The 107,272-nt window shown below is 47.3% G+C and overlaps 1 pseudogene; it reads right to left on the bottom strand.

Annotated features, from left to right (window-relative positions):
• Nucleotides 1-7,354: 7,354 nt before the first annotated feature.
• On the bottom strand, nucleotides 7,355-101,711 carry LOC103345120 (DET1 homolog pseudogene; annotated as a pseudogene).
• Nucleotides 101,712-107,272: the final 5,561 nt, after the last annotated feature.

Here is a 107,272-nt window from a genome sequence, read left to right as displayed (position 1 = left end):
CATCCCATGGGCACAAAAACCTGCAGATGCTCAAGTCTTGTTAAATGGGGCGGTATTTGCATATCACCTATGCACCTTCTCCTGTATACTTTAAGTGATCTCGGGATTACTTACATTACGCAGTACTATGTTGGTAGCTGTTGTACTGTATCATTCAGAGAGTACTAATGAGGCCTGAACATGCGCAGTGCAGACGCAGTTTCTTTTCCTCAGTGTTTTCTGTAGGAGTCTGTTTTTCATTACTGTAATGAAGTACCTGAGACTGGGCAACTTCATAGAGTTTCACTTTGCTCACAGCGGTGGAGGTCATTGTGGCCACTTGGGGAGTGAACCAGTGGATGTAAGATCTCTGTCTCTGTCTCTGTAACTCTATCTTTTGAATAAATCTTGTCTTTTTTTAAAGAGGAATTACTGTAAAGATAAGTTAATCTTTATGAACATTGGTTTTATATAAACTTGGAGATTTTATAGCCTATTTTGCTTAAGAAAAGACGAGTTACCGGTGTGTGGAGATAACATGTAAGCATGATTACTTTCGGGTTGTTGGTGGCACGTGTGTGAACTGCCAACTGAAGATACTCTTGGGAAGTCATCCTGTAGGTGTGTCCAGGATTGGTTCCATGAGATTCTCCAGGGCAGTGCTTAGAGAGGGAGCAGAGAGCTGCAGAACCAGAGTGAGCGCGCCCTAGGATACAGGGGAGCGGCAGACCTGTTCTGCCAAAATGGTTTAATAATGTGATCATTGCTGAGTTCTCCTAATGAGCTAAATGTTGGCCAAGTCATGTCTGTGCAGGATTCTCTGACCCAGTTTATTGTTGGCCCAAGGCCACATGCTAACCGGTCACTAACTTGGGCCTTTATATTAAAAACAAAATGAAACAAAGAGATGTACCCTGGGCTTGCAGTGTGACCTGGATTTCAGCCCGATTCTGTGACCTAATCTCTTTGTGCTCTAGGTTTTTTTGTCTTCGGAAGGCAGTCCCCTATGAGAATCACTTCACAGGCAGCAAGATTTGCACAAAGGCTCTGTAAGTGCTAAGGTGCCTTTAAATGCTGGGGAGTGGTACTGTGCCATCAGCTTCCGATCCCTCTTCCAAATAAATACAAGACAAGTCAGATGGAAAATACCAGGGATTTCCCAAGGACTGACTCTGTGGCAAGCCTAGCTATGTTGTGTAATACATATGTATCGTATAATTGATTGTTGCTGGGTAAGCGCTTTGGAAAGAGGCTATCTAGTCTGAATTTCTTTCCTGTGTGTGTGTTTTCTTTTCCCCAGAAGTGGTGTAGTGGTTGAGCTGTGTGTGCTGAGAATGGACAGGAGTATCAAGCAAAAGTAACTATAGAGCCAAGGTAGAGGTTGATCTAAGCAAGGACAAAAGTTCAAGAAGAACCATTTAAAAAAGAACATAAATTTTTTGTTTGTTTGTTTTTGTTTTTAAAGCTGAAATTTGGCTCGGGCCCTGGGATTTAATGAAAGTTGAAATCAGGTGCCTGAGTCTGCCCCATAGCATGAGGGTCTTCTGAGAGCTGTCTTTGCACAGAGCCTCGTTACCCCCTCCTATGTTGATATTGTTTGTTTTCCCTACCTCTGTTACAGCAGGCAGCTGGATACTTGCATGTTGTCTGCCCAGGTCTCTTCCTCCTCTGTTTTCTGGGAATTGCCCTGCATTGTTTTTACTTTTACACACTCAGGCCTGTCAGCTGGACCTATGATCGGGCCTCTGGACAAGGGGAGATGGATTCTCTGGTGGTGTGTGGCTGAGGGGCTCCATCTGCAGTGAGGGGAGAAGAAAGGAGGTGTGCCCAGGTTCTTCCATGCTACCCTCGGGTGCCCGGGGGTCCCTGTGTATCTGCAGAAAAGGAAAAGGGAGAAGTGAGCTTGGATTTTTGCTTCCACTACGTCAAGTGGTTTGGGGGCGTACAACGCAAGGCACCCTAATGTAGTAGTACAAAGAAGTCCTGAGGTTTTAAGAGTTTGTATGAAGACGTGTTAGAAGGCAGAATTGTAGCATGTAGGTTGGGGGGTGAGTTCCTGAAAATGTGGACCTGTAGAGAGGGCTGTTGTGTCCTTTTCTGTGTGCAGACAGCGAGGTTGGGGTACATCCTGTGAGTGACAGCCTTGCTCCCACCCAGAGGGAAAAGCCTTTGCTAAGGACACCAGGTTGGGGTGGGGTAAGCCACCACAGGGTGCCTGTCCATTGCAGCTGCTTGTCCCTGAGTTGATGTTCTGAGGGTCTGGAACACACAGAGGCATCTAAGACTCAGGCCCAAGTCTGTCTGTCTGTCTCTCTCTCTTTTTGTCATGGGCCGCATAGCGAATGCTTCTAGTTTTTCTGGTCAGATGGTTTCAGTCTCAGCCACTGTTCCATGAAGCAACTAGAGACAGCATGCAGACAAATGAGCATAGCAGTGTTCCACCACACCATGATGCAAAACTGCTGAGATTTCAATTTTTTTTTTTTTTTTTAATTTGAAAGAGTTACACAGAGAAGGAGAGGCAGGTACAGAGAGAGAGGTCTTCCATCCACTGCTTTACTCCCCAGTTGGCCGCAACAGCTGGAGCTGCACCCATCCGAAGCCAGGAACCAGGTGCTTTCTCTGGGTCTCCCATGTGGGTGCAGGGGCCCAAGAACCTGGGCCATCCTCTACTGCTTTCCCAGGCCACAGCAAAGAGCCGGATCGGAAGCAGAGCAGCCGGGTCTTGAACTGGCGCTCATCTGAGATGCCAGCACTGCAAACGGCGGCTTTACTTGCTGTGCCATAGTGCTGGCCCCGAGATTCCAACTTTACTCAAGGTTTGCGTGTCCTGAGATACTCTTTTGATTTTTTAAAAAAATCACTTAAAAATGTTAAAGTCTTGGCTTCTAGGCTGTATATGGTGGGTGGACTTGGCCATGGGCTGTAGTTCACAGACCCCTGGAGCATCCTGTGAAGCTAAGGGGCTGTCTGTTTTTGAAATAGCTGAGGTGGGGGCTGGTGCTGTGGCGTAGCGAGTAAAACCACCACTTGCAGTGCCGGCATCCCATGTGGGCATCAGTTTAAGTCCTAGCTGCTCCACCTCCGATCCAGCTCTCTGCTGTGGCCTGGGAAAGCAGTGGAAGATGGCCCCCCTACACCCATGTGGGAGACCCGGAAGAAGCTCTTGGCTTCAGATTGGCCCAGCTCTGGCGGTTGATGCTATTTGGGGAGTGAAACAGCAGATGGATGACCTCTCTCTCTCTCTCTCTCTCTCTCTCTCCTTCCACCTCTGCCTTTCAAACAAATAAATACATCTTTAAAAAAAGAAATATCTGAGGTGGGTGAGACAAGCCTTCATTGAGTGAGAGTCCTGGCTAGCTCAATCTTTTTATTAACCTCACAGCACCCCTTAAGACAGTGGGCTAGTGTCTAGCCCTTGAGGTTAAAGGAAAGATTTTAAGTTAATGGAGCTGGGTTTTCTGCTGGGAGCTAATAATTTGCAGGCCAGTCTTGAGGTATGTGTGAACCCTGACAGAAGCGCTCTGCTCACTGTAGCTTTGAGGGAGGCACCATCATGCTGCTGTCCACATTTAAATAGAGAAACCAAGTCCCCTGGTAGTGGCGTGAAGCCCTGATTAGAATTACAGAGTTTAATTTTCCCATCTGTAGTTTAGCCACTGATATTTTCACATTCTCTCCTTTTAATTTGAAAGATCTAAGTGTGCTGTTTTTTTTTTTTTTAAACTGCTTTTTTGAAGTATGGTTGACACACAGTGAGCCACACATATTTAAGGTGTACAATTTGAGAAGTTTTGTTAGTGGGGTGTGTACATGAAGCCGTTACTGCAGTCAGGATAACCAGTGGTACTTAGCAGCCCCAGGATACCCTCTCGTCCCTCTGCATTCCTGTTCTTTGCTGTTTAAGCAGTCACTGATGTGCTTCCTCCTCTGTAGTTCTCATTTTATTGAATTACATAGAAGCATGGAACCTTTAAATATGGACTTCTTGTGTCTGACTTCTTTGAGCATAATTTTAAAATTTACCTGTGTGTTTGTATATAACAGCAAGCCATCCCTTTATTTAGTCGTATGGCTATACCACAGTTTGCTTTTTCCTCTCTTGACATATCTTTGAATTGTTTCCAGTTTCTGGTTATTTCACGGAAAGCTCTGTTCACATTTGTTTATGGCACTTTCATGGACATGTGCTTTATTTCTCTTGTGTTTGGATCCCAGTGGTGTCACTTGAAAGCTAACTGGGAGAGGCAGTGTTGCACCTAGTGGCGAGGTGCCTTAGCATAGGACACCTGCAGCCACACCAAGTTTCAGTCCTGGCTCTACTTTTTGAGTCCAGCTTCCTGCTAATGCATACGATGAGAGGCTCCTGGTGATGGCCCAGTTGTTCGGGTCCCTGCACTCACGGGGGAGATCTGGGCTCCTGGCTTCAGCCTGGACCAGCCCTGGCTATTGTGGGCATTTTGAGGGGGAGAACCAATGGGTAGAAGATTTCTGTCTGTCTCTGTGTCTGCCTTTCAGATAAATAAAAATAATTTTTGACAAAGGTAACTGGGATCTAGTTACTTTACCTTTAGCTTTTTTCTTTATTTTTATTTCTTTTTTTTTTAAGATTTTATTTATTTATTTGAGAAGTAGAGTTACAAATGGCTGCAATGGCCGGAGCTGAGCCGATCCGAAGCCAAGAGCCAGGAGCTTCTTCCAGGTCTCCCATGCAGGTGCAGGGGCCAAGGACTTGGGCCATCTTCCACTGCTTTTCCAGGCCATAGCAGAGAGCTGGATTGGAAGAGGAGCAGCTGGGACTACAACTGGCGCCCATATGGGATGGCGGCACTGCAGGCCAGGGCTTTAACTGCTGCACCACAGCACCAACCCCAGTTTCTTTATTAGAAAGAGAGGAACTGTTTCTGCCTCGCAAGTTCATGATGGGGAATTAGGAAATGTATATAAATATTTGCACATAAATACTTGGTAAACAATAATGACTGCTGTTTCCTACCATCTTTTAAAGGGCATTCATTTTAGTACGAATTTTTAAACCCATACATAGTCTTCATAACGGGCATTTTCCACAAACTTTTTGAAGACCTATGTTTACATGGATTTCAAAAATTTATACAAACATTTTTAAATTCGATTTTTCAAAACTTTTTGAACTACCTTGTGCACGTAAATAATTATGATACCAGAAAAGTGGTAACTTTTCCCATAAAACCGAAGCCGTGAATGGTTTCTCTTGGCCGTTCCCTCTCCTTTCTGCCTGAGAGTGAACGTGATAGTTGGAGAAGGCAGAGGGGTAACATGCCCAGGGCCGTGGGGTTAGCACTACTGTTGCTGGCAGTCTTTGCAGTTTGTGCCTGTAGTCATATGCCAAAGAGCTGTGAGGTCCTGGAAGCACAGTGTATCCACGGAAGTGCGTTTCTTCAGGAAGCCTTGGGAGAATAGTCCTTTTGTTTTGCATGGACCTTGTGCTTTGTCAGAGCTCTAAGACATATGTGAAGTTGTTAGTGCTGCCAAGTGGGTGACGGATTGCTTAATCAGTTTTTCCAGGTCTTCATTGCCAGAAGGGAGATGGACACGTGGGTCTTTGAACTTTCTTTTAACAATTAGCTTTGTGTGTGCTTGCTAACATTAGTGGAAATGGATTTTAGGAGTTACCTAGCATCTTGTGTGCACTTTGTAGTAAAAGGAAGTGGCTAGTGGAAATTCCTCAAATTTTGGACAAAACCCATTTGTCAGAATCTCAAAGGGCAGTGCTTTGGGGAAGAACACATAAAACATGCTGCTTTTTACCTACCCAAGACAGGGATTCCCTTCTTCCAGGCTGGTGTATTTGACTCATTTTTTTAAAGTTTAAGTTAAATTGAAAGCAGGCTTTATTGTTCCTCTTTAACTCTTAAGGATGAGCATATTTGTCTGCTTTTCCCATCAGTGTTAATATTTGGTGTTAATGAGTCTCTTTTTAAAATTCTCTTAAAGGTATAGAACCTGCCCTAAGTGTAAGTGTTGGTTTGGTTTTATGGCAAGGAGCGCACCTCAAAAAGTTCCTGGAAATACGAAATTAAAAAAAGTTTATTTTGGTGCCAAAATGTTCGTGACCATGTTTTTTCATAATACACAATTTCCATGAACTTTTTGAAGACCGCCTCACATTTTGTCTAAAACGGAAAAACCTTAGGAAGAGATATGCAGACTTTTAGTGTAAGTGATACCTGGAGTATGTTTAAAGCATTTTTTTTTTTTTTTTTGACAGGCAGAGTGGACAGTGAGAGAGAGAGACAGAGAGAAAGGTCTTCCTTTGCCGTTGGTTCACCCTCCAATGGCCACCGCGGCCGGCGCACCGCGGTGATCCGAAGGCAGGAGCCAGGTGCTTCTCCTGGACTCCCGTGGGGTTCAGGGCCCAAGCACTTGGGCCATCCTCCACTGCACTCCCGGGCCACAGCAGAGAGCTGGCCTGGAAGAGGGGCAACCGGGACAGAATCCGGCGCCCTGAGTGGGACTAGAACCCGGTGTGCCGGTGCTGCAAGGTGGGGGATTAGCCTGTTGAGCTGCGGCGCCAGCTGTTTAAAGCATTTTTTTTGCTGTTTTCTGCTTAACATTATATCATGAGCATTTTAAGCCTTTTAATGTTTTCTCCGAAGCAAATGAGTCACTTTAAGAAAACCTGACAGTGTTAGTTGCCGGTGATAAAACAGGCTGTCAAGTGTAGAGTGAAAATTTGGATGTTGGAGAACTTGGATTTGTAACCCTGTGCTTGACAACTTCCCGGTAATTAGAAGCTTCCTGCGAGATTGGGGGTATTATTAATGAATGTAATTCTGAGAGGATATATTTTGAAGAAATATGTCAGCATTTGTGACACCCGCATAATTACATGAAACAAGATTTTCCAAAGAGTAAGATGGATTATTGGGTTAGAATGTACAAAGACTTTGAGATTTCAGATTTTATTTTTCAGTAAACTTTTGCTTTTGTATTTTTGTTTTATTGTAATTGTATATTTTTCTGGAGTACAGAATGTTAGGATTTATGAATGCAATGTGGAATCAATCATTCTAGCATATCACCTCAGATACCATTTTTTGCAGTGATAACATTTAACGTTGACTTTTGCAGCAATTCTGAAATGTGTTTAGCATGCTATGCAAAAGATCTCAGCAATTAAAAACCCTTACTCTGAGGTTTTATCCTTTGACCATTGTCTCTCCACTCCCCCTACCCCTTAGGCATTCTCTGTGCTACTTTTGAGTTTGATTGATGTAGATTCCACATATAGGTGAGAACCTGTGATATTTGTCTGTATCTGAATTACTTTTCTTTTCTTTTCTTTCTTTCTTTCTTTTTTTTTTTTTTTTTTTTTTTTTGACAGGCAGAGTTAGACAGTGAGAGAGACAGACAGAAAGAAAGGTCTTCCTTCCATTGGTTCACTCCCCAAATGGCCACTACCGCTGGCACTGCACCGATCCAAAGCCAGGAGCCAGGTGCTTCTCCTGGTCTCCCATGCGGGTGCAGGAGCCCAAACACTCGGGCCATCCTCCACTGCACTCCTGGGCCACAGCAGAGAGCTGGCCTGTAAGAGGGGCAACCGGGACAGAACCAGCGCCTCAACCAGGACTAGAACCCGGTGTGCTGGCACCGCAAGGCAGAGGATTAGCCTAGTGAGCCGCGGCGCCGGCCTGAATTACTTTTCTTAGCATAATGTTCTCCAATCAATCCATGCTGTCACAAAGGATAGATTTTCCTTTTTTAAAAAAAGTTAGTGTTCCTTTTTTCTTTTTTTTTTAATTTAAGTAAGAAAATACCAAGACTTTATTGTTCTTGGTGTAAAGATAGCCCTGCTCATTGGAAGGTGTAACCCCTTCTTCACAGCAAGATGAGAATCAAGTGAGCTTAATTAACGCTGGGCATCCCCATAGGAGAAAGGCAAGTGGGCACAGCTCTGCCGGCCTGGAACCCAGGACGCCTGCGGCCTGGCGCCTTCTCTGGAGCCCCCTGAGTTCTGGAAGGGGTGAGGCCTTGGCACACAGCCACATGCAGCAGCGTCACATGTGGAAGTTGGTGACGCACTCGGCATTAGTCCTCTACGCAGAAATGGCAAAAGGCTCAAAGGGGTGAGCGGTGAAGGCAACGATGTGGCTGACGGGGCCGCCGAGCAGGCCCGCCCAGATCTCAGACTTGAGCATGCCAGAGTCACGGGCATAGAACCTGATCTCCGTGACACCCACTTGTCTTAGCTGAACAGAGACAGGTCCAGATAGGGGCTGCCACTGTAGGACTGAGCACTGATGGGCAGCCGGCCCATCCACTGGCGCACAGGCGCCGTGTGCCCCCCATACTTGGCATTGATGATGGTGTCTGAACTGTTGCTGGGTCTGCCTTGAAGTTGTTGCTGGAAGCTGAACACAGAAACTGGACCTCGCTGTGCAGGGTGGTGTTGCAGGAGAGGTTGCACAAGTTAGCAAAGAGCTCCAGAAGCTCATGCAACGTGTTCTCAATCCCAGCGATGACCTCCGTCGTCACCATGTTGTCCACAATGAAGAGGGATGCCTGGGAGGGGTCTGTGACCTGCAGCGTCTCCACGTCCTCGCTCGTGGGCTTGAAGAAGAGGTGGTCTGCATCCAGGAGCTGCTGCGTCCACAGGCGCAGCTGCTGCAACTGGTCAGAATACTGGGAGAAGTGCCTCTTGGCCATGGCTCTGCCGTCCTGCTCTGCCCGGTGCCACAGGTACACCAGCAGGCGGTGTTTCAGGGAGTTGATGACAGGGTCCCTGAAGGGATAGGCCATGCCGGTCTGGCTGTCATGCTGCACCTCGGGGAAGACGGCCAACACGGTGAGCAGGTCGTCCTCATAGCAGAAGCGGCCGATGGTGCGCACATCCATGAAGGTGCCCTCGGGGGTCACCGGGAAGACATGGATGATCTGCAGCACCGACAGGATGGCCAAGATGTTCTTATACAGGTACAGCCCCTGGTTGTGGGACAGGACCACCTTGTCACACTTGAGCATGCGCGTGTCACACAGACGGCCGATGTGCAGGTCCTCCAGCGGGGACTGTGGGTTGGGGGCCACTGCCTTGCTGTTGCAGTATACCTTGTAGAGGGGGGGGGTGGGGCTCGTCAGGCAGGTAGGCAGCCAGGCTCACGATGACACAGCAGCAGTTGTTGGTGAACAGGCTGCAGTTGGTGGTGACACTGGTGATGTGTAGCAAGACAAAAAGCATTCAAAGAGCTGGCCCCAGACACCAGCCTCCTCTTGGTCGCTGCCATCGGACAGGATCCTCCCCCAACCCCCCGCACCCCTGCAGCAGGTCCTGTGCTGCCTGGCAGCCCTGGTTCTCGTGGATCTCCAGAGCTCTCTGGTCTGAGGAGAAGGCGATGAAATAGTGTCCGTCAGGTGAATACTTGGGCAGGAAACACGGCGGCTTTTCCACGTTGACCGTGAGGTTGGGGAAGACGTTCGGTAGAACACGCGCACCTGGTGCCAGTGATATCCCTGCCATGAGGAATACTGGCATTGCAGTGGCAGACTGACCTGCTGTGCCTCAGTGCCAGCCCCTGAATTTTTATCTTCTGAAAATTGACTTTTCATAGTGTTTAATAAACAATCTTAAAAATTAGTTTAAATGAATAAATGACTTTTTAAAATAGTGATTTTGGTGATGGTAAATGACAGTGGATATAGTACACATAGAAAAAGCTCTCTAAGGATGTTCAATAGTTTAAGATTGCAAAGGGTCTTGAAACCAAAAAGTTTGAAAACTGCTAGGTTAGAACTTCCGTGTTGAAAGTTTTTTTTTTAAATTTTTTATCATTTATTCCTATTTCTACTCTACAATTTGCAATGAATTCAGCTCTAAAGGAAAGAGTACTTGGTTAATCAGTGGAATTACTCATCTTTTTTCATCTTTGCAGAGTCATTTTGTAGTTAGAGCTTATTTATGCGTTTTGGTTGAGACTTGGCTTTTCTAGAAATATTTACCTGAGTAAAATGGTGCTTGCAGTAGTGCCTAGTACAGTGTTAGACATACAAAGTAGCTTCACTTTCATTATGATGGAAGCCAGCCTGTTCTAGGGGTTGGAATCACCCTAAAGGGAGAAATGATAGCCCTGAGTTTACCCCGTCTCCCTGCCTCCACCATTGTAAGATGATTATGGAGATAAAGAAACAGCGATTTCACAGCTGTCTTTGCCAGTGACTTTTGACACTTATGAAGAGCAAAATGCTTTCCAATTAATTTTGTTTTCTTTGTTAAATGATAATGGGGCCGGCGCCGCGGCTCACTAGGCTAATCCTCCGCCTAGCGGCGCCGGCACACCGGGTTCTAGTCCCGGTCGGGGCGCCGGATTCTGTCCCGGTTGCCCCTCTTCCAGGCCAGCCCTCTGCTGTGGCCAGGGAGTGCAGTGGAGGATGGCCCAAGTGCTTGGGCCCTGCACCCCATGGGAGACCAGGAGAAGCACCTGGCTCCTGGCTCCTGCCATCGGATCAGCGCGGTGCGCCGGCCGCGGCGGCCATTAGAGGGTGAACCAACGGCAAAGGAAGACCTTTCTCTCTGTCTCTCTCTCTCTCTCTGTCCACTCTGCCTGTCAAAAAAAAAAAAAAAAAAATGATAATGGGTCTTTAAATGTGGTAGGAGTGGAGGTGGAGTCTGTCACTGACTTCCTGTGTTTTCAAAGGCCACCTTCTATGGGATTAGAAGTCAGGGATCTCAGAATAATATTTAGAGTTTGGCTAAATGAGAAAGTGTTTGTGATTCTTTTTTTTTATTTAAGTGTTGTAATTGGAGTTCACCTGGAGCAATGGGGGCGTCTTAGAAATGGCAGAATAAAAAGTAAATGTCGTTATCTGTACTGGAGATGTTTTGGATTGATTTGGAGGTGGAGGAGTATCTTCTAAGAGATAATCGATTTGCTGTCAGTTATTACAGGGTATTTAACAATGGGGTCATGTGGTTTTTTTTTTTTTTGTCTTCTTGCTATTGTAAATCATAAAAATGTGGGTGGTTTTAAAATAAAACATGTTTCAACCTCTTTACACATGATCTATGTACAAGTTAAGTAGATCACTTTAAGGTCTTTTGGTATAAGAATCTTAATGGAAAGCAGAAAGCATAATTATGTGGTTAAACAGAGTAGTACAGGTCTCGTTCTTCTTGTACAGCCTCTTAATTTACTGCCAAATTACTTTAAAAGTTTTACTTAGCATAATTAAGTAGAGTAAGTGATAAAGATGTATTACTTTGTGTATTTTAGATGTGTTCTCTCCTTGAGTCACAGCATTTAATAGGAACCTTTGAATTTAATTACCTCCTCTAACCTGGGTCCAGTGTGAAGACGCCCAATTAGTGCCAACACAAACTGAGTTTTTTCCACTCAGAGCTTGTAAGCAGTTCCTTTTATTTGTCCTAGTATGTTTGCTTTCAAATACTTTTTAATTTTTAAAAATTGTTTATTTGAACGACAGAGTTAGAGAGAGGGGGGAGAACTTCCATCCACTGGTTCACTCCCCAGATGGCTACATCAGCCAGGGCCGAGCCACCCAGAAGCTCCTTCCAGGTCTCCCACGTAGGTTCAAGGGCCCAAGTACTTGGGCCGTCTTCCACTGCTTTCACAAGCACGTTAGCAGGGAGCTGGATCAGAAGTGGAGCAGCTGGGACTTGAACCTGTGCCCATATGGTATGCTGGCACTGCAGATGGTGGCTTATTGCACGCCACGGCTCTGGACCCTCAAATACTTGTGTAAATAATTTTTTATTACAAAGAGGGAGAGAGAGAGATTGATTGATTGATTCCATCTACTGGTTCACTCCCCCAATTTTTTTTTTTTTTTTTTTTTTTTGGACAGGCAGAGTGGACAGTGAGAGAGAGAGACAGAGAGAAAGGTCTTCCTTTTCCATTGCTTCACTTCCTAATAATGGTGGTCGCTGTGGCCTGTGCGCTGCCGCTGGTGCACTGCGCTGATCCAAAGCCAGGAGCCAGGTGCTTCCTCCTGGTCTCCCATGTGGGTGCAGGGCCCAAGCACTTGGGCCATTCTCCACTGCATTCCCGGGCCACAGCAGAGAGCTGGACTGGAAGAGGAGCAACCAGGACTGAACCGGCGCCCCGACTGGGACTAGAACCCAATGTGCTGGCGCCGCAGGCGGAGGATTAGCCTATTGAGCCGTGGCGCCAGCCAACACTCCCCAAATTTCTGCAAGTGAATGCTGGAGCTAGATGGCTGGGGACTCAGTACAGGTTTTCCACAGGAATGACAGTAACCCAATTAGCTGACCATCGCTGTTGGCCTCTAGGGTCTGTGTTAGCAGGAAGCTGGAATCGGGAGCCAGAGCCAGGTGTGGGACAAGGGTGTCCCAGTCAGTGTCTTAAGTGCTGGGCCAAATGCCTGTCCGAGCCAGGTGTGGGACAAGGGTGTCCCAGTCAGTGTCTTAACTGCTGGGCCAGATGCCTGTCGGAGCCAGGTGTGGGACAAGGGTGTCCCAGTCAGTGTCTTAACTGCTGGGCCAAATGCCTGTCGGAGCCAGGTGTGGGACAAGGGTGTGCCATCAGTGTCTTAACTGCTGGGCCAAATGCCTGTCCGAGCCAGGTGTGGGACAAGGGTGTGCCATCAGTGTCTTAACTGCTGGGCCAGATGCCTGTCCAAGCCAGGTGTGGGACAAGGGTGTGCCATCAGTGTCTCGAACTACTAGGCCAACCGCCTGTCCAGCTTTCAGATTGCTTGCCACCCACAGAAAGAACATTTTACATTATGAATCAGTATACACATAAACATATGTTGTACCAATTTTTATTACATATAATATTTACCTTTTCCATAAGCAAATATATAAATCTTTTTTTATTTAAGTATTGATTTTAGGACTCCTTGCAGTGTTATTTTGTGTCTTCTCTTTCAGCTTCATTCATACCTGATCATTGCTTCAGTTTCAGCCGATGCCTTGGTCTCCTGCTTTGTGGAGACACTGAATTGTGACTTTCTCAGCTGGCCAACAGTGCAGTTCTCTGCTCTGTGCAGTGCATCCATCTGTCCTCCTTACCACACCTGTGATCTAGGTAGAATCCTTCCTGCTCCCTTGGGGGGTTGTCATCGTCAAACTTTCCCTCGTTAGTGACTTCTCAGAAGCCTTCAGATGTATTTAAAATTCTTTCCTCTTGTACGCTCATCTCTCCAAATACTGCTTTCTCCCTGGCTCCTCTTGCCAGACTTTATGAAGAGTCTTTACCGCCTGTCTGGGCCTCCATTTTTCTTTCACTTCTTAGCATCCCTCTCAACACCGTCATCAAGATCCTTATTAAATCAACTTCTCAACTCTCTCACGTGGACTCTGACCCTCTTCAGGTTCAGTTGAACGGAGGCTCCCTCTTCCTGACCTTGGCTTCCACTGCCTGAGGTCCTTCTGCCACCTTCTGTTTCTTCCTCCTCTGTCTGCCTCCTGAGTTCCTCAGGGTTCCAGCTTTGACCCCCCCCCCCCCCCCGCCCCGGTACATTGTACTTTCTGGAGATTTGCTCAGTTTCCCATCCTCAGAGCTCACGCTGAAATCTGTCACCAGCATAAAGGGGATCCTACACATCATACTAGGCCAGGATGACCAGAACCTTAACATTGAACACGCTCAGTCCCACAAATACCAGCTGTTGTGTGTTTCAGTATCACAAGCTTCTACTAATGTCTGCTGACAAGATAGAGGGGAAGAGGCAACATGAGATGACTGTGTGACAGCCACGTAGTGCAGCCAGATAGAGGAGGAGGGGTGATGGAATGTGATAACTGATTGGTAGCAGACCAGGCCTCCTGCCAGGTTGCCTCCTCGTAGAAAGATAGGAATTGAAATTAATCACCTTTGAGAACTCAAGGAAGGTTGTGACCTGGCTTTTGGATGCTTTCTGTATTTTGCTTACTAGCATTTTCTGCAAGTTAATTAAAAAAAAAAAAAAAAGCCTGGTGTGATATAGAAGTAAAGCGAAAACCGGCACTAACTCAGGTTTGAAGGTCACAGTTAATCTTTTCTGAGATGTGAGGCTGCACCAAGTGTCTGCAGTGACCATACAGCTCTTAACCTATATGCCTGTTACTGGACACCTCGCAGTCACCTCACAGTCAACATATCTAGATACTAACTGATCATATTCCTCTTCAAACCTGTAGTTCAGTAAATGATACAACTGACTTTCTCATATGTGGGTAGAACAAACTTGCTGGACTGTGCCATGCTGGGCATTTCCCTAGATTTTTGCACATGTAAAATCTTTGATTTCCAAAGTCATTTCACCCTACTGGGACTCAGTACAATATATTGTAGTAGTTGGATGACTTTCCTGTGTAAACTTGAACTCCACGTGCTGATCTCAGTTGATATGGCCCTTCAAGGGCAGGTGTTGTCTTATGTTCTAACATATTCACAACATATGGCATAGCATCTGACATAATATGTACTCATTTAATACTGCTAAATGAAACCAGCAGTGCTGGGATGAGGAGCGCCTCCAGGTCAGGTAGTGGTGGTGCCACCTACCTGTCCTTTAGCATGAAAGCTGGGGAGAACCAGAAGTCACTCTGCCAAAGTGGCAGAGTTGCTCAGCTTCACCACACGCTGGTTTCTTGTGAATTAGAACCTTCTGTTTGGTTCAGTTTGTTTGGGGTGTGGTGAATTCCCAGAACAGTGAATAAACCCAATTTAAAATATAAATTCATTCAAGACAAATGTGATTTTGGCTCATCTGTGCCATTGTTCAATGAATACTTTAGAGTGTACTGGTGGATATAAAATGTTGATGTTGCAGAATCAGATCATGGAAGTACTTTGGAACTTTAGAATTTGCTGAGTTTTGAAATATTGCCAGCTGTAAATTGCTGCCTTCACAGTCTCCCCCTTGGACAGCAGCTGCACCCCCATTTTACCTGGGTCCAGGAAGGCAGATGCAGTGTCCTGTAGCCTGGGGTCTGGATGATTAGCCTGACGTTGGCACCAAGAACATACTGGAATGGAATCCCCTTGGGACCAACACAGTGTCTTGCTCCTGTTTTTTCTCGCTTGCAGATGACAAACCCCAACTCAAAGCAGAGTTTCGCTCAAAATGGGGAACTGATGTCCTGTTTCAGTTAGGAATGTGCTCAGCAACAGCAGGTATGCAACAGAGTCTCAGCTGGTAGAGGAAGGAAGGGTTAAGGTCTGATCTTGAAGGAAGCCTTTCAGTGTAGGTCGGTGAGAAAGGGGTCGGCGGTGGAGTTCACTCAGGAACCTCGGTGTCTTTCCTGGTCTGCTTTTGTTCTTGGTTGGCAGAAGCTCAGGTGCCTCTCACAGCAGTGTCACCAATCGTGGTGGGACCCAAAGCTGTTCCCTCAGCTGCCTGACTGAACATAGACCACTTGAAGGGAGGTGTTCTGGGGTCTAGGTCAGAGTCTCCTGCTGGAACATAGACCACTTGAAGGGAGGTGTTCTGGGGTCTATCAGAGTCTCTTCTGCCGGAACATAGACCACTTGAAGGGAGGTGTTCTGGGGTCTATCAGAGTCTCCTGCTGGAACATAGACCACTTGAAGGGAGGTGTTCTGGGGTCTAGGTCAGAGTCTCTCCTGTGGGGTCAGTTGCTGAGGATTCTTTTGCTGGCCTTGGTTGGGACCATGACGTTATTATGCAATCTTACTGTTCCTCAACTTTCCAATTGTGTTTTTGTCCTTTTTCAAAAAAAAAAATATCTATTTATTTGAGAGGCAGAATGAACAGAAGGGGGAGAGAGAGAGAGAGAGAGAGAGAGCGAGCGAGCGAGAGCTATCTTTTACCTACTAGTTCACTCCTCAAATGCTGCAACAGCTGGGGCTGGGTTAGGCCAAAGCCAGGAGCCAAGAATTCCAATCCAGGTCTCCCACATAGGTGTCAGGGACTCAGCCAGTTGAGCCATCAGCTGTGTCCCCGGTACATTAGCAGGAAGCTGGATCAGAAGCAGAGGAGCCAGGACTTGAACTTGCACTCCTATATGGGCTGTGGGTTTCCCACACTGTGGCCTAATGGTGTTAACAGTGCCCACTCCCTCTGGTTGTCTCTCTGTCAGTACTACTCTTATTATACAGCTTTTGGAATACTTCATTGTGAACTGTTATTGGGACCTGCAGCGTGGTTGTCATCCTGAAATTTCTTCTTATTCCTGATTTACTCCACTTTTTCTTGAACTCTGTATCTCCCTTTTCCTTACACATATTTTTAATTTTGCTGGAATGTATGTGTATATAATCTTAAATATTAATCATTTGAGAATCAGAGAGAGTTCATATTTACTGATTCCTTCTCCAAATGCCTGCAACAGCAGGGACTGGGCCAGGGCTGAAGCTGGCAGCCAGGAACTCAGTCCCTGTCTTCCATGTGAGTGGCCATTAGCTCTGAGTCGCAGGGTGTTTAGTAGCAGGAGGGTAGTGTCAAGAGTCTAAACCTGGCATGGAACCCAGGCACTGTGACGTGGGAGGAGCCCATGCTTATCTGCTTTCATACTTAATTGGTAATTTGGCTAGTTATGCAATTCTGAGTTCAAAATCATCTTTCTTCAGCATTTGAGGGATTGCTTTCTAGCAGTTAATGTTATGGAGTATTGGGTCTCTCTTTGAAACTGAGTGCTTCTTTCTCTGATCTCGTGACATTTCATGAGAATCCTCCTTACTCCTTTTTCTGCTCAGCTCCAGTGGGCTCTCCGAGTCTAAACACTGTGTTCTTCCACTCTGGGAAATGTTCTCAGTTCTTTCATTACTTCCTTTGCACAGCATTGTCATGTCTCACTTTTCTTTTTAAATCAGTCCTGATTTTTAAGAAGCTTGGTTTTTTGTTTTTTAAGTTTTATTTCTTTACCTGAAAAGCAGAGTTACAGAGACAGGGAGAGACAGTGAACCACAGTCTGTCTACTGGTTCACTCCCGAAATGGCCATGATTAGGGCTAGGCCTGGTGGAAGCCAGGAGCTTCTTTTAGGGCCGACGTGTGAGGCAGCAGCCCATACACTTGGGCCATCTTCCGCTGCTTTCTCATGCACTTTTGCAGGGAGCTGGATTGGAAGTGGAACAGCCAGGACAGGAGCCCTTGGTCATATGGGATGCCAATGTCACAGGCAGTGGTGGCTTAACCCATTGTGCAGCACTGGCCCTGGTTTGTTTCCTTCTTCTTCTTCTTCTTTTTTTTTTTTTTTTTTGGAAAGGCAGAGTGGACAGTGAGAGAGAGAGAGAGAGAGACAGAGAGAAAGGTCTTCCTTTGCCGTTGGTTCACCCTCCAATGGCCGCCGCGACCAGTGCGCTGTGGCCGGCACACCGCGCTGATCCGATGGCAGGAGCCAGGTACTTATCCTGGTCTCCCATAGGGTGGGGCCATCCTCCACTGCACTCCCTGGCCACAGCAGAGAGCTGGCCTGGAAGAGGGGCAACCGGGACAGAATCCGGCGCCCCGACCGGGACTAGAACCTGTTGTGCCGGCGCCGCAAGGCGGAGGATTAGCCTAGTGAGCCGCAGCGCCGGCCATGCCACTCAGTTTTTATCACCCTTTTATTTCAACCTTTCTATTGAATTTTTAACTTCAAAACTCGGATTTTAATTTCAGCACTCTTTCATAATAGTGTTTCTGTTTCATGTTATGTATTATGGTTTCCTGATGTCTTTGAAAACACTCAGATTTTTTTTTCCCTCTAAAACTCTTGTTTCAGCTTTTTTTTCTGTAAGATTTATTTATGCATCTGAAAGGGAGGGAGGGAGAGACAGAGATCTTCCATCCACTAGTTCACTGAAGCCATGAGCTTTATCCAGGTTTCCCACACGAGTGGCCAGGGGCCCAAGCATTAGCAGGGAGCTGGATTGGAAGTGGAGCAACTGAGTCTCGAACACAGTTCCAGAGGGTTTATGACGTGCACATTTTAAGGAAAGTCGTTTTGGTGGCTGCGTATAGTGTACATGAGGTTTGGAGAGAGGTAGGAGGAGGGAGAGATGGGGTTGGATGTCACCAAGACTGCAGCCAGGGAGACCGTGGGTGAGGTCTGCACGGAGATCATGGAACGAAGGACTGGGACACTTACCAGGGTTAAGTCCAGACAGAAGGAAACAGGATCTAGCCCCTGGTTAGGTGATGGTGGCAGGATTTCAGGGGTAACCAGAGGAAGAGATCTGGTGAGAACAGAGCAGACCTCTCTGTTGATTTGTGTAGTGTGCAAAAGGTGGAGTTTGATTTGTGTTAACTTGGTAACTTTACAAAGGTTCTTAGTGCTTTGAATGTCCCTTGGGTCCGTGAACCTGAGTAGTTTGCTGGCCTTGCTCCTGTTCCTTATCCTGTACTCGTCCCCTCAGGGTCTTAGTCCCACCGTGCTGTGATTTCTGCAGCAGCCATTGAGTGTGCCTTCTGCCTGTTTCCCATGGAGGAGAGACAGACTGGACACAGTGTTTCCAACTTGAGCTAATATTTAAAAAAATTGAGACTTCTCCTGTACCTTGGATTTCTGGCTTCTCTTGGGAAGTCGAGCATCAAACAGGGCAGGCGTCGTCCTGGTGGTAGTGTCTCTTCCCAAGGAACTGCTGTCCCGTAGAAAGTCATTCTTTGTCACATGGCCACATCGCTGCTGCTCAGGCTGGATCTCCTGGGCAGCGTAGTCCTGCCCTCTGGACCCAGGTAGTTATCTGTCGGGTAACCTGTGGGGATTTCTCCTGGGCTGCAGCGATCACCCTATAAACGATTCCAGACTCTCAGGGATGCTGTCTTAACATTCCTTCTGGTATGCTTTATGGTGTGTTCCTTTTCCAAGCATAGACCGGAGGGATAAAATTAATAAAGTCTAATTCTACCAGCTGAAATCTAATGCAGGCAGTACCAATTTTTTGTTTAAAAATACAAATGCAGGCAGGGCTGATTAAAGGTTGGAAGAAGACAGCTTTTGGCTTGGCCAGGCAAACGTAAGCATCCCTGGTGGCACAGTTGGCACATCTGCCGCTCACACAGGTGGAGGTGAGCTGGGAGTCTCTTTCCCAGGTCCATAAGCTGAGATTGGACGACCTTATGGTCCTCCAGAGAGTAGTGTCGTGCTAACATGCAGGAAAGTGCAGCCAAATAAAGCAGCTTTGCTGTGTTTTTGAAGCATTCCTGTTAGAAGCCCCTCTGGAGGAAGTCTCTGCTTCTTAAGGCAGGAAGGAAAACAGATGAATTCTTTGTGCAGCATAAGCAGCACTGAGAACCTTGTCACTTGAGACAGTTTGTTAAAATGATGTGCCATAAATTGACTTGTTCAGGGGGCTCTGTTTTTCTAAGACCATTCTACGTAGTTCCCACTGTGGGTGTAGGTCGGCCCTGGACTGACCCGAAGATTTCCAATCATCAGAACGTAGGAAGTAGAGGGGATCATATTACACACGCTTGGAGCCCAGCCCATTAGAAAAGCCACATGTGTTTTCTGGCGTTGGCCGTCTTTGTCTTCGGATTTGAGTCACTGAATATTTGATCTGAATTCCCCACACTGCTTCCATAAACAGTTCCATGCACTTCTCAGGAAGCATGTGACATAACTTTGTGATTGATGTTACAGTTTCAACAGCAAGAACACAGGATCACAGAAAGGTCTGGTAACCCAAGAATCTTATATATATTACACAGGCACATGTCTCACTGTGAAAGAACAGACGTAGGGTGCAGCGTGCTGAGGTAGTAGGATGCATTAGGGTGACTAGTCAAGAACCAGTTTTTTTATATATATAGGTTCTTTTTTTTTTTTTTTTTTTTTTTTTTTTTTTTTTTTTTTTTGACAGAGTGGACAGTGAGAGAGACAGAGAGAAAGGTCTTCCTTTTTGCCCTTGGTTCACCCTCCAATGGCTGCTGCGGCCGGCGCACCACGCTGATCCGATGGCAGGAGCCAGGTGCTTCTCCTGGTCTCCCATGGGGTGCAGGGCCCAAGCACTTGGACCGTCCTCTACTGCACTCCCTGGCCACAGCAGAGAGCTGGCCTGGAAGAGGGGCAACCGGGACAGAATCAGGCGCCCCGACCGGAACTAGAACCCAGTGTGCCGGCGCCGCAGGGTGGAGGATTAGCCTAGTGAGCCGCGGCGCTGGCCTGTATATAGGTTCTTTATTTTTGTATTTTTATTTGTAGGGCGAAGGGAAGATACCTTCCATCCTCTGGTTCATTCCCCAAATGCCCACAGCCGCTGGGGCTGGGCCAGGCCAACGCCTGGAGCCTGGCACTCAACTTGAATGTTTCTGCCTGGTGTATGTATTAGCAGGAAGCTGGAATGGAAGCAGAGCTGGACTCAGTTCCAGACTTTAAAATGTTATGTGGACATCCAGTAGGCCTCTAATCCCTGTGTCAGAAGCCTTCCCTAGGAACCAAGAATTCTAGTCTCAGCGGTGTCTCTGTCTGCTGTGTGTCCTTTGAGCTACATTCCCCACCCACTGCCCCCCCACCCCATCTACTTGAAAGGTGAAGTGACAGAAAGAGAGAGAGAGAGATCTTCCATCTGCTGGTTCACTGCCCAGATGCCTGCAATAGCCAGACCTGGACCAGGCCAAAGCCGGGAGCCCAGAACACCATCCTGGGCTCCTGCTTGAGTGGGAGGGGCCCAAGCACTTGAGCTGTATTCACCTGCTGCTGATCCCGCAAGAAGCTGGGTCAGAAGCAGAGCAGTGGGGGCTGAGCGGCACTGCAGCAGGAGATGCGGGCGTCCAGAGCAGGGGCCTAACCCACTGCACTGATGTTTCCTGCCTGTACTTTCCTTTTAACAAGAGGAAGCTGGATTAGGCACCTGACATCGCTGGTGCTGCTTACTGTTACCATCTTTTAAGAACTACTAAAAACCCTGGGAAAGATGCTTTTCCATCCACGATCCTACTCAGGAACAGTGATTGTCGCCGTCTTCCCTGAGATGCAGGCAGAATGCCCTGTGCATCGAGGACGGTGGTGAGTCTTCTGAGCGTCTTTAGCTCCAGTCTCTGAGACCCAGGGGAAGCAGGCCTGACCTTATAGGGAGGCAGTCTTTGCTGTACGGATTTGCATATGCCAAAGGGGTTTTCTGCTTTCTAGATGCTTCTTTGTATCTGGTGGTAGTTCCTGAAATTGTGCATTATATATTTCACCTTGTTGCAGGGAGTTGGGAGTGCTTTTTTTTTTGTTTTAATAGGTTATTTATTTGAAAGGCAGAGTTAGAGAGCCATGGGCAGACGGAGAGCAGTCTTCCATCTGCTGGTTCACTCCTCAATTAGCCGCAATGGCTGGAGTCAGGAGCTTCTTCCAGGTATCCCACGTGGGTGCAGGGGCCCAAGAACCTGGGCCATCTTCTAGTGCTTTCCCAGGCCACAGCAGAGAGCTGGATCAGAAGTGGAGCAGCTGGGACTCAAACTGGCTTCCATATGGGATGCTGGCACTGCAGGCGGCAGCTTTACCCACTATGCCACAGCCCTGGACCTCGGGGGTGTTTTTTGACGACTGTGCATTGAGTCTGAAGAGGCTAGTAACATATAAAATCTTAGAATCATGGAGGATTAGCTTAGGTGCTAATGCCAAAGGTTTAATGGTGTGGGTGCCACCTGACTCAGAGTAAGAGGGCCTGAAGGGCCTGAAGGGTGTGTCCATCTGAGGGCCTGAAGGGTGTGTCCATCTGGTCGATTTGCCCAGCCCTGTCCTGGTCAGGCAGGCTGGATGTGAGACAGAGCATGTTGGTCTGCACAACCTTCTGTCTGCCCTTGAGGCTCAGCAGTGGCAGGGGGATTGTGCATGCCCTGAACACACAGATGTACAGAGATAGCTAGATGTACTCGAGCATACTTGTGGGATGAGCCAGGAGGAAGGGAGAGGAGATACAAAGAAGAAATAATTGATGGAACCACCGCCGGGTGGGGACTGGAAGAATGGGATTGGAACTAGGTAAGGGTGGGTGGGTATGTGTGTGTGTGTGTGTGGCAAGCATGAAAGGAAATCCTGTCTCCACAGAAGGCATTGGAGGAAGAGGAAGAGTAGTACATAGCTTGGACGGTGGGAAGATGGGACCATCGGAATTGTTTTCTTTATGACAACGTCAGTAGACTGGGGAAGTTGTACTGGCCTCTCTGCTGATCTCCTGAGCTTTCTTTTGTATTTGGTTCTCAGTGTGTCTTTGTATTATCGTGATGGGCATCTTTGGAGGAAAATGATTGTAGTAAACAAGGCCTCAGCTCTGTTCCACATCAACTCCCTGCACTCTTGTGAACTGCAGGGCCTGGTGTCCAACAGGCATTTAAATAATAGAGCTAGCGAAAGAGGTGGCTTGCAGAATGTGCACTAAGAAGTACAGAGCATTCTTCTGTTCTTGGAGTAAAGAATATTCATGTCAGAACCCACTGTCACTGTGGGGTACAGCAGTGGAAATGGCTTTGTTTCCAGCAATCTTCTTGGTAAACATTGGATTTGGCCTGTGTCCCTTTTAGTGTTTAGAAGATCAGCCGGGGTTCCAGTTGTAGGGAGATCCAGGAAGCAGCGGATGGCTTCTTATCCTCTCAGTGTATCTACTTTACTTCAGTATAAAACTTAGTTTTATATTGTCATACTTACCTAGGTATGAGGAAGTGATAGTGTCTGTCAAAATGAGTATCACACTCGCTGTGATGTCGGCTATGTGATGTCAGCACCAGTGTGTTTTTCTTGGTCCTGTACTTTGAGTCCTTGGGCACAGCCCCCCTACCTTTCTCTTACCCTCTGTCTTTATCCTTAGTCTTCTCTTGAGGTTTCAGTCCTCTTGAGTGTGGGGTGTGCCCCAGAAAGTCTTTAGCTGTCTCATTCACCCTCATGGTTTGGCTTTTGGCTCTGTGACTTCCTGGTGTCTTTGGGATGTGTCTTCCTAGGTGGCCACACCCTGTCCCTGCTGCCACCTGTCTGGGTGTTCCTGACATCTCTCATTCTGGTGATATGACACTGTTCGCCCATACATCTCTCCATGAAGGTTTGGACTTGGATTGCGGTATGCAGTTTCAATCCACCTTGTACTGCGTTTCCAGAGCCGCCCTCCTTAAGACAGTGCCTTGTTTTTATTACTTTGATTTTTCACTAACACTTCTGAGTTTCTACCAGCAGAGAATCGTCATGGCTGTCTAGAAAAGAAAGTCCGAATTTCTTAGCTGTGAAAGCCTTCTACTTTCCTGCTTCCTCCTCATCCCCGTTCCCTTGCTCTCTGTTAGTAATGCGGATGTATCATAAGCCGTTTCTAACTCCCATCTTTGTGTGATGAGGAGTGGGGCCATACTCCCATCTCCCTCTCCAGCTAGAGTGGCCTTTCTCCACAAAGCCTTTACAAACCTTTCTCGGTTCTTCCTGCTGTTGGTGAAGGCTCCTTCCAGGTTTCCTGTAGGATTTTTTCCTAATCAAATGATCCTGGATGAGCCTCAACTTCCCAGGAGCTGGAGTCCACTGCACGGCAGGCATTGGCCTTAAGACTTTCTACCTCCGGTCTCACCACAGACTGACAAAGAAGGAAAGAATGGGTTCTATAATAGACTGAACCCGGAGGAGAAAGCCTCGAAATGTCACAGGGAATCTTGCCAAGTTGCCTGATCTCCCTGGGCTGCAACTTTTACGTATTTAAATGAGAAGGCGTCTGGCCCTGACCTCTGAAACCATTGGCAGGTTTTAGACCTAGCGTTACATGAATGGCTTGGTAATGGGATTGGAAATGCTGTGTGAATGGCTGCCTTCCTCTGTCCTGTTGGGATCATTATGAAGGAGACTAAGTTTTCCTTAACCGCAGTCTCAGAAAGTGATGAGCCAGCTTTTAAAAAAACAACCTGACAAAAAAAAAGTGTCTCCCTTTAGATTCATTCACTTGGCTTTCAGCCTCTGTCTGTATCCAAAATAGGATTAGTTGCCTCTTTGCCTTCTTCCAAATTCCTGCTTGAACTGGCAAATAGCAGGCATTTACCAAAGCAGTCCCTCTGCCTTCCTGTTCTCCTACAGGTTAAATCCACCCCTTCCTTGTCCTTGCCCCCACCCACAAATCTGGAAGACATCACAGTGTGACATCACTGCCCCTCCACTTGCTGGATGAGGTTCCCCCTTTCTCTTGCTCTTCTAAATCAAGATGAGACTTGGCTTCTCGCAAGAAATTGCTGCTGGAAGAATGAATTTTTAAAGTGTCTCAGTGGGCAGGGATTTCATCGGACAAAATCTCTGAGAAGCAGGCATGTGGAAACTTTCTTAAAACTCTCTGGAAACCTAAAACATCTAGAATCTGAGTTGTTTTGGAGAGGTTTGAAATTCTGTTTGATAAGATTCTCTGATAATAAGCCATCTTTTTTTTTTTTTTTTTTTTTTTTAAGTGACTCTGTATGTTTGTCTTTTTTATCAAGGCTTCCTTCTCTTTAGCTACCCGCCTTCCCCTTGGGAACTGTTTCTGGCTAGGACACTATCTCTAAGCTGTTCTGATGAGATCTTCTAGAACTTCTGAAGTAGCTCTGTTCCCCTTGGCCTTAGTGTCCTTGGAAGGCCAGATTTCCCAGTTCTGAGCTCATTAGATGTGATTACTTGCTGCCTCTCGCCCCCAGTGACTTTGTTCCTTTCACAGTGACTGTTCTCTGATTGAATGGGTTTTAAATGGTCTCAGTACGCGTTCCTTATGGCTTGGATTTCTTTGCATTTTCTACCGTATGTGGGGAGGAAATGCACAGAGGAGGAAATAAAAGTACGAGACCTTCTCAGACATTTGTTTCTGCAGCTGAGAAGCTGAACCTCCCCTAGGAAGCTGCAGACACCAGCTTCAAAATAAATCACCAGCAGTTTCGTTTCGTACAATGGCGGCAAGCCACCTGTTACCCTGGTGTTCCACTTCTTGTTGGCCTCATGTCCTTGGTTGGGGCAGTGGCCAACTTCTGCTCTCCTCACCCTTCTCTCTGGCTGGTCGGACTCCTGATGGTTTGTGGAGATTAATTTAAAATGTTCAGTTAGCTTTAAAAGACAAATGACTTGGAAAACACCACCGCGAGGACCTAATAGATTTACTTGGTTTGCTTCTTAAGGTTGGATTGAACCTCCATGGGAAAAACAAGTATTACTTTTTTAAAAAGTTTTATTTATTTGAGGCTGGCGCCGTGGCTCACTAGGCTAATCCTCCGCCTTGTGGCGCCGGCACACCGGGTTCTAGTCCCGGTCGGGGTGCCGGATTCTGTCCCGGTTGCCCCTCTTCCAGTCCAGCTCTCTGCTGTGGCCAGGGAGTGCAGTGGAGGATGGCCCAAGTGCTTGGGCCCTGCACCCCATGGGAGACCAGGATAAGTACCTGGCTCCTGCCATCGGATCAGCGCCGTGCGCCGGCCGTGGCGGCCATTGGAGGGTGAACCAACGGCAAAGGAAGACCTTTCTCTCTGTCTCTCTCTCTCACTGTCCACTCAACCTGCCAAAAAATTTTTAAAAAAAGTTTTATTTATTTGAAAGATGAAGTGACAGAGAGGCAGAGACAGAGATCGATCGTCCTCTGCTGGTTCACTTACCTAATGCCTCCAACAGTCAGCACTGGGCCAGGCAGAAGCCCAAAGTCCGTAACTCTAATGGGGTCTCCACGTGGAAGGCAAGGACCCGAGTACTTTGGCAATCATCTGCTGTGTTTCCAAGGCTCGTTAGCAGGAAACTGGATCCAAAGTGGAGGAGCCAGGACTCTAGCCAGCACTCCTGTGTAGAATACTGCATCCCACGTGGGGGTCTGATCTGTGCCGCTAATGCCCACCCCAGGTGTTACTTCCATGTGCCTCGCAGAAGCAAGAGCTGCCCCGATGAAGCAGTGTGATCGCTCTGCAAAAATGTTAGCCCACATTGACCTAATCAGTATTGATATTTTCGTGCTTATAGGTAGCTGCTGCTTGAACAGTAAATTGAGCAACTCAGACTTGATTTGATAAATCTGTTGTTGTAATGGATTTCCATTTCATATGTGTTTTGGGGGTATTGCACTTATGAGAATCTTAAGAATAAATAGATCTGGTGTCTGGGGTGCAGTAGGAAAGCGAAGCATTGTTTTCCAAATTACTTTAGGGAGGCATCTTGTTCTACTATTTGCCTCTCTACGACCAGCCTCCAAGAGTAGAAATCAGTGAACTTGATACCCACCCAAAATTGTGGGCCTGCTGCCTGACAGATTAAAAAAAAAAAAAACAAAAAAAAAACAACTCACTAGAAGGTGTTGGCACACGAAGTAATGTATTTGCAGCCAGAAAGGAGACCACAGGGAATAATTTCTGAAGGCACGCCTCCAGGGACAGGGGAAGCGGTTGTCTTATTTTAGGGGAAATGAGTCTGTAAGAAGGAAAGCTCTTCGTCAGATGAAGCGATGGGACAAGTCCCACACAGGCACAGTGCAGAACGTGTTTCAGCACAGTGTGTGTGTTGTCGGAGCAGAGATCCTGTATCGGCCCTTCTGCACCAGCATTGCTCTTGTCGTGGGTTTGGACCGGTGATGCGGGGTGGCTGCTGATTGCATCTCTCTGGAATGTGACTAGCAAACCTGAAAGAAAGCTTTGGTGCACATCGGGCACTTCAGGATTTGAGATAGAAACGAGTCACAGTAAAGCCTTTTGAGCAATTTGGGGCATCAGTCAATGACACTCAGTGAAATCCTTTCTCTAGTGGGAGAGTAGATACGGGTTTGCAGCAATTTTATTTCCTTCCTTTTGGAGTCTGACATTTATTTCATCTTCCAGATGAATTAAGCTCTCAATCACAAGAGATACTCCTTGTTGCCAAATGTTGTATTTAGAAATGTTATTTAAAGCTTTTTTTTCCCTTAAAGCTGAGACTTCTAAACCTTCATAATGTATAGGCTACATTTCAGAGCATGTGTTAAACATATCCTCACTCCAATTCCAGAGCTTGTGTCGAGTACCATTTAATTTGAACTTGGTTCAGGAGGCAAAAGGAGTCCCTGACTTATTTTTTAAACAGGAAGAAGGGTTAAAACGGTAGGCCTGGCCAACACTTTTGAGCTGCTTTCCAGAAACGAAAGTTTGGCTCTCATGAGCTGCTATAGCTGCTGACGTTTTGTTACCATGCGAGCTAATGATTATTTCTTTTAATAAAGTAGTTTTTTCTCTACCTTCCAATTGTATGTGCCTATGATTGCTTACCAGAAACTGGTGTAGCTGCCATAAATTCTAGATCATGCCAGTGCCTGGTACTATCCCATTACAAAGGAAACGATAGAAAAGAGAGTTTTTAGACTGAGGCTTCTGGGATATGTTGATAGCAAAAGATGCATGTAGTAGTCATGATTGTTAATTTCAGAATTCATTAGATGACTACACTGGATGTTTTGGTTTAAACTTTTTTTTTTCAAGATTTATTTATTTATTTGAAAGGCAGAGTTACAGAGAGAGACAGAGATGGAGAGACAGAGATCTTTCATTGGCTGGTTCACTCCCCAATTGGTCACAATGGCCAGGGCTGGGGCAGACGGAAGCCAGGAACTAGGAGCTTCTTCCAGGCCTCGCACATAGGTGCAGGGACCCAAGCACTTGGACCATCTTCTGCTACTTTCCCAGGCACATTAGCAGGAAACTGGATTGGAAGTGGAGCAGCCAGGACTAGAACCGTTGCCCATATGGGATACCGGCACTGCAGGTGGTGGCTTTACCTGCTACACCGCAGTGCCAGCACCTGGTTTAAACTTTTTAAAAGAAGTACTTCAATAGAAACAGAAGACAGCCCTTCATGGCATCTTGTAGGGAACCGGGTTTGTCTGCTGACCTTAATTTCCAGGGAGAGTGGGCACTCTAGCCGCCACTCGTGCCTGTAACTTGTTCAGTTACCCTGGTTTGCCTGGCCCCTGTTACTTTTGGCAAAAATGGGACTGTTTTCTGTTTTCCACAACACAGTTTTCTGTGCCTTTTGGTGAGATCAAAGAGAGTTACATGATTCCCCGCGATGCAGTTCTGAGTCCCGTCGTCTGGGTCCACGTCTGTGATCCTGTTCTACCACGTTTGCTGTGCTCTTAAGCACAGTGCCTGTGAGCACCCTCTGCCAAGCCCCCTGATAAACGCAGGCTCCCCAGTGTCCTGGCCGCATCTGCATCTTCTGGTGCTGTCCAGAATGGCGATATTTCTCTGGGCATCGGCTTCATTGAAGATCACTCACTATGTAGGAAACTCAGATATGTGAGGGCTTGAAGATTTCTTAATAATTCACGTCTTTAGGTTTTAAAGAAATGTTTTTAAGATTTAATTTCTGTTGCATAAATTTGTTTAATTTGTCCTGCAGTCTGTTGATATTTCAGATTCACGTTGGACGGAATCTCGGTGCTGGTGGTGGCTTATGTATTGGCTGTCTCTGCTAGGGCGGTGTCATCTTGACTGGGAGAACCATGCCATTGACATGCTTATCCGTAGCTTGAATAGGACAGGCATCTGCTGTAGTGGTTGGGTTGTCATTTGGGATGCCTGCACCCATATTGAATTGCCTGGCTCAGGTACTGGCTACTCCTGATCCAGCTTCCTTCTGATTCACCTCTGGGTGGCAGCAGGTGGTGATTCAAGTACATTGGTCCCTTCTGCTGATGAGGGAGACCTGGACTGGGTTCCAGGCTCCTGTCGTTGATCTAGTCGAGCACCAACTGTTGCAACCATTTGGCTGGTGAAGCTCTCTCTCCATCTCTTTCTGTTTCTCTGCCTTTAGAATAAAAAAAAAAAGAAAATAAATTTAAAAATAAGTCTTGAATAAAATAGAATGGATGCATTGCAACATCATACTGAAAACATCTTCTTGAAGTTTAATCTTTCAGCCTAGCTGTCACTGTCCTGACAGGAAATCAAATGCTGTTGTAGAAGAATTTGTTACTATCTCACTGAAGTCTAGAATATTGTGAATTAATCCCAGCATACATTGCAGATGGATGCCCGCATCCTATAGTGCCAAAAATGGCTGTTTTGGAGGGTTTGGTTAATATCAGTAAGGAGTTACAGGCAGTGAGAAAACGTTGAAGTGTGGTTTGTGGGAGGTAGAGTTTTCATTTTATATCATGTTACTTGGTTTGGTCTCTCTCCTTTCTGTTTGCGTAGCTTTTTGTGTGTTCATAGCCATCTGCTGCTCCTGACTGAAAGAGTGTGAGAAGTCCAGGTTGAAGCGCAGGGGAGCAGGTGGACTGGCCGGTAGATGGGCTTTGAAGCCACTCTCTGGCCAATCTGGACAGTTTGGAGGTCGTTTCTCAGTTTTTCCGGAGAGGACTTCTCCAACCTCCTGATTTAGAGGTGCCTGATTGACTTCCAGCATGTGATGGGCAGCGAAATTTTGGAGGAGGAAAGGGGCAAAAGAGTTTTCGTCTTTTTTGGTTACTCTAGTGAAATACCTGAGACAGGCTAACTTCACAAGAAAAAAGATTTACTGGGCTCACAGTCGTGAAAGTTCACGGACTCAGCTCTGTTGAGGACTGCATGATGGATGGCATAACAGCATGTGGGAGGAAGAGATCCTGTCACCAAACAGGAAGCCAGAGAGACTGAGATCCGCAGTGCATTCCCAGGGTACACCTCCAGTTGACCTACAGTCCTCCCATGGGGTCCCATTTCTTAAAGGTCCCACCTCCCAACATCACCCCACTGAAGCCCACGTCTCTAAAACTCAGACTATGAGGGACACATGTAAACCGCACCGTAACTACAGCAGAATCTCATGGTTCAGTGTGCATACCTTCATTTAATAGACCCTCTTCTCGCCCTTGGCTTTCAGTCCAAGCCTGTAGTGCTTGCAGTCGGTGGTCGCGATTAGCTCCTGTAAGTCCAGGAGTGACTTTACCTGTGGCTAGATCCTGAGGCTAGGTATTATATTCTCTCCCCCACCTGTTAACTGGGTTACGTTCTCAACCCTAAATCAGTCACTGTGCTGGGGTAAAGGGCGTAGACTATCCTCTCGAAAGAGTAGCCCTCTAGTAGCTGCCCAGCAGGGAGAGGAGCTGTTTCCAAAAGGAAGAGGGGAAGCACTAACAACGGCTTTCCACACTCTGTTTCATACATGAGAAGCACAGTCTTTGTGAAAATTTAATTTCCAGAAAGGAGCAGGAATTTAGACTTTTAGAAGTAGGCAGAGTGGTGGACATTTGGCCAGCATGTTGGAGGGCCTGGGTTCAAATTCCTCCTCTGGCTCCTGACTCCAGCTTCCTGGTATTGCATACCCTAGGAGGCAGCAGGTGATGGCTCAAGTGACTGGTCCTGCCACCGCCACCCACATGGGGGAGACTTGAATTTGAGTCCCTGGCTCCCAGTTTTGACGTGGCCCATCCCCAACCATTGAGTGAGTGAAGCAGGAGGGAGCTGCCCCTCTTTCTGTTTATCTTTCTCTTTCTGCCTCTCAAATAAACAAAAATGAAAAAATTAAAGAAGGCAAAAAGGAGCCAGTGGTAGATATAAAGGATGTCATAAATGACAACATCAAATTTATATCTTGAAGCTTAACCTTAGCTCTGTGGGAAATAAGCCACTGAAATGGATCTGAAAGTAGGGAGCCAGGTAATGATCAGAAACTAGTAGAATGACGGAACGTGGCACAGAACCAGGAATCCATCTTCTGTCGTGTTTGGATTCCACCCAAGGAGGAGTTGCCAGTTCGTTGTGGGAAACCAGACAGATGAGTGTTTATGCTACAGCTGATTAAAATAAGCACCAGTCTCCATCCATACAAACCATTTTCCACTGTAGCGTTTGCTGCAAGTGTGCTGTGTTTCGCAGTACGGGACCTTGGGTCCTCATTCCCAGGCAGCCTTTGTGCCAAGGTCTTTGCTGGTTATGGCTGAGCCCACTTCTGCATTCTGGGGTTATCACCCCAGAAATCATGGCTTTGAATAGGTTCCGGGATCGAGCCTGTTCAGGGTGCATGGGGGGAAGGCTTGCTCCACTACCAGATTCAGGAGGGGCCTGCATGCAAGGGGGTTGAGAACTGTGCTGCATGAAGGTCACCCCTGGAGCTTCCTCTTGGAGCTCCTCTTCTGGAATTCCCATCTCCTGTTCCCCATTTATGCCTGAAATGGCTCTGCCATGTGGTGGGCTCTTCTCACAACAGATTTATTCCTGGGACAGTCACACTTGAAACGCGGAACCTGTTCTTACAAAGATATCTTGTTATCAGTATCATAGCAAATGAGAATAATGCAGTGTTGTTATTTAGACCAATGGTTTTTAAATTTCCCTGTTTAGGGGCTGGTGCTGTGGCATAGTGGGTAAAGCCACCACCTACAGTGCCGGCATCCCATATGGGCGCCAGTTCGAGTCTCAGCTGCTCCACCTCTGATCCAGCTCTCTGCTGTTGCTTGGGAAAGCAGTAGAGGATGGCCCAAGTCCTTGGGCCCCTGCACCTGCATGGGAGACCCAGAAGAGGCTCCTGGCTTCGGATTGGCACAGCTCCGGCCATTGCAGCCAACTGGGGAGTGAACCAGTAGATGAAAGACCTCTCTCTCTGCCTCTCCTCTGTAACTCTGACTTTCAAATAAATCTTTTTTATTATTATTTGACAGGTAGAGTTACAGACAGTGAGAGAGAGAGACAGAGAAAAAGGTCTTCCTTCTGTTGGTTCACTCCCCAAATGGCCGCTACGGCTGGTGCTGCGCTGATCTGAAGCCAGGAGCCAGATGCTTCTTCCTGGTCTCCCATGCGGGTACAGGGCCCAAGCCCTTGGGCCATCCTCCACTGCACTCCTGTGCCACAGCAGAGAGCTGGACTGGAAGAGGAGCAACTGGGACTAGAACCCAGCGCCCATATGGGAATGCCAGCACCGCAGGTGGAGGATTAACGAAGTGAGCTACGGCGCCAGCCCTAAATAAATAAATCTTAAAAAAAAAAAATTCCCTGTTTAAAAAATAAAAAATGCGTGCTTTTACAGCTTATGTCTGATTTATGTGTATTGACATATACTTCTACTTATTGTATATCCTATAAAACAGAAATAAGCTAGGCATTAACAAGATGGAAATTGAACAGATAGATGGATAGTCTTTTTTTTTTTTTTTTTTTTTTTGACAGGCAGAGTGGACAGTGAGAGAGAGAGAGACACAGAGAGAAAGGTCTTCCTTTGCTGTTGGTTCACCCTCCAATGGCCGCTGCGGCCGGCGCGCTATAGCCGGCGCACCGCGCTGATCCGATGGCAGGAGCCAGGTACTTCTCCTGGTCTCCCATGGGGTGCAGGGCCCAAGCACTTGGGCCATCCTCCACTGCACTCCCTGGCCACAGCAGAGAGCTGGCCTGGAAGAGGGGCAACCGGGACAGAATCTGGTGCCCCGACCAGGACTAGAACCCGGAGTGCCGGCGCCGCAAGGTGTAGGATTAGCCTAGTGAGCCACGGCGCCGGCCTGGATAGTCTTTTTACACCATGATTAATGATCACAACTTCATGTTTGAAAACTTTGGTTTAGGCTGCATGGATTAGATAGACTGTATAAAGTGCAGTGGATTTGTGCCCCTCCCCCATTCTGTTTCATAGGTTCCAGACAGCGCAATTGGAAATACAACCTGTGAATACATTTAGCCCATCATCTTTCCCCGGCTGTGTTGTGTCCCCCGATATGCTTAGGTGAGCCGTGCTGAGTATGGGATCACAGTCTTCCCGTTGGTTGGTCGCTCACCTCTCTGTCTTGTGAACCCTGAAGCCACAGCCTTTGTTTTTAAAATTAAAACAAAAAGGAAGAAAACCATGAAGTTGGGGGACATCTTTAAGCAAAGTTTGGTATATCTGAAAATATTAGATATTGTTTGTATAACAACTTAAATTAAGAATATAGAGTAAAATGCAGCACTAAGTTTATCATGTATTATCTCTGACTGCTCACTAGGAAAGAAGAAAAAAGACTGGCATGAAGTACACAAAATGCTAATAGTTGTGTGATGGTGATTTTTTTATTAAAGATTTATTTATTTATTTATTTGAAAAGGCAGAGCTACAGAGAGGAGGAAAGACAGAGAAAAGAGAGAGACCTTCCATCCGCTGGTTCACTCTCCAAATGACTGCAATGCCTGGGACCTGGCCAGCCAAAGCCAGGAGCCAGGAGCTTCTTTTGGGTCTCCCATGTGGGTTCAAGGGCCTAACGATTTTTTTTTTTTGACAGGCAGAGTGGACAGTGAGAGAGAGAGAAAGGTCTTCCTTTTTGCCGTTGGTTCACCCTCCAATGGCCGCCACGGTTGGCGCGCTGCGGCTGGCGCACCGCGCTGATCCGATGGCAGGAGCCAGGTACTTCTCCTGGTCTCCCATGGGGTGCAGGGCCCAAGCACTTGGGCCATCCTCCACTGCACTCCCGGGCCATAGCAGAGAGCTGGCCTGGAAGAGGGGCAACCGGGACAGAATCCGGCGCCCCGACTGGGACTAGAACCCGGTGTGCTGGCGCCGCAAGGCGGAGGATTAGCCTAGTGAGCCACGGCGCTGGCCGGGCCTAAAGATTTGAGCCATCTTCCACTGCTTTCCCAGGTGCATTAGCAGGGAATTGGATTAGAAGTGGAGCAGCTGGGTGTTGAACTGGTACCCATATGGAATTCTGGCGTTGCAGGTGGCACTTTACCTGCTATGCCACAGTGCTGGCTCCGTGAGAGTGAATTTTTTTTTTAAGATTTATTTATTTGAAAGGCAGAGTGATAGAGAAAGTGGGAAGAAAAAGAGAGGTATGTTCTGCCTGCCTGTTCACTCGCCCAAGAGGTCCCAACTTCTTGGGCTGCCCAGTCCAGAGTCAGGAGCCCGGAATTCCACCCAGGTCTCCACATGGGAGCAGGCCCAGACTTGGGCCGTCTTCTGCTGCTTGCACAGGCTCATTAGGGAGCTGGAGAGGAAGTAGAACTTGGTGGGAGCCTGGACTCTGGTGTGGAATGCTGGGCCACAACACTGGTGCCCTGGATAGTGATTTTGTTGGTGGCTTTTGTTTCTTTGTTTCCCAGTCTTCAGTGACATAATTGCTTTGTTTACAGAACAAAAAATAAGGGACCCACATTGTGGGGTAGTAGGCTAAACTCTGCCTGTGGTGCCTGCATCCCATATGGGCTCCGGTTCAATTCCTGGCTGCTCCACTTCAAATCCAGCTCCCCCCCAATGGCCTGGGAATCATTGTAACACGTCCCAAGTGCTTGGGCCCCTGCACCCATGTAGGAGACCTGGAAGAAGCTCCTAACTCCTGGCTTCGGATTGGCCTACCTACTGCCTTTGCGGCCATTTGAGGAGTTAACCAGCAGATGGAAGACCTCTCTCTCTGTCTTTCTCTCTCTGTAACTCTCTCAAATAATTACAAATAAATAAATAAAAAGTGCCGGAAGCTCTTCAGTTACAAGAATGTTCATGTCAGTAGGCAGCGAGGGCGTTGGAACATAGGTTGGTGTTCCAGACTGCACGGGCATCCCTCCCCCATGAAGCTTTGTAACTCCTGCATCGTCAGCTCTCTGAGTTGCAGTGTGCATTGCTGTGACTGCTGGTCCTTCCACGCGGGAAGCAAAACATAGCTGCATTCTTGATGTCTGACTGATAAAAGACAAACAGAAATATCTGAGCTCACTGTTGGGTTTTTTCTTCCCCACGGTTGTTGAAGCAGGGAGAACCACAAAGCGCTTTTCCTGACTTTGCCTCCGTGTCCCTACTTCAGTCTTTTCCTTCTCGGTCCCCCAGACCACACTCATTCATGGAAATTGTTTCCCTGTTGCTGCTGAAAAAACAATTCAGTTCTGATTTGAGATGACCCTGATTGTTTTTCAGTGCTCCTGCCTTAGAAGAAATTAAATCTCCAACAATATTTTGCATCGAGCCAACATATGTCAGAACTGTGGTCTGTCTTGGATTTGTGAAAGCCTTGACTGTTTCTGTTTCTGTCAGAAATGAAAGGAAACCTCGCTTCGGTCTTCAGACACAATCTCTGGCAGCTCTTGGGTGTGCCTGTGCTTTCGCTGGAATACAACGCATCCTTTTGTCTTCCCTGTGTTAGACCTTCAGCCTGTATTTCCCCTTGGCTCCTTGGCCGGCTGCTATAGTTAACATAAGTGACCCTTCTTGGCAGAAATAAGATTAGGTAATTTTATGATCTCCTAATCCCAGAGGCACCAGTTTGGCTGGTTTGCCATTTTCATTTTTAAGTTTTTCATAGAAAAAAGATTTTAAGAACTGTTGGCCAATGTAATTCTAGTTCATTCTAGTAAATGTATAGGACAACTTCTATTTAATTTTTTTCTATTTTTGTTTTGACAGGCAGAAAAAAAAGACAGAAAAATTTTTCATCTGCTGATTCACTCCCCAAATGCCCCAACTGCTAGGGCTAGGCCATGACTGGGCCAGGCCAGGTTCACTCCAGAAGTGCAGATCTCCATCTGTGTGTTCTTCATGGGTGACAGGGGCCTGCTGCCTTCTGTGGTGCACATTAGCAGGCAACTGGATTGGAAACAGAGCCAGAACTCAAACCCAGGCACTCTAATATGGGTTATGGTTACTTTAACTGCTGTGCCAAATGCCTACCCCATATTATAATGTCTTTGACCTGTGAGATTCAATGTCTTTCCCTTTTTTTAAAAAAAAAAATTTATTTATTTGAAAGGTAGAGTTACAGAGAGGCAGAGAGAGAGGTCTTCCATCTGCTGGTTTACTCTCTAAATGGCCACAATGGCCAGAGCTGGGCTGATTCAAAGACAGGAACTAGGAGCTTCTTCTGGGTCTTCCACGCGGGTGCAGGGGCTGAAAGATTTGGGCCATCTTCTGCTGCTTTCCCAGGCCACAGCAGAGGGCTGGATTGGAAGTAGAACAGCCGGGACTAGAAGTGATGCCTATATGGGATTCTGGCACTGCAGGCAGAAGCTTTACCCGCTACATCACTGCGCTGGCCCCAAAACTCAGTTTCTACAATGGGACAGGCATTGTGGTGCAGCCCGTCGAGCCTCAGCTTGGGATTCCCATCCTGTGTCAAAGTGTATAGTGCAGGTCAAGTTCTGGGTACTCTGCTTCCGATCCAGCTAACCGATCATGGGCCTGGAAGGCAGCAGATGGTGGCCCAGGTACTTGAGTTCCTGCCACCCACATGGCAAACCTGGATGGAGTTCCAGGCTCCTGGCTTCAGCCTGGCCCAACCCCAGCTCTTGCAGCTACCTGGGGAGTGAACCAGCAGATGGAAGATTTGTCTGTCACTCTGCCTTTCAAATAAGTAAGTGAATCTTTAAAATAAAAAGAAATTTCTGTGATATTAGCTTTGAGTGTAATAGCTGAAATAGTGTTCACTACCATGAAGAAATAGAACACTCCCATTTGCCTCTGTGACCTCAGTCTCAGGTAATATACTTTTCTGAATTAAATGTTTGACTTAAATGTAAATCTTGCAGTTACTGGTAAGAAGCAAGATACTTCATGAATTGTATACTCTCAAGATAAAGTCCCTAGAGGCATATATGTTTCCAAGTTTTCTTTGAAGGGGCAAGTTCAGGCAGTTAGTGGGTACTTAATGAATACCGCAAGGGCTTTCAGTGTATATGGGGCTGCCTTAACCGCTTTTTCTAATACTTTTTTTTTTTAATTTGTCAGTGTAAATATAACTGACATTCAAGAGTCTAATTTCCTTTTTTTATCTCACTGTGCACATTATGACTTGTTAGTTTTTGAACTTCATTGTAAATTCAGAAGAAAGGACTGGGATCCAGGCTCCCAACAGGGCCACCCACACTGCCCTGCGTTGAAATGGGGAGTCTTGAGGAGGGGCCTTGGTTCTCCTCTTTGAATACTCATCTGGCTTAAACTCTGCCCTCAGCTTGATGTTCAGTTTCATATTTTTTTAAGATTTATTTATTTATTTGAAAGTGTTATACAGAGGAGAGGCAGAGAGAGAGAGAGAGAGAGAGGAGGGAGGGAGAGAGGGGTCTTCATCTGCTGGTTCACTATCCAATTGGCCACAGCGGCTGGAGCTGCGCTGATCTGAAACCAGGAGCCAGGAGCTGGGAGCCCCCAGCATTTCTAGAGGCTATTGAAATTTGCATTTAGCTTATCAGTGTTCTCCTTGGTTTATGTAGCCAATTCAGCAATGTTGTTTCAAACCCATGACCACCTGAACTCACCTCTGAGTTGCTGTCACATTCCCTCGGGGAGCAGGAGTGCGTCTGTGAGGCCAGGAAAGGGGATGTTGCAGCCAGAATCCACACCTTGGGGACATCCCAGAGTCTGTGCTGAACATGAGAAAATCCAGCCTCCATAGGATAGGAGACCAAGAAAATGGTAGCAGGAATATCACGAATACTGCTCGATGTGTTGGCTAACAAGGAGGCTGGTATTTGGTGTTTTTATTCAGAGAAAAATTCCTCTTTATTTCTCATGTGCACTGCAGTCATACCTGTTAAAGAGCACAGAATGTGAAGTGAAAAGAAGGATGAGGAAAGAATTTCTGTGTTGTTTCCTGAATTGACTTTTAAAATATTTATTTGAGAGGTAGAGTTACAGACATAGCGGGGGAGAGACAGAGGGAAAGGTTTTCCATCCACTGGTTTACTCCCCGAATGGCCACCATGGCCAGAGCTGGGCCAATCTGAAGCCAGGATCCAGGAGCCTCTTCCAGGTCTCCCACAAGGGTGCAAGGGCAAGCACTTGGGCCATCTTCTACTGCTTTCCCAGGCCACAGCAGAGAGCTGGATTTGGAAGAAGAGCAGCCGGGACATGAACTGGCGCCCATATGGATGCCGGAGCTGCAGGCAGAGGCTTAGCCTACTGTGCCACAGCACCAGCCCCTGAATTGATTAAAACAAACAAAAAACCAGCCCACTGGCGTGGAACAGCGTATATGGTACTGTTCACCGTGGGCAGGTTCCTAAACCATTCCAGAGATGATCTGGGCGCTGCAGGAGAAGTGGAACTTAGGAGCGCTCTGGCAGTGGCCTGCACTTGAAGTCACTCCACTGAAGTTCAGCTCTGTGACGAGCAGCAGGCTCGAGAATCCGACTCCCCGGATCGAGCTGTGGTCATACCTCCTTCCTGAGGCGCTGGTGTCTCTTTCGGGTGTGTTAGGGCAGAATTGTTAGAGCCCAAGAGAGCGGCCTCCTGTGAGTAACCTGCAGCTGCTTGTAGCAGCGTCGTTGTACTTGCAGTCCGCACACGCAGGATCCTGAGGTGGAGTGTGCTGCAGGAGGCTGGGTGGGGCACTGAGTTTCCTTGAGGAAACAGGCAGGAAGAGCAGTCCCATTTTAGCTCTGGTTGTGTTCTATATATAACGACTGCCCTCAGCCTGGCTTTCTGTTTTTCTGTCTTTTGAAGGAAAATTGGAGATGATGGATAGAGGTAGATGCACTTTGTTGAGGGGTTCCGGGGAGCATGGCCTGGCCTCCTGAGGCGTGATCCTTGCTAGGTGTGTCTCTGTGCTCTGAGTCCCATTTCACGAAGGAGGGGGCTGGTAAGCTGAACTGCATTTTAGTGTTGAAGGCTCCCAGGCCCTTCCTGCACGTCACTAAAGCTGTAGTTACCTGATGTGTGAGAGTGCAGACTCAGAGCGCTGCAAGCCAACGTGGAGAATTCACCTGGTGTGCTGAATGTTGCCGGTGACTGGGTCACAGTAGCAGTTCCATCTACAGGTAATTTTTGGCGTTGTGGCAGTATGTTGTGTAGTAGAGTTTTTGATTCATGTAGATGTCTTCTGTCATCAAGATACAGCGATTAGACAGCTGCTTTTTTGTGAGCCACCAGAGTATTCCTGAAAGTAAGTACGCACCACTGAATTCAGTCAGTACACACTGAGTCTGATAATTCTTTGAAGTGCTATTCAGAATGGATGTTGAAGTGTGAATTCTGTGCATGACCGGTGGTTCAGAACAGTTCCCTCCATACCGCTGGCAGAGAGTGGCAGACTTGTCCTCTGGGGTGTGTGCCCTGCGCTGCTCTGTTCTTTTTGCCCCAGTGTCTGCCCATCCCTTGAGTTCTTGTCTTCTTGAGAGTAGAGGACAGGCAGAGGAGCTGCACTGGGTTAGCAGTCGGTTCTTCTAGGCCCTCTGTTAGACTGATGAAATTCTGCAGTTAGGATTGACTGTTATTTGTAATATATCTTAGGTGACTTGGAATGGAATTGTTAGGAAAGCATTGATTTAATGATAAATGCATCAGCCTTTCTTTCCCAAGGTCGCAGACCCACAGTTGACACCTAGCTGGAATGGGGGTGGGGAGAGGGAGAGAAGGCAGAGAAGAAGAAGGTGTGTAATTGCTGGTTAGCATCGCCCACAAACTGTATGTCACAGACAAATGGCTGTTTTATTCCTGTTCTCAGTCTCTGAGTTGTTGCCTGGAGTGATGCAGGAGTTAACATTCTCAGAGTTTCAGACCATCTGGTAAGCTATGGAGACTTCATTGCATTCACACTGTGTGCGGAACACGTAGCGTGATTGCTTTAGTCACTGTTAAAATCACAACCTGCAGGACTGCATCCTACCCTGAGACATTTAGAGGCATTTGGGTTATAAATACAGTTATCTAGAATATTTTTAGGAAAACAGCAAATCCTCTCAGGAACTTTTCTCCCACTGAGTATGAGTGTTTTTAACTTCTGCAGCTCATGGTGCTACACACATTTATCAACATAACTTGACATGTAAATAAATACCCCCTCTGCTTCCAGAACTGTTTCGAAGCAGCGTTTGCTCTGTTCTGATAGCCTCAGGTAAAGTGAATGGGCCTATGCCACCCGTTGGCTGTACTGCATAATTGTATTTCACCAGTATCAGCGCTAGTCTGAGCGAGTACCTGCTGTGCGCTGGGTGCTCTGTTGGGTGTGCTACGTGTATCACCTTTGACCCCGCAAGAAGCCTCTGGGGAGCGCATAGATGGATCATGTTGCTAAGGAAGCCGAGCTTCGAAACTCCTCACTTGCAGAGTTTCTTCCAGAGTTCTAGAAGAGCCCAGCTTTGGGTTCCCCAAGTTTACGTCTACAGATGGCTACTTGTTTTGTAAGCTTCAGGCTCCTCAAATCCTGGTGCTGGTCCTGGGTAGAAACAGTCAGTGATCTGCTTTGTAATAGTTGACAAGACAGACGGTAAGGAACCTGCCCCCAGGTCACGTAGTAGGTGGTAGAGGCTGGCTTTTAGCCTGGCCTGCTGGCTCCAAGCCCCCTTCAAGCTTGGGGCATGTGATTACCAGTGGGTTTTTCTGGAGATCTGCATGAAGGGTCTGCCTCATGCAAATGTTCTGTTACTTATACTTAATTTGCAATTCTGTGTTTTTCTTAGTGTTCAGATAGGGCCTTTCTTGCTTTAATAAATTTTCACAGTACCTTTCATTATAGTTATGGTTTTTTGAAGTGCTGGTACACTGAATATATGTATATATAATTAAGCATTAATCTGAATTGCAATGCTAATGTTAAACCTACCTGGTAAGCTGACAGTCTCTGATCTCACCCATTGGGAGCCTCTCGGGCATGTGAATCCAGAATGGAGAGGCAAAGGGGAATGTGGGAGACACCTGGGTGCCGGTGGGTGCGGCGGGCATGTAGACATTCGGACTGCTGGTCAGTGCTGGTATCTGTTCGTCTCATTCTGGAACAGTGATCCCAAAAGTCAGCTCACTGAGCACCTGCGCCACCCGTTGAGGCCGTGCATTCTAGCACCGAGAGATGAGGTGCAGTCATGCACTGTTAAATGGATTAAGCAGGCACTGTTAATGCAAATATGAAAAAAAATTCTGGGCATTTTGTTTCCCTTCTTCAGTGTGCATGGATGTGCGTTTCATGCTTGTTGGTTCTTTTTCTTGAGTTTGGAAAATCCAGTGTTGAAAATAGTAAGTTTTCATTGTGCTTGTATGTTAGTTCCCTTTAAGCTGGAAACTAGCTAATACTGTAAAACCTTTGTGATTAAAGTAGAAATAAGTTATCTAGGTAATTGTATTTCATGATTTATGAATCCACTCTACAGTAAGTATAAAACCAGAGGGTTTAAATTCAAAATTATACATCTTTAGAAATTAACTTAGTGGCAGTTAATAAAATAATGAAAATTATATATTAGTGTGGATAAATAAAATTAAGGTATCCTAACAGAGTTTATAGTGAACATTGACCATGTGAAGTAGCTATGAAATAAATTTGAAACTTTGTAATTGTCAGCAGCACTGATATTCTTTATTGTTTCATGTTCAGTACAGCTTTTCCAGATTTCATACATATTGGCAAATTAATAGTAGTGATTATCTTAGAAATATTACTCGTAGCTTTCATAGCTGTCAAGAAAGATAGCCATCTTTTTTTTTTTTTCTGGGAAGAAGATGCAGTTTACAGATGGGAAGGGGGGGAGGATTAATGAGAAAGCTCCTTAGTATGTTTGGCTGTAGGAGCAAAGGAACATGTGAGACAGTCACAGCTAATGGGAGCAGCCTCATCCCTGTCCTGTGGTCCCAGGAATATTCTCATTTGTGAATGGTGAACAGGTTCCCTTCCTCTTGACTAAATTTGTTAATACCTAATTTACAAGACTGATACAATAGGATCCTTCTTTTTGAAGGCTTTTCGGGCTGAGACAATTTAGATAGAAGCGTGTTTAGTGACTGTGTGTGAGAATGCAATGCAAACTGAGCTCTTAAATTGAATTAAAAATTGAAAGTGTGACATCAGGGAATTTTTAAATTCTCATGGGGAAAAGGAGAAACACAAAGGAATTGAGAAGCATTGAAGTAAAGGAAATGTTGGAATGCTTTGTACTCACTTAAAAAAATTTTTTTAAAGGTTTTCTCTCTGCAGTTCTCAACAGTGATTGAAGATCTTGTTCTTGATTTTTTATTTCTCTCTGAGGAAATATTTCTGGACTTAGATAAGAGTTTTGGAGAATATGATTTATTCTTCAGAGTGAATTTGACTACAGTGTATAAATCCTGCAATCCTGGAGATTCCTCAGCTGAGAAAGTGTTACACTCATTTCCTTAGAGTAAGAAAATTCCTTTGGGTATGGGGAGTACAAAAGAGCATGTTAGTAAGAATTGAAATTATCAGTTCTGTGATTTTCTGTGATAATAGTATAGCTCAAACAAAGTCAGTGGGACTGTGGTTTGTCTTTCTGTTGTAGAGAAGTCAGCACGTGGCGATGCAGTCACAAACCCACATTCCTGTAGCTGGGGTGGAAACACAGGTGTTCCTTCTGGTTGCATCAGGAATTCCTGTTTGTGTCTGCAAACTAGTACACAGACTTGCAGCCCCCAACGGAGAGAAGAGTCAATCTTTCTGAATTAGCTTGTATTATCATACCCTGTCTTTGGATGGACTAGATCTTTAATTCTTGTTGAATCATAAGCAAAATTTTAGGGGCCAGCGCTGTGGTGCAGCGGGTTAAAGCCACGGCCTGAAGCGCCGGCATCCCATATGGGTGCCGGTTTGAGTCCCGGATGCTCTTCTTCCTATCCAGCTCTCTGCTGTGGCCTGGGAAAGCAGTAGAAGATGGCCCAAGTCCTTGAGCCTATGCACCTGCATGGGAGACCCAGAAGAAGCTTCTGGATCCTGGCTTTGGATCGACGCAGCTCCAGCCGCTGTGGCCATCTGGGGTGTGAACCAGTGGATGGAAGACCTCTCTCTGTCTCTACCTCTCTCTGTACCTCTGACTTTGAAATAAATAAAATAAATACTTTAAAAATATAAGCATAACTTTATTGAAAAGTCAGCATGAAATACTCTGTCAAAGTAGTGTAGCGTCAGCTCACTATGCTGGAAGAAATAGTAAGGGGGCAGTGTTGCAGATGAGACTTGAGGGCCCACTTCCTAACATTTGTGGTACCACATTAATTAGTTTCTGAAAATATAGTGATGTTCTGTGCTGTCTGTGTGCAAGATGTTAGTTCTCCCAAACCGCTACCTGAAGTTACACTGCCGGAGAGTTGTGCTCTGAGGACACTGATGTGCGAGCTCTCTTGGGCTGGTGCTGTGGCATAGTGGGTAAAGCAGCCACCTGCAGTGCCAGTATCCCATATAGGTGTTGGTTCGTGTCCCAACTGCTCCTCTTCCAGTCCAGCTCTCTGCTATGGCCTTGGGAAGCAGTAGAAGATGGCCCAAGTGCTTGGGCCCCTGCACCCGTGTGGGAGACCTGCTAGAGGCTCCTGGCTTCAGATCAGCCCAAGACCAGCCATTGTGGCCATTTGGGAAGTGAACCAGTGGATGAAAGACCTCTCTCTCCTTGCTTCTGCCTCTGCCTTTCAAATAAATGGAGAAATATTTTTTTAAAAAAAGTCTTAAAGTTGAATTTTTAATGAAGGTACTTTAAATTGTGAAAATGTTTAAATTTTGAAATCCCATAACAGTTTTAAAAAGTCCTATTGCTGCCCTAATTTAGTAAGAAAAAGGATTAGACAGTTCAACTGTGTACAGTGGCCACTTTTTAGAATCCACTCTAACAGCTTCTTGATGAAGGACAGAGACTTACTGAGGGGGTGTGAAGACAGCCTGTTCTCACCATGACTGCACTTTAGCTGGGGAGCAGAGTTCCAGTGGAGCAGAAACGACATTAGAGAACTGAAAAGTCGTTCCTCAGGTTCCTGCTTGCATCGTCCTGCAGGGTCAGGTCCAATCCTGGGCCCAGGGCGTTGGAAAAGATGTAGTTGGCCACAGGCCTCACAAGGACCATTTGTGCTGACCTGAGAATCTGTCTTCACTGTCAGTGTCTCCGTTGGCTGTTAGTCATCATTACCTGTTTATTCCAAGGTATTTAACCTGACACTCCCTGTGAGAGTAAACAGTACTTTTCAGGTTCTGAACGTTTGAAGTAGGCACGTCGTTCAGATGGAGTACAGTGGCCAGGACACTGCCATCTTTGGGTGCTTCTGCCACCTGGCGGGCTGCCCCTTCTTGGCCTCCTCACGTGGTTCTTGTCCTCCCCTCAAGCCAGAGAGTGTCCTGGACCTCTGTCTCCCACCTCGTCTCATCCCACATGGTGCCTGGGAAGCCAGTCTTTATTGCCAGCCTGACCTCTTCTAATTCCAGTCCCAAGGTTACTTACCTCTTTGCCATCTTCTCGAATATTCACAGCAGGGTGTCCTTTGGCTTGGTTTCGTCTGATTTTGTGACCTGAGTCTAACTATAAGAATGTTTTTGACTAGAGTACAGCACGGTGACGTGGTGTGCCTCTTGTCTGTCATGTCAGTAGGTACACTTTGTCTCAGGATTGGTGATGCTAGTTTGGATCAATTGGTTAACATCAAACCTACCAAATTCCCCTATTCTTTTTTTTTTTTTATTTGAAAGGCAGAGTTACAGAGAGGCAGAGAGAAAGAGAGAGGTTGTCATCATTTTGATCCTTAAATTGTGCTACGTTTGGCTAAGATGAATTCTGTTTGCCAGTTTTGGTGGACAAAGGAGGTATCAGGCATTTGAGGAGGTAAAGAAGTCTCCTAATAACTGTGTAACACTGAGGGCAAGGGTTCGTGTTACAGAAATAGAGAGGCCTCAGGTGTCCCAGGGTTACAGCCTTGTCCATCTGGCTTAGCTGTGCTGAGGCAGAGCTGATACTGGGCCCATCTGTCCTCAGTTCATTCCTATCCTGAATAGTAAAATTTGACATAGTCCAGGAAGGCTTGTGTTTGTCACTTCAGCAGTGAATCGCAAATCAGTTGATCACCAGGAGAGTTTTGTTTTGTTTTACCGTATTTTATTTTGGTCTTTTTAAAGATTTACTTATTTATTTTAAAGTCAGAGTTACACAGAGAGAGAAGGAGAGGCAGAGAGAGAGAGAGAGAGAGAGAGAGAGAGAGAGAGGTCTTCCATCTGATGGTTCACTCCCCAGTTGGCTGGAATGGCTGGAGCTGCTCCGATCCAAAGCCAGGAGCTTCTTCCAGGTCTCCCACAAGGGTGCAGGGGCCCAAGGGCTTGGGCCATCCTCTACTGCTTTCCCAGGCCATAGCAGAGAGCTGAATGGGAAGTGGAGGAGCCGGGACTAGAACCGGCACTCATATGGGGTGCCGGCACTTCAGGCTAGGGCATTAACCCCCTGTGCCACAGCGCTGGCCCCTAATCGGATGATGTTTTTAAATTTCATTTTCTAATCATAACACTTGAAAGTTTCTCCTTTGTTATCATTTACTCTACAGTTTGGAAGCAGGTTTGTCCATTCAGCAAGTACCTGAGTGGACAGTTTCTCTGGTCAGTTGTGTTTAATTGAGTGCAGGCTTGCTGGGCCTAGAGGTGTAACCTGTGGTTTCATTGTGTGTGGCCTTGTATCAGGTTTGTTGTACTCATTTCTGCTTTTGGTTAAACTAGGCCAGCCTTAAACTAGAAGAATGTGTTGTCCAAGAATGAAAGATCAGACTAGTAATTGAACGGTTCCCTGTTTTTTGACAGGTGACATTAAAAAAAAAAAGATGAGGAGGAGTGGAAAACAATGATCTGATAGGGACAAAAGATTGCCTGGCTCCTGATTTCCGGCAGGAAGCGAATGTGTTTCATGTCCGCCTCCTGCTTTTCAGCCGTTAGAGTTACCCAGAGGCAGTATAGCATTTGGGTCCTGCGTGTGAAGAATGTGTGCGCTGTCACAGTCTTGTTTCTGTCAGACTTGCTTAAGTTCTGCCATCTACAGAAGCATGTAACTTAACCTTTGCTTAAAGAAAAAAAATGGAGGAAAGCTATTCTATGAACCACATTTGCTTAAAACAACAAAGATTAGTTACACCTATAGAAAAGGAGTCAGATTTGGGGAGTGTATTCTCCAGCTGAAAGGGACTCTACAGGTAACTTGATTTGCTGTAAACTCTGGTTCACTTCAAAGATGAAACATAGGAAAAATGGATGCTGGGCTGTTCAGAGTATAGGCACACATCATGCCCAATATGTATCCTTTGGTGCAGTTTCATATTGTGTTTTCCCAAGTGTGTTGGTGTCTCTTATTGTACCTAATACAGGATTATCTGTCATCATTGAGCATTCTGAAGTTCTCTGGGCATTGGATATAGTATGAAATTTATTCACTGAAGATGACATTGGGCTGCTGTTAATAATAGTTTACTCTAGAGATCAGAAAGTAGGCAGAGGCAACCTCAAGAAGCTAAAATGTAGCTAGAGAAATAGTTCTTTGGGGGCCAGCACTGTGGCATAGTGGATAAAGCCACTGCCTGCAGTGCTGGCATGCCATATGGGCGCTGGTTCAAGTCCTGGTTACCCCACTTTGATCCAGTTCTCTGCTGATGTGCCTTGGAAAGCAGCAGAAGATGGTCCAAGTTCTTGGGCCCCCTCCACCCATGTGGGAGACCTGGAAGAAGCTCCTGGCTCCTAGCTTTGGTCCGGGACAGCCCTGGCCATTGTGGCTATTTGGGAAGTGAACCAGAGGACATAAGATCACTCTCGCTCTCGCTCTGTCTCACTCTCTGCCTCTGCCTCTCTGTAACTCTGCCTCTGCCTCTCAAATAAATATTAAAGAAAAAGTTTTTCCTTAATTATTTAGTATTTTGTTATGCTCTGATGTTAAAGCCAGTATACTTTTAGAAATAGGTGTTTCATATGCCTTTGGTTGAAAAGGAAAAAAGAAACTTGTAGTTGCTGCTACTGTTAAATACCTCTGACATGGGGCAGGTGTCGTGGCACAGCCAGTTAAGCAGCCGCTGTGACACCTACATCCATCTCAGAGTGCTGGTTCAAGTCCTGGCTGCCTCACTTTTGATCCAGGTCCCAGCACATACATCCTGGGTATCCACCCATGTGGGAGATGCAGATGGGGTTCTGTGCTACTGACATCAGTCTCGCTTGACCCTGACTGTTTCAAGCATTTGGGGAGTGAATCAGTGAGTAGAGGGTGGATATCTATCTCTGTCTATTTCTCTCTCTCTGACTGTCACTCTGCCTTTTAAGTAGATGAAAATAAACACATACTAAAAATATCTTCTAGGTAACTGCATTGTTTATCCTTAACAAATAACAGAAATGTGAATTCTTAATTTTCTTAACAGTACACAGGCAGATATATTTATCCCCATTTTCAGATGTAAAAAAAAATTGAGATAATTACAGAAATCAAGTTGAAGTCACTCAGTAGAGGGAAAAACTTTGAATTCAAGTGGATATATTACAAAGAAAAATATTATGAAGTTAGAGTTTAAAAGATTTAAGTTACCCATAATTTCACATCCTAGAATCAAACACTTTTTAATATTTAGGGGATATTGGGGCTCAGTGGGTTAAAGCCGTCATCCATATGGGTGCCAGTTTGAGTCCTGGTTGCTCCATTTCCTATTCAGCTCCCTACTAGTGCGCCTGGGAAGGCAGTGGAGGATGGCCAAAGTCCTTGGGCCCTTGCACTCACATGGGAGACCTGGAAGAAGCTCCTGGCTTCGGCCTGACTCAGCCCAGTCATTGTGGCCATTTAGGGAGTGAACCAGTGAATGGAAGACCTCTCCCTCTCTGACTCTACCTGTCTCTGTAATTTTGCCTTTCAAATAAATAAAATAAATCTTAAAAAAAATATTTAGGGGAGATTGTTTGTAAATGGTTTAAGAAAGTGTTCAGTTAGCTTGATTAAATGTGAAAAGCATATAGAAATTATTTGGATACTATCTTTTCTAAAAAGATTTATTTATTTATTTGAAAGAGTTACACAGAGAGAGGAGAGGCAGAGAGAGAGAGAGAGTCTTCCATCTGATGATTCACTCTCCAATTGGCCACAATAGCCGGAGCTGCGCCAATCTGAAGCCAGGAGCCAGGAGCTTCTTCAGGTCTCCCATGAGGGTGCAGGGGCCCAAGAAGTTGAGCCATCTGCTACTGCTTTCTCAGGCCAGAGCAGAGAGTTGGATCAGAAGTGGAGCAGCCAGCGCTGCAGGCCAGGGCATTAACCCTCTCTGCAACAGCTCTGGCCCCTATCTTTTCTTTTACACCGTGAGTTTAATAATTATTGTATATCCTCACACTAAATTGTTAGTTACTTGCATGTGTTGCGGCATTTGGACACATAATTTAAAAAATGTTTTTTAAGATTTATTTGTTTGAAAAGCAGAATGACAGGGAGAGACAGAAAGGGGAGGGATCTTTCTCCCGTTCACTCCCCAGATGGGCACAACAGCCAGGTCTGGGCCAGGTGGAAGCCAGGAACCAGGAACTCCATCCTTGTCTCCCACAGGGGTGGCAGGGACCCAAGTACTAGGGCCATCTCCTGATGATACAGGAAGCTGTATCAGAAGCCGTGTAGCTGGGATTTGAACCAGTAACCCAATATGGGATACCAGCATTGCAAGTGGCAGCTTAGCCCAGTGTACCACAACACCAGCCCCCACATGCACAATTTGATTTCAAAGTGAAAACTGTCATTGGATTGCCTGGTTTTGTTCTACTCTTGGGTAGCAGAGCAGTCCCTCACCTCTTACCCCTCTGCAGGTCATGTTAGTTGACTTACTGTTGTCTACACGCTACAATGTGAGCACGTCTCATTTTTCTCTGTCATGGGTCTCGCCTCTCCAGTTACTTTAGTCCCTTCTTAGAAAATCAGGAGCTTTGCTATTTGTCTTATCCTGCCCTTCTATTCCACCTCATTAAGTATTTCAATAAGTGCCCCACCTCTTTTTTTTTTTTTTTTTTTTTTTTTTTTTTTAGTTCCGGCTGTCTGCCAGCCCTTTCCCTTTAATCTTTTTTTCCCCATCTCTGATGTTAGACGTTCAGTGGGATCATCTGATACCCTTCATTGCTTTGACATTCCATGATTTCTCCCTGCTTGCTAGATGCCAGTGAGCTTGTGTCTCTGACCATCCGTTATGCGTCAGTGGACCGGGTGCAGAGGTACCCGGCACAGGCTCTCCTGGTTGTGATTCTCATCCTCTGTGTGTTAGAGGGGAAAGCCCTTTGGAGTTCAGGGTGGGTGGATGAGGGTGCACATGTTCAGGAGGAGTCCGTAGAGAGTTTGCCAGACGGCACCGATGTTCAGTGAGTGATGGAGGCGCCTGGTGAGGAGCAAGGCGAGAGAGGCCGAAGAGCCGCAGGCGCTGTGAGCTGAGGAGGAATCCGGGCACTGAGCTGTGGAGGTGGAACAGTTCTGAGTGAGTGGCGGCTGCCTGGCTACATCGGGACTGAGATCTTTCTGGTGGTGGCAGTCAGAGCATCCTGATGGCAGAGTCTTGGAAGGAAGTTCATTGATGTCATGAGTTCACTGGACTGCAGGGAAAACGGGGTTGATCGTGAGACCTACACTGAGGTCAGAAGTCAGGAGAGGATCTGTTTTGTTGCTGACGTCTTTGGCTCTGCATGTGAATTTGGAAGTGTCCCTTGGAGGCTGCCGCCCAAAGAGGCAGGGCATGCAGACAGCGTCACACAGACTCGTCAGGTGATGTCTGGCCCTTCCGGACAGGACCTCGTTCCTCGGCCTTTTCCTGCAATTTCCACAAACTAAACTTAAACCGAGTAGCGGCGCAGCACGCCCCTACCTCCCCTGTCCCATCTGAGGCCCTCAGAGCATGGTCTTGTTTGATTTTTAGCATGTCTGTCTGCTGCAGTTGATTATATGACACAAACTTTTCCTAATAAGTTGCTTCTATATTCCCTGGTTGACTTGTGAGGGAAGTGTAAACCTGGGCTGATCCCGCTGCGGCTCTGAAAGACTGGAAGTTAGTAGCAACCACATGTGCCCTTGTTTGTACTTGAAGAGAATCCTCTTGCTGACCTTTCAGTTGCGATTTTTCCTCCATTTACTCCCATTTGAAGAGCTGTTGTTTGGATTAATGGTGATACTTTTGAAATTTACACAGAAAAGAAAAAAAACCATAATGATTACTGAGTATGAAAGTCTTAAAATGCTCCTGATCTTCCCACAGTGATGTTAAAAAATTCAATGAGGGCAGGTGCTGCAGTGCCACCAGCTCACTACTTGGGAGGCCCCGTCACCTCTCCTGAGTGCTGGTTCAAGTTGTGGCTGTTCCACTTCCGACCCAGCTTCCTGTTACTGCATCCTGGGAACGCAGCAGATGATGGCTCAAGTACTTGGCTCCTGCCATCTGGGAGAGAGACCCAGCTGGCGTTCTGGACTCTTGGCTTTTATCTGGCCCAGCTCTGACTGGTACCAACATTTGGGGGGTGTACCAACATGTGGAACAGCTCTTTCTCTCTCTCTGTTGCTCTGCCTTTCAAATAGATGAAAATAAATTAACTTTTTTAAAAAGATTTATTTATTTGAAAGAATTACAGAGAGAGGTAGAGGCAGAGAGAGAGTCTTCTATCTGCTGGTTCATTTCCCTAATGGCTGCGACAGCTGAAACTGGGCCAACCTGAAGCCAGTGGCCTGGAGCTTCTTCCAGGTCTCCCATGTGGGTGCAGGGGCCCAAGGATTTGAAGCATCTTCCACTGCTCTCCCAGGTGCATTAACAGGGAGCTGGATCAGAAGTGGAGCTCCTGGGATTCCAACTAGCGCTCATATGGGATGCTGGTGCTGCAGGCCAAGGCTTTAACCCACTGTGCCACAACGCTGGCCCCTAAATGAACATTTTGTAAAAGCTGAATGACTGTGTTGTCAGGAGTAAATACTTAATGGTCTGGACAGTTCTTTTGAGGAAAAAGGTGTTTTCTTCATAGGCTCCTCCAGGCTAGATTCAGAGTAAGGAAAAACAGCTGGGGAGGCTGTACAACAGCATCTGCTCCAGGAATTCCTGTATTCCGTGACTTGTTATTTCTGAAGGACCCAAAGCAGTGCCTGGCACACAGTAAGTTCTCTGGAGGTGCTGCTGATGCAGCGGGGAGTGCGGGACCTCTAGTCACAGGGAGAGGCCATGGAGCCTGGGGGCACATAGAAGGAATGTGTGCCACAGGGCTTGGGGAGAGCCAGTTTTCAGCTAGGTATACTGACAGTGACATGCTGACTTGGTGGTGACTTGTCAGCTTGGGAGCCAGGTTGTGGGAGCACAGCTATGAAGGAACTAATGCATCCCTTTCTCTGCCCTGTGGCCCCTTCCACCCCAACCAGTGTCCCAGTTTCGCCCTTTGTGGTGGCCCTTCCACTTTGTGTGCTAGGCTAGGATCCTTGACTCCTCATTCTGCATCTTTTCTTCAATCACTCCTTAATCACTTCTTGAACGAAGAGATGTACGGTGACCCCTTCTCTTCAGTTGCCACTACTCTCAGCCTCTCTAGATGGCTTATCATATCTCCTACCCTGGCCTGCAACCAATCTTGGAGTTACAAATTTGATTAATACCAACCCCATGTTTTTTGATTCCCTTCCAGTGGACATTGACAGGGGCCAAGGTGCACCCAAAGCAGGATTTATTGGGGGTGTACACTGAACACAAGAAGACAGCCTGGCAGGAAGAGGTTCTGCTGACTGGCTGCCAGTGGGGGTTGGACAAGGTTTTCTTTGTTTAATCAGGGTGAGAAAGTGTGGCAGAATCCTCTCAACCTCTGGCTCATGCCACTTAGCACCTGGCACTTCAACTCACACCCAGCTTGGTGTTCCGTATGGGTGCAGTTGCTTTTTCTGTATATGACCCACTCCAAGTGGTGGTGCTGCACACTGCTGACTCCCTGTAAGGTCCTATCAGTGGTACTGGGCTATTCTGAGCATACAGCTTGGCGCAGTCCCAGACTGGACTGCCGGGAGGCTTTGCAGTTAGAGTCTGAGTGCTCCTTGCTTTTGAATGTGTTGGAGTTGGATATACAGGTCAGGAGGGGCCTGATTTAATCTGTCCTGTCTCTGCCCTGTCACATTATCGCTGGAGCAGTTTCGTGTAAGAACACCTCAGTGTTTCCCCAGGGTGCAGAGTGGATCGGGACCGTGGTTAACTAGAAGGGCACCAAGGAAGACAGATGAGTTCCAACTCAAGGGATCATGGGTTCTGTGTGGCCTGATCTTAAGAGAAACCAAAAGTCCAAATTTGTAAGTGAAGCTCTAGAGGCTTAAACTTTAGTGATTAAATCAAATGTTTTATAAGCAAAATACATCTGTGGGTTTGTTGACTAGCCACTGGTTTTTATTTTCTGCTTTGAGTGCCTGAGTCTAGGCCCTGAGCCCCTCCAGGATGAGCCTTTTGCCTGCTTCCAGCCCTGTCTTGCATCCTCATATCATATTTGTGGCTGCCCCTCAGCTGGCAGTTCTTGTGTATCCTGTTGTGGAACCTGTGTCACTGCCTCCACCTGTGATGTCCTGGCTGCCTGGATGCATATTTTCACATGTGTACTCCAAGCCTAGCAAAGTCAGCTGAACCCTAGGCAGGTGCTGAGTTGCATTGAAAGGTGAGGTGATGCTTGCCTTCAGTGTCTTTGACCCAGGCCTCACCCCTGTGCCCGGGAGCCAAGGGATCTCGAGTGAAGACCCCTTCTGCCTCCTGCGCAGGGTCGGGGGTTCTCTTTGTCCTGACCTGTGCCTGGTGCAGAGGTCCCCTTGAAGGCAGGGTCTGAGTCTGGATTGTCTCTGCCTTGTCAGCACCTGGCAGTAGTACCTGACACTGTATCTGTGCCGTGTAAATCAAGCAAGACGATGTGTCATTTTGAAATGTGATTTGAGTATTCTCTTTTTCTCCTCTGGTAAGGATCAATCTTCTTTTCACATTCCTGTGCCAGTGTATTTTTATCCTGTTACACATTTAACACTAACAAATATGCTGTAATTGGTTCTGTGACTTTAGATGGTACTAAAGATAGGACCTAGCTTTACTGGTGAATTCATCTTAGAAAAGGGGAGAGCTTGGTGGCGCAGCGGGTTAATCTGCTGCTTGGAACGCCTGTGCCCATGTCTGAGTGCCTCGTTGAACTCTTGGCTACTTGGGTTCTGATCCAGCTTCCTAGTGATGTGTCTAAGACAGCAGCAGATCATGACTCAAATACTTGTGTCCCTGCCACCCACATGGGAGAACTGGATGGGGTTCCTGGCTCAGCCGCGGTTGATGAAGACTTTGGGGTATGGACTAGCGGATGAAGGATTGATCTCTTCCTCTCTGTCACTCTGACTTTCAAATAAGTAAATAAGTAAATGTCTTTTTTTTTTTTTTAAAGAATGCTGTCATGACACAAATTCTTTCATAAAATTGAAGTGGAGGGAATACTCCCCAACTGTTCAGTGAGGTCAGGATTACCCTAATACCTAAATCAGGAAAAATACTGCATTAAAAGAAAATTACAGACCAATGACCATATGAATGTGGAATGTGACAATTTAAAAGAAAACTTGGGTCGGCGCCACAGCTGAACAGGCTAATCCTCCACCTGCGGCTCCAGCACACCGGGTTCTAGTCCCGGTCGGGGTGCCAGATTCTGTCCTGGTTTCTCCTCTTCCTGTCCAGCTCTCTGTTGTGGCCCGGGAGGGCAGTGGAGGATGGCCCAAGTGCTTGGGCCCTGTACCCGCATGGGAGACCAGGAGAAGCACCTAGCTGCTGGCTTCGGATCAGCCGGCCACAGCACATTGGCCCCAGCGGCCATTGTGGGGTGAACCAACAGTAAAGGAAGACCTTTCTCTCTGTCTCTCTTTCATTGTCCACTCTGCCTGTCAAAAAATTTTTTTGATTAAATCAAGCCCAACAATATATAAAAATGATAATACATCCTGGTTAAGTGGGTTTATGGTGTATACAAAGCAGGTTCAACATTCAAATATCAATCAATATGATTCATCCCATTAACAGACTACAGGGGGACAACTATATGAGAATCTTAATTGGTACAGAAAAAGGATTTGACAGGATCTAACGTGCACTGATGCTTTAACAATGAAAGCTCTTAGGAAACTCAGAGTAGAAGGGGCTTTTCTCATCCTGATAATAGGAAGCTTTAAGACATCTACAGCTGACCTCATGTTTAACATCGTAACAGATTCACTGCCTCTCCCAGCCCCTTCAAGACTGAGGAGAAGCAAAGCACATCTGTGTTCCCTGCTTCTCTTCAGCATTGTGCTAGATGTTCTAGCCAGTGATGTAATGCAAGGAAAAGAATGAAAAGGCAACCAAGTATAAAAGGAAAATTGTCTGCACTTCCAGATATTATTGTGTAACTAGAAAATCCTGCAGAATCTGCAGTTCACAAAAGAGAAAAAATTATTAGAACTAAGAAATGAACTTAAGAAGGATACAGAATACAAAAGGAACAAAGAACAGTCAGTGGGGCCAGCGCTGTGGCATAGCGGGTAAAGCCGCCACCTGCAGAGCCAGCATCCCACATGGGCACCCATTCAAGTCCCGGCTGCTCTACTTCTGATCCAGCTGTCTGCTATGGCCTGGGAAAGCAGTGGAAGATGGCCCAAGTCCTTGGGCTCCTGCACCTGTGTGGGAGACCAGGAGAAAACTCCTGGCTTCAGATTGGCCCAGCTTCAGCCATTACGGCCATTTGGGGAGTGGACCAGCAGATGGAAGACTTCCCACCCTCTCTCCCTCCCTCTCTCCCTCTTTGTAACTTTGCCTTTCAAATAAATAAATCTTTTTTAAAAAAAGAACAATCAGTTGTATTCTATATTTTAGCAATGAGCTTTCAGAAAATTGGAATTTGAACACAGTATCAGAAAGATGAAGTACTTGGAGTTAATTTGACAATAGATATGAAGACCAGTACACTGAAAAATGCAAATATTGCTAAAATAAATGACAATAATCTTTACAGCAGTGGTGCTGGAAGAACTGGAAAAAAAACACCTCATCTACACTTCACATGTATACCCACATGAACTTGAAATGAGTTATATATGTAAATGTAAGAGCTAAAACTAAAACTTGCAGACAAAAACAAAGTTTTACCTTTTTTGAAATTATCAAAGTTTTCCTAAAAATTTAATAAAAAGCATGAAGCTAATAAATTGAACTTCGTTCAAAACTTTTGCTTTTGAAAAAATACGATCGAGGCAAGCATTTGGTGCAGCCGTTGAGGCCGCTCAAGATGCCTGCCTCTCCTATCGGAGAGCCGCAGTTCAGTTCCCAGCTCTGCTCTCTGAGCCAGCTTTCTAGTAACACACAGCCTGAGAGGCAGCAGATCATGGCTCAAGTACTTGGGTTTCTGGCTGCTATCCATAGGAGAGTCCTGGATTGGTTTCCTTGCTCCTGGCTTTGGCCTGGCTCTGTCCTGGCCATTGTGGACATTTGGGGACTGAAACAGTGGGTGAAAGAGCTGTCTTCAAATTTTCAAATAAATGAAAATTGATTAAAATTTAACAATATGTAAAAGATTTGAACATTTTACCATTAAAGACAGACGACAGGTAAAAGGATGCTCAACTTCATTATGCAATCACTAAATCTAAGTAAAACCAGGGATAGGACTAATTCCCACTGGACTGGGTGAAATGAAAAAGGCTAATGTGACAAAGATGGGCGTAAATGTGGAGTGGCTGGGACTCGTGGTAGACTGCTGGTGTGACCACTTCAGGAAACTGAACATACACCTGCTGTGTCACCCAGCCGTTCCAAATGCCTGTACATGAACCTTCATAGCAACTTTATGTGCAACACCCAGAAGCTAGAAAGAACCCTTGTGCCCATCAGCAACGGAATGGATGACTAAGCAGAACTGCAAAGTGCTACTCAGTGATAAAAAAGGTGAACTGTTGACTCATGCTAACACATGGGTAAATCTCAGAATGATGATGTTGAGTGAAACAAGCCAGACCAAAAAAGAGTACAGAGCAGATGGTTCCATTTACACACACTGTGGGAAATGTAGGCTGATCTGTAGTTACAGAAAGCAAATGAGTGGTCGCCCAGGACTTGAGGAAGCAGGGCTGGGCAGAAGAAAGGATTAGGAGGGGGTACAGGAAGCTTTTGGGGGTGATGGATATGGGATTGTGGTGATGAGTTGGTGGATACATATTTTGTACTTTTAATAGGTGTGCAATTTATTTTTGATTACTGTACTTTATTTTTTAATTTAAAAAAACCTATTAAAGTCAGAGTTAAGAGACAGACACAGGGGAGTGGCGGGGGGAGAGGTCTTCCATCTGCTGGCTTACTCCCTAAGTGGCCACAGTGGCCAGGGCAGAGCCAGGCTGAGGCCAGGAGCTTCACCCTGTAACCCGTGTGGGTGGCAGGGGCCCACACGTGTCGGCCATCTCTCACGGCTTTTCCTAGGCCCTTTGCAGGGAGCTGGATCAGAAATGGAGCAGCGGGGACATGAACCATCTCCTGTGGGATGCTGGCACTGCAGGCGGCGGCTTTACCCGTTACCTAACAGTGCCAGCTCTGACTAGTGTCCTTTAAAGCCAAAGGGTAGAAAAGGGTTTGTATGTGCTTGATCTTGTCTGTTGTTTAGGGTAAATACTTGCTCATAATGGGTGCTTTGTGATTATTTCCTGTAGTGAGTTTTGTTTAAAGCATGGAAAATGGGCTGGGAAAATGTGTGAGGAACCACTCCAGATTCTGTGGTCGAAGCTGTATTTACTCATTTATAGACAAGTTGGATCCACTTCAAACTACTCCAGTGTTTACTTTCTTGTCTTTAGTGGACCAGTTTCCAGGAGAAAAGACTGAAACAGAGCAGGTCTTTAGATTGATGGTCAGAGCTTCAGGCTGCAACAATTTGTGGACAGAAACGGCCTTAGATGTTGAGGAGGCCAACTTTGCTTTTCTCAGGTAGTAAACAGGGGCCTACACGTTCTAGACTCCAGACAGCTTTGCACTGTTCTTCTGTTAGCTTCTCTTAGCTTTCCTGTTACTGAATTATTTGGTAAATACATTCCCCAGCTCACAATGCCATTCTAGTTTGTGTTCCTGCCTGATTTAGAGAGGGGAAATGGGCCTTATTTTGAGGAACCCTGAATAAATACAGAATAAAACTTAGTTACACTGAGACTGAATCTTCATCATGCACTTCTACATGTCTGCTGGACGTCACACTTGTCAGTTTGTCTCGGCATTCTTCTGTTCATAGTTTGGGAGCCTCCACCTGAAGTGAAGGGAGGAGAAGGAGTTTTGATAAGAGTCAGGCAGGAGGACACGATGAGACACCTTCATTTGTCCCTGGCTGGTTGGATGCAGTACAGCACTGTGATGTAAAGTAGGAAGTGGAGCAGGAAAGACAGCAGCCATAAAGGCCACGTTGGATTGGCTGCAGAGGGTGCAGGACCTTCCTCATCGAAGCCCTAAACCTTTTGGACTGTGCTGAGGGACATGAAATGCAGCATTTAACACAGTTTCTGGGATGTTTGAAAAAGACAAGCTCCATTTTTTTCTTTTTTTAGGATTTATTTTATTTATTTGAAAGAGGTATGAAGAGGTAGACACAGAAAGAGAGGGAACTTCCTCCCACTGGTTCACTCCCTAAATGGCCAGAGCCGAGTCCATCTGAAGTTAGGAGCCAAGAGCTGCTTCTTGGTCTCCAGTGAGGGTGCATGGGCCCAAGAACGTGGGCCATCTTCTGCTGTTTTCCCAGATACATTAGCAGGGAGCTGGATTGGAAGTAGTGCAGCTGGGACTTGAACCAGCCCCATTATGGGATGCTGCACCACAGCACTGGCCCAAAGCCCCACTTTCTTAATGGAAAAATTCACTTGTTAATGGAATATGCAGGTAGAACGTGAATACAAGGGGATTCACTATACTTTCCCTTGTCCGGGGCATCTTATTAAGATTTTAAAGCAATGATTATGTGACTATCCATAATATGCTGTTACTAACATGCAAATGATCTATTCTGTGAGGTACTATGTTAACCATATATTTCTTCAAAAAAAGCTTTTTTAAAAAAATCATGTGTAAACAATTTATAGATAAATTTATGGCTAAGCATAGCAATGGATCATCGACTTTTAACTGCTGAATCTCAGAGCTGTTGTCTTGCAGCTGGAAGTCAGAGCAGGAGTTAGGGTCCCCAGGAAAGGGCGCCAAGTGTTTTGGCAAGGGCTGCCTCTGCTAACCTTGCTGTGTGTGGAGCCTCCAGCACACTCCCCTCCCCCCCCAGCAGACCCTTCCAGACTTTGGCAGCAGAACTCTGTTCCGACGAAAGCTTCAGCATCCCGGCGTTTAAGATAATGAAAAAGATAAAAGCAATGGACTGGTATGTCCTTAGGCATTTTTTTCTGGTCTTAACAGCAGTTACTTTATTATTTACAGAAACCTGGAAGCATTTTCAGGAGTCAGAGGACAGTTTAAAAACTGCTGTTTTACTGTAATTTCTCTCCTACCTAGGGATTTTTTAAACTTCTTTTCACAACTCTACCCTAACCTTCCATCCCAAAAACAAAGCATGAGTTACGTATTACTCAGTATGTTGAGAATGTCTGGATAATCTCAGTTCTAGATGATTTCAAAAGTCAGACTTACAGTGTTTTCCCTTCTGTTTTGAAGAATAGTTATTAATTTAAAATTGTTACTGAAGTAAACATCTGCAACTGAGGTTTTTTCCATGTCTCAGTGTATCTTTGCTTACACAAGGTATTGCCAAATATGTTGTGCAAATCAGCCTGGGAAAAAGCTATTATAAAGTTGTGAAATGACATGTATGTTCTTTTTCTTTTCTAAAAAGACTTATTTACTTTAAAGTCAGTTAGAGAGGGAGAGACAGATCTTCCGTACGCTGTTTGACTCCCCAGATGTTCGCAACAGCCCATGCTGGGCTGGGTGGCAGGAACCTAACCTTTGGACCATCTTCTGCTTTTCCGAGGCTGTTAACAGGGAGCTGGATCCCAAGTGGAGCGGCCAGGATAGGAACCAGCACCCATATAGGATGCTGGTGTCACAGGTGAGCTTTACCTGCCACACCACAACTCTGGCCCATAGACATTTACATTCTCAAAGAAATCTATGGTGAGCTCATTTGTAATGTGCAAAAATAGTGCCTTTATTTGTTTGGGTTTTGTTGTTTTTACTTTGTGACCTGTGTAAATTGAAATACACTCACACTTTGGTGTCTGTCTCTGGGCACTGTCTCAGTAGGTACACACGTGGGACTTGTAGGACAGAAGGGAGGTGAACCCTAATGCACTTGTCTGATTATTCTGACCCGTAGTCTGCCCTCCTGCTGAGTGGCTGAGTGGATGGTTCTGTCAGGAATGAGAAGGAGACAGCAGAGGCACTCATCAGATCACAGGTGCCCTTTGACCTTGTCTGGCATTCAGCTCTGCTGCAGACTCATGGCCCAACCCCCAACCTCTGAGCCCAGGGACAAAAATATCAGCTCATCTTGGGAAGAAGATGCAAATGTTGGAAATGGAATGGGATAATCGTAATTAAAGCCGAGGTGGTGACTCACCAACCCAACAGGCATTCAGAGGTATTTGTCACGGATGAGGCATTACTTACCCGGGATCTTTGAAGCCCAGGGATAAGAGTAGCCAGGAAGAGAGGAGACTCTGGTCCCCACCTCCACTAAACCCACCACCCTCCTTTCTGCTGCTTCTTGGGAGCTCAGTATTTGTGGTTTGTTTCCAAGCTAACCTATTTGCAGTATCTGGTCAAGTTGCAGAAAATACTGGAAAATTCTGTTTTGCACTTGCACTGCCTGCTTCTGTAACTCTATAAAATGTGTTCAGTTGGAAGAGAGGAGTGTGCAGGCATGATGTACACCTTCACATGCTCACAAGTGCACATGTGTTTTGTAACCTGTCCATGCTGCTGTTCTCTCCTGGGGGCGGGAAGACTACCACTTCCGTGAGTATTGCTCACCGGGCTCTGCCTGAATTCTCTGTTTTCATTCCAAAAGACAAATGACAGAGCCCTGCCATCCGTCAGAGCCACGCGATGCAAGCAGAGCATTATGTTAGTGAAAGAGGTGGGAGGCAGAATTTCCCCTGTAATTAGCGTAAAACTCCGCTTCCCGCCTTGATTGCCAGCCCTTCAAGTGTTTTAGTAGGTGGGAGTCTGTGTTTTCTTTTTGATGACTTTATTGCTAAAAGTAAATTGGTATAAATAAATTACTTCCCTTTTGTGTTGACTTGTAAGACTCATGTCTCTATTCTATCACCCATATAATAACCTTTACCCTGAAAGGAATGTGCAGTTTACTACATTGTATCTACTCTTAAAAATGTGTAACTTGAATCTAAAGCAATGTGTTGTGTATTAGAAAACAAACCATAATAAATTCTACCAGGGAAAGACTATTTAGAGAACATTTTATTGATATTTCGGTGTTAGCACTAATGGTTGCTAACTAATGAAGCCTTCTTGGGGATAGAAAAAAGCTTTGGGTAGCCTTTGATAATCTATTTTGAAGGATAATTGTTACTGTAAGACTCAGCTGCCCCCCCTCTTTTTTTTTGGACAGGCAGAGTTAGACAGAGAAAGGTCTTCTTCCGTTGTTTCACCCCTCAAAATGGACACTATGGCTGGCGCGCCGCGCTGATCCGAAGTTAGGAGCCAGGTGCTTCCTCCTGGTCTCCCGTGCGGGTGCAGGGCCCAAGCACTTGGGCCATCTTCCACTGCACTCCCGGGCCACAGCAGAGAGCTGGACTGGAAGAGGGGCAACCGGAATAGGACCAGCGCCCCAACCGAGACTAGAACCCGGGGTGCTGGCGCCACAGCCTGAGGATTAGCCTAGTGAGCCGCGGCGCCGGCCTAGGTATGCTTATTTTAAAAATACACTTGTAAACACTCATATGTCTCATTGATGTTTTTTGAATGACTACTGGATGCCCCGCACCTGTGCTGAATTAGGGTTATAAAGCTTGACCCTGTCCTTAAGGAGCCCTATCTAGTGGGGCTATACACAATTAGATTCAGGTTACACATTTTTAAGAGTAGATATTTTGGTAATCAAAAAGTAAGTCTATTTCTAAGGCCTCATTACTGCAATGACACTTTTGCTAAGCCAGTGTAGTAAACCTCACATTCCTTTCAGGGTAAAGGTTATTATGTGGGTGTGTGGGTGATAGAATAGAGACATGAGTCTTACAAGTCAACACAAAAGGGAAATAATTTATTTATACCACAGGTAATGATACTGTAGGTTTCAGATACAGGGTGTTTAGGGGTGGTGGACGCCATCTCAGAAAGAGAAAGAATGTGTCGTGTTAGGAAGATGACTGACAGAAGCTTGGAGGGTACCATTATGCCTTCACTGGACAGCAGAATAGCATGAGACTGTAGGCCAGAGAGACAGCATAGAATAAGTTACCTGAGATAGGGCAAGTATTGGCTGATAGGAAATATTACAGGCTTTACAGGCCATACAATCTTTGTCACAACTTGTTAATTCTGCCATTACAGCCGTAAAAGCAACCGTAAACACTAGGTCCATGAATGGGCCATGTGATCCAATAAAACTTTATTTTCAGAACAGGCAGCTGCCAGATTTGGCTCCCGGGGTATGGTTTCCTCACCGCAGAATAGAAGAGAGAAGTTTGTTACCTACAGTTTTGATTGAATAACAGCACAATTGGCAGTAGCTTTGAGAGATCAGAGTGTGATCCAGCCACTTTCAACATATTGTAGGCATTTAGTAAAAGTTTGTAGAATGACTGACTGATGGCTTCTAGTTGGCCTGGAGGTTGTCACTGAGACTTAGCTGGCAGTGATGTGACTTAGTGATGTGACTTAGCAGAGGTGATGTGGTTGGAGACTGGAAGTTCAACTTTATTTTAAATTAATTGTGTATAAATTATGTGATGCTGTCTTAAGAGAAACTAAACAGTTGTTTTCTTTGAAGTCTTTGAGACGTTTGACTCTTAAATGGAGTCCAAATGCCTGTTTTGAGCCCACCAGGCACTCTGTTTCCGATTTGGGTTTTTTTTCTATAGGGGGTTGGTTGGAATGGGACTTAGTGTCCAAAGGTATTAAAGCAGTTGAAGGTGAAGAAAATTTTGATCTTTCATTAGAAGTCTATACCCACCAGGCATAGACAGAATATGCCCGAGGGGCAGGTCGATGCTGCAGCTGCTCACACAATTTGGGAAGCCCACATCACATAATAGTTCCTGATTTCAAGTCCTGGCTCCACTCCTGATCCAGCTTCCTGCTAATGCGCACCCTGGAAGACAGCAGGCAATGGCTCAGGTAGCTGGGTCCTTGCCACTCCCGTGGATGACTCAGACTGAGTTTCTGGCCCCTGCGTTGGCCTTTCCAGCCTTGGCTGTTGTGGGCATTGGCAGGAGTCAACTAATGGATAGAAAATTCTCTCTCTCTCTCTCTCTCTCTCTCTCTCCACCTTTTACATTAGTAAATAACAATTTTAAAAATATTGTTTGAATGTTACCAGAGTTTTGATAGGGTTTAAAATCTCGAGGAAGAAACCCATTTATTAGTTGCTGCTCACAGGTGATCCACCAGCGTGTGAGTATCTTTGCTTTCCCGTACACTGTTCCTTCTTCTGGAGTGTTTTGACAGCACGACAGAAGAGCTCTACGCATGTCTGCGTCACAGTGATAAAGGTTGTCCACAGTTCAGTCAGTTGTACAAATGAAAAGGTCTTACTCAGCTCAGTGATGTCTGTTGTCCCAAAATGAAGTGCTTGGTCACACATTGGGGAAGACAGGCAGACTGGACGGATCTGTCTTTGACAGCCATGGTAGAGTGGGTGAGTAGGCATGTATCTGCTACAAATGCCGTAGTTACAGCTGGGTCCTCTCAAATCTCAGGTGAAACATTTTCTTTATTCTCAAACTTAGGCGATCACTTTCTTTGTGAAGTCGCCCATTAAAACCTCCAGAATAAGACCTCCTGTTCAGCCAGCAGCCACCTGCTTCTGTCAGGCATTCGCTAAGGCAAACGTCACAGTTTGGATCCTCCCCTTCCTTTTTTTTTTTTTTTTTTCCAGCAGATATTGAGACTTTTCTTGGTCTCTTAAAGTTAAATTTTAGTCACCTGAGTTGCTTGAAGTATAATAGAGGAAATAGATATGCCATCAAGTAATTACAATGTAGTACAGTAAGTTTTGCGGCAGAAACATAAAAAAGAGACATCCAGCCCAGTCCTGGAAGTCAACAGAAACTTGTAGAAGTGGTGTCTCAGTCCATACTCCAAAAAGTCGGATTAGTAAAAGGTGAAGGAAAGTGTGTGAGTTGAAAAACAAAGTGTGAGAGATGGGAATTGAGTTCTGGAGGGTGGGAGAATGGTTTGTGTGTAAAGTCCGGGGGTAGGGAGGAGCATGGTGAGTGAATTAGGGATATTACAGTTTCTTGATTAGAGCTGACCCAGGCATTGTGAGGCATGGGAAGGCAGAAGGGGTTACAGATGGCATTGCCATGCGAACTTCATCCTGGTGGTGATGAGGATCCATAGTCCCCTACATTGAATTTTAGCTTTGAGGGTGCACTCAGCTGCACTTGAGAGAGTGGCTTGGAAGGAGATGGGAAGAATGAGTGCAGTTAGCAGCCCCAAGCGATCCTGAGGGAGGTGCAATGCCTTGAACTCTGTGGGATGTCGGTCTGGAGAAATGTCCACACTGAGTGACTGGTGCATTGGAACCGGTGACCCTGTGGTTGGGTGAAGAAGCTGGGAGTCAGGGAGCAGTCTCTGTGTGCCCAGCTTAGTTTAAGCAAGTGTCACCTAGGGTTTTAAGTGTTTGCTTCTTGGCTTCTGAAGTTTGTGAATTACTCAGGGGTTCTTGTATCCACAGCATCCAGAATAGGAGCCTGGCAAGTGAACTTGCAAAGTAAATCCATTCATGGAATTTGTTACATGGGGGCCTGGCCACTGGCATGGAGTTTAACTTTGAGCTGGCCTGCCCACCCCCCACTTGACAGAGGTCTATGGATAAGTGGGCAAGAATGGACCTCTGAGCAGAGGACTCAGCGTGTGGTACTGTGCCCTGGGATGCGGCCCAGTGGCTGAGCAGAGGAGCCAGCGTGTGGTACTGTGCCCTGGGATGTGGCCCAGTGGCCGAGCAGAGGACCCGCGTGTGGTACTGTGCCCTGGGATGTGGCCCAGTGGCTGAGCAGAGGACCCGTGTGTGGTACTGTGCCCTGGGATGTGGCCCAGTGGCTGAGCAGAGGAGCCAGCATGTGGTACTGTGCCCTGGGATGTGGCCCAGTGGCTGAGCAGAGGACCCGCGTGTGGTACTGTGCCCTGGGATGTGGCCCAGTGGCTGAGCAGAGGAGCCAGCATGTGGTACTGTGCCCTGGGATGTGGCCCAGTGGCTGAGCAGAGGACCCGCGTGTGGTACTGTGCCCTGGGATGTGGCCCAGTGGCTGAGCAGAGGAGCCAGCATGTGGTACTGTGCCCTGGGATGTGGCCTGGTGGCTGAGCAGAGGACCCGCGTGTGGTACTGTGCCCTGGGATGTGGCCCAGTGGCTGAGCAGAGGAGCCAGCATGTGGTACTGTGCCCTGGGATGTGGCCTGGTGGCTGAGCAGAGGACTCAGCGTGTAGTACTAAGCCCTGGGATGTGGCCCAGTGGCCGAGCAGAGGACCCGCGTGTGGTACTGTGCCCTGGGATGTGGCCCAGTGGCTGAGCACCGCTGCTCCCCAGTGCTGTCCTCCTCTGTGGGCTTTGAAGGAGATGAGCAGAGGGCACTTGGAGCCTTGGCCGTGGCCCAGGGCCTTTTCAGGGCAGAAGCTGGAGCAGCTTGGGGTGTGGCTTCCGTTCTTGTGCACTCACCTCATTGTGCATGGCTTTGCATTTTAGTCTGGAACATGGGAGCCAGTGAGTGGAGGGAGACTGGAGAGAGAAAATCATGGCAAAATCACTAGTCTTGCAGATTCCGACAGGGCTGATTGGGTCCCTTGTGTTGTGTTTTATGCCTCGGTAATGGGTAAGACTTTGGAAGGGGAGAAAAAAACAAATGCTGCGCCCTGCAGGGAAGTTCTTCAGCACTTAAAGGACTGAAGGATTAGCTGATGTGTCTTTTTCCGGACAAAGCGGCTTTTGGTAAGTGAGTTACAGAACTGTGAGTGACACGGGTAACAAAGAGAAGTTGACAGTCTTCGGAGTATGTAAGAAAGGGAGCACGTGTCAGGAATTACAAACTGACCTCACTTAGAGCAGGCAGCTTCCGAACATGGAGCACAGTTGTTCCTCCTCTGTCTGTCCTGAGAAGAACCTTTCAACTTGTATCCTGTCTCTTGTGGCTGTGACTTTTTCTTTTAAGATTTATTTGAAAGGCCAAGTGACAGGGAGATACACACACACACACCCTGGGGTCAGGGAGGAGCGGAATCTTCCATTCACTGCTTCATTCCCAAAATGGCCCCAATAGCTAGGTCCAGCCAGGAGCCAGAAACTCCATCTGGGTCTCCTACCTGGTGGTAGGGGCCCAAGCCCTTGGGCCATGTTATGCTGTCTTCCCCTACAAATTAGTGGGAGCTGTATCGGAGATGCAGTAGCTGGTATTGGAACCAACGCTCCAGTGTGGGGTGCTGGCTCACACGTGGCAGCTCACCCCACTGTGCTGTAACACCCGGCCCCATGGCTGTGCTTTGACACAGGGCTATCAGAAGCCATGGTGCCAGTGTAGCTGGTCTAATGCTCTGTCGCTAAAGGCCCAAGTATTCTAGTCATGTTACTGTTCTCCCTCCCCTTTAAAAATTTACATACGCCAAGAGAGGGGAGAGAGAGAGAATGATCGATTGATTCATCTCTTACTGCTGGTTTACTCCTCTCTTGCTTGCAGCAGCCAGGGCTGGGCTGGGCTGAATCTAGGAGCTGGGAACCCAGTCCTGGTGGGTGACAGGGATCCAGCTTCCTCCCAGCCCTCCCAGCATCACATCAGCAGGAAGTGGGAATCCGTAGTGAAGTCGGGACTCAGACCCAGGCACTGCCTCATGGGGTGGAGATAACCTAACCATTACGCCAAAGCCCACTTCCCTGTTCCCTGTGTATGACCTAGTATTTTTATCAGTACACTCGGCTGTGAAGTGCCCGAAGGTCGTGGAAGTTTTTAGCCTTTATTGGGAGCCCTGAAGACTGTGAGACCATCACACTGTGGGGACCCTTCTAAGCTTTTGTGGCCCTAGAGCTCTTATGGGCATGTCCACATCTAACTTACAGTTTAAGCACCTCCTGATACATCTTACTAGCCCGGTGAACTTAGCTTCTTGATGTTTCTGATTTACACTTATTCCAAGTTCTGTGAGTGTACTCTTGTGGTGGAAGGTTAGGATGGTATGGATTAGCAGTGAGTTGCAGCAGCAGATTGAAGCAGCAGTGGCATGGCACGTGATAGCACAATTTTACTAGTCACAGTGCTGTAGAAAGCAAGCTTGGTTAAATTCTTCTAAAATACAGCTCATGGGCCATCTTCATGGGAAAGCAGGCCTTGCAGGGTAAGTTTAAAGCATAAGAAAAAACAAGTGGGAATCAAAAGGAGGAAGGAGCACTACAGAGAGAAGATGCATTTGGAAAAAATTAAAAATTAAGTAAAAGAGAAAATTCAGAATTGGACAGGAAAGAGGTATTTGTAGGAAGGAGGGTAGATGAAAGATTTGGAACCAAATGGGGTTTATTTTTTCCTCTCTGTTCTTTTTAACAGTGGTTGGAGGAGGACTGGCATAGTAGAAATTGTGCAGTTTAGAAAATTGAAGAATGCCTCCCTCCGAGCTCCTTGCAGGCAGGCTAGCTCTTGTCTAGCCTAGTGTAGCCTCTTGGTATACGCCAAGATGAGTGCATGCTGGGAAGAGCAGGTTCTCATTTTTTTGGAGTAAAGAATTGGGAGTTGAGAAAATGAAATTGCATGTGGTGATAAGTATTGCCAGAAAGGGGAAATAATACTGGCATTGTAAAATAAAGATGGCTGTATCCAGAGGCCTACATTTTTAGTGTGCATGTGTAATAACCAAGAATGTTAGCACTCCAGTCAAGCTGTCTGCAGTGTGGGATTGTTTTAAGAGGTCAGGCTGCATGTGACAACAGAATACTTTCCAAGAGTGGTAGGAAGCCCTCTCTGTGGCCTTTCCTGGAAAAAAGCCAGGTCACAGAGCTTTGTCTGATGGTGGCATCAGCAACAAGTGTCCCTGTTCAAAATATCTACTTGAAGAGTAGCAAGAAAAAAATGTGTACTGTGATGCTTGACAGAGAATTGGGAATTGTTTCTTCTTTGTTAGCAGCGAGATAGGTATGTTTATGTATGAATTTATGTACCAACAGAATTTTTAAAATTTGTTTATTTGAGAGGTACTCAGACAGATAAGGAGAACTACCATCCACTGGTTTACTTCCCGTATTCCTGTAACAGCCAATGCCAGACCAAGACTGAAGCCTAACAAAGTCCAAATCTTCCACATGGGTGTAGGGACCCAATCGTTTGAACCATTACTGCTGCCTCCCAGGGTCTGCATTAGCAGAAAGCTGGGATCTGGAGTCAGAGCCCAGAATCAAACTCAGGCATTCCAGTGTGGTACACTGCTGTTCTAATCTACGTCTTAACCGCTAGGCCAAACAGCAGTACCAGTACTGCAAAATACAAGGGATCTCCTGAAGGTTCTTGGAAACGCAAGTTATGAAGAAACTATCTGTGGATTTCAAGGTTTTTTTTGCACCAGAATAAACCTACATTCCATTTTCTCATAAACTTTAAAAAAAATTCCTTCTTACGCAATATTTCTTTAACCATTTGGGGCTTTATAGCATCTTAGACATTAAAAAACCAACTACTATATGAGTTTAAAAATTGTAGGTACTTGAGGCCAGTGTTGTGGCATAGTGGGTTAAGCTAGCACCTAAAACACTGGAATCCCATATGGTTGCTGGTTCAAGTCCTGCCTACTCCACTTCCTATCTAGCTTTCTGCAAATGTGCTGGGAAAGCAGAAGAAGATGGCCCAAGTGCTTGGGCTCCTGCACCCACATGGTAGACTCAACAGTCTGGCCCAGCCCCGGCTGTTACGGCCATCTGGAGAGTGAACCAGTGGAGAGAGGGCCTCTCCCTCCCCCTCTTCCTCTATCCTTTAAAAAATAGAACCTTAAAAAGAAAAAAATGTAGGTATTTAATGTGTTGTGTGTTTAGGTTCCGATATAATAAAAATCCATGGTAATTTAGTTTCTGTTTCTCAGGTATGTGTACCACAACACTACTACTAGTTTTCATGCTCCTAAAAATGGTGGAGTTTTTATATATTTCTAATGCAGTGTCTGCATTTATGTGTGCTGCCAACAGACCACTAAGCCATTGGGTCCTTTTTTGTTAAGTGGAGTTCTCCGGTGACCCCAGTAGTTGAGATAAGTGAAGGTTAAAGGTCTCTTCCGTCAGCTAGGTTCCCATGTCTGAAAGCTTTCTCCTACCAAACCCAGCTGCGTGTACAAGCATTAAATCACACAGGTCGTCAGAGAATGAGGACTGAGCCTTCTCCTGAACTCTAGATGTGTGGGTGATACTCTACTTAAAAAGTGAACGTGAAGCCGGCGCCGTGGCTCAATAGGCTAATCCTCCGCCTTGCGGCGCCGGCACACCGGGTTCTAGTCCCGGTCAGGGCGCCGGATTCTGTCCCGGTTGCCCCTCTTCCAGGCCAGCTCTCTGCTATGGCCAGGGAGTGCAGTGGAGGATGGCCCAGGTGCTTGGGCCCTGCACCCCATGGGAGACCAGGAAAAGCACCTGGATCCTGGCTCCTGCCATCGGATCAGCGCGGTGCGCCGGCTGCAGTGGCGGCCATTGGAGGGTGAACCAACGGCAAAAAGGAAGACCTTTCTCTCTGTCTCTCTCTCACACTGTCCACTCTGCCTGTCAAAAAAAAAAAAAAAAAAAGTGAACGTGAAGCAAATGTGGCGTTTCTGGGGCCAAGACGGCTTTACCTCTGTCAGGATCACGTGCCAGGAGCTCTCCAAGCCAAGCTGCACACAGGGTCATTCAGAATCCAGCACCACTGCACAGGGTGGCTCTCACGTCCCCTCTGCCCACACATGGAGTGCAGTGCCACATGGCTTTGTCCAGCTGGGCTGTGCCAAAAAAATATCAACTGGGAGGCGTGTGAACACCAGAACGTTACTTCCCGCAGGATGAGAAGTCCAGGATCCAGCTGCTGGCAGAGGCGGTGTCTGGTGAGGACCTGACTTCTGTCGTCTGCACCCTGTGTCCTCACTTGGTGCAGTGTGTGAAGGGAAGCAGCTCTCCCCAGCTCTCCTCTCCTACGTTAGCCCCATTTGAGACAGCTCCACAGTCGTGACCTAATCGCCCCCCAGAGCCCACCTCCTCAAACTGTCCCATCCGGGGTTAGGATTCCAACGTACACATCTTGGGAGGGATGTAAACATTCACTCCCTAACCCCATATTTCTAGCTAAGCCATATATCCAAATACCACTAATTTTACCAACGAGAAATCTTTTCTAACCTCCACTGAGCTCATTTATGAAGTGTTCTGTATCGAGAGAGAAGGGTTTGAGGTCGCTGCCTCTGAAGTGCGACATTGGAACACATCTTTTCTGCCCTAGGGGAACACACCCATGCTGAAAGCAGGGTGCCTGGCTGGGGCAGGCCTTGGTTCCTAGGAGAGCTTAAAACTGACAGCCTCTACACTCCTGTGCAGAACTCGTCCTGTATGGGCTGTCCGCTCCCTCCTTTAGGGAGCTTCCCTGGTCCTGTCAACCAGAGTTTCTCCTTCTTCCTACAGTCATTCTTGTCGGAGTGCTTCCGTTTGCCTACGTGCCTGGGTTCACGGTTTCCCCAGACATCCTCTCTCCTCGCGCCTCAAACTGTGCCTTCCGATTCCTCCCTGCACTTGGTCATGATCGTTCCCAGCGCCTTTCTGATCCCAGCTGTGTGGGGTGTGAGGATATGCATTCATCAGGCACACTGGCTAACTCGTACTGCATGTTGGTTTTGTGTCTGCGTTGAGGGAAGGGGTTGTATTCCTTGTGTTTATGTTCCTGATGTATAGTTCCTTAATCTTCCTTGTATTTCATACTAAAATACAAGATTTAAGGTAGGAGCCTCATGTGCGTTTTCCTACCTGCTCTCCAGTGTAGCGCAGCACCAAACTCAGGTTAAACACCGAATAAATGCCAGAGGGAAAACTGGAGAAGGTTTATTTAGATGACGTCTCATTCCTGCTCAGTCATTTGTCTGGAAGAGAAATGTCTACCATGATGTTGTGAGCTTAAAGGTTCACTCCTTCCAGCCACTGCTTTGTCACCACATTCTCTGCCCTAATTTATCCTTCTGTTAATGCCAAACTATGTACTGCAAGAGCCTACTGAATGTAATGGTGATGGCTACAGTAAAAGGAGAAAAAGCACTCAGCCCACATCCTTTAAGTCGGTCGCAGGCTGTGTTTTACAAACGCAGGGCAGGCACTGTTTCAGTGAACCAAAGTGGAATGGCACCCCAGACACATCCGCATGTAAATGTAACCAGTTACCTGCGCCCCCATCACACACGCTTTTCCCCTCTTCTTGCCAGACATAGCATTCCTGGTTTTGAAGAGTCAGTGTTGGGAGCCTAACCACAACGTGATCTGCCACGTAGTAGATGATGCCTCATGGGAGTGGCTGTGGGAGGAGTGTCAGCAGGTCCAGGGACACCAGAAGCCGCAGTCTAATGCTTGAAGACAGCTGCTTTCCGTGGTGCCTTCCAGTGTTGAACTTGAACGAGGAGAAAGCATACCTTGCTTTTTGTTTGACAACTCAAAGTACTTTTGCAGAAGAAATCTCTGTATTGGGTATTTATAACAACATGATCAGCCATCAGGATAGCCAGGATAGGTTTCAAATGAAGGCCATGTATTCTGTCGTGCTTCTCTGTCCTTTGTAGGCCCTGTGCCTGAGTTTGGAGCGACCCTGTGGGATTGCCGCCAGCAGTCTGCTTTGTTGTGTTAGGCAGAGCATGACGGGGGAGCAACTGATAATGACAGTTGGGACCACTAATATTTTGGGAATGAAAATGGTTGGTAGCCTTCCTATACTTCCAGCACATTTTAATAAGTCTGTAGGTAAACATGTCAAGTATTCCCTAAAACAAGAATGAGTTCTGGAACCGTGAATTATTGAATCATCTCAAGTGTCGGTCTTGAATGTAGGAGCCTGGCAGGAGAACCCAGAGCCCTGCTGTAGTATGTAGACGCAGCCCAGCCCTGCGGGACAGAGGCCGTCTGCAGAAGCCCAGCAGGAGAGCTGGTGGACAGGAAGGCACTTGGAGAGGCCATCTCTCCTGATTTACTTCCTGATGTGTTTTAGGGTCAGTCCTTGGATGAAGTTAGACCACTGCGTGTCAGCGAATGCCGTATCCGCTAACCCCTCACCGAGTGGTAGTGTGAAGCCTCTGAATCTCACGGGGAGTTGTGATATAGAGAGGAGCACTCAGAAACCCACATCTGCATTTTTGTGGCCCTGCCATTCGGACGTTGCCTTTGGGTAACACAGTGGGGACTTGTGTTACTCCTCAGCTAAGAACTGTCTCCTTAAGGACCTGAATCTTAGGAGAGGCAGAGGTGTCTGTTATCTTTGATACCTTTGGTAGCTGCATTCTCTGTGACTTCCTTTGCTTAGCATATTTGGAAACTTAGTGTTGGGTTCTTAGGTCAAGATCCAGGCATCAAGGCTGGTGCAATGGGTAAAGCCACTGCCTGCAGCGCCAGCATCCCATACGGGCTGGAGTTTGGGTCTTGGCTGCTCCACTTGAGATCCAGGTCCCTGCTAGTGCACCTGGGAAAGCAGCAGAAGATGGCCCAAACCCTTGGGCCCTGCGCCCATGTGGGAGACCTGGAAAAATGTCCTGGCTCGTGGCTTTGACCTGGCCTGGGCCCTGCCGTTATTGCCATCGGTGGAGTAAACCAGCAGGTAGGAGACCTTTCTGTATATGCCTTCCCCCAACTCTGCCTTTCAAATAAATAAAGTAAATCTCTCTCTCTCTCTCTTTTTTTTTTTTTTTTTTTTTTTTTTTTTTTTTTTTTTTTTGACAGGCAGAGTGGACAGTGAGAGAGAGAGACAGAGAGAAAGGTCTTCCTTTGCCGTTGGTTCACCCTCCAATGGCTGCTGTGGCCAGCGCACTGCACTGATCCAAAGCCAGGAGCCAGGTGCTTTTTCTGGTCTCCCATGGGGTGCAGGGCCCAAGTACTTGGGCCATCCTCCACTGCACTCCTGGGCCACAGCAGAGAGCTGGCCTGGAAGAGGGGCAACCGGGACAGAATCTGGCATCCCGACCGGGACTAGAACCTGGTGTGCCGGCGCCACTAGGCGGAGGATTAGCCTAGTGAGCCGCGGCGCCGGCCAGCCTCTTACTTTTTAAAGAAAGGATGTTTGCATTGTCCCCATGGTTGAAAGGCTTGATTTTTTCATTATCTTTACCTCACGTTCCAGATGAGAATGGAAGCCTTCTCCCATCTAGTCGATCGTGGTCACCCAGGATTCAGCCCTGTATCTTTCCCCAGGGCAGCAGACAGAGCGAGGAACGAAGAGCAGCAGCCGCTGTGTGTCCCAGAGGGGAGCAGCCTTCCTTCGGAGTAAGATTAAGGAGCTCTGTGGGAAAGGGTCAGCCTGGTTCATCCAGGGAATGGGCAGACAGACGGCAAGTCTCCTTCTCACCGAGTTTTCCGTGCAGAGGCTCCAGATGAAAGAATCGCCCAGAGTACAGCTTGCCCTGTCTGGTGACTGATACATCACTGGGAAATGTGTTAAAGACTCGCGTCTTCAGCAGCGCATGTTTTTCTTTTCTGTTTTGAAAAGATTGCTCACAGCCTGCTTCATGTGGCTGCTAGGAACAGATCAGTGGAGAGTATGAATGGAGCGGAGGAGGCTGAACTCCTCACACAGTGGGAAGTTTGGGATTAGTAGCTGTGCTACCTTGACAAGCTCATATCGCCTGTGAGTGCACATTTAGCCAGGGAGATTCTCTCCTTCAGGTGAAAGGTGAAGTCAGACGTCACTGAGACCCGTGGCGCCTCAGGCCCCTGCTGTTGAGGGCAGAGCCTCAGTCAGCAGCCAGGCCCGGAGCCTCTGGGGAAGACCTTTTGTTTTCTTACGAGCGGTCCTGTGCTGAGGTTCTTGTTCTTTTTCTTTTTCTTTTTCTTTTTTTCTTTTTTTAAAGTTTGCTTATTTGAAAGACAGAGTTAGAGGCAGAAAGAGAGAGAGAGTGTGTTCCATCTGTTGGTTCACTCTCCAAATGGCTGCAACAGCCAGAGCTGGGCCGATCTGAAGCCAGGAGCCAGGAGTGTCCTCTGGGTCTCCCCACCCCGGTGGAGGGGCCCAAGGACCTGGGCCATCCTCCACTGCTTTCCCAGGCCATAGTAGAGAGCTGGATCAAAAGTGGAGCAGCTGAAACGCGAACTAGTGCCCATATGGGATGCCGGCACTACAAGCCGCAGCTTAACACACTATGCTACAATGCCGGCCCCCAGGTTGTTTTTCTAGATGTTGTCTCTGAAGCTGTTCCCTCCAGGGAGGATCAGAGTGAACTAGCAGGTCTGTGTAACTCTGAGAAGTTGTGTGTGCCTAACTTCCCCCCTCCCCCCAAAAGCTTACATTTTAAGTGCTTCTGGAAACCGTTTTATTCAAGGGAGCCCTGCTGAGAATCATTCTCTCACGTGCTGTGCCCATGGTGGGCTCTGGGTAAGCACATGGAGGGGCAGAGGAAAAGAAGAACTAAGAGAAGAATTGTGGAAAGAATACCCCTTTCATTAGCGCCTTCTCTGCGATCAGTTCCCTCAGACCTCGGAGAGGAGCCCCCAGGCCTCCTAACACGTTCGTGTGTCTGAGTGCACTGCATTTATGTCAGTAAAATCAGCTAGTACTTGCTGGGTGCGTAACAGGAACTGGGCTCTGTGTTCAACATTTGTCTTTTGCTGTCCCCTTTAATTCTCATGGCAGCCCTGGGAGGTAAGGACACGGTGGTTTAAAGAGGAGAGGTGATTTGCCCACTGTCACATGACTGGTCAGTGGTGGAATCTGGGGAGTGTGTGTGGTGCCAGAGTTCCTGACCCTGGCTTCATGTCCCCACTGTGTGTGTTCAGGTTTGAGTTGTACCAGGTGCTGGCCTCATGTCCCCACTGTGTGTGTTCAGGTTTCAGTTGTACCAGGTGCTGGCCTCATGTCCCCACTGTGTGTGTTCAGGTTTCAGTTGTACCAGGTGCTGCTTCATGTCCCTACTGTGTGTGTTCAGGTTTGAGTTGTACCAGGTGCTGGCCTCATGTCCCTACTGTGTGTGTTCAGGTTTCAGTTGTACCAGGTGCGGGCTTCATGTCCCCACTGTGTGTGTTCAGGTTTCAGTTGTACCAGGTGCTGGCTCCCTGGAGACCTGGCCTCTGTGTTCTAAGTCTTTGCCAGAGGAGCAGTTGATGCACAGTAGGATAAATGAGCACAGTAGGCTCCTTTTTTTTTTTTTTTCCATTGACAGGCAGAGTGGACAGTGAGAGAGAGAGACAGAGAGAAAGGTCTTCCTTTTTGCCGTTGGTTCACCCTGCAATGGCCGCCGCAGCCGGCGCACTGTGCTGATTTGAAGCCAGGAGCCAGGTACTTTTCCTGGTCTCCCATGGGGTGCAGGGCCCAAGCACTTGGGCCATCCTCCACTGCACTCCCGGGCCACAGCAGAGAGCTGGCCTGGAAGAGGGGCAACCGGGACAGAATCCGGCGCCCTGACCGGGACTAGAACCTGGTGTGCCGGTGCCGCAGGCGGAGGATTAGCCTGTTGAGCCACGGCGCCGGCCACACAGTAGGCTCCTAACTGGGATGAAGGGAGGAAGAGGGAGGGGTGGCAGTTGTGGTTAGAAGACCTGTGTTCTGCTCTAAATCATTTATCTTCGCTGGAGCACCACAGACTTCAGGGATAATCCCTGCCTTGCTCACATCACAAGCTATTTTGCAGATCAAGTGGGTGACAACTTATGAAAACCATAGAGAGCTAGGAACTGTGCATAGCAAATTGCCTAATTTGTAAATTAAAAATGTTCAAGACTGGGTTCCTCAAAGCATGTGAAATATTAAGTATTTGGAAAATAATTTGCTAAGGATAGAATTTTGTGAAGCCAGCAGGAGAAACTGCTTGAGGAGGATTTTAAGGTCTTACATACACACATACTTGCAAGTGGGTGGGTGGTGGGATTCTCGCTGGGGAGAAAGCGTGCCCTGACCAGTACAGTGTGTGTGAGTTGGGGAAGTAGAGGACCAGGACGCTCAGCGGAGCTTGGAGGTTGCTGTTGTTGGGGAAATGCCTTTACCTTACTGTCAGGCCTCAGTTTCCCTATCTGTAAAACAAGGGATTTGCATTTCTCCTCTGTGATAGTCTCTGCAGTGCCCAGTGGATGGGAGCAGACGTAGAATGAGCATCTCCTATTTCAATACATTTTTATTGAGTGCATATTTTTTTAAATTAACTTTTTCTAAAGATTTATTTATTTGAGAAAGTTTCAGGCCGGCGCCGCGGCTCACTAGGCTAATCCTCCGCCTTGCAGCGCTGGCACACCAGGTTCTAGTCCCGGTCGGGGCGCCAGATTCTGTCCCGGTTGCCCCTCTTCCAGGCCAGCTCTCTGCTGTGGCCAGGGAGTGCAGTGGAGGATGGCCCAAGTGCTTGGGCCCTGCACCCCATGGGAGACCAGGAAAAGCACCTGGCTCCTGCCATTGGATCAGCGTGGTGTGCCGGCTGCGGCGGCCATTGGCAGGTGAACCAACGGCAAAAGGAAGAGCGTTCTCTCTGTCTCTCTCTCTCACTGTCCACTCTGCCTGTTAAAAAAAAAAAAAAGGGTTTCAGAGAGGGAGAGATAGACAGATCATCCATCCATTGGTTCACCCCTTAGATGGCCACAGTGGCTGGGGTTGGGCCAGGCCAGTGCCTAGGACCCAGAGCTTCTGCTGGGTCTCTCACGTGGGTGGCAGAGGCCCAAGCACTGAGCCATCTTTCACTGCTTTTTCCAGGCTGTAAGCAGAGAACTGGATCAGAAGTGGCACAGCCAGGACTCAAACCAGTGCCCATATGGGATGCCAGAATCACAGTCAGCAGCTTTCCCCACAATGCCACACACCAGCCCCCAAATTAACATGTTTCCAAGAAAAGAGGATGAGTTTCGAATAGCTTTAGTCACAGTGTTAGAACCGAAAACCTTTATTTTCACAATTGATAGATACAGCTTTCTGGAGGGAGAGAACTTTGTGTGCAGAGGGCTTCATAACTTCACATTTAGCCCTGGAGAAATCCTTGGTGAAGATTTTACATATGGCCTAGGCTTGTTGTTCTTACCCATAACCCTGATGGAATTTTTCTCACAGAACCTTGGAAGACTCTCCCCAGGCACACATGCAGCCGGTCGTCTGCCTGGCAGTGTACAGAGGCTTTCTGCTTGCTCCTAGCATTTACAGCAACAGTTGCACTTTAGGAACTGGGTGAAATTATGGCAAAAGACAAGATAAAGGGGGCTGCGTGTAAAAGAAGTCTTGTTTACAGGATAAGAGGGATCGGCACTGTGGCGTAGTGGGTAAAGCCGCTGCCTTCAGTGCCAGCATCTCATATGGGTGCTGGTTCGAGTCCCGGCTGCTCCACATCCGATCCAGCTCTCTGCTATGGCCTGGGAAAGCAGTAGAAGATGGCCCAGGGCCCGTGTTGTGGTGCAGTGGGTTAATGCCCTGGCCTGAAGTGCTGGCATCCCATATGGGCGCCGGTTCTAGTCCCGGCTGCTCCTCTTCCAATCCAGCTCTCTGCTGTGGCCTGGGAAAGCAGTAGAAATGGCCCAAGTCCTTGGGCCCCTGCACCTGCAAGGGAGACCCGGAAGAAGCTCCTGGCTCCTGGCTTCGGATTGGCGCAGCTCCGGCCATTGCGGCCAACTGGGGAGTGAACTATCAGATGGAAGACCTCTCTTCTGTCTCTCTGCCTCTCAGCCTCTGTGTAACTCTGCCTTTCAAATAAATAAACAAATTAAAAAAAAAATAGGAGTAAGCATTTGGCACAGTGGTTAAGACAGCATTTGGGATGCCTTTCTCCCATGTTAGAATGCCTGGATTTGAGTCCCTGCTTTGCTTCTGATACTGCTTTCTGCTAACTCAGACCCTGGGAGGCAGCAGGTAATGGTTCAAGAACTTGGGTCCCTGCCACCCACCTGGGAGGCCCAGGTTGATACTGAGTTTCAGGCTTCTTTCTTTCTATCTAAAGCCTGGACCAGCTCTGGCATCGTGGGCATTTGGGGAGTAAAGTAGCAGTTGGAAGGTCTCTTGCTCTCTCTCTCTCTGTCTCTGCCTTTCAAGTAAATGAAAATAAATTTTTAGTAATAAAAGAAACACTGGATGAACAAAGTTAACCAGTCTTAGTAATTTTTTACCCTTATGAAATAGATGGTGTTCGTTGCATCTTAAGCTGAGACCAGCATGCTTTGCTTTGCCCTGGGTCTATAGCAGAGAAATCGGATACAGTACCCACACATGTGTGTTCAAGAGCTCACCTTAACCTGTCCTTTAACACACAGCTCTATGTGTGATCTTTGGACAGTGGGGTGATGGTACCGTAATCACTGTCCTGGTGACTTTATTGATCACCACGGCTCGGTAAACTCCAGCTTTGTTTTCTAATTCCTGTAGCTTGTGCAACGCCTGGTTGAGTGATTGAGTGTCAGTTGGCCAAGTTGCTTTGTTAAAAAACCACAGGCTTTGGAAGCAAAATCCTCACACCAAGTGGTCAGGCGTCTGTCGTCTCCTCTATAACTAGTATGCACTTGGGGAGTATCTGTGGCGCCCCAGGCACGTCAGCAAAGCGGTGGTGAGACAGAGCAGTCTGGTGGGGTAGTGCTGAAAGCTCTTATTGACATGGGATTAGTCTCGGTGGGGATGCAGTGCTGTCACGTGGGCATCAGTGTGATGGAGAGGCCAGTGGGGGAGGGGCCGGTGCTGAGTCACTGAGTTCATTAAAAGGCTACTGAATGGGAACACGGGTGAGAGCAGCCCTGCACTGTGCTGCCACCACTTCCACGCCCACTCCTCAGCTGGTCAACACTGACTCCACGCCAGATAAGAAGGACCAGTGTGCGTGACAAGGTAGGGATGCCAGCCTTCCACCCAAGCCAGGGAGCTGGTTTAGCTCACCGCCCCCACCTACTTCCTCCAGGTCAGAACCCCTGGGTGGGTCCCCCAAGACCGAGGCCCTAATTAAAATGGGAAAACCTGAGTTTAAACCTGAGTTCCCCGAGTCGAGCCTCAAGTCTTGAGTTAGGCTTCTCTGTAGAAATGAGAAGAGGATGGTTACCAAAAGATCTCTCACAAGTTTCAAAATAGGAAATTATGTGCATTTTACAAATACTGTCATCTGATTGTTCACTCCCCAAAAGCCCAAACAGTCAGGGCTGAGCCAGGCGAAGCCAGAAGCCTGGAACTTGTATCTGGGTCTCCCGCGTGGGTGGCAGGGCGCCAGGTGCTTCAGCCAGCACCTGCTGCCTCCCATGGTGCCCGTGAGCAGGAAGCTGGATCAGAAGTGGGTGCAGCGATCAGAGCTAGGACTCTAACTTAACTCTAGCTAGGACTCTAACCTAACGCTAGCTAGGATTCTAACCTAACTCTAGCTAGGACTCTAGCTAGGACTCTAACCTAACTCTAGCTAGGACTCTAACCTAACTCTAGCTAGGACTCTAACCTAACTCTAGCTAGGACTCTAACCTAACTCTAGCTAGGACTCTAACCTAACTCTAGCTAGGACTCTAGCTAGGACTCTAACCTAACTCTAGCTAGGACTCTAGCTAGGACTCTAACCTAACTCTAGCTAGGACTCTAGCTAGGACTCTAACCGGGCACTCCTGATAGGGCATGGGAGCATCTCAATGGCAGGTGAACTGCTGCACCGGATACCTGCCCCCGGTGCGGCACAGCGTGCAGTGAGCAGTCACTGTGGAAGTGGACGCTTAAGAGCAGGGCTGTGGGTATGTCGAGTGGGTGTCATTCCTAGGTATTAGCTCGTTCAGAACTCAGGAAAAGTTTAAAAAGTGGCAAAGCCAAGCTGTTGGGGGTGGGGTGGGGAATGAATCAGGAGAGAAGTCATAAAGTCTAATAAACTGTGCTTATCCTCTGGAAGGGAAAAGGCTAATTATGTGTTGCTTGCCTTCAGTTCTGTCCCCAGCCTTTGACATGCAGTGTCCCTTGTGTATTTGCGTGTGTACTAATGCCACGTGGAGACAGCATGTGGGCTTGTATCCTCGTCACAGAAGGCACTTCAAAAAGTTCATGGAAAATGCAATTGAAACACAAGTTTATTTTGGTATATAACAACTTGAAATTCATACAGATGCTTCCATATTGCATATTTCCATTAGCTTTTTTGAAGATTTCTTGTATGTTTACAGTGTATCTGACCGTTAATACGTGAACATGTCCTGAAAGGGCCTACAAAGGTGAGGCTGTAGACTAATGGTGTATCCGTGTTGTTGAAAAAGATGGACAATGGGTGGTAGCTGGGGCAGCCTTGCAGAGAAAGCTCTGTGTGGAGCTACCCCGACATGGGTCGTCAGCCCTGGAGAATTGGTTTTGGCAAATCTAGATGAAGTGATGGCTGCTTAAAGGAGGCATTTATTTTTTTTTTTGAAAGAACAAGTGAAAGGTAATTTCCTGTAGACATTTCATGTGTATTCTAGCAGAACATGAGGCCTCTCCACTTTTCAAAAAATAATATTTGCATACATTTTATTTTTTAAAGATATATGTATTTATTCATTTGAAAGGTAGAACAAGGAGCCGCATTATGGCATAGCGAGTAAAGCCCCAGCCTGCAGTGCCGGCATCTCATATGGGCGCTGGTTCGAGTCCTGGCTGCTCTACTTCTGATCCAGCTCTCTGCTATGGCCTAGGAAAGCAGTAGAAGATCGCACAAGTCCTTGGGCCCCTGTACCCGTGTGGGAGACCCAGAATAAGATCCTGGCTCCTGGCTTCAGATCGGCACAGCTCTGGCCATTGTGGCCATCTGGGGAGTGAACCAACAGATGGAAGATTTCTCTCTCTCTCCCTCCTCCCCTCCCTCCCTCCCTCTCTGTCTGCCTCTGCCTTTCTTTAACTCTGCCTTTCAAATAAAATAAAGAAAAGAAAAGAGAGAGAGACCTACCATCTGTTGGTTCACTCCCCAAATGGCTGCAATGGTCAAGGCTGGGCCAGGCAGAAGCCAGGAGTGAGGACCTTCATCTCTGTCTCCCACATGAGTGCAGGGGCCCAAGAACTTGGGCCATCCTCTGCTGTAGCATACGGTAGCTGGATCCGAAGTAGAGCAGCTGGACTCGAACTGGCGCCCATATGGGATGCTGGCATTGTAGGTGACAGTTTTACCCTCTGCACCACAACACTGGTCCCTGGTGTTGCAACCTTAACCCACTGTGCCACAGACCAGGGCTTCTATTGTTCTTGACTGCTTCCTCTCCTAGCCTTCCTTTTGCAAAATGAACATTGAATTAAATTAATCACTATTTGTTCAGAGGTGTCCAAGGCAAAGGAGGCAGACAGCAGATGTTGAGTGGCTTCAGTTAAAGACGGAAATTTGTAGTGGGAGATCTAGGTGGAGCAGGATCAGGGAAGGAAAGCCTGCTCTGGCGTAAGGAGCGTGTGATGTTTACTGGTTGTGTTGTAGCCAGAGGGACTGGGAGAGAGAGGGGAGGAGGGAAGTGGGTGTGGGGTCCTTCTCTGTCAGTGTCGCCCTTCCCGGCTGCAGTGAGTGCCGCCTGGCTGACAGCGTGGTACTTGGACAGCCAGTCAGGAAACCACTTCATTCCTGGCTCCCCTGGTCTCAATTAGCCTCAGTGTAAAAACTTGCTTGGTTTAATCTGTCCCTGTAGCAGAGCAAGGCTTTTCCATTTTAAAGAGAAAGGAAGGAATGTATGTCTTGGGCATTAATGAACCTTTACTAAGCCAACCGTCTTGCATAATTAAATTACTTACTTTGAAGTATGGGAGCACTTAAACATTAAGGCTGAAATTATCTCTAGAATATGTTTTTAATATTTCTTTCAAGCTTTCATAAAATGTCAAAAAAAGAGAATGTTGAAATTATTGACTCTAAAAACACAAGAATTTTATTTAGCAAAATTCATCTTTGCAGAAAAGAAAGCTATTTGATTCATGGATTTTTTAAAAGATTTATTTACTTATTTGAAAGTTGGAGTTAAAGTGAGAGGGAGAGACGCAGAGAGAGGGGACCAGTTCACAGAGACTGTGAACCATTTGCTGGCTCACTGTCCAAACTGCTGCAATGGGGCTGGCACTGTGGTGCAGCAGGCTAAAGCCCTCGCCTGAAGTGCCGGCATCCCATATGGGCACCGGTTCGAGTCCAGGCTGCTCTACTTCTGGTTCAGCTTTCTGCTATAGCCTGGGAAAGCAGTACAAGATGGTCCAAGTCTTTGAGCCGCTGCACCCACGTGGGAGACCAGAAGAAGCTCCTGGCTTCAGATTGGCGCAACTCCAGCCATTGCAGCCATCTAGAAAGTGAACCAACAGATGGAAGACCTCTCTCTCTGTCTCTGCCTCTTTCTGTAACTCTATCTTTCAAATAAATAAATCTTTTTTTTAAAAAATTGTTGCAATGACTGGGGCTAGACTAGGCCAAAGCCAAGGTCCAGGAGCTTCATCCAGGTCTCCCATGTGGGTGCAGGGGTCGAAGCACTTGGGCCATCCTTAGCTGCTTTCTCAGGCACATTTCCAGGGGCCTGGATTGGAATTGGAGCAGCCGAGACATGAACTGGTGCTCATATGGGATATGGCTTAATCTGCTGTGCCACAGTGCCAGCCCTAGATTGTGTTTTGTTGGTTTGTTTGTTTTTTTCCTTTTAGGTCACCAGTAGGAAGGCTAGGGGCTTCATCTGACTTGGTTCCCTGGAGTTATGGAGGAGTGAGGGATACCAGATTATAGTGGGCTAGTACTTTCTGAATCCTCTTGCCAAGCATATGGAGAGATTTGTTGGAATCATTTTCCCCATATGTAGAGCAGTCAGCATGAGAATGTAACTGAATATGTGTCCAATAAACTGCTCTACTCCAGATAGCCTGTAGACTAACTGACCGTGTCAGAGTGATAGCCCTTCATTCACTACGTGGTCAAGTTAGTATATAAGAAATGCAAGTGCACAGGCTGTAAGCTGATGAGGTTCCCCATTCCTGCTATAAGGAAGACAACTCTGGTCTCTCCTGGCCTCACCTAGGTAACCATGGAGACACCTTCCTGCCTCAAACTCCCTTCTTGTTCTGTCTTTGAAATTCCTCTTTGCTTCTGGGGCTTGACCCTTTACTTGTACAGCTGGCTGGTTGGGTTTTTGCCTTGCGTATTGATGGGCTGATGTGTGCTCAGCCTCTGCATGTCAGTGGGAAGGAGCTTCCTGTGTCAGCACTGTCCTCTGCAGACGAAGGTCTAGCCTCAGTGGTGGGATTGCGCGTTAGACAAGGGAGGACACGTAGTCTTGGTGTTACAAGGAACCTGCCGTGCCCCTGCTCTGTGTGTACTCTGCCTCGTAACAAGGAGGGGTCTGCGGAAGTAGGGAGGCAGTGGGGGGCTTCCCTGTGAGTCTGGACTCAACGCAGCCGCTCTTCTACCTGGATGGAGTCCACTGAACAAGACTCCTTCCTGCTGTGGTGCAGCTCCCACCAGCACTAGATTTCTGTAAGGTCGTCTTCTCTGTGTAATGCCAAGTTCATGTTTGCTACCTGCATGCTGTGCCTTTATAGTCATATTCTAAAAGGTCAGGCAGGATGTGGTTTAGTTCCTGACTACTCTCTAGAAATATGTGAGTTCTCCAGGGTTCATTTATTTTCAAATATTTGACCACCACCTAGATGTTAGATGCTGCAGAGGCAGAGGAGGATGGAAATTAAAGGACAGGCCCTGCTGTCCAGTGGCTCTGGGAAAAGATACAGAAGCCCTTCAGACTCAGACAGACTCAGCAGGAGAGGCACAGCAAGCAGAACCCTCACCTGGGTGACCTTGTTTTTCTACACGGTATGACACTTGTCGGTGCCAGAGTTGCACGCATCTGAGCAAGAAAGCCTTTTCTGTACCCACTCCTCTTGCATCTGAATCAGTGTCGGCAGTCAGTGCTTGTGAACCCGCACCGTCCTCCAGCCCAGCCACACTGAAACACTGAGAGCTGCTCAGATGTACCGTCACTCGTCCACCCTGTGACACAGGTGGTCCCTCTGCCTTCTTCCACCTCTGAGCCAACTTGGGTTCATGGTATGCAAAGTGTGCCAGCCCTGGGGTTCAGATGTTGGCTTCACAGATACTCTGTGATTTTGAGCAGATTACGTAATGCTTTCCTACTGCTTTTCTCAAGTTTAAATTGATAGTACTCTCTTGAGGGGTTGCTGTGAGGTGGGAAGGAAATAAAGTGCTTAATACTTAGTGCTTCCTACGTGGTAAGTTCTCAATATTTAAAGCCATCATTAGTTGTTGTTCTGGCCTGGCATAGCCCAAGACATCAGTTGTGGTCACTGTCTGTGGGAGATCCATTCCAGGACAACCCCTCAGCTCTCACCCCCAGATGGTGGAGCCCTCAGATACTCAGGTCCTCTTTGTGCAATGGCACAGTGTTTGCACGTAACCTGCACACATCCCTCCACATACTTTAGGTCATCTCCAGATGCATTATAACACCTGACACAATGTGAGTGCTGTGTACATAGTTGTTAGGGAACATATATTCAATACAGATGCCTTTTCCCCCAAATATTTGTGATCTGTTGTTAGGTTAATCAGTATGTGGAACCCTCAGATGCAGAACCTATGGGTGTAGAGAGAAAATTGTAGCTGTGGCCATCAGACTCCGTGTGCTAGAGAAGGGGCACAGTGAGATTTATTTTAAGAAAGAAGCCTCTTGCCGTGATCTCCTTGTCCCAGCACCGCTTAATCTAAAAGTCCCAAAGTCCTGTTCCCACAGGATCAACACCTGCTGTCATTTCTTGCTCGTATTTCCACACATATGTGATGTGTGCAGAACTAGGTTTCCATCTCCATGAAGGCAGAAGCTGATTTTTAGCATTCCATGCAGGATGGCACCCTTAATACATACAGATGCACCTCAACTTACAGTGGGGCTGTGTCTGAATAAACCCATCCTAACGTGAAAAAAGTGAATTTGAGAATGAATTTAATGCACCTAACCTACTGAATATCCTAGCTTAGGCTAGCCTAACTTAAACATGCTTACCTTTGCCTACAGTTGGGCAAAATCACCTAACACAAAGTCTATTTTATAATAAAGTATTGTGTATTTCATGTAATTTATTGATATTGCACTGGAAATGAAAAATAGAATGCATGTATGGGTACTCATCATTAACATATGGTTAATGTGTGATAAAGTTTTTTTTTTTTTTTTTTTTTTTTGACAGGTAGTTACAGACAAAGACAGAAAGGTCTTCCTTCCGTTGGTCCACCCCCTAAATGGCCGCTACGGCCTGCACTGCACCGATCCAAAGCCAGGATCTAGGTGCTTCTTCATGGTCTCCCATGCGGGTGCAGGGGCCTAAGCACTTGGGCCATCCTCCACTGCCCTCCCAGGCCACAGCAGAGAGCTGGACTGGAAGAGGAGCAGCCGGGACTAGAACCTGGCGCCCATATGGGATGCGGGTGCCGCAGGCGGAGGATTAATCAAGTGAGCCACGGCGCCGGCCCTAAAGTTAGTTTTCTACTGAATGTGTATCATTTCTCTACCTTTGTGAAGTCATGAGAATTACCAGACAAGCCTCAGAAGCTGGGAACTTTCTGTAGCTCCAAAAGGAGTCAGTGCAGATTCCAAATTACAGAAACCAGACTCAAAACTACAACCTCCAGGCAGGCTTCTAGTTGCTTATGTAGTATTGTTAGTATTGGCATTGCTAAGAAACCCTTACACATCAAAACATTTAGCATAAAATCCAGGCTTCTAGATCTCGAGCAGAACTTCACCGTCTGGCAACGTGAAGCCCACATCCCCACCCGGCCCCAGATGCTGCTGGAGCTGAGCAGATGCCGAGTCAGAACAGGGCACTCAGCCATGGGCCCCGCCTTCCTGCTGTCCGCCTCGGCCCTTCCCTGCTGTCCGCCTCGGCCCTTCCCTGCTGTCCGCCTCGGCCCTTCCCTGCTCTCTCCTGCCTGGCCCGCAGCTTGTGCAGTGGTGACCTGTTCTCCAGGACGGACAGCCAATAAGTGCGAGGAGAGGGGTTTAATTCTTACTCCAGGTCTTTACCTTCTACCTGGAGAAACATTCTAAACACAGCAGAGAGATGATGTACAAAGTGCTGAAGTTCACTTAAAATGTGAGAGAGCGTGCACACACACACGTACACGCGAGCACAGGTGGTAAGTGGGCGAGAAGGAGAAAAGGGTGGGGGAGGGGAAGTGGAGCAAGACTGCCTCGCACCTCCTCTAACGGTGATCAGCACAGAGCGAGAAGAGGAGCCTTTCACAGCTTTTGCCTCTTTTATGAGGTCGGAAGGGAAGTGACTGTTCACAAAACACCCCCTGCCACCAGGTCCCAAAGCAAGGAGATCTATCCTGGAAAGGGGTATTTTGATGGGCAGGTAGAATGATAGAATTACATGGGTACAGGCTTTTAGCTGTGACTTTATGCTCTGTGGTTCTAACCTTGCTACCTGCCTGGTCCCATATCATTACTCCTCCCCCCTAGGTTTCTGACTCTTAATCTTAAGGCGGTGCTGAAGGATGGTGGTCCGTCTTCAGCATCTACTGCTATGCCTGAAGAGCACAGTCCCTGCCTATTTTGGGTCCAGAAACCTCTTCCTGTCTAATCTAATGGATCTGTCTCACTAGCTGAAGAATTGTCATTAGTCACTGCCCCCACATGGTGGTCATTATTTTGAGAAGCTGTTGAATTCTGAACCAGACAAGGATATCAATCAAGATGAGCATAATTATAAAAAGATAAATTGTGGGTAGAATCCCATTTAAGAAAGGAAGGGCCCGAATAGTGGGTGCTGGTAGATTGTCTCTGTGCAGATTACAAAACCATGTAACCTGGCATAAAAATTTACAGCATCCTTTGCAGCGAACATGCTACTGTTAGAGTCAGTGTGACAGTTCCGTCCATCACGGCACGTGCTCTTGTCCTCTCAGTTTATATTCTGAGGCTGCTCATTGTGCATGACTACCTTAGGCAGAGCAGCCACAGCATTGAGTACCCATAAAAGCTGGCCTCCATGGGGCCAGTGCTATGGTGTAGCGGGTGGAGCCGCAACCTTCAGTGCCAGCATCCCCTGTGGGTGCCGGTTCAAGTCCTGGCTGCTCCACTTCCAATCCAGCTCCCTGCTATAGCCTGGGAAAGCAGTGGAAGATGCCCAAGTCTTTGGGCCCCTGCACCCATGTGGGAGACCCGAAAGGCTCTTGGCTCCTGGCTTTGGATCAGCCCAGCTCCGGCTGTTGCAGCCATTTGGGGAATGAACCAACAGATGGAACCCCCTCCCCCTTCTCTGTTTCTCTGCCTCAGCCTCTCTGTAACTCTGCCTTTCAAATAAATAAATCTTTAAAAAAAAAAAAAAAAAAGCTGTCCTCCAAGGTAGGCTAGGTTGACCCAGGCAATAGATTTTTAAAATAGCTTTATGAGGCATAGCAGGGTCTTTTAGCATTATGATAGAAGAAGTCACTAGGGAGCTGTCCTCCCAGTAGCAGCTTCCTCAGAGAATCAGAAGAGGTAGGTGGAACAAGTCACAAGCTACAAAGCTTACTGTGACAAAAGCCAAGACTACTTAGCCTTTTGCTTTTTGAAGAGGTATTTGAGATCTTAGTTCACAGCAGTGGACAGGCTTGTCCTCATGTGTACCTGTGAGGACTCAGGAGGTAGAAGTGTAATCCCTGACAACTGTGCACAGCTTGGATGCCCTGGAATTTGACTGGTGGGAGTGCTCAGTAGTACCTGCCAGGGTCCTTCCATTTTAGGCTACAGTTGGTCTGAGCAGGATCTTTCCTTCCAAGTCTTGAATGAAACGGGCCTCCTCTGGAGACAGGTTGTTCATGACATCTGGGCTCTGGCACTGGGAGAATGTTATTACCGTACTCCGTCAGAGCCTTTTGTACCTGGCCTAGATTAATAATACGCTTTATCTGATCTTGAGTGTCTGAATCAAAAAGGGTGTCGGGGCCTTGCACACAGCATCTCTAATAGACTAAGCTTTAGCACACCCTCAGTGCCAGTCTCATCTTGAGGCCAAGAGGCAGTGGCATTTTCGTAAGTCTGTAATTGGCTTCTTGACTTGATCATGACTGAGTTCTCCGAGAGGCATGTAGGTGATAAGAGTTGACTATTTTAGACAGAAACGAGGGTCCCTTGTCACTCTGGAGTGACCTTGGAAGGCCAGAGTGTGGAATTATGTCTTTTAGCAGGGCCTGGGATAGCTCTGGTGCCTCTTCTGTTTGAGCTGGGAAAGCTTCTGTCCATCCTGTGAAAGTACCAATAAAGACCAGCGGATACGAGTAACTATTTGCTGGGGCGTGTTAGTGAGATCTGTTCAGGGTTTCTGTGCTGCTCCAAGACCTGATACTGGGAGGTGCGTGGGAGGTGAGGATGAGGGTGTTCCTGTTATGTCCTCAGTCAGGTGAGTTGTGTATGCTGTGTCTTCAGTGACGACCAAGTGTGCCCAGTGAGTGGTGTGGTAAAGAATTGAAACCACACACATCTGCTGCTGCCGGAACTGCTTGGCGGTGGGGAGGCGGGGGAGGAGCGGCCTCATGGAGGAGGTCCTGTGGCCTGGTTATTGAAGACTGATAGGATTTCAATAGCTGGGCGAGTGGCATACTCAAGAAAAGGCAGCTGTCACGTAACCAGTGTGACCCCCCCCCACCCCCAGTGAAGGAGGAGGGGGAGAGAGTAGGGGCCAGACAGTGGTCTCTGGAGGGGGCACAGGAGCGCCCACAGGAGGTTGAGAAGGAGATGCTGTGGTCACAGGAGTTTCAGTAAGAAAACAGCCTCGGCTGTCCGCACACGTTGCCACAGCAGACACCCCCGCGGGGATGTTGACACCCCTGCTGGGGCATCTCCAGCACCCTCCATCCTGCTTTTTCCTAAGCCCATTCATGGCAGGGTTGCCCCAGTCCCTGGGAAGGATAGCAGAATCCCAGGGACCTTGGACTCAGAGCCGTAGCTGAGTGATACATTTCACGTGCCCTGGAGGAACATGACTTAGCAGTTTCATCTGCCACATAGAGAGACAGAAAAATATGTTTCAGGCAGCTCTGAGTTAGACCAGACCTAAGCGAGCAGTTTTGTGTCTAAGTTTGCAAGTCCAGTTCAGCAGAGGAGACTCACTGGGTTCTAGTGGCATTTGCTGCCCGCTGGTGGGTGCTCATGGGGGTTGCCCTTCTTGGAGCTCCGTGCTGGAGCTGGAAACATTGCCACTGTCCATAGTGCCTCTTGCTGAGAATGCGCCAGCCTCAGCTTGTGAACAAGGCCCGCCCAGGCCTGCTTCTGCCCATGCAGTCTGGGAGCTGCAGCCTGTGCTTGCTGCATTTGGTTCCCGGCACCCTGGGAAGGCTTCTGTGCAGTCACTGTATGGATTCGTCCTGGCTGGGTGACCCGGCTTCGCTCCCAGTGAAGCTCCAGTGCCGCTAGCGACGGACCCACTGATCAGCCCGTGATTGCCACTGACCCAGGGAGGGGAGCCTGCCTGCAGGTGGGGTGGGTCACCCATTCCCTTGGTTTTGGGCTGACTTCAGACACGTGTTTTGTTTGCTGTTTACCCTGCATCTAGATTCATTGAAGGATTCTTGAGAAATGGATGTTGAGGGAATCTCATGAACATGTGTTCCTCACCATACAGCATCTAGAGGCCTTTCACATAAGTGGGGTTGGCTCTTCTCTCTAAGGGCAGTGCTGCACTGTTCCCCGCACAGTCCATGCAAGCTTCTCAGGAATTGAGCTGTAAGCCTGGGAAGGCTAGCGCCATGCACCTTCTGGATTACTGGATTTCTTTGTGAAAATTGAAGACCGATTAAGTCATCTGTCAGATAAAACCGTTTTTTGTTGTGTCTCCACCAGGAAACCAGAAGAATGACGTTTGTGTCACTTTGTAGGCTTGAGCTTTCAGAATGAGTCCTGAGAGCCTGGTAATTTTGCAGTTTGCACAACAGCTGGTGGGTGAGCAGTGACACCTGTAAACATCAGGTAGAAACTGCAAGTAATGGTCTCCAGGAGGGTTAAAAATGAGATAGCCTGTAAGACACACTCACACAGAAAACTAACAACTATCCCCTAAATAGGCTTCGGTTAATCATTCTTCAGAAAAAAACAAATTGGGGGCCGGCGCTGTGGTGCAGTGGGTTAAAGCCCCAGCCTGCAGCGCCGGCATCCCATATGGGTGCCAGTTCTAGTCCCGGCTGCTCCTCTTCCAATCCAGCTCTCTGCTAATGTCCTGGAAAAGCAGTAGAAGATGGCTCAAGTTCTTGGGCCCCTGCATCTGCGTGGGAGACCTGGAGGAGCTCCTGGCTCCTGGTTTGAATCAGCTCAGCCCTGGCCATTGTGGTCATTTGGGGAGTGAACCAGTGGAATGGAAGTCATCTCTCTCTGACTCTACCTCTCTCTGTAACTCTGTCTTTCAAATAAATAAAATAATTCTTAAAAAAAAAAAAAAAAACAAATTAGAAGAATCCCTAGGTGTATGGCATTCTCTAAAGTAAATCCCGGTTGAACCATCGATTCGTGTGCATAAACTGACTCCATAAGTGGGTGGGACGCATGTGAGTGAGAAGCATGAGCCCTGGAGGAACAGGTCCTAAGCTATATATAAAGCAGTCTCCTTGGAGAAGCCGAACTGGAGTTGGGAAGCAAATGCTGTTCTTGCCTTCTGTGTTTCCATAATTGAACTATAACAATGAATAAAATGCACATGCACACACAAATACCAACCCAAAAGGAAAGGACAGTTAGTGCTTCTGACATGGAAGGCTTAAAATTAGTGGAAGAAATACCAAAAAATCTTAGATCTGTAGGATTTGACAACAACTGGAAAGAATGTAGACAGCCGAGGAAATGGTTTAAGAAGTTCATGTTGCCATCATCCTCCAGGTTAATAGAGTAAGAACATCTAGAGGGCCAGCTAATCAAAGGTACTCATATCCTCATCCCCGGAGCCTGCTCACAGGAGAGAGTGTCCTGGATCGTTCAGGTGGACAGTACAGTTACCAGGGCCTTCATGAGCGGGGGCAGGAGGATGAGAGTGAGAAGGAAGGTGTGATGGTAGCAGCAGAGGACAGAGCGTGAGAGAGAGATGGAGATGCTGGGTTTCTGGCCCTGAAGATGAGAGCGGTCCCCAAGCCAGGGAACGCCAGCAGAAGCCGGGGGAGTGAGGCATCGACCTTTTCTCTCTTTTTTAATTTTTTTTTAATTTTTTATTTTTTGACAGGCAGAGTGGACAGTGAGAGAGAGAGACAGAGAGAAAGGTCTTCCTTTTGCCGTTGGTTCACCCTCCAATGGCCGCCGTGGCTGGCACGCTGCGGCCGGTGCACCGCGCTGATCCGAAGGCAGGAGCCAGGTGCTTCTCCTGGTCTCCCATGGGGTGCAGGGCCCAAGCACTTGGGCCATCCTCCACTGCACTCCCTGGCCACAGCAGAGAGCTGGCCTGGAAGAGGGGCAACCGGGACAGAATCTGGCGCCCCGACCGGGACTAGAACCCAGTGTGCCAGCGCCGCAAGGCGGAGGATTAGCCTATTGAGCCGCGGTGCCGGCCAATCTTTTCTCTTAAACCTTCCTGGAGCACTTGTCCCTGCCAACACCTTAATTTCGATCTAATGAAACCCTTTCAGGCTTCCACTATCCAGAATTAAGATAAACAGATATTGCTTTCAGCCACTAAATTTGTGGTTATTTGTTACATCAGCAATAGGACCTTAACTCAGAACTTAAGAAGCGTCTGTGCAAATGTTTGTTGTCACTGAGCCATTTCTTTCCTATCCCACCTGTGCTTTGAACCTGTCATCTTAGTCTACTGGATGTGAGGAAGGCAACGTCTCCCATGATTACAGATAATAAAGATGTAAGGCTTAAATTGTTAAAACTGTAAAATTGCATACTGCATTGTTAGTTTCAAATGTAGGATTCTGTCTGGCCCTCTTTGTCCCAAAGCCCATACATGTATGTGTACAGTCCACACATGTGAGTACATACAAGACATAAGCTACATTGGACATAGTAATTGGGGCTACAGGGATATTTTTGGTTTTTTTTTCCTAATTTTTAAAAAGATATTTATTTCTTTGAAAGGTAGAGTTACAGAGGGAGAAACAGAGAGGTCTTCCATCCACTGGGTCATTTCCCAAATGGGTGCAGTGGCCAGATATCTGGTCCCATCTGAAACCCGGAGCTAGGAGCTTCTTCCAGTTCTCCCGCATGTGTGCATGGGCCCAAGCACATGGGCCGTCTTCTACTGCCTTCCCGGCCATAGCAGAGACCTGGATCTGAAGAGGAGCAGCTGGGACATGAACTGGGTTCCCAGGTGGGATGCCTGCACCACAGGCAGAGGCTTAACCTACTATACCACAGCACTGGCCCCCATAATTAATTTTTTATACAGAGACTATAAAGGTACTTCAGAATGTTTGTGGAAAGTAGAGTTAAAAAAGACGTTTATATTGATACAACTTTTTTTTAAATCCCTGCATATAAGGGTTCTTCAAAATATTTGGGAAGCTAATGCACACTTTGGGAAGCAACAGGTGATAGCTCAAGTAGTTGGGTGTCTCTCACCCACGGGGAGACATGGATCGAGTTCATTGCTGGTGGAGGCATCTTGGAAAGGAGTGAACTGGTGAATGGAGTGTATGTCCTCTCTCTCTACCTGCCATTAACCCCCCCACCCTTTCCTCCCTCCATGTGTGTGTCTCCAGTAAATAAATGCAGCATTTGGGACACGCACATCTCATACGGAAGTGCCCGGGTTTGAGTTCAGGCTCCATTATCAATTCTAGCTCCCTTATAAGACAGCAGATGATGACACGATAGTTGGGTCCTTGCCATCCACGTGAGAGACCTGAATTGAGTTCCTGGCTCCTGGCTTCAGCCTGGTCCTCCTCTGGCTGTTGTAGACATCTGAGGGTAGGAAATCTGTCTTGCTACCTTTCTCTTAAATGAATAAAATAGATAAAACTTAAAAAAATAATGGAGACATTTTGAAATGAATAAAATATATTTGTTAAAAAGTTATGGAACATGAATACTATGAAAACACTTTGCATGGTGCTCTCATGCCTGGGATGGGTCTCTTGTCCTGTTCCCCGCAGCAGCCGGCAGTGGTCCTACACAGGCTGTGGCCAGAGTAGATGTTGGTGAGAGAACTGCCCGTCGCTCCTCCAAAGGGGAGGGGAGGAGAGATGCAGTGTGCCTGGGGAAGCCGGGGAAGGTGACCCAAGTACTTGGGCCACTGCCACCTGTGGGGGAGACCCAGGTGGAGTTCCAGGCTCCCGGCTTTGGCCTGGTCATTGCAGCCTCAGCCACTGTACCATCTGTAGAATGAACCAGCAAATGGAACATTTCTGTCTCTTCCTCTCTTTCTGTAACTCTGCCTTTCTAATACATTTTGGGGGAGGAGGGCAAGCAAGCAAGCAAGCAAGCAAGCCTGGGTTGGTAAAACTCAAGGTACCTGAAGAATAAGGACCAGAAAATGTGGCCCTGGCATGGAGCCTGAGAGGGGCAGACCAGCCTTTCCCCTTGTGACCTTTGTAAAAATGATGGGCAGAAATCGGCAGCAAAGGCAGGTAGGTGGGCTCTGCCTTCTGCTCGGTGACTGTTGGGAATGTAAATAATATAAATGCAGTGTAGTGGATAATGTCCAAATGAGATGATCATCATTTTTGCATTTGAGGATTTCTGCTCATTTCAAGCTATTCATAGACTCTGGAGAGGATGTGCTCCCAGGGCCTTCTTCCATTGATCTCCAGGTGATGTGTGCTGTCATGTGCTCGCACCTGGGTGGCCCTCCCTGCCTTCTCCCTTGGCTGCTGCAGAGACATCAGGGTTTAGCTTGGCCCTGCAGACACCTGTGCAGGTGGTGAGGGGCTGTGTTCAAGAGACTTTCCTGAGACTTGAGTGACATGTTTTTGCCTCCCAGAAGGGTCAGAACCCCTCAGATGAATCCATCCAGAGGCTTAGTTTGTTTTGCGTTGCTCTAACAAAACAGCTGAGGCTGGGTGCTGTGTAAAGGAAGTGTGCTTACAGTCCTGGTGGCAGGGCAGTGCAGCAAGCCTGGCACCACCGTCTGACTGCGTCACAACATAGCCGGCAGTGGAAAGGGACCCGCCGTGTGCAGAAGGGCACGCACGTGGGTGGCCTCCTTGTGTAAGAACTCATTCCTACAGGAACTTGAGACCTGATCCACTCCCAGGAGACGGGCTCAGTCCACTCATGAGTGGGGCTTCCATGACCTGAGCACTTCCTGCTAGGCCTAGCTCCTCGAGGTCATGCCACATCAAGCTGCCATGCCAACCACCACCATGCTGGGGACAAAGACTGGCTCACATGGCCCTCGGGGGACACCACACTCAAAACTGTAGCAGAGACTGTGTCCACACACTTACCCACTTCTATTAAATTACTGTTTCCCTTTTTTCGTTGCTTTAATTTTTTAAAAATTGAGAGGCAGACAGAGAAAGTTCCTATATGCTGGTTCACTCTCGAAATGCCCACAACATCCAGGTCTGGTCTAGGCCAAAACCAGGAGCCAGGAACTCCATCCAGGTCTGTCGTCGTTGTAGAAACCCACCTACCTAAACCGTCACCTCTGCCTCCCAGGGTATGCATTATCAAGAAGCTAGAATCAGGAACTAGAGCCAGATGTGGAACTCAGGTTCTCCCTCGTGGAACACGGGTGTCTTAACCACTCAGCTACATCCTAACCCAGCCCCAGATGTTTGTGACCTGCTCAGTGCTCCCGTACTCCTTTCCCTCGTGATTTGTTCTCCCAGACAGCTGACTCCTCGGGAGGCCATCTCCTAGCTTTACGTTCAGTGAAAAAACTGTTTGGCTTTATTCCCCCGAAGGAATAAGGGTTTCCCTTCTCACTTTACTGTTCCTTGTTTTGTGTCTGTTTCTCATTACATTGTCTAATACTGGCTTCTGATAGTCTTTCTCTGTTTTAGTTGGGCTTGGGAGTCAGGCAGGCATTTTGATTGTTGTCTCTGCCCCTGACCAGCTGTGCGACCCTGGGCACATTTTTCAGCCCCCAAGAGCCAGTGAGCTCACACTTGTAAGATGAGCTTGATCGATGGCGCCTGCTTTGAACAGATGATTAATTGACATGACACGTGTACACCCTCTCACGTGATGGTCGGGTGACATGCTGACGGCCTCTTCGTACCACACCCCTCTAAGAAGTGGTTCCCCGTCTCTCTGCTGCCGTGTTGTTAACTTGATGAATATGAAGACACGAAGCCTTCAGCTTCTTGGTCAGATTTACTTTTTAAGTAAGACTGCAGCCACTGACTGCCTTTTGATACAGAATAAATTTGAACCGCATGGAATTCAGAGGGGGAACACTTGATGCTGTATTTCTTCTTGATTCCCTATTTCATGATTGTGCTGGAATCAAAGAATCTTTTGCATGTTCTTTTGGTAAATGCTGAGAATTTATTTGGTCAGTTGGTTCTTTTCATGAAGCTTGGAAACATTTGGCTGCAGTGAGACAAGACAACCACAGGTCTTTGCAGGTGGACTAAAGTCTTTATTATTTTATTTATTTATTTTTTTTGACAGGCAGAGTGGACAGTGAGAGAGAGAGAGAGAAAGGTCTTCCTTTGCCGTTGGTTTACCCTCCAATGGCCACTGCGGCTGGCGCATCGCGCTGATCTGAAGCCAGGAGCCAGGTGCTTCTCCTGGTCTCCCATGGGGTGCAGGGCCCAAGGACTTGGGCCATCCTCCACTGCACTCCCAGGCCATAGCAGAGAGCTGGCCTGGAAGAGGGGCAACCGGGACAGAATCCGGCGCCCTGACCGGGACTTGCTGGTGCCCCCATAATTCTGTCCATGTTCTGAGTGTGCAGGGGACCTTAAGGAGATGGAATGTGACCTGGTGCTGGGTGTCGGGGTGGAGGCTGGCTCTCCTTTGTGGGCATTTACTTCTTTGAGAAAGAGTTCATTGACTTCCTGTTTTGGCATGGGTGCACGTGGATGCAGGGGGCCGGCGCTGTGGTGCAGTGGGTTAATGTCCTGGCCTGAAGTGCCGACATCCCATATGGGCGCCAGTTTGAGACCCGGCCGCCCCACTTCCCATCCAGCTCTCTGCTATGGCCTGGGAAGGCAGTAGAAGATTGCCCAAGTCCTTGGGTCCCTGCACCTGCGTGGGAGACCTGGAGGAAGCTCCTGGCTCCTGGCTCCTGGCTTCAGACTGGCGCAGCTCCGACCGTTGCGGCCAACTGGGGAGTGAACCAGAGGATGGAAGATCTCTCTCTCTGCCTCTCCTCTCTCTGTGTAACTTTGACTTTCAAATAAATAAATCTTTAAAAAAAAAAAAAAAAAAAAAGGAAATGGAGGACACTTTACCAGGGCCACAGTTAATAAGTGGGGAGACAGAAATGCGAGTCCTGGTGTGCCTGGGACCAGAACCCATGCTTTGAACCACCTCGCTGATGTGTTCATGTTTCCTGTCACACAGTCACATGGTGGGAATTATATGAGTGGTATAAATAAGGACAGGCTGAACACAGAGCAAAGGTTGTTGTATTTTGGTGTTAACAGGTGTTTTGCCTTTTTTTTTTTTTAAGTGTTAATATGAGAAAACAGAAACAGTCTTGATTTTGGCAAGAAGAGTTTGGAGTTAGCTTTTAGGAGGAGGTGATAGTAAAGGTGACCTTGAAAGATAAATAGTGGGGCCAGCGCTGTGACATAGTGGGTAAAGCCGCCGCCTACAGTGCCAGCATCCCATATGGGTACCAGTTCCAAGTCCCAGCTGCTCCACTTCCAATCCAGCTCTCTGCTGTGGCCTGGGAGGGCAGTAGAGAATGGCCCAACCCTTTGGGCCCCTGCACCCTCGTGGGAGACTCGGAAGAAGCTCCTGGCTTCGTATTGGCACAGCTCCAGCCATTACAGCCAATTGGAGAGTGAAGGAGCAGATGGAAGACCTCTCTCTCTCTCTCTCTCTTTCTCTCTCTCTGTCACTCTCTCTCACCCTCTCACCCTTTCACCCCTCCCCTCCCTCTCCCTCCCTGTCTCCCCCTCCCTCCCCCTTCTCCTCTCTCTTTGTAACTCTGACTTGTGAATAAATAAATAAATCTTTAAAAAGGAAAGATAAATAGTGGTTTTAAAAGGGTATGGCTTTAATAGATGTATGTGGCCAGAGTTTGTGGTAGTGATGAGGCAGGTGAGAAATGGAGGAGAAGCTACAGGAGATGAAGATTTTGGGGAGTTTGAAATGGCTGTGGCTAGGCGTTGAGGAGCCTTGTTCTCAAAAATCCCTGAAGCAGGTTTTCTGCACTGTCATTCCTTGCTGGGGCTGCTTTGTGCATTGTAGGATGTTTACCAACATTCCTGGACTCCACCCACTAGATACCAGCGGCACCTTCCCCAGCACTGTAAAAACCAAAAGTGTCTCCAAACATTGCCAGATGTGCTCTGGGAACAAAATTGCCCTTGTCTGAGAACCACTGCCCTAAAATGAAGGAAGATGAGAGGCGCCCACCCCTCTGGAAGTAGAGCAAAGCCCAAGGTAACTCATGAAAGGGTGTGTAAACTTGAAACTTCTTCAGCATCCCAGAACTAATAGATGTTTTCTGTGAAAGCTACATGTTTTGATTTGTTCTTTAATATATGTGTGTTGATCTTAAATGTAAAAATAGTTTAGCATTTATATCAAAGTGTTGCTGTAGGGTGAACTTCACACACTCAGATGTCAGGCAGGACAGCTGAAATAGATGAAGCAGACTAGGAGGTTTTTTGTTGTTTTTGAAAAGGATGTAATGTTAGTTACAGAAGGCAATGACCAGAGGGGAAGCTGTCCTCATTTGTAGTCTGTCGTCACCGTACCTGGTGCAGTTCTTGGGCTGCCAGGGTTCAGGTTGTTTAAAGAAATCTGGAGACATACCGAAGTACTTGAGTTTTTATGTTCATGCATAGTATTTTCATAATATGTATTTTTTTCATGAAAATTTTAAAGATCTCTCACATGCATGGATTTCAAAAGTTTTTGCACCAAACATCTTAAAAAAAAAAAAAGATTTATTTGTTTTATCTGAAAGGCAGAGTTTACAGAGAGAGAGAGAGAGAGATCTCTTCCTTCCTCCTGTTCACTCCCCAAATGGCCACAATGGCCAGAGCTGGTCTGGTCCAAAGCCAGGAACCAGGAATTTCTTCCAGGTCTCCCACATGGGTTGCAGGGCCCTAAAGACGTGGACTATCTTCCACTGCTTTCCCAGGAGCATTAGCAGGGAGTGGGGTTGTCACTGGAGAAAAAGCTAAGGGTCTTCGCACAAGAAAGAATTCAGGCGTGAGACCGCAGTGGAAAAGCAGAGTAGCAGAGTTTGTTAGGGCAGGGACATCCACAGGAACAGATGGGCGTCTCCCCAGACAGAACCTGAGTGAGTGCCTGGTTTACATTTAGGCTGGGGTGTTTAAGGGATGGGTCTTGCCTTCCCGCCTTTTCTCTCCCTCTCCTCCTCCAGAACAAAGGACTTGTTTTTCAGCTGAAGTTGTCAGAGGAAGCCTGGCCAGGGACAGCCAGGGGCTTCTCTCTAGGGTGCCCACCTTACAGGAAGAATGTCTATCAGGCCAGGTAGAAGGAGCGGCACCACATGGAAGGTTGTCGGGGTCCGGCAGAAGTGGAGCAGCCAGCACTCGAACCCCTGTCCATGTGGGATGCCAGCATTGCAGGTGGCAGCTTTACCTTTTACACTACAATGCCGGCCCCAGTAAACCTGTCTTTTTATTATATTTTCCATGAAATTTTTGAAGCTCCCTCATATTTTTATGTTAAATTCATTTATATTTAAAGCAAGTTCAAATGACGGAGTGTGAGGGAGACTGTGCAAACCAAACACAATGTACCTGTAGTCCCCTGAGCCTTATGTATTGTAGCTTCTAGTGGCTTCTGGCACACACTTGCCACCTGCACTGTGGATTTTCCTAGTTTAAGAAACAGGAGGCAAAGGCACAGCAACCCTGAATGGGAATGCCTTGTAGATGTGAACAGGTAACAGTTGCCAGGAGCTGCTGTTGCACAGGTATGGGGGATACCCTGAGGACCCCAGGGGTCTGTGTGTCCCCTGCTCCCCTTCCCACCCACCTCAGCAACAATAGCTTCAAATCAGTCATAGTCATTTGGGAGCATGTGTCGTTACCCTCAGCTGTCCCGCAACTTCAGTTAAAAAAAAAAAAAAAAAAAAAAAAAAAAAAAAAAAAAAACTCATATTCTCCGATTTCACATCTTGTCCATGACCTGGTGTCTCTCATCTGAGTGCACACTTGTTTGCTTGTCCTTCTCAAAAATGAAGCCCAGAAATGATCTAGGCTGACCCCTCCTTCCCTCCCCTCCTGCAGGCTCCGTTACTGTACTGTCTGTGTTGCCTTGGCAGCGTGGCATGCGTAATTCACGATGAACTTAGCATGAACTGGAATCCCTAAATCTCGTGTATGTGTTCTGCTGCTGAGCTGTATTCCTCTCCTTTACTTCAGTAAATTACTTCAGCATGCTTGGGGTGGCAGTGGCTCAAGTGCGCTTGAGTCTGGGAAGCTGTGCGTTCCTCTCCATGCTCCACACTGATGCTGGGTTTTAAAATGTGTTTGCTTTTGAAAATAATTATTTTCCTCCTTTACCTGTCTGTCATCTGTCAGTTCTTGTTGATCACTGTGTAGCTGTCTCTAGCCTTTTAATCAGCTGCTTCTTCCAGTCTGCTGTGGGCTGGGGAATCTGTGTGTTCTGTTAGGATCATGGAACTGGGATTCTTACAAGGTCAAACGAGGGATGGGGTGTGCGCGTAGAGCCTCTTTGGGCGGCAGATGTGTGACTGCAGGGAGGACAGCGAGGCCTCCTTGCTGACCACAGCAGAGTCTTTTGTTTCTCTTCAGTTTTGAGGCCCACAAATGTGTTCCCTCTGGGGCTTCTTCTTCTGCCCTGAGTGGTCTGTTCCTCTTCATATGACCACCCCTCAAACCTCTGATTACCTGGACAGTTGACACCTTGTCTTGAAGGCAGCTTGGACAGTGCGGTGCAAACATGGATGAGCTCAACCCGTGTGCCCAACCCTCTCCTTACAGAGGCCGTGCTTTGGCCACTGTGGAGAAGCCATTTATACGTGGGGATGGTCAGTAGCCATCTGTGACCTAACATGCATGCCTGCTTTTTGCCCGCATTAGTGCAGTAGGTGGGAGTGACATGCACTGTCTTGAGCTCCTTCCCGTGGCTCCCTTGGGTGCCTTTGCAGTCTTAGAAGGTGAAAGAAGTGAGGTTTGGGTTTGGAGAGAGAGGTTGTCGGAGAACTTTTTCCTTCCACTCACTAGAGTGAGTGTCATTGAGCCCTTCATTTAAAGGTAAGACTGTGTCTTAGGGTATAATTCTAAAACTGGAGAAGTGGAGGTGAAACTGTTGGCCATCACGTCCACCTTACTCTGTCAGTGAAATCTGAAGATTCTACCGAGTAGTTGTGTATTTTGCAGTTTCAGACTTACTCACTTGACTAAGAGGTGTCTGTTTCCTTTGATATTACTATGAATAAACCTTACTGACCTCTGTTCCTATAGCTTATAGGAATTAAGCTGTAGAGCAAGACTACATACTAGTGCACAAATTAGCAGAATGAAGTCTTACAAGTTGGTCTAATTTTTCCACCAGCACCCTTTTAACCAGTCCACAGACACAAAAATTTAAGTTCTGTTTAGCAGTTAAGGAAAACCGGTTGAGTTGGAAGGAAGCTCTGTGGCAAGGAATTAAAGCTGATGCAGCCTTTTAGACTGTCTTGAATAAACATCAAGCTTTGGGTTGAAGACATGAATTATCCCATCACATTCTGCAGGAATACTGACGTTGTCCAAAGCCATCTTGAAAAACACCTGGTGGTCACTGGGAAGGCAGTCCTTTGAGAGCAGAGTTCTAACATTAAGAGAATACAATTCTTTCAAAGATTACTCTAAGTACTAAATGCCAGCTGTCTCCTCTAATAAGCTTTGTAGGTGAGTGGAAGGGAATTTTGGTGTTGGACATTCGTTCTCCTTTGCAGCTCTGCAATTTGGGATAGTTACTCCGGCCTCCGGGTTTCTGTTTGCACAGCTGAGAGATAGAACTGGAATTGTGATGATGGGGCAGCCAGAGGGCCAGAGCGGAGGTTAAGTGGCAGGAATGTGGACAGGCCGAATACATGTCAGCCCTGCACCCCCCTCACCTCTCTGTTCCCTCAAGTCTGGTTCCATAAGGAAGTCAGATTCTGAGCATTGCCCCCCAATGGCCATGGCCTTCAGACAGTCCGCACCCTGCTAGGCTGTGCTGGCCCCGCTTCCCGGTGGTGCTCTGGAGATGGGTTTCGGATCAGTACTGTCTCCTGGTGTCTGACTTGCTCTGGGTGTGTTCAGACAACAGCCCCTCTCTCTCTCTGCTGGGTGCTGGATTCCTGTTACTGCAGCTGCTTGAGGCAGCGTGACAGACATGCTTCAGAGGCCTGTTTGGAACTGAAACCCTTTGGTGAAGGGGCAGGGGTGCTCCTAAGTCTAGAGTGCTGTCTGGGGTGAGGGACTGGGGTTAAAACATTCCGTGGACACTGACGCCAATTCTACACTCTTTTTTTAAAAAAGATTTATTTACTTATTTATTTGGAAGTTGGAATCATAGGGAGGGGGAGGGAAAGGGAAAAATCAGTCTGCCGGTTCACTCCCCTAATGGCCACGAAGGCTGCGGCAGGGCCAAGCCAAAGCGAGGCATCAGGAGCTTCTTGCAGATCTCCCGCATAGGTACAGGGGCCAAAACACTGGGGCCATCCTCTGCTGCTTTCCCAGACTATTAGCAGGGAGCTGGATCAGAAGAGGAGCAGCAGGGACTTGAACCGGCACCCATATAGGGTGCCAGCATCACAGGTGTTGGCTTAATCTGCTATGCCACAGCGCTGTCCCCTATGTCCTTCTTCTGAGATATGGACAAATGTCTTGAAGAGTAATCTGATATTTTCTCCAGCCTGTTAGCTGAAGGAAGATAAGATTTGAAACAAGCCATATATGAGGGTACTTCAGTAACTTCATGGAATAGTGGAATTTAAAAATTATGTGCATTTTCCATAAATTTTTTGAAGAGTCCTGCAGTTGAAACAGTTGAAATTTAGGGATTCTTGTTAAAAGTGCAGTGTCTCTCCTTCTCTGTACTGTGAGTATGCACATGTGCTGGATTGTACCTGCCCCCTTCTTGCCCCTCCCCAGCAGGTTTCAGTCAGAGCTCTTCTGTCAGGAGTGAGAGACCTGTGCTTTGGCCACTAGATCGCACTTCAACCTTTTAAATCAATATCAGTAGGGAGCAGATGGGGCCGCTGAGACAGCCGGCGCCCAGCTGTGTTGGCCTAGCATCTGGTCTCCACGGGCCCAGGTGGACCATCATGTGCTTCTGTGTGAGCTGCTCTGCCCACCTGGACACCCTCCCCGTCTCATTCTTGCTGCCTGTTGAAATCCTTCCACGCTTAGCTCAAATGCTCACTGACTACGAAAATCTTCCTTGCCCACCTCAAGAGGGAGCTGCGTCTAGCCCTCCTGAGTTGTCCAGGGCATGTTATTGAGCCCCTGGCAGGGCCCAGGTCACAACCTCCTGCGACAGCAGTTATTGGATGTACTGCTTTTTTTTTTTTTTTTTTTTTTTTTGACAGGCAGAGTGGACAGTGAGAGAGAGAGACAGAGAGAAAGGTCTTCCTTTGCCGTTGGTTCACCCTCCAATGGCCGCCGCGGCCAGCGCGCTGCGGCCGGCGCACCGCGCTGATCCGATGGCAGGAGCCAGGAGCCAGGAGCCAGGTGCTTTTCCTGGACTCCCGTGGGGTTCAGGGCCCAAGCACCTGGGCCATCCTCCACTGCACTCCCTGGCCACAGCAGAGGGCTGGCCTGTAAGAGGGGCAACCGGGACAGAATCCGGCGACCCGACCGGGACTAGAACTTGGTGTGCCGGCGCCGCTAGGTGGAGGATTAGCCTAGTGAGCCACGGCACCGGCCTGGATGTACTGCTTTCTGCTCTCCAGGTGGTCATTCCTTGTTAGATAGATGTGCAGCTAGTGCTGATTGTGCCAAGCCTCACACTGGGAGCTAGAGAGGGAAGTGTGGGAGCTCACCGTCAGGTACGGAGTGCGGCGTGGAGGTACAAAACTGGCCATGGTACGTGCTGTGCAGTGAAAGGAGGGAGCAAGCACGCTGATTTCCACGTGAGTGTCCTGATGTGGCTTTGAGATCTTGCCTTTTGAAGGCAAGAGAGAGTCTTACTCATTTACTCCCATGCCTGACAGAATACCGTACCCATTGTGCTTTGAACGTGTCACCCTCTAGTTAGAATGAAGGATTTGTGCCCATTCGCCACAGTGACACTGGGCCTGGATGGAGTGCTGTAGTGAGGAACAGGTGCAGAGGTGTGCAGGTAAATACTGACTTAATGAAGATGTTCTGTGGAGTGTGTATAATGCAGTTAAATCTCCTCTCATAGAAACCTCCTTGGGGGCCGGCGCCGTGGCTCACTAGGCTAATCCTCTGCCTTGCGGCGCCGGCACACCGGGTTCTAGTCCCGGTCAGGGCGCCGGATTCTGTCCCGGTTGCCCTTCTTCCAGGCCAGCTCTCTGCTGTGGCCCGGGAGTGCAGTGGAGGATGGCCCAAGTGCTTGGGCCCTGCATCCCATGGGAGACCAGGAGAAGCACCTGGCTCCTGCCTTCGGATCAGCGCGGTGTGCTGGCCGCAGCGCGCCAGCCGTGGCGGCCATTGGAGGGTGAATCAACGGCAAAAAGGAAGACCTTTCTCTCTGTCTCTCTCTCTCACTGTCCACTCTGCCTGTCAAAAAAAAAAAAAAAAAAAAAAAAAACAAAAACAAAACCTCCTTGGAAGCATTTCACGTATGACAGGGGATTCCCCTGATGTGACAGCTAAGGAATAATCCTTGGGAAGAGGAGAGTGGTGGCTTTCCCTTACACAGTCCTGAGGACAGGTCTGGTTGAGCCCTGTGGGTGATGTGAGCACCAGGTGTCACTGTGTGTGACAGGGCTCTGATGATGGCAGATGACAGCTGGCAGGAAGCCCCGCACCTGCAGGATAACTGTCCAGCACCTGGGCAAGTGTTCACAGCGGGGCTGCCGTCACAGTAACAAGACGTAGGCATCCCTCACCTGCTTCTACTCTTTCCTTTCCACTTTGACACGTGAGGACTGGAACTCTCCAGGTAGATACCTTCATCTGGGTTGCGGTTTGCTGGTTTGTCACCTGTGATACTGTGTCCCTTCCTTCATGTACAGTCTCGCATTTTGTCCCCTCTGGGGGCAGGAGGGCATAATTATATCATCCTGGAGCTGGAAACTGAGGCACAGAGACCTCATTCGTTGATGGCAGGTGCACATCAGAACACAGCAAGTCTGTGGTGCATGATATTTCGTTCCTACTCCATTTTATAGTCAGAAATGCAAGGCGTTTTCATTCAGTGCTGTCACTTCGTGTAAGCCTTTGGAATTCATACATGTTATATTCTAATTTCCTAAATATTAACCTCAGTGATCATAAACAACAGAGCAGCTCAGCCAAGCTGTAGTGAAAGCGAAGCTATTTCTAAATTATAGTTGAGACTTTCAAGGCTGATCATGGTGTTATGACAAATAGTTCTGGTCTAGAATGCTGTGCTCCTCAGCATTTTCTGTTTACAGCAGAACTAAGAAAACTGCTGCCTGAGAATCAAACCTTCCCATCAAAACCCATCTTTAAGAATTGTCTAAACTGGGGCCAGCATTGTGGTGCAATGGGTTAAGTCACCACTTGCAACTCTGGCTTCCCGTTATCAGAATGTCAGTTTGAGTCCTGTCTGCTCTGGTTCCAATCCAGCTCCCTGCTTGATGTACCTGCAAAAGCAGCAGAAGATGGTACAAGTCCTTGGGCCCCTGCCACCCATGTAGGAGATCTGGATGGAGTTCCAGGCTCCTGGCCTTGCCCTGTTGGTGAGGCCATTTGGCTCTTTAGGGAGTGAACAAGTTGATCAAAAATCTAGTTCTCTCTTTTGCATTCTGTTCCTCTGCCTTTAAAATAAATAAAATGAATAAATAAACAAGTCTGAATTTTTCTGGCAGTTTAGAGTAAATTTTTTTAATTAAGATTTGTTTGAAAGGCAGAGGGACAGAAAGGAGAAGTGGGGGTGAGGGGAGGGAAATCTTACATCTTCAGACTGCTGGCTCCCTCCCCAAGTGGTGGCAACAGCCAAGTGTGGCCAGGCTCAAACTAGGAGCCAAGGAGTCCGTTCTGATTTCCCTCAGAGGTACAGGGATCCAAGCACTTGGGCCATCATCCACTGCTTTCCCAGGTGCAGTAGCCAGGACTCTGATATGGGGTAGTAACTTAACCCGCTGTGCCACAGTGCTGGCTTCTAGACGAAGTTGTCTTAAATGGTGTCATCAGTTAGCACAAAGATTTTTTCTATCTCAATATGAGAATGTAGGTTTTTAGGGCACTGCTGCATTGGTCTAATTTAATCAATTTGACGAGTTGAAGCTGTGACTTTTCAGAATTAAAAGGTGGCCTTTCTGGATGATTGTAGATTAAACTGTGACCGGGTAAATGACTCGCAAAGCACAGTGCTGAACACAGATAAGAAGGACATAAATGACTTTACATAATTACAATTTACTTTGTTTCTCTGATTAAAATCTAATTCATACCTATGATGTTAAATTTAGAAAGAAAAATTACCTGAAATCCTATATCCAGATATGTTTTCCATTGATGCTTTAATGCTTTCTGTTATTGAGAGAAAAAAATGATCTTGTTTACATAGTTGAAATTTCTCCAGCATATATGCAAATATGTATTTGGGGGCAAGAGGGGCCAACCACCTCTCATATAAGAGGGATTTTTGTTAAGCAGCCTGTGGGTCATTGTCTTACCTGGAGATTGAGGAAGACAGACCCTGAGAGTGAGAATATTCTGCCCATTCAGCCTTACCTCGCCTGGGTAGCAGTGTCAGCAGGGTGGAGGAAGGGCCAGTGCGTCAGCCTCCCAGGTGGCTTCTCTGTGCAGTGTATTCCAGTCTGAGGCGTACCATATTTGTATTCTACATTTGACTTCTGAGCTGAAATCACTGTGCTGACAACCTGAAATAAAGAAGTTTTTTATGTTGAAAGTGTGGGAGACACAGGGTGGAATTATTGGCAGATTCCAAACCTTGTTGGGGATAGTTGTCACGATGGGCCAGCAGGGTCCAGTGCTAGTGAGAAAATACCCCTAAGGGGAGAGTGGGGCACACAACACCACCCCCCTCCTCTAAAACTGGGCAGTGAGGCTGCCAGGCCCTGGTCATCATTCTCTGGGTAAGAATGCAGTCTCTAGGGAGCAGTTAGTGCATCTTTGGGTGATTTAGAAGCAAGACTTAGGGATGGTATGACCCTAGTTCAAGTGAACACCCCAGAGCCCTTGGCTGGAGATGAACTTTTGGGCTAGGTCGAGTAATGTTGGATACTCGAAATACCTAGTTAGTTGGTCCTGCAGGTGAAAGATTGCAGAGCTGGGATTTGAACCCAAGCGTGCCCATGTCTAAAGCCCAGGCTGTTGTCAGCACTGGCTGGCCTGGCCCTAGGGCTCCCCAGTAAGAGTTAGATAGAAGTGGTAGGTATATCCTGAAAAATGCACATAGTTCCTTTTCTAGTTACTGAATTTTTTAGCAAAATCCTTCTGAATTTGACTACTGTATCCATTTGTCTTTTAGAGAACTTGTGTATGATTAATTGGTCAGTGAGAAGATACACTAACATTTTGAAAGAGATCAATAGAAATCGATTCCACATGTTTTAATAAAATCCTGCTAGCTAATGTTTTCAAAGAATCACAGTACAACCACAATGGCAACCAAAAAACCTGGAACAGCCTCAGGGAAAATTTCCTTTGGATTCCCTGTCTCAGGAAAGAAAAGCCAGTCACTTCAGAGAACTGAGCACTGCCCCAAAGTAGCTCCCATGTTACTCACAACCAGCGAACTTGCCTCTAACAGCATTTGAGAAGACAGATGTTCCCTCTGCTAGGCTGCAAATGGATTAAAGCAGGGTTGATCCTCATCTGTCAGAACAATTAACATGAGTAAAACACTTGCCCTACTTAAAGCAGATGGAGGGAAGGGGGCAGTAAGGGGAGGGGGAGGGTGTTCTGTGGCTCTACTCATGAGATTAATGTTGCTCCATGGGCAGCAGAGAGCACGGGATTTGTTTTCTGAATATTACATGGACTTACAGGATGTCAGTTGCTGCTGAAAGCGGACTGTGTTCTCACCGGGTCTCTGTAGATTGGATGAGGCTTGTGAGAAGTGTGGCTGTGGGGTGGTGCTGGGATATGTAGCCTTTTTAACAGTGAAGCATGACTTGGTGACCATTTTGTCCTCATCTTACGTTTAAGCTCTGTTGAATTTCAGGCTTACCAGTAACCTGGCTGCTTAGAGGATGTGTGATTATGGTTAGACTTTTATGGAATGAAGTGCGCAGATAGAAATGGAGTCACTGAGACCACAGTTCTGTCTGCAGAAGACTTCAGCTCCCTTCTGCCTTCATTAGAGCTGGATCCCTGCTCCTCAGGTGGGAGGAAAAGGAAGCAGAACGTATTAATTAAGAGTGAGCCATCTCGGAGGGGCTATGTTTCTTGGACAGAGTGGAATGGGGACAATGTTGAGGTTAGCACCACAGTGATGGAAGATATTTTCATGAGTGCTGAATCAAGTTTTAATTATAGGAAGCTACTGAAGAAGGAATCCAGCTGTTGGCAGAAGGGTAGCTGCTACGGTTTGGACAATAACTTGAATGCCTCCAAAGGCCCAACTGTTAAGCATTTGGTCCCCAAAGTCTTATGTTAATGGTGTTAATAGGGTGGAAACTTAATCCAATTAAGATGTTCAGAGGTGGGGGCCTTTGGGGAGTGATTAGATTGGATTAGGATGCTAGGAATCATGGTGGCTTTATGAGGACAGAGACATGCCCCCTCTGCCGTGGGATGCACTGCAGTATCTCCAGACTGCCAGCAGGAACACTGTCACCAGAGGACCGGTGGGGTCATCTGACCTTAGACCGTGAAGTTTCGCACCTGTGAGCTGATATCCACCTCGTTCCTTCGTAATGGCTCCTGTGCAGTATTGCGTGGTAGTAACAAAAAGCTAATAAAACGTAATTGTTACATAAATGATACAGTAGCTGTTAGTACAAGGGCCAGACTTGGAGCAAGAAGTGAGTATTACAGGATGGGTCAGAATTCTTTTATTCCTTCAAATTTGCTCCCCAAAATGTCTCTTCAAATAAATTTTCTGCCCTGGTAGCCCCTTCTCCTGTTTGTTCTTCCTCTTCTTGCTTTCTAGTGCCGTAACTACTGGGAAAGGATCAGAATCCTCTGCTGTCCCTCACCGTTTTTAAGCTTGAATCGATCTTGCTGGAAAAGCTGCTCTCTCTCACAGATACTGAGATGCTACACTCGGCACTGTCTTGTCCTGTGTCTGAACAAGAACAGCAACGGTGCCTGAGAAGCAGGAGTCACTTCACAATGACTTTCAGGAACAGGTTTTTTAAGACTTATTTATTTGAGAGATAGCGTTACAGATAGAGGGAGAGTGGGAGAGAAAGGTCTTCCATCCTCGGGTTCACTCCTCAAGTGGCCTTCAAGGGCCAGTGCTGGGCTCGATATGCAGTCAGGAGCCAGGAGCTTCCTCCAGATCTCCCACGCGAGTCCA

The sequence above is a fragment of the Oryctolagus cuniculus genome, chromosome 6 (assembly GCF_051225735.1).
Source record: "Oryctolagus cuniculus isolate XC-2025 breed Fujian yellow rabbit chromosome 6, ASM5122573v1, whole genome shotgun sequence".
Lineage (NCBI taxonomy): Eukaryota > Metazoa > Chordata > Mammalia > Lagomorpha > Leporidae > Oryctolagus > Oryctolagus cuniculus.
The sequence above is the reverse complement of the archived record's forward strand: the minus strand, read 5'-3'. Positions and strand labels throughout refer to the sequence as shown.